Raw genomic sequence first — 144179 nt, 5'->3', positions numbered from 1 at the left:
TGAGCGAGCTTGAGGGCGGGCGGTGGGGAAGGCTGCAGCAGCTTGCCTTCCTTGCAGATGATCTGGCAGTGTTGCTGGATGTGCGGATTGTACGCCCAGACAAGTGGCTGCTGCCCCAGGCAGCATGGAGGTTTGGGGGCCAGGACGCGTCTTCGCGCCTCCCGGAAATCTGACAATGCACCACGCAAGTCCATGGTGCATTGTGGGGATCCCCCCCCCCGGCTCAGACTGGCCCACAGGACAACAGGGCATATTCCCAGTGCACCCCACCCGTGGGGCACCCATGCGCCCTGCCGCACTCGGCAGCAGTGAATACTCCCACCCTTAAGTACCCATTCTGCTCAAAACCGGGCGCCCTCCCCACATACATTCCACTGCCCTCTCAGTGCCCCCATTCCAGCCCTGTCCTCGCAGTGATGACTGCTAGCCTGTTCCTGTGTCAGCACCAGCTGAGAGTAGTTGGCACTGGCGCATGAGCAGTTAGTCTGAGTTAAGGGTGCACTCCACACGCGATTTGGGTTTTTCATTGTGCATTGGAGCCTAGCCTGATTTATGTCCGGGGTTTAAAAAATCCACTTTCTGCATCTTTTTTTTTTTTTTTTTTTTTGCAAATTAGAAATATCCGATATGCCTCATAACCCACAGTACCTCACCCCACTTAATCCCATGGCAAAGCCTGCTCTCTGGAAAAGTTCCTCTCTGTGAAGAGATCCTGGATCTTGGCGTGAAGATAGATTGGGGAACAGAGACCGGTGCTGCCATGGAGTCTCAGAGAGACAATTCTTCAGGCCATATTTTCTCTGGGTTACTGCCGTCAGAGAGACTGTGGTTGTAGTGACTGTTCTCAGTGCCATGTTTGGGGCTTCTGTTCTTATGCCACAAACTGAGGCTGGTTGAACAAAGGAATTTGTAGAAATCCTTTGTGCTGTAAAAATAGATCTATTGAGCTGGCCATGTCTGAAGAATGGGTGACAGAGATATTTTTGCCTCTTTCTTTCTTTCCTAGGATCTTTGATTAGATGGATTCTATTCAGTGGCAAGTTTTGTCTTGTTTTTCCTATAAAGGTCGGTGGGTGCCCACCAACTTGCTTATAGTTCCTACTCCCATAAGAAGATTCCAGAACCTCTTATTAGGCTCTTTGTGCTGCAGTTGTCACACCAGTTTTCTTTGGCCATATTTGGACTTTTGTGGTCTTTAACCTGGGATAAGAGGTTTTGAACCTCTTGATTAATTAATTTAATGGCTGGGGAGAATATCCTAGTCAGGCTTAGTGCCCTTAACTGGAACTTAGAAACACATTAAGGAGGTAGTTTTTCCCTCACATTATGGCATGCTGGAGTAGGTTCCTCAGAGTGTTTGTGTAACAAGTGGTGTGTGTGTGGGTTTCCACTCATGGCTCCTCCAAAAAACCACATTTTTTTCTGTTTTAGGAACATAGGAACATAGGAAGCTGCCATATACTGAGTCAGACCATTGGTCTATCTAGCTCAGTACTGTCTACACAGACTGGCAGCGGCCAGGGGCGTATCTAGGGGTAGGGCAGGCAGGGCACGTGCCCCGGGTGCCACTTGAAGGGGGGCGCCATTTTGTAAAATTATTTTTTAAAAAATGGCTGCCAAAAACAAAATGGCCACCGTGCATGCTCAAATGGCCTCTGTGAGGCTCTAGGTCATGCCAGGCTTTGCAGAGGCCATTTGAGCATGCGCGGTGGCCATTTTGTTTTCAGTGGCATTTTTTTTAAAAAAAGATTATTTTTAAAAACGGCCACTGCACATGCTCAAATGGTCCCTGCGAGGCCCTAGAGGCCAGCGGGGTGAGGGGGAATCTTTGCAACCCCCCCAGCCTTTAGGAAGCCCCCAAAGGGGCTACGGGTAAAAATAATAATAACAAATATATAATATAAGACACTGTACACATATTCAGATTGGCACTATGTACAGAGAATCAGGGCTTGTGAATACTGAGCTGACGCTTAAGAGCTAGGATTGTATTCATTTGCTCTTACTTTGCTTCTTGTGATAAGTGAGTTAAATGTGATGTCTTGCTAATATGGCTATTAATGGTGAGTTTGTCTTTGAATCAGTGTGAAACCTTAATATTAAGGCCCACTGGGAGTTTCTTGCTCTCTTTCTCTCATTTTAACTGTCTTTCTGAAAGACTAGAATATATTCCAAGCAGTGACACAGTTTACTCTGCATATCCTTTATTTATTTACAGAGTATCTGGGAAAAGTCAAATTCTCCATTGATTTTTAAAACTTATGTAATGGTGATGCTACAATGCATAGTAGAGAATTAGACAGGCACTTCTGTTTAGTCTTCCAAGTACATCTCCACATAGTATTTTGGTATTTCATGAGCCCCCACATACTGAAATTTGTAGTTTTCCAGCATTTTTTGGTCTGGCTAAGTCCACTGCTAAATAGTTTTTGAAATATTAAAAGATTAACGAGCTTGACTTGTATTTTTGAGCTGATATTATGGTAAAGTTATCTGAAAGATGGGTGTCAGATGCTTGGACAGGGGGCACAATTTCAGTGTTTGCCCTAGGCACTATTTTCCCTAGATACGCCTCTGGCAGCGGCTTCTCCAAGGTTGCAGGCAGGAATCTCTCTCAGCTCTATTTTGGAGAAGCCAGGGAGAGAACTTTGCTGCTGTACAGTGGGACCTTGAGTCTTTGCTTGGGATAGGGAGTGGGACAGGGAGACACACAAGAGTGAGGTGTGTTAAATGAGGCCCGCTTCCGACACCACCATCTTGAAGGATAGCAGGGATGAACCTCCAGGGAGAGTGAGTTCCAGAGTTTCAACATAGCAGTGGAGGTGACTCTGTCCTAGATAGCTGCCAGATCTACTCAGACGATGATATGATGTGTATCTGCACTTTTCCTGGAGGCCTCAAGGGACAAGCAGGATCATGTGGGACTGCTCCCACATGATAAAGATTCTTTATTTCTTCTAATGCCAGAAGACAACTTTTAGAACTTGGCCATTCAAGTTCTAAGATGAGCTACTTTCCTTGGAGTCCTTGGGAATGTTCCCATTTGTGTTCTGAATATTCCCATTTGCGTTCAACATTTAGCCAATGAAGCCCTCTTGTCTTCTGAGATTGGGGTAGAGCCCAGCTTTAAATATTGTCTGCTTGCATTGTATTTTGTTTTATTGTGTTTTAGCATTGATTATTGATCATTGTATTGCACATATTTGCTACCTCTATTCTTGCTGGCCAATGGCTGTAATAAAATTGATGATGATATTGTCTGCTTGCCCTGTCAAAACTCTTTCAGCATGAAGAAGGAGCTTTTCCATGGTAGCTTTGTCTTTAAAGAGCTCTTTTTTAAAACAGAGTTTTCGATAGAGTTTTTCATCGAAGTTTTTCCACTATTATTTGTGTTCAGAAAGAAGGCACAACAATTATGGATCTGCTTAAACTGGTTGCTTTATGACATTAGCTTTAATGGTGGGCTTTGATATGGGAAATATTAATCCTTTTCTAAGTACTTTGGTTATCAGTTAGGGAGAAAGGCAGAATCTAATTTCTGGAATAAATAAACAAATAAGCTGATCTCGTATAAAGTTCCATGGGTGTGGCTTCTTGGGATATGTATTCTAGCAAGCAGCACTCATGTCTACCCTTCTGGTGTGCCAGCTGATGATCTGCATGCTTTTAATGATTCCCCTGAAACAATATCTCTCTCAGCCAGCTGCTCGTTGCCTGATGACATATGGTGGGCATAGCAGTCTCTCTGACCCTTCTGTTTTCATTAACATAATTCAACTAAACTGGAGCTCCGTTGAGTAGCATCTTTTACAACCCTACCCTTCTATGTATGTATGTATTGATTGGTTTTTGAAATTTGTAGACAGCCCCAAATTTCCATCTCTGGGTGATTTACAATAACATAAAACAGATTAAAAATGAAAACCTTAAAAACAATTTAAAACCACAGTACAGTTAAAAAGCTTGGGTGGAAAATTAAGTCTTTAGAGACTTGTAAAATGTTGTTAGAGATGGAGAGGCTCTTATTTCATCAGAGAGTGCATTCCAGTGTCTCGGGGTAGCAACAGAGAAGGTGCAGCCACAAGAGGAGCCAGTGGCAATTGTAGATGAACCTCTCCAGATGATTTCAATGGGCCATGGGGCTCATGGTGAAGTAAATGTTCTCTTAAATATCCAGGGCCTAAGCTATTTAGGGTTTAATAGCATATAGCCAGCACCTTATATTTTGCCCAGAAACTCAATGGGAGCCAGTGTAACTCTTTTAGTATAGGACTAATATGGTCTCTCCATGATGACACAGAGACCAACCTGGCTGCCACATTCTATACCAACGACAGTTTCTGGACTATGTACAATGGCAGCCTCATATAGAGTGCATTGCAGTAGTCAAGTCAGGAGATTGCCAGCATACGTACCACTGTTCTGAGGTTGTTTATCTCAAGAAATGGACACAGTTGGCATATCAGCCGTAGGTGATAGAAAGCACCTCTGGCCAATGCCTTAACCTGCCTGGGACACCAGGGAGAGGTTTGGATCCAGAAGAACCCCGAGAGTGCATGCCTGTTCTATCTGGGGAAGTGTGACCACATCCAGAACCAGCCACCACCCTCTCACTTACCTTGCCCAACTATGGAAGTTTAGAGACAGGCTATAGTTGCTTAACTCCAATGCAGGCTTCTTCAGAAGAGGTCTAATGATTGCCTTTTTAAGACAAGAAGGCATCCTGCCCTCCCTCAGAGAAGCATGTATAATATCTACCAAGCCTTCTACAACAACCCCCCTGCCTGGGAATATAAGCCATGTCGGCCAAGGGTCAAGAGTACAAGTGGTAGGCTGTACCATTCCAGCTTGTCCACATCCTCAGGAGTCTCAGACTGAAACTGATCCAGCCTAACTGCAGTAATGGTGGGGTCTGCCTGAAGTCCACCTGAATATGAGATATTTTATTCACAAAGATAACATATTTTAAAGTTCTTGTTCATAGCTTTCAAGGGCTCTGCTAAGTTGTCTTCATATTATTTGCCAAAATATATATTGCTAGTTCTAATGGATGTCTGAATGTCTGGATGGATGGATGGATGGAATGTGTGTGTGTGTGTGTGTGTGTGTGAGAGAGAGAGAGAGAGAGAGAGAGAGAGAGAGAGAGAGAGAGAGAGAGAGGTTTGTACTTTGCAAAACCCTGTGCTCGGAGACATATTGCATCCTCTACAAGAGAGTTCCCAAGCTGTGGTACTCCAGATGTTGTGGAACTACAATTCTCATCATCTTTAGCCACAATAAATTGTGGCTGAGGATGATGGGAGTTGTAGTTCAGCGACATCAGGAGTCACAGCTTGGGAACCCCTGCTCTATGAGATACCCACATCACCAAGAGAAGCCCAGGATTTGCTCGTATTGTTCCAGTGTCTGCAATAGTAGCACTTGCTTCTTCTCATAGGAGTGAATGACAACCATTTGTTTATACAGAAGACAGTAAAGAGTTGTACTCTGCAGTACCATTGATGTTGGGTCTATCCCTGCACCCTCCTCTGCTGATTCCAGCCACTGGATGTCTTCCGAAGACCTTCCAAACGTTGTTAAGCTGGGAACCTGAGGTTCCTGGTGAGTGTATGCTCCCAGCAGGTGTGTCATTTGAACATGTCCAAGTCCAGATCCTGGGCCATGTTGTCGAGATTCTTTCCATTTCTGCCTGTGTTCTATAACCATGATTTTAAGTTGGGTGGAAGAACTTGGGAGAATCTTGGTAATGTGGCACAGGAACTGAACTTAGGCAGGTTTGGTTGACATGCCTGCTGGTAGGTAGCATGTGTTCATTTCAAAATGAGCGCAGGTAGTAAAGTCATTCACCCCAAAACAAATGCATGCATGTGCAACATAATTTTTGAGAAATTACTTATGCTCTATAAGTAATTGAACAGGAAACCAACCTTAACTGAGAAACTGAGAAATATTTATCACTAACTAAAGCATAGGCTAAGAAAACAGTAAACAGAATAACAGTATCTTATGCCGAGAGAGGGAGAACCTCTCAATTGGAATTCAGGACAGCAATTGAGGAGCAGACAAACAAACTGCGACTCCACCCCAAAGCCAGTACATAGACACATTCAAACATAGACAAGCATGCCCCACACAAACAGCTGAGACAATGTCTATGGCAAAATCCAAACAAGACGGTGTTAGGCATTTATGTCTGTGTGTGCAAGGAGGGCCTGTATATGGCAAGGACCCATGTGTGAATGCAATCATTGGTCCTCTTTTCTCTCTGCACACAGTCATACATTGTAATTTGCATCTCTCTGTGAGATACATTCACTGAGAGCTTAAGATTCAGAAAGCTGTATTCACACCGCGCATAATTAATCTATGGAATTCTTTGCCATGGGATGTGGTGATGGCCATCAGCTTGGATGGCTTTAAAAGGGGCTTAGACAGATTAATGGTGGACACGTCTATCAAGGACTACTAGCCTGATGACTGTGGGCCATCTCCAGCCTCAGAGGCACGATGCCTATCAATACCAGTTGCAGGGGAGCAACAGCAAGAGAGAGGGATTGGACATATGTCTTGCCTGTGGGCTCCCCAGAGGCATCTGGTGAGCCACTGTGTGAAACAAGGTGCTGGACTAGATGGGCCTTGTGCCTGATCCAGCAGGGCTTGTTTGTATGTTCTTATGTTAAAGGGCAGAAGCTCACTACTTCACAGGAACCTTGCTGGATACTTACAAGATCTGAGAGTGGACCCATAACCCCCCCTTGATAATTAAACTCAGATGTACCCTCCAAGAATAATTGCCCCTAATATTATAATGTGGAACCTATGAAGGTTGAAGCAGCAAAGAGCTAGGTGAGACTAGGAGCTCTTTCACCTGCTCTGTACAGGTGCCTCCACTGTTGCACTTTCCTTCTGGAAAAGGTCATGGATGTCATGTCCCCTAGCTCTGACAGCGAGGAAGAAAGGGAAGCTGTCGGCATTTCAGCCGAGTCTGGAATGTCTGAAGGGCAGAGCCCGACTGCAGTGGAATTAGCTGACGGTTCAGAACAGACTCAACAGCCTGAACCAGCAGAAAATGTCAGCGACCAATCGGGGGATGATTTAGGCATTGGAGCTCCACCGACGCCACAGCAACACAGGTGTTTCAAACGCAGGTCACAACTGGAGGCAGTGCGGAGGAGCAAGCGCCTGTTATCGAAGGCTGACAAGCCGTAAATCCTGACACCTGGGAGCTTTCGACTGGCTCCATAAATTGGAGCCTCTGACTCCCACTCATTGCTGAGTTTCAACAATTGTCATTCACCCACAGCAAGCAGCCGAGCCGTGTACTTCGCTGGCCTTGGGCCAGACCTTGACAATGGAGGAGGGAGGTGCTGATGATACTTGGGGATCTGAGCAATTAATTGGGGACCTGTGCCCCATGGGCCACTCCCTGCTCCTTCAGCCATGAGTGTTGTAGTCTACCTTTCATAGATAAATGTTAGGTTCATCTTATGTCGGGGCTTTTAAGAGTGGTCAGTGGTCCATCTGGTGGACCACTATGGAAAACAGGATGCTGGACTAGATGGGCCTTGAGCCTAATCAAGCATGCCTGTTCTTATGTTCTTAAAATGCAAATCTGAATGAATTTGAACTCAGAAATGTAAAAAAAAAATCATTTCATTACTGTGAAATGCTGTTTGCACTCATAACTCATTGGGATGACAGACTGGAACAGAGGATTACATCTGTTCCATCTTCCTGCATTCATTTATGTTTATTAGTATGTCAGTAACATACACATTCCTCTTTAAAATATGTTAGACTTCAGAAATTATGTCTCATTACTCATGTAAATGAAGCCTTTATTATCTTTCTTCAGAGCCAATCCCATATTCCCGTTTGGTTGTACCTGCCCTTCTCTTGATTGGCTGGCTTGTGGGTTGTGCCTTAATGGTTTACTTTGTCTTCTCTTAACAGAGGGTAAGTGGTTGTTATCTTTCATGCTGTGGGAGTGCATGAGGGATTGTAGGCTTCAAAATTAGAGTTTATTAATTATTATTTCTGTTATGCAGGGAAGAAGCCTTCGTGAAAGAGCCTCGCAATTGAACGAAGATGTCTATTTTATTAAAAGCACAGAATGCAGATTAGATGTTAATAATAATGATAATGATAATGATACATATACTTTTTGTCTGTAATTTGTCTAATAATAACCAAAGCAGTTTTTAGAATTTATGTAACTTTGAATTAAAATTGCACTGGATGGTTGGTGACAGAACCAACCTTAGCCAAGTATCTCTGTGTTCCATGTATTCAACCACAACATGAAAATACACACACACATACACACACACACACACACACACGAGAATGAATATTTAAGTTCTATAACTCTGAACAACTGAGTTGTCTTAGTGATATTTCATTAAACACATTTCATGAACAATTCTCTCTTCAAAGCTCCATAATAATTTGCCTATTACATAATGTTAACTACATATTCATTTTGTTTAAAAGCAATCACAGAAATTGGACACTTATTTAGAGGACAGAAGCCTGACAAAACTCTATTCTTGTTGGTGAAACAGTAACCACATGTGAGCACTGTAAGATATTCCCCTTAGGGCTGGGGCCACTTTGGGAAGAACACCTGCATGCTTGTATGAAGAAGGTTCCAAGTTTCCTCCCTGGCATCTCCAAGTTAGGGCTGAGAGAGGTTCATGCCTGCAACCTTGGAGAAGCTACTGCCAGTCTGTGTAGACAATATGGAGCTAGATGGACCAGTGGTTTGATTGTTATAAGGCAGCTGCCTATGTTCCTAGGTACCTCATTAAAACACACTCACAGTCATGTCATCATGAAGATAAAATACCCTGTTCAACATCATCATCATCATCATCATCATCATCATCTGCACCACACCAGCGTGGTGTAGTGCTTGGAGTGCTGGACTAGGACTGGGGAAGCCCCGAGTTCAAATCCCCATTCAGCCATGATACTAGCTAGGTGACTTTGGGCCAGTCACTTCTCTCTCAGCCTAACCTACTTCACAGGGTTGTTGTGAGGAGAAACTGAAGTATGTAGTATACTGCTCTGGGCTCCTTGGAGGAAGAATGGGATATAAAATGTAAATAACAACAACAACAATCAAAGACCTCAAATTAGATCCTACTAGAGCAAAATATTGAGACTATACTTGGCAATAGCTAAGATTAGTTTAAATTTATTGAAAATCCCATTTTCAGGTACAATTTTCAGAGGTGTGTTCAATTGTCTTAACTAGGGACCTGATAATATTTTCTTAAGATGGGTTGTTTGGTTTGAATTTCGGAGTTATGAAGCAAAATATCTGGTAGATCTCTTCCCAGCTGTCCAAAATACTCTTCAAAATTGGTTTTGTGTCATTTTGTTCTTCTGATACTTTAAAACTTACTGCAAAAAATGTGGTTTTTGCATAGTATCTTTTCATTATTTGACTGGCAGGACCTTCCATGAGTTACTTCCATTCACAGGGTGAAAACTTTGGATATAACCCTATGCCATTTAAGATTGCCAACTTATCATGAGAGGAACTGCACTTCCTCAAGGGGAACTGGCAATCACACAAACCTCCTCATGTTTCCAGGATGTCACCACAGATTGCTGTCATATTTTTGCTCTTATTATAGTAGCCTTAAGGGGTAGAAACTTGCTTTTTAAAACCAAAGTCTAAATATTATCATGGGGCTGAATTACATATAGGAACATATGAAGCTGATATTTCAGACCATTGGTCCATTTAGCCCAGTGCTGTCAGAAAAATATGTAGGAATTATGTTCTCTTACAGTCTAAAGTCTAGGGGAAATCTAGGCCTCTGTTCTCTCTTCATGAAAGACCACACTGACAAACAGAGGCATTAAATATTGTCTTTATTTAGATTACTTTGTTTGGAAAATAGAAATGAGCTAAAGATTAGCCATTTCGTACAGAAAATCTCACGCTATCACACACTCGCAAATCAGCTTTCCAAGTTGCATGATGGTTTGCTTAATTAAGGATAATACAATTTGCAGCAACTCTTATATATTTATTTATTTATTTATATCATATTTCTATACCGCCTGATATGTACATTTCTAGACAGTGTGCAAAATTTAAAATATTTAAAAGTTACAAATTAAACTACATAACAATAAAAATAATAAAAGAAAATAGATATTAAAACAAGTTTTAAAATTATTAAAGTTAATTCTAATTAAAAGCCTGCGACATCCAAAGGTCATAGACTACATAATACAACCATAACACACCGCTCTGAGCTCCTTGGAGGGAGAGCAGGATATAAATGTAACAACAACAACAACCACCTTTTAACCTGGGGCCACTTTGCAGCAGACTGAGAGACTCCAACTTCAGATTCTCATATTTAAGATTTTTAAGGCCACACGATGTGATTGGAAGATCTGTGATCAGGATTTCCCACATTAAAATGATGATGATGATGATGATGATGATGATGATGATGATGACAGCGATGATGATTGCAGCAACTGGGGGAGTATGAGAAATTGGATCAGAACCATGGCAGTGACGAGGATTTAAACATTTCTCCCTGTACCTTTTTAATTAATACCATGTCCTGAAACCACTATTTTACCATGGCAGAAACAATATAGGACTATATAGATACCGATATGCTTTCTCCAATGGAGCAAGTAGCAGGCTTGCCCCACTGTAGCAGTTTGACATATGTGTGTGAGATTTTAACTGGGAGAACAATGTGGGGGGAAAGGGGGAGTAGGTGACCAAGTTGCAAATGCGGTTCAGTGTTGGCAAGTGTAAGGTGATGCACACTGGGATGAAAAACCCCAACTTCATGTATACGCTGATGGGATCTGAGCTGTCGGTGACTGACCAAGAGAGGGATCTTGGGGTTGTGGTGGACAGCTCATTGAAAGTGTTGACTCAATGTGTGGCAGCTGTGAAAAAGGCCAATTCCATGCCTGGGATCGTTAGGAAGGGGATTGAAAATAAAACTGTTCATATTATAATGCCCTTATACTATGGTGCGACCACACTTGGAGTACTGTGTACAATTCTGGCCACCACATCTAAAAAATGACATTATAGAACTGGAAAAGGTGCAGAAGAGGGCAACCAAGATGATCAGGGGCCTAGAGCACCTTTCTTATGAGGCAAGGCTACAACACCTGGGGCTTTTTAGTTTAGAAAAAAGACAACTGCGGGGAGACATGATAGAGGTCTATAAAATCATGCATGGAGAAAGTGGATAGAGAGAAATTCTTCTCCCTCTCACATAACACTAGAACCAGGGGTCATCCCATGGAATTGATTGCCAGGAAATCTAGGACCAACAAAAGGAAGTACTTTTTCACACAACGCATAATCCACTTGTGGAATTCTTTGCCACAAGATGTGGTGACAGCCAACAACCTGGATGGCATGAAGAAGGGTTTGGATAACTTCATGGAGGAGAGGTCTATCAACGGCTACTAGTCGGAGGGCTATAGGCCATCTCCAGCCTCAAAGGCAGGATGCCTCTGAGTCCCCATTGCAGGGTAGCAACAGCAGGAGAGAGGGCATGCCCTCAACTCCTGCCTGTGGCTTCCAGCGGCATCTGGTGGGCCACTGTGTGAAACAGGATGCTGGACTTGATGGGCCTTGGGCCTGATCCAGCAGGGCTTTTCTTATGTTCTTATTACTTACCTCCAGCGGTGCAGTCCCAAGTTGATGACCAGCAATGTGTCACTTCTTCCAGGCCAAGCACATGTTCAGCACCTGAATTATGATCCCTCTCCATAAAAGCATCCTTCTGTTGAGACCATTGGCCCTTCCTGTTCAGTGCTGTCCACTGCAACCAGCTGCATTTCTTCCAAGCAAAGCTTCTTCCATTGTTATGACTCTTCCCTACATTTTCTGTAACTATCAGTTTCTGCAGTTGAGCAGTGTGATTGCAAACTTACAGAATATTTGTAGTTTTTAAATAGCTAAATATTCTTGAGGTAATGACACATTGTTAGGTAAGTTTGTTCTGCATTTAATGAAAGCTGGGAGCAAATGAAGCTACATTACTGTGGCTGGTACTGCATTTACTGTGGCAGATTTCTGCACTGTGTGGGAGCTTTTGGACCAGACCACCTCCAAGGTCATTGTTTTATAGCTGCTTCCCTCACAAGTACAAAGCAATCTTATATAGATTTCACTAAGAGTTTATTCAGAAACAACTCTATTTTCTCCTTCTCCTTTCCCTCCCTTTTCCTTTCTGACTCCATCCCCCAAACTCTCTATAGGATCTCCACTGGGACAAACCTCTAAACAACAAAACATAAAAGATACTGGAGAGAATACAACAGTCCCTTCAGTCTCTAATCTTCTGTGATCTGCCTGACTTTGAGAGTCCTCATATTAGCAACAGGCTGCCACATGGTGGGGCTACAAGGTTTTGGTATTACTTGCTGAAAAGGCACATCTTGTGCTTAACCAGTAGATGGCATTACCTTTGCGCTGAAGGCTGTTACTTCGCAGCAACAATTACAAAAGGCTGTGCTTTGACGTTTCCTTCTCAGTATCTATAGAATCTGGAGGATGTAATTAAAACCACAGAAGCCAAAACAGAAGAAAAGAGGCAAAATATTTTGCAGACATGAATGTTTTTTGTGTTCTATATGACTTTATGTACAGAAAAGTGCTGATAAATTCTGAAGACCTGAAATCCAAAACTAGATCATAGCAGCAAATAATTGACATCTCAGAGATTAGCAAATCTACCCTCTAAGGCAGGATGTTCCATGCATTAAATAACATCATGTATTCAATTCCTCCTTCCACTATATGTCACACTTAAATGATATACTGGACACATAAAAGAAATTCTTAACCTTCCCTCCTTTTGTTACAAGTATTCCATTTTAACCAACAAACAGCCCAATCTCCCCCTTGTTACAACTTTCCTACCCCTTCATCATGTGCCCCATGCTTTACTAATGGTCTCCCCCAACTCCCTCCCACCACACACTGTATACATTAACCTATGTCCACATTCATTAGTTTCATCTATGCCAAGCAGAGATGGGGAGCAATTACGGTGCCCTATGAAGATTTGGCTCATTTTTTTGGCTCAGTTTGTAAAGACATCCAGTCTAGTGCTATCTATACTGTGATGCAATTACATCAGCTGTTTGGAGAGCAAGGGTGTGTGGATGGCCCTGGGCAATGAAAAAATCCCACCCCCAGAAAATTGTATGTACTGGGAGAGCTGATCCTTTTGCCTGACACAGCCCCAATCCAGATTGGGGCCCCTGGTTGCTGTGATTTGACCTGGGAAAACAGCAGCTCCCAGAATCCCCAATAGATAAAGATTCCTTTATTACAGTCATTGACCAGATAACAATCATCATACAGTTTAGCAAACAAGGAGGAACTACATCAAGGTAAGCCTCTCTTGATGTATTTTGCAGGCTATAAAACAAGATTTAGCCACAGTTAAGGAAATAAAGTCATTATGATCAGACAATAAATGTTGCAGATAAAAGAAATCTGTACGGCCGGAATAATTTACTAAAAAGGGAGAGATAAAAACTGTTCCGGACATCCTTATAAAATAAACAATAAAGCAAAATGTGTCCAATTGTTCAAGGGCACCTGTGCTGCAAGGGCAGGCCCCCAATATGGATCGCGACTGGGGCAGTGGCAAAGTGAACCGCTCTCCTCTGACATGCTATTTTACATATGTAGCTACACAGCATGTGTTGCCAATGGGAGCTTTCCTCCTCAGGTTAAATAGCAGCCCAGAGGTGGGGTATGAATCTGATTTGGGACCATGCTGGGCAGGGCCAGTCCAAGGTGAAGGACAATATGACATCCTTCCATCTGCAGGTGAGTGTGCACCATTCTCAGGCCATGTATGAGATACTGTTTCTTCAAGCCCAGGCAGCAGTGGCAGGGACATTCCCAGCTTGTGTTGCAGGGGAAGAGAAGAAAGAAGAGGGAAAGGAGAGGCTACTAGTCTGAAGGCTATAGGCCACCTCCAGTCTCAGAGGCAGGATGCCTCTGAATACCAGTTACAGGGGAGTAACAGCAGGAGAGAGGGCATGCCCATAGGAACAATAGGAACATAGGAAACTGCCATATACTGAGTCAGACCATTGGTCTGTCTAGCTCAGTATTGTTTTCACAGACTAGCAGCAGCTTCTCCAAGGTTGCAGGCAGGAATCTCTCTCAGCCCTATCTTGGAGAAGCCAGGGAGGGAACTTGGAACCTTCTGCTCTTCCCAGAGTGGCTTCATCCCCTGAGGGGAATCTCTTGCAGTGCTCACACATCAAGTCTCCCATTCATATGCAACCAGAGCAGACCGCAAGACCAGCTCTCCTCTCCATCTCTTGCCTGTAGGCTTCCAGCGGCATCTGGTGGGCCACTGTGTGAAACAGGATGCTGGACTAAATGGGCCTTGGGCCTGATCCAGCAGGGCTGTTCTTATGTTCTTATGAGAGGAAAATGGAGCGCATGCCCCAATCCGGTGAGGAATGGCAGTGGGCAGCAGGGAGGCCCATGGGCTGATGCCTGTGGTGGTAGAGGACTGCCACTTGCTGCCCCCACCCCCCTCCTTATGATCATGCCTCAGCCAACCATGTGGAACTATAGCTCAGTGGTAGAACATCTGCTTTGCATGCAGAAGGTCCCAGGTTAAATCCCTGGCATCTCCAGGTAAGGCTGGGAAAGATGACTGCCTGAAACATTGGAGAGCTGCTGCCAGTCAGTGTAGACAATGCTGAACAAATCAATGGTCTGATCTGGTAGAAGGCAGTTTCCCCACCCTGCCTCACGGAAGGGCCACCTCTGAACATAGGGGCAAAAGGTTTAGACTCTCTGCTCTTACCATGGTTCTAACCTGGATCAGACCCCATGTACATGCTATTTGGCACAGAATAAACGCATGCACATGTTTGAAGTCATCTAGTTTTACCCTAAGTGAATTTCTGCACAGGGATTTGTTCAGGCCTTCTGTTTTTTCTGGATGTTTGTAAGCCACATGAGAGTAGTAGTGATTCACTGTGCTAAGCCATACTAATCTACACGGTAGCCTGGAAGAGTTATGAGTTCGCACAGTGCATGCTGGGAATTTGTATGGTGGTTTCCACCACCTGCTATGGGTTTCCACCACCTGATATCATCTTCCTGTGCTTGTTCAAACGTTAAGTGCTAAATTTGTAATATGGGGAGTTCTTCTATAAGCAGCTTTATATAGATGAATGAGAATGATTTCAGCCTTGAACTATGAGATATATTTAATTTGTACATTGTGTGGCACCATGTAGCATCACTGGGATACTTCTGCTCCACTGCCATCTTTCCCTGTCAAGATTAAAGAAAGCCCGTGGGCTTCTTCCAGTTATGCTGGGATGAGGCACTTACTACAAGTTCTAACACATGCTACATTGGGCTGCTCCTGAAAACTGTTTAGCAATGGCAACTCTGCCGAAAATGGCAGCAAGGCTGTGGACAGGGTTTGGGTTTCTGACCATATTACTCTCATTTGTGCAGGTTGCCAGTTATTTTCTGGACCCAATCCAAGGGGGTGGTCATTATGAGGGAAGAGAGCTGGTCTTGTGGTAGCAAGCATGACCTGTCCCATTAGCTAAGCAGGGTCCACCCTGGTTGCATATGAATGGGAGACTTGATGTGTGAGCACTGTAAGATATTCCCCTCAGGGGATGGAGCCGCTCTGGGAAGAGCAGAAGGTTCCAAGTTCCCTCCCTGGCTTCTCCAAGATGGGGCTGAGAGAGACTCCTGCCTATGACCCTGGAGAAGCTGCTGCCAGTTCATGTAGACAATACTGAGCTAGATGGACCTATGGTCTGACTCAGTATATGGCAGCTTCCTATGTTCCTATCTTTAAAGCTCTATGTAGTGTATGACTTGGATACCTAAAGGACCAGCTCTTCACACTTGTAACCTGTGCACTCGCTACAGCTGACTGGAGAGGTTCCCGTTGACTTTCCTCCCAGAAAGGTGACTGAGCTTTGATAGCAGCACCCAGGCTCTGGAATGGAATTCATTCTTGAAGGAGACCCAACTGGCTGCTCAGTAGCATGCATTCAGACAGCAGGAGAACTGAAAATGGTACTATCTGATCACATGTGTGAGTATCAGTTTCCTCTTGTGACTGAGGAACTCAGGACAAGAGTCAAACACAGCCCTTATTCTAATTTCCAACAGGCTTCCTCAGCTCATATTAACAATTACTCAGAAGCGAGAGCAGAAGTTGAAGGATTTTCAGGACATACTCCTAGAAGTTCCCTTGGGGAATAGTGGCTGATGTCCTGACTGAATTGCTCAGCAGAAGTCCCATTGAGATCAAGTAGTCGTTTAGAGTGACTCCTTAGGAGTACTATTGAGTACCTTGAGTCTGGATGTCAGCCACTGAGTCTTGGAACTGTCCCTGCTTGAAGGCAGACTGACTTCCCACATTCACCCAGATGTAGATCTTCTAGTTAAGTTTTGAAACAGACAGTCTCCTCCTCTCCCTGCCCTCTTTGGAGCTCCTAGTGTCTGCCTCATTCTCCTGCTTGTTTCCTCCCTTAACCCCTGACAACTTAGCCCTTTTATATGTGAGCTAGCATGGTGTAGTGGTTAGAGTGCTGGACTAGGACTGGGGAGACCCGAGTTCAAATCCCCATTCAGCCATGATACTAGCTGGGTGACTCTGGGCCAGTCACTTCTCTTTCAGCCCAACCTACTTCACAGGGTTATTGTGAAAGAGAAACTGAAGTATGTAGTACACCGCTCTGGGCTCCTTGGAGGAAGAGCGGGACATAAATGTAAATAATAATAATAATATCCACCACAGCATTTTTTCACACTGGGCTTTTAGCTCACGTCTCCTCTGGAATGGTGGGTGTGTATTCACTTATCAGATTTACCCCGAAGTCCCTGAGAGCTAGAGGAAGCACTTCACACACGATTCGGGGTTTTCATTGCATGTTAAAAGTACAGCTCAATTTATATCCAGGATTTTTTTAAAAGATCAACTTTTTGTGTCAGGTTTTTTTGAGGCAACTTTGAACTCCCAATAAAGCCTCATAGTAAACTTGCAGTAAAGCCTACTGTGAGAAAACTGCCCTGGGGGACACCCCCATAGGTGAACTCGGTCACCCCATCACAGCAGGTTGTATGTTATTGTTCACAGGTGACTTTATGTTGGTGGCTGTCTTGGTTGCTGTCTTGGCTGTTATCTAAGGCTTTATGCCATTTGTTATAAGCTGCTTCTTGGTAACCTATGTGGACATAGAAGATGGAGGATAGAAATGGTTTCAGAAATAAATACATAAAGAAATAAAAGCTTAATACTCTACAGTGTCCTGCTGAAGGAAGAGTGGGGAGAGGCTGGCTCCATGCTACTCCAGAATGTGTCAACGCTGCTAGTTAGTGCCAAGGGACTTCATGGCTCCTAAAGATGGCATCAGAGCTAGTGCCAATTTACATAGGAACAAAGGAAGCTGCCATATACTGAGTTGGACCATTGGTCTATCTAGCTCAGTATTGTCTTCACAGACTGGCAACAGCTTCTCCAAGGCTGCAGGCAGGAGTCTCTCTCAGCCCTATCTTGGAGAAGCCAGGGAGGGAACTTGAAACTTTCCACTCTTCCCAGAGCATCACCGTCCCCTCAGAGGAATATCTTCCAATGCTCACACTTCTAGTCTCTCATTCATATGCAACCAGGGGAGACCCTGCTTAGCTAAGGGGGCAAGTCAAGCTTTCTACCACAAGGCCAGCTCTCCTCATCATTCCCCATCATCCCCAATCATTCCCCATCATTCTCAATGGAAAATTGGTGCTGTAGGTCTGATGCAATGCTTAAGAGCCATGGGGCTCTCTGGACGTGTTGGCAGCGTGGGCACTGCTTGGACTAGCACAGAACCAGTATGCACACCCCACTCTTTCTCTGGTAGGACGCTGCATGATACGCAAGTCAAAATCCCTGTGATACAACATTGGAAGGACATGCTTACTCTGGATAACCAGTAGTGGATGATGGATATGTGTCCTCCAGCACAGTCTGAACAAGGGTTTTTTTGGTTTGCTCTTTTTTTTTTTTTTTTGCAAAATGAAAAAGAAGAGGAATTTGTTGCCATTTGGCTTAAATTTACTGAATTATATGGAGATCAGGAGGGAGGGATGATATATATCTTTGTGGTTTTTTTTTCCTTTTCCTTTTCCATTCATTATATATGAATTTTAGTTGTATTACATATTATTTGAAATAAAGATTTTTTTTAATTGAAGTCAAAATCCCTGTGAACTTCTCTCCATTGCAGAACGGCTGCTCGGACATGTTAGTGATAGGGGAGAAATCCAGTTCTGCCTTTATTTTTCATTGCTACCCTACCTGTGCCTTTATTAAGTGCCAATGAGATGGGAGACCAGTGGTTTTCCTGTGAGAAGCTGCTTGGAAGTCATGGCAGAAGGAGACAGAGGAGGGAGAAGCATCATTGTTGCTTTTTTTGTGTGTTTTTTTGGCATCAGGTGGGTTCCAAAATGTATAAGCCCAGCACTGATATTTCAATAAAGCTTGTCTCCCCTCATTCCGCCACCCACTAACCTGACTACAGAGTTACTTTTTCACAGTCACTCCTTGTTCTTCTAGCTCTATTCTCAGAATAGCCCACGCAAGGTCCTCCTTTCAGAGCAAAGTTATGTGCATGTTTGGCTGGTGCCTCCAGTCCTACACTCAGCAGCAGCCTGGACTTGGTCCAATAGTTCTTTATCATCTCTGCCTGTTTTGGCATTCGCTCCCAGCCTCTGTCTGCTTGTAACATTTTTTGTTCAAGGCCACTTTGGCTGCCGAACTCCCACCAAAGTAGACGAACTATGTTTCCATTCAAATGAGCAGCATCCTGATTCTCCACCAGCATTAAATCCTCTTGCACGCTCTCCACTTCCCTGAGCAGTGAGAAGTTGCAGGAGTGCCACTGCCTGGGTTCTGATTTCCTTTTTAGGAGAGAGCATTAGAAAGGTGTCTTGTGTATTATCTGCTTTATTTACAAATGCACACACAGAACATAGGTACATCATGTACAACCCTACAGGCCAGTAGACTGGCTACCTCATATTAGATCCTCAGAGGGGTATCCTTGCATCTGAAGGTGCCTTCAGTTCTTTAATTAGGGCTATTCACACATTACATTACATGTGCCTACCCTCTATTTACACTATTCATACTCATTCTGCTTGGCCTGCCACAGTCCTGGGAATCCCTGCTGGCTTCTCCATAAAATTTGCATGCTCCAGAGACCTTGAGGTAGAGGGCGTGCTTGTGCCCCCTTTAACCCAGGTTAAAGCCTGCATATAAAGCCCTGGCTACCAGGGCTTTTTACCCACCTTAAGTGGTGCACATTAAGTGGTGCAGCAGGGAAATGATTGACTAACAAGCAGAAGGTTGCTGGTTCGAATCCCTCTGCTACTATATCAGACAGCAGCAATATAGGAAGATGCTGAAAGGCATCATCTCATACTGTGCAGGAGGAGGAAATGGTAACCCCCTCCTGTATTCTACCAAAGACAACCACAGGGCTCTGTGGACGCCAGGAGTCGAAATTGACTTCACAGCACACTTTACCGTTACCTTTACCAAGGGAGGCAGTGCTGGGCTCAGCCTTGATCCAGGTAGGGCTGCCCTAACCTGGGTAGGGCTGCTGGTGTGCACAGCCTCACTGTCTCATATCTCACCCTGGTAAAATACTGTTTCTATGTTGCCTGTTGGGGAAAGTAAATCAACTGAATTCTATAGCATGTATTCCTTCCAGGGTAAGTGTTTATCGCATCATCAGCTGTGATGATACAAGATTAAGGAAAGGCGAAACAACATCTTCCCACTTTACCATAGGTTGCAGTCCTAGGGGCATTTATTTCTCAGTAAAGATGCTAGGATCAGGCTGCAAGCATTCATTTTGTCAAATATTCTTCTTTAAGAACGATGTTATGACCAGTGGACTAACATGCCCTGAATCTGAAATGAGTGTAGGACAGTCTATTTCAGAATAAATTAATAGGGCAGATAGTGAGGGTAAAAAAGGGCCTTCAGAAATATGTAATAATCTCTTCCTCCCTCCCTCCCCCCTCCATCTCCCTCCCTCCCTCCCCTCACCTCTCTCTCTCTCGCTCCATGTCCATGTGTACATACATACACTAAAGAAGTGCTCCTTGGTGTAAAGTGAGAGAGTTACAGGAACACAAGAGTGCCCTCATTTCCATCTGTGGAAAGTTGGAGGATATGATAATTATGAACTGGGGTATGGTTGAAAAATATCTTTGGGAAGCGGGGAGCGAAATCAGCCACAAGAACTGATCTTCAATCTTGTAACAAAGCTATTTCAGACATCAGCACCAAATCTGTGATCAAAGTAAATGTCATTCTTAGGTTATCACAGCCTCCATTACCAGTTTTCCTATAATCCGATACCTTGAATCTTGAAGGTTGTACCATGAAGCCTTCTGTCATTGGCATGGAGGTTGGCTAGTGGAATCAACACACACCTTACAAAATATGATAGTCCATTCCTAGGATTTCTGAACCTTTTAATATCAAGGAGTGTAGCAATCTTGAAACTTTAAATCCAAGATGGGAAACAGCTTGGCATCGGCAAATAAAGCAAGCAAGCCACATTTCTGTATCTACCACAACCTTTTTCTGTATTTTTGCCACATCTTCTAATCATGACATGCTTTCATGCACTAGTTTTTACCCATCCTTTGGTCCATGTTTCATGGCAATCACAGAGTATTCAGCAATGCCAGGCAAATCTTAAGGCTATTCACATGAGCTTGCGCAGCGCTACCTGGATAGAGCTGCCTGTGAAACGCTGGGATCAGGCCCGATCCTGGCACTGCCTCCCCTGATAGCCCAGGTTTTTTTACCAGGGAGTTTACCTGCATTAAAGGGTGTGAGTGTGCCCTTTTACCCAGGTATGGGATTGTGTGTATGCTTGGGCTTCATGACACAGAGCTGGGCATCTAGAGTGCCCAGCTTGAGGGGAAATCCCTCAATGTACTGCGGTCCTCCTGCATCTTGAGATTCCTGGAGGTTGGGACTCACTCATTTTCCTGGCCTCTGGCTAGCTGCACTGCTCAGAGCACGTGCAGGTGTGGGGTTGCTTGATCTGCATGCTGAAGAGCAGCAGGATGATCGTCTGGGGAGAAGGTAGCTTCAACAATCCTGCCTCCCCACTGCTTGCCCTCCCAGCCCAACCAACAGTTGTGAGAACAACGTTAATATCAACCTATATTACAGATCTACTGTGTGCTTGTAAGATGAAAACCTTGAATCGCTTAGTCTTCCAATTGCTTTAGGGTTATATAAAACACCATTCTACAACAAGTAAACCTTAGTTCTGAACATTAGGTCTTCATATATTAGCTCACATAATCCTGCCCACAGTGTGCCATAAGTTTACGCATCTGAACAAAAATCATTCTCCCCTCTCATTTCTTTCCCCATTTTCATTACAAGTTTCTATTTTCTGTCATAATGAAAGTAGTTTCAAATTGAGCTTAACACGATCATGAACACTACATCATGACTATTCCTGGACTGTACTACTTCAGTTGTGGGGCGGGGGGGGGGGGAGGGGATTCACATGAATGAATGTTCTCCCATAAATATTTTTTAAAAGAAAAAAGAAAAATAGATGTCAAGCTTTCTATACTAGCCGACCCCCGACCCCTATACCCATTTTATGTGGTTTAGGGCTTTTTAACATGAGGAATCATGGTTGGATGATCTTTGTCTGTCGTTGCTCAAGGATTGTTGAACAAAGACAGACCACCCCTGATTGTTTGTGCTTGTTGAGAGCAGTGTGCTGTTTTTTATTTCTGTTTAGCTTGAACATGGTTAGCCATCGGTATGCTGTGGTTTAATGGCCTAATAAAAATACTATTTAATTAAAAAATCCTGCCATCCCATATCTGTAGTCTAAAGAGGTACAATCCAGGAACAATTTCAGTGCTTATTCTATTAGAGTCAATTGGACCTCTGTCTATATGAAAGGGAATGAACAATGATGATAATGGTGGTACTGGAGTGAGTCACGCACAATCTTGCTGTGCATGACACATTGATGCACAGAGAAGTTTGCAGATATTTAGAGCCTCTTCTCAATAGAAAGAGCCATAAATTCTACCTTTCAAAGGCTCATCTGAGTGAAGTAAATGTTCTCAGATCAGGTTGCTTCATCCAGAATGTGTCACCTAGCTTCCACAGAGAAACACAATCTCTTTCCCATCAGTGACATTAATACTTAAAAGTGTGAGAATGTGCACTGGGTTCTACTAAGCTGTTTTTCTGCCCATGAGCAGTGATTTTAGTGCTGAGACTTTTAATGCCTTTAACAGGAACTCTCAAACGTTGCTACAGTCAAACTTCCTAAACCAAGATTCAAGTTGTTCAAAACTCTCTACATTTAACTAATGCAAGAAAAAACCCTGATGATTTATCTACAGGTGTTGCTTGTGGCTTCAGAGATGGAGGATTCACAAGTTATCCCCCCCCCCCAAAAAAAAAGAAAAAAAGAAAAAAGAACATAATAGGTCTGTTGTGTCATATTTTCTAGGGCTTATATCCTTTTAAGAATGAAGAGATCCATATGGTAGTGAGAAAGTCAAATGAGTAGAGAATAGAACAGCCTTCTGGAACAGAATAGGCATATACTTGAATAGAAATTTCAAAGTATAGATTTCCTGACAACCCACGAGGCCTACTTTCCCATTCAAGTGTCAAAAATCTCATTGTCACGGCGACAGCTCATTCCTGAGCTAATAAAGAAATGCAGCATTTTAAATGCAGCCCACTAGCAGTACTGGCTAGTCATTTCTTAGGTTAAGTGGGTACTGGGTAAGCATATAAGTAGAGTTGCCACCTCTTACTCATACACACAATATTGCTGTCAATCTCCAGCAAGAAGGTGGGTCCTCTATGGCTCCTCCCAAGGGTTACCAGGTCTCACTGTTTGACCTGAAGTGTCAGTGTGTTAGTTGAGCTTGAGCCAATGGTTCTCAGCTGAGGACTTTGGGCTCTAATTTGGGGTGGTGGGGTGATGGTTGGAGGCCAAAGAGGCAAAAACACCCCCTGCTTTACTTCTTTGCTACCTCCACCAGTTTCACAAGTGATCAAAGAACCTGCCATGTACTGAGTCAAGACCATTGGTCCATTTAGTGCAGTATTATCTACACTAACTGGCAGCAGTTTCCCAAGGTTTCCAGGGTTTGAGGCAGGTGTTTCCCCCAGCCCTACCTAGAAATATCAGAGATTGAACCTGGGATCTTTTGCATGCAAAACAGATGTTCTACCTTCGAGCTATGGCCCTGTGGATCCTCTGAGTGGCTGCTATTTTTGTTTCCCATAAGTCTCATATTAGGAACCATGCTACCTGATGACTGGAAAGAGGCAAGACTGCCCCAGATAAGACCCCCATTTCCCCCTTGCTCCTAAAAATTGCCCAAATGCGGCATGCCTCCCATCTTCACTGCCTGTAAATGCAAAGCATTTCAGTTCAGTTGTAGTTTAGCCTCTAGTTAGGGCCAATGTCAAGTAAATTCTCCAGAAGAGAGCCATAAACAAGAGAGAAGGCTGTTTTCCTCAGGGCCTAGCTTGTCCTTCTAAGGTCAATATGAAATAAATTACTCTAGTGTTGGTAAAAGATGTTAATCAACTGGGCATCAGCTTTCAGAATTATTTGTTGCTTTGTATATGCAGTATTTCAAATAATGTCATTGTTAGCAAAGAAACTTGACAGTGCTGGGGTGGAGAGGTGGGAAGCATTGCTGGAGGAAGATTTGTAGAGATTAATGAAATGAGTGACTTCACCACAGTATAAAGTTCAGTATCAAGGAAGAGTCATGTGTAAACAACACTGAAGAGGCTAATTGGAATCTTTGGCTCAGAAGATGATACTCTCGCTCCCCCTCCCCCTATTTTTAGATTCTGTTGAAGTGCATGGCTGGATTCCAAAGAGTATTAAAAGCATAGATGTTTCCCTTGCTGATCCTGTTGGATCTTCTGTCTCCTGCTCTCTAGGCTAGGGGTATGTTTATACATATGGCCATCATGGGAAAGCTGCTGGAAATAGCTCTGTGCAGAGGCGTAACTATAGGGGGGGCAGGGGGGGCATGTGCCCTGGGCGCCATCTTTTCGGGTCACATGGGGGGCGCTGCCATGACCAAAATTGCTTTTATTTTTTTAAAAAATTTTTTAATACAAATTTCTCCTGCTCAGTGCAGCAGCGCTGCAGCAGTCAAGGGAGCGCGTCGGCGCCCCCTCCCCCATGAGTGGTCCCTTCCGTACCGCCCACGCCCCCCCCCCCATTGCTTTGCTGGCGGCCAGTCAGTGGCCTGGCTTGGCGGCGCCGGGCGCCGCAGTGGGCACCTTTCATGCTGCTCACTGCGCCTGCCCTTGGCTGAGGCTCGCTCGCTCCGTCGCTCGCTTAGTCTGGAACAGCCAGAAAGAGGCCCTCTAGTGGTTTGCCAGCCAGAGGGTCTCTAGTCAGTGACACACGCGCGACTCGGCCAGCGTGCCGAGTCGTGCTGCGCATGCGTGCGGTGTGTCCGTCCTCCTCTGTTCGCCTGCACGTGGTGGCGCGGTCGCCGTCGCGGAGGAAAGCGTGGTTGCTGGGGCTGGGGCTGCACTGCAGCAGGCGCAGGCAGGATGACGAGGACACACACGGACACCCGGCATGGAAGAAAGGATTCGGCGGCGGGCGGGTGGAAGCAGCAGACCAAATGTCAGGGTGAGAATGAGTTGCAAAAACTACAGAAGCCACATGTGTGGGGGGGGGAAACATATTAAAGAATCAGGCTTTTATTTAGCTGCCCAACTATGGTCTCAGGTGCCTAACAGGTGTTAATGTTTGCATTATACGCTCCTCTCTCCACCCCAAAGGAAAGAAAAACAATCATAAAGATTCTTTGGCACACAATCTTAAATGCATGCATGTATATGGAACTGAGAGTCAATTCCCAAAGCCTGGGTAGTACAGCAGTGTGAGTTGACTCAAGCAGTGTAACATAGCTGCCTGTGCATTGTTACAAGGTGTTTCAAGAGAGTTTTACCATGAGTTCTGCTTGCCGGCATGCTCGTTTTTGCACTGTGAAAGCTTGCCTTGTGACCTCAGTTTACGCTGAAGTGCTCCTATAACAGCTCCATCTCAGAAAAACCTGCAGTGGTATCTGTGCCTGTGGTATCCTGCTAAAGACACAAAGTTTGGCAAGAAAAATGGGGGAGGGGGTTATATGCCAGGACCTTTGGAGATTGTCTCTTGCTTGTGAGGAAAAAACTAAGTATAATGTGGTATGTATCATCATTGCATCATAATTCTGTTGTTTGAGATACAAGCCAACTCCACAGGGTTATTGCTTGTGAGGAAAAACCTAAGTATAATGTGGTGTGTATCATCATTGCATCATAATTCTGTTGTTTGAGATTCAAGCCAACTCCACAGGGTTGTTGCTTGTGAGGAAATACCTAAGTATGTAGTGCACCACTCTGGGCTACTTGGAGGGAGAGTTCGCATTTTTGGTTATTTATCGCATTTTTGGTTATTTATCGCATTTTGAATTTTTTTGTAATTTTTTTAATTTTTAAAATAAAAGTTTTCTGAAACATGTGTGTCAGTCAGATGAATGCTGGGGGGGCGGCGGGGAGGGAGGCGCGGCGGGGCGGGGGCGCAATTTCAGTGCTTGCCCCGGGCGCCATTTTCCCTAGTTACGCCTCTGGCTCTGTGTGGTGAGTGCTCTTGGAGGTGAGCCATGCTGTGGTGGGTTTTTCTTTGGGGTTGCTTGTGGCATCATCATGTATAACAGCCACTGGGATGGTTCAAATGATACTGAGCCCGATTGGTCCAGTGCTTGTGATTACGAGGTATATATGACATTAGTGAACACATGTCCCCTCCCCAACAGTGCACCATTTGTTAATAGAGGGGAGGGGTGGTTGTCCAACCTTCCCCTTATATATGCACTTCAAGTGCTAACTTAAAGTAATATTTGGAGTGTATGCAGAGGGATGATTTGGATGAACCACACACAATTGGATGAAGGTATGCTGGGGGTGGGGGCGGACATGCATGTATATGGAATGCTCATATCTTAAACATGTTGTGTGGGCTGGCCAGACAAGTATTGTTTGAGCCAATCCACTGTGTGCCCAACCATGGGGGCACCATTTTCATTTTCTGCCTCAGACATCAGAAGGACTTGAGTCATCTCTGTCTTGTCTCAGTGGAATTAAAAAAATATATCTACATGTGTCTGCAGCTTTAGGCTGCTTCCTAATTTCATTCATTCATTCATTCATTTATTCAACATATTTGTATATAACCCCTGCTAACTAAGCAAAGAGGCATCTTTCAAAGTGGTGATTCTCTTTATATTTCTCAGGGGGAGAGGAACTGGCCCTATCCAATCCCAGCACAACATCCCTCCAGTGGCTGTTGTTGGTATCTGCCTTATGTTTCTTTTTAGATTGTGAGCCCTTTGGGGACAGGGGACCAGCTTCTTGATGTATTATTTATTTTTCTATGTAAACCACTTTGAGAACTTTGGTTGACAAGCAGTATATAAATATTGAAGTAGTAGTAGTAGTAGTAGTAGTAGTAGTAGTAGTAGTAGTATACCACCCTAAACCTGTGTCTCTGGGTGGTTTACGGTAAAACAATACAAATTACAACAGAAAACAGTTAAAACATTTCAACAATTTAAATTTTTTAAAACAATGTTAAAGACTATTAGAACAGTATTTAATTAAATGCCGGGGTGAACAGATGTATCTTTAAGGACTTTTAAAAAATTGTCAGAGATGGGGAGGCTCTTATTTCAGCAGGGAGCACATTCCAAAGCTTTGAGGCAGCAGCGGAGAAGGCCCATCCCCGAGTAGCCACCAGACGAATTGGTGGCATCTGTATATGGATAGATCCTGCAGTAACTGTGGAGTCTGGTTCAGCATGACTACAAGATATTTGGCAGTTATTCCCACAATCAGCCAAAATTGGGCTAGCCCGATTTTGGCTGATCGTGGGAGCGACTGGGCTCGCAAGCGAGCCCGGTGGCTCCCAGGCAGTTAACCCACCTAAATACCCCTCCCCTATTTTTAGGTAGCTCCCAGGCAGTTAACCCGCCTAAATACCCCTCACCTATTTTTAGGTGGATCCCAGGTGGTTAACCCGCCTAAACACCCCTCCCCTATTTTAGGGGAGGGGTATTTAGGTGGGTTAACCACCTGGGAGCCACTGGGCTTGCTTGCGAGTCCAGTGGCTCCCATGATCAGCCAAAATCGGGCTAGGGGAGCCTAGCCTGATTTTGGCTGATTGTGAGAATAGCCCCCAAATATCTTGTAGTCATGCTGAACCAGACTGCACAGTTACTGCAGGATCTATTGTAGAGGTGCCCAGCAACCTCTCTTGTGGGATTGAATTGGATCACTTTCAGTTTGTTACTTCTGAGGATGTGGACAAACTGGTTCAGACTATATGCTCCACCACCTGCTCTCTTGACCCTTGCCCAGCTTGGCTTATTTCATTTGATAGTCATATTATCAGAGAGGGTCTGGTAAATATCATAAATGCTTCTCTGAGGGAGGGCAGGATGCCTCCTTGTCTTAAGGAGGCTGTTATTAGACCTTATTTTAAGAAGCTTGCATTGGATCCCTCAGAGTTAGCTAATTACAGACCTGTCTTTAATCTTTCTTGGTTGGGTAAGGTGATTGAGCGAGTGGTTGCTTCTCAGCTCCAGGCACTTTTGGATTACTTGGATGATTGCTTGAAGGAGGTGGGATGGCATGGTACTGTTTTACAGTGGTTTCACTCCTATCTCTCTGGCAGATTCCAGATGGTGTCACTTGGAGACTGTTGTTCTGAAAAGTGAGAGCTAAAGTGTGGGGTTCCACTAGGCTCCATACTGTCTCCAATGCTTTTTAGCATCTACATGAAACCACTGGGAGCTCATCAGAACCATCATCAGATGATACCCAGAACTATTTATCCATACCAACTTCATCAGGAAATGGCATGACCCACTTAAGTGCCTGCCTGGAGGTGATATGGGGCTGGATGAGGGATAACAGACTGAAGTTGAATCCAAACTAGACGGAGGTACTGTCTGTAGGGGGTTGGGCTCCAAGAGATGGTTTAGATCTGCCTGTTCTGAATTGGGTTGCACTCCCCACAAAAGATCAGGTTCATAGTCTGGGAGTGCTCCTGGATCCCAAACTCTCCCTGGTTTCTCAGGATGAAGCTGTGGCCAAGAGTGCTTTTTATCCGCTTCGGCTGATATGCTAGATACGTCCATTTCTGGAGACAAGTTACCTTAAAGCGGTGGTACATATGCTGGTAACCTCTAGGCTTGACTACTGTAAGGAACTCTACATGGGATTGCCTTTGCATATTGTCCAGAAACTACAATTGGTACAGAATGCAGGAGCCAGATTGATCTCTCGGTTTACCCGAAGGGACCACATAACACTGATTCTAAAACAACTGCACTGGCTGCTGATCTGTTTCTGAATGAAATACAAAGTGCTGGTTCTTACCTATAAAACCCTTAACAGCTTAGGTCCAGGGTTCTTAAGAGAGCACCTTCTCTGTTGTGAACCCTGTCAACTATTAAGATCATCTGGAGAGGTCCAATTAGGTTTGCTGCCAACTCTTTTGGTGGCAACTCAGGACCGGACCTTCTCTGTGGCTGCCCCAGGGCTTTGGAAGGCACTCCCTGCTGAAATAAGAGCATCCCCTTCTCTGTTTGCTTTTAGGAGGACCCTGAAGACGCACCTGTTTTCCCACACTTTTAACTGAAATTTAAATTTTATATTTGAATGTGTGTTTTTGTCTATTGTGATTTTTATCCACTTTTATGAATTTTAAATGTTTTATATTTTATATTATGTTTTAATCTGTACACCGCCTAGAGTTTTCTATAATAGACAGTATATACATTCAATAAAACAACAAATAAATGAATAAAAAATAAAGCATGGAAGCCAGACAGCAGTCTGACCCACTTGCTCATCTGATCCAGCATGGGGTAGGTGGGTAAATCACGGCTGATTGCAGAGCTACTCCATACCATCGCATTGCCTTGCTATGATAGCATGCCCTACCCTTTCTCCTGCTTCATGTTGTATTAGCAGTTAGAGACAAATATGTTTCTAGCAATTAATCCTCTAACTAATATCTATCTGTCTACAAATACCTCAGTTAGTACTAATGTTGCTTTCTCTGTGGGACATTCATCAAATACTAATTACAGGCTTTGGATTTCAAATTAAATTACAAATTAATTGGAGAAATCAAACCCATTCAAAGTCCGGTAATGATCACATTAATTCTTGACATTTTTCCACATGCAGTTAAATTCCAGATATGAAAAATGGCAGACATTCATTGTGTTACTTCTTCTCCTTCCTGTGAGTACATAATTGGTGCAGTAAATGTACCTATACATTTAAATTGTCTGCTGAACTGAGGAACAGGGGAGCGAGGGTATCTCCTGCCTGTTGTCCTCTTGATCCTGGTGTCTGCCCTTTAGCCCTTGCTGTAGCAAGCAAGGCTTCAGGTGTATAGCACAGCATTTTATTTATTTATTTATTTATTTATTTATTTATTTATTTATTTATTTATTTACCCCTGCTAACCTGGCAAAGAGGCACCTTTTAACGTGGTGATTCTCTTTATTTAGCAGGGGGAGAGTAACTGGCCCTATCCACCCCCAGCACAGTACCTCCAGTGACTGTTGCTGGTGTGTGTCTGATGTTTCTTTTTAGATTGTGAGCCCTTTGGGGACAGGGATCCATCTTATTTATTTATTATTTCTCTGTGTAAACCGCCCTGAGCCATTTTTGGAAGCGTGGTATAGAAATTGAATAATAATAATAATAATAATAATAATAATAATAATAATTATTATTATTATTATTATTATTATTATTAAATTTATATACCACCCGACTCCAAAGGCTCTAGGCAGTTCACAAAAATAAACACAATAGAAACAGAATAAAAACCAACCATTAAACAACAACCGCACAATTTAAAACATTCAAAGGTTACAACAATTAAACAAATATTTAAACAGAAAATAAAAGTTTTAAACATTCAGAGATTACTAAAAGCCTGGCCAAAAAAGTGTGTCTTAAGGGCTCTTTTAAAGGCTGGTAAAGATGTTTCATCATCTCATACTGCACTGGAGGAGGCAATGTTAAACCCTCCTGTATTCTGCCAAAGGAAACCCCAGGGCTCTGTGGGCTCCAGGAATCGAAATTGATTTGACAGCACACTTTACCTTTAAAGACGTTAAGCCATGAATGTCTATAGGGAGAGCATTCCACAGCCCAGGAGCAACTATAGAGAAGGCCCGTTCCTGAGTCACTGCCAGACGAGCCAGTGGTATATGGAGATGGACCTTTCTTGATTATCTTAATGTGTGGTGAGAATCATGCAGAAGAAGGCGCTCTACCAGAAAACCTGGCCCTAAGCTGTTTAGGGCTTTAAAGATAATTTCCACTTTTTATTTTAATTAGCACTTTGTATTTTGCCTGGGAACCTATTGGCAGCCAATGCAGTTGCTTTAAAACAGAGAAACATGGGTTTCTTTGAGAAACTCCGGAGACCAATCTAGCTGCTGCATTTTGAACCAACTGAAGTTTCTGAACTACATACAAAGGCAGGCCCACATAGAGTGCATTACAGTAGTCAAGTGTAGAGGTTTCCAGAGAGTGTACCACAGGTCTGAGATCATTATCTTCAAGGAACAGAGGTAGCTGCCATATCAACCGAAGTCGGGTTAGGGAGGAGTGTACAGAGGACAGGAGGAAAGGGGGAAATGGGTTAGATAAGCCATGGCTGAATCTGCCTAGGAATGACATGGGTACTCTACAAATCATGGAATATGCCCACCTTTATGCTGATAGGCTAGCACAGTCCAGAAACAGCCTCTTACAAAATCAGAATTCTACTGTGTTTACTCTTTGTAAACTGGTTGTTTTTAACCAGCACTGGGTCAGCTCCTTACATTGTACTTCTACAGGTTGCACAGGAAGCTGCTTTTTACTGTGTCTGACCATTGGTACAATCTAGCTCAGTATAAGAACATGACAGCCCTGCTGGATCAGGCCCAAGGCCTATCTAGTCTAGCATCCTGTTTCACTCTGTGGCTTATCAGATGCCTCTAGGGAGCCCACAGGCAAGAGGTACGTGCATGCCCTCTCTCCTACTGTTGCTCCCCTGCAACTGGTATTGAGAGGCATCATGCCTCTGAGGCTGGAGGCGTCCCGCAGCCACCAGGGTAGTAGCCACTGATGGACCTGTCCTCCATGAATTTGTCTAAGCCCCTTTTAAAGCCACCAAACTGGTGGCCATCACCACATCCCATGGCAAGGAATTCCATAAATTAATAAGTATTGTCTATGCTGACTGGCAGCAGCTTTTCAGAGTTTTAGTTAGATAATTTCCAGACCTACCTGGAAATCTCCGGGACGTAACCTTCTGTATTCAAAGCAGACTCTCTCCTTCTGAGATATATTCCCTCCCCAAAATGCTGGAGATGTCAGGGACTGAACTCAGGGCCTTATTCTACCACTGACCTATATCCACTATACTGATGTGAATGCTGAAATTCAACCCCTCTCCAGTGCATTCTGGGCTTGGAGATTCAACATAATCCATCTGAGTTCCTTGATTACAAGGTTTTGACATTCCTGTTCTAGATTTGACTGCTGTCTCCTATAATTTGAGTCACCTCCATTTTCCTTTGTAAAAATTTCATCAAAGATGACAATATAAAGATCCAATAAACCTATCATCAGCATTTCAGAGTTGAATTGTGATTGCTTGGGTTTTAACCTTTTGATATTTTTGCCCCATTCACACATGCACCTCTTTATTTTCTCCATACTGTCATGTTGGCAAGTTCCACAGCTATGTGGAGAGAAAAGTTAAATGACAGTAACTGGAGATAGTCACACAGGAATTCTTGTGCTAATCTTGTGGCTTGTGGGGAGAAAGATCAGATTTTTAAATTTATTTTTTGGCTGAAAGTTGTTCTTTACCGATATACACAATCATGTGGAAGATAAGAAGCAAATTTCCACGTATGAACTGGCTCTTTGTTCCAGTCCTGAACCTTGTAAGTGAAAATGTGGGTCAGTGTAGACACAGCAACTAAAATGCATGTCTCATGAGGTAAATATCACATGTTCTTCTGTGCTTTCCCTCAGAAATCTGCTTGCCCTTAGAGGACCTTTTTATGCTTCTATTTTAAAAGGTGTGAACAAAGTATTCAAAGACACTTTGAGGACTTGGTTGGAGTCATTCGTCCTTGATATGTTAAAATACTTTCTGGTTTGGTATTCATTTGTAATGTATAAGATTCCTCTCCCGCCAATTACTGGAAACAATCAGAGGCTGATCTCACACGAAGCCTAACCCAGGCTAGGGAAGCCCAGACTGGGTTAGGCTGTGCGTGAGAACTGCTAGGATTGGAACCAATCCTGGCTGGTCTGTACAGCCTAGCCTGACTTTGTAGCCCTGCTGTTAGCCAAGGTTAAGGGAATGAGCGCCCCCTTAACCCAGGCTACCTGCTCATGTGTGAGCTCAGGTTGCTTCCAGCCCAAAGCACCTCTAGGTGTACTCTAGAAACGGGTGCCTAGAGTGCCTGTTTCCTAGGGGAAATACACATGTTGTGTGGTGCATTATGGGATCCCTTGGGGGCCTAGTCCTGGCCTTTGGAACTGCACACAGAGCCATGCAGTGCTGCTTGTCTCATGCTCTCAACCCAACACTCTCAGCAACATGGCAGCAGTCGTCTCAGGGGGGAAGGTGAGTTTAAGCCCCAGTCACACAGATGTCCAGTGCACATGCGTGGTGGCCTCCAAAATGGTCGCCACCAGTGTAGAGAGGCCCAGAATGGGCCCAAAACAGCCTGAACTGGGCCATTTGAGACCAGGGGCAGGTCAGTAGAGGTGGGGGATCTGCCAGAGACCCTCCCCATGGCTGCTGCAGCACCCTTTCAGAGGCAGTGAGTGGTTTGCATTAAAAAAAAAAAAAAAAACTTTAGAACCCCCAAACCAGCTTGAATTCAAGCCAAGCTGGGGGTGGGGTCTGTTTGGGGGGGGCAAAACCGAACATGCCCAGTTTAGTTTGAGTCTGGTTCCGACTCGAAACAAACCGGGCAAGCCGGATTTGTGCACGCCCCTATTCCTCCCTGGCATCTCCGGATAGGGCTGAGGGAGCCTCCTCCCTGTAACCTTGGAGAAGCTGCTGCCAGTCTATGTAGACAATGCTGAAGTAGATGGACCAACGGTCTGACACGGTAGCAGGCAGCTTCCTCTATTCCTATGTCGTTCTATGTTGTTGGACTGCTGTCTTAGGAAAATTCAGAATTGCACAATGGTATGTAAGTTTGATTCATGCACATAGCATGCGCTGCTACAATACATATTTGTGCATTTATGTTGTGCACACATCCTCTGTTGTCCAGAGTCACATCCCATGGCATTTAGAAGCCTACATAGGGTGAGAGAAAATCCTCTGAACTGGAAATTTGACAGCACTATTGCAGCAGTGTGTTCTATTTTTTTTTTTTTTAATTGGAGACTCTGGGGAATAGCAGTGGGGTCTGAAGGAAGTGTATTTGGCAGGGGGAGAAGAAATGGCTATGCTTGATTTACATCTGGGTTCTAGAAGAGCCTGGATTACCCACTTTACTTTTCTCATGAGTCACTTCTTGCATCATTTAACATGATACAACTTTTGCATGTCTTCAATTTTTGAACTGCACAAATCTTCTTTTAGAACTGGACATTTTGTGGGGAGAGGGGGAACTGCATTTTTTTTGCTGTCTAATTGCATATTTTAAAAAGTCCTGAAGAATTGTATCTCTTAACACAGAATTTTCTGTGGCCTCTGCCCCTTTACTGGTACGCGCCCCCCCCGCACCGGGTAGATAGGCTCTACTCTTTTACCCCTGGGCTCTGCACAGACTAGAGGTGTGCATGGGCCATTTCCTGTAGTTCAGTTGAAATTCGAACCAAATTCAGACCAAACCACAGGTCCATGAACCAGTTCAGTTGAACGAACCAGCTGAGCCAGTTGGTTTGACCAAACCAGTTCAAACAAGTTCGACTGTTTGTGCAGCTTTAAGGGTTGCTTTTAAGGGGAATCCAGGGAAGATTCCCTTTTGCTTGTAAAGGATCCCCTTTTTGTTTTACAAAGGGCTTTACAAAGGCCTTCAAAGGGAATGCAGTGAGATACACCTTTGAAAAAAAAGTGATAAGGCGCTTACCCATCCTGCCTGGAACAGCTAGGTGCTCCCGCGCTTGCCTCCAGTCATGCGGATTCCCCTTTACAAACAACTTTTAAAGCTGCATGAACCAGCAAACCAGTCCACTACAATCTAGGCCAGATTCGGTTTGATCTTGGACTGGTCCACCTTTCTTGAAGGCTGGTCCGGTTCGCGATCGGTCCTACAAACTGGCCTGGTTCGTGCACCCACCAGTTTGCTTCAAACTGTGCACACCCCTAGCACAGACCTTTGTATAACCTGACCCTCCAATGTAGGCTGGGGTTCAAGGGAAGTTCCAGCTCTTGACAAGTTCCAGACCATTGTTGTAGGAAATGACTGGATGAGGAGACTGGGGGGGAAACATCCCTTTGCTTCCGAGAGATAAAAACACAGCAAGCAAATGAATAAGGGGTTTTTCATGTAGCAATAACATTTACATATTTATGGAACAGGTTTTCAGTTGAAGTGCTTAGAAAATGGGGATGACAGATGTAACCAAATGTTCTGATTACTTTAATTGCTCGCATGCTAAATGATTTCAGCAGGGTCACTAATCTCTTAATTAAATATAGTACTCCATCAGACGCTTTCAGCCTTCAACCAAAATCCCGAGTGTAACTAAGCAAAATTGGGATTGACAGATACTTACAATTCCAAAACATCCTCCAGCAAACTCCAGACAATACTTTAGCTAATTACTGATTAATAGCTGGTGTAGTGTATTCTCTGAGCGTATGAGCAAAAAGCTGGCCACAAGGAAGTCATTTAAAATTTAAGTAGGGGGTGACCAAACTTCTCAGTAAGAGACAAATCCTCCTTGTAGATATATTGAAAATTATTATTTTTTTTTAAAAAAGAATAAAGAATAATGAAAATTAGATTGAATAAAGTATATTCTAAGAATATGCATTGTGGTTACTTTTATCTCTCTCTCACTTGAGCAATATTATTGACACAAGTGAAATATTTATTTAGTTGTTTAGTACAGAAGTCACTTGGTGTGTAGAACCAGAGCATTGGTTAGAAAATGAGATGCTGCTGATTGCATTTAATCCATGCTTGGAGACTCTTAAATGGTACCCAATTTCAGTGGAACCCTGAACTCCCTAGGTAGCTTTATGCAAGACACACATGCATGTTTTAAGTCCTTCCTCCCCACCTGATTAAATGCCGTCAAGTCGATGTCGAGTATAGATTGTATCCAGACAAAGTCAGTCATGGCTAAACATCACTGAAATTAATGAGATGTTAGTTGTGACTTTTCTGTTTAGCAGGGGAAGAGCAATTGTCCCTATCCAGCCTCAGCACATCATCCCTTCAATGGTTGGTCTTGTTGTAGCAAGCATGACTTGTCCCCTTTGTAAAGCAGGGTCTGCCCTGATTTGCATTTGAATGGGAGACCATGTGTGAGAGTGCTGCAATATATTACCCAAATGCCTATCACTCTAGGGATAGCACCTGCATGCTTGCATGCAGAAAGTCCCATGCTCCCTCCCTGGCATCTCCAAGACAGGCTGAGAGAGACCCCTGTCTGCACTCCTGGAGAAGCTGCTGCCAGTTGTTTGTAGACAATGCTGAGCTAGATGGACCCATGGTCTGACTCGGTAGAAGGCACCTTCCTTTGTTCCTGTGGTGCCTCTTTTTAGATTGTGAGTCCTTTGGGGATAGGGAAGCACCTAATTTTATTCATTAATTTTTCCTGTGCAAACCACGTGGGGAACTTTGTTGAAAAGTGGTATGCAAGTATTTGGAGTAGTAAAAAGTCCCAATATCTTAACATAATGTTCAGTGTTACATCTCCATAACGCTCTGCTCCTGGACAGCTGTGGACTCATAAGCAGCCTTGACACTGTTCAGAACCAGCAGCTGCACAAGTTGTGCTATTGCAGTTTCCCCCTTGGTGGCAAATGGGGGAAACTGTGGTAGCATGGCTTGTACAACTACTGGAAGTTTTTCACACCCGGCTTTTAGTTCGCATCTCCTCCAGAATGGTGTGTGTGTGTTCGCATATATCGGCACGTCACACACAATTCAGGCTTTTCATTGTGCATTAAGCGTGTAACCCAATTTATATCCGGGATATATTTTTTGGCAACTTTGAACATGCAGTAAAGTCTTACAGAAAGCCCATGGTGAAGCCTGCTGTCTGGGAAAGCTCTTGGTTCTGCACAGCATCAGGGCTGCTTAGGAGCCTGCAGCAGCCGCCTCAGGGCAGAGCATTACAGAGACTAATGCGGTGCATCATGTCACTCATTAATTCCAATGGGACTTAGTCACAACCAACTTTCTCTGGATACAACCCAAAACATATTACTGAATACTATTATGCCAGCAAAAATGGCCAGGAAGACCCAAAAGAGAGGTACTGATTCCAAATTAAGGCAACTTCTTTTGATTTCATTAGCATTACATTTTTTGCCTCCCATTTCTGTTGTTTTCTGCTCAGAGTAAGCAATTCAATCTCAAGGTTGCCAACATATGTGCGAAGTGACCCTCCAGGGATGTCTCACACCTATTTCCATTTAATACAACCTCCCCACTCTTCTCCATCTGCCCATCTGTCTCAGTCTACTCAGCCTCTTAACACTTGGTTAACCCTCTCTGCCATCTCTTGACACTCCAACATGGCAAGGTATAGAAATAAATGTGACTCATATTATATCTTGGAAGCAAGTGATGGGGGAATGAATAATTGAATAGCAGCACTACTTCTGAGAGCATGCAAGTGACTAGAAACCACTAATTCCAGCCAGTACCCTGCTATGCAGCATGGAAAAAATTTTCTGGGAGCTACAGGATTGTTGTGCATTGTGTGAGGATCAAATTATACTAAGGCGGAAGTGCGGACATGACCCTGGAAATCAGGCAAGTCCAAATCTAAAGATGCACTTTCTGAAGCGTGCTCATTGGCAAAGCATGGGTCAGCCTTCTCAATGGTGGCCCCAGGTCTCTGGGACTCCCTGTCTCTCACTTAGGTTTGCACCCTCCCTGTGTGTGTGTTTTTTTTTAAATTCAGTGGGCCTTCCCCTATGCATTTCTCTGTGATTGCCCTGTTTTAATGAATGCCTTGTCCAGGATTTCTAAGATTTTAGAGGTTGTATTTTTAGATGGATTATGTTATAAGCCACCATGACTTCATTTGCGAGGAATGAAGGCATATACATCTTTTAAAGAAACAAATAAGTGGTACTAAAGTATATAGTAGTACTATGGTTTGCCAAATCAAGATGAAATTTGCATATAGGACTGAAGAAAAATGGCAACCTTGTAAATAGGTGACCAGGCACATTCATCTCACACAGAAGCATTTCCCCATCTCTATTCAGTCCACATTGAGATTTATGATGGTGTCATAAATGCAGAACATCAGCTTCAACGAATCAGATTATCCATTCATCACAAGGAAGCTGCTACTGCAGACACAGAAAAAAATGGCTGCCATAAGCAAAGAGTTCCATGCACTAGCAACCCTTACTGTATGTATGTAAAAGTAATGAATATTCAACTCAGTACTGTAGAATGTGTGAATTTGTTACTGCAATATGTGTCCTCCCCATACAAGTAAAGATGGACTGCAACCATTATAGGCAATAAGGAGCATGTAGTTTATATTTAATTATCAAACTGTTTCATCAGATGACAAATTTGAAAAGTAAAATGCACCCAAAGTGTTCAAATGCTCAGAAACAGTCCCATCCAAGTCATCGGAGGTATCTGGTATTTATTTATTTTGGAAACCCCAATAAGCTTCAACACCAGAAGCAATATGTTCATTGGCCATCTGCTGGAAGGCAATTGAAAACTATTGTAGCAGATTTTGTACTATTAGGAGTCCAGATATGTAAATGGTTACATCTGTAACATTTACTGGAGGAAAAGGTCCTGTTAGTTCAAAAGAACATCACACACATTAGGTATATAGTTGCCAGTATTTGTAGAACTGGTCTCTAAGAGTTCATCTCAAAATTAGTCATCAGTTTGTATACCCTACTAGTAGAGATCTCTGGTTTGAAAGTTAACCATTTGTTGAGTGCTTTGTACCCTGACACCCCAATGACATCTACTTGTAATAATATATAACAATTTGTGTCCCATGTCGTTCAGAATTAAATATAAAAAGCATGATCTTATATATTATTACAAATACTATTTTTTCTTCCCACCCCCTCAAAAAGAGACCAAGTTTTGAGATAAGGCAGGAATATCTTAGAAAAAAGATGGATTTTCTGAGTATACCTGTAGAGATTACAAGATATGCTTAAAAAAATAACAGATTATCTACAGTATCATTTTGACTGGAAAGCAGCAAACAAAAAATTTGGTCAATATTTCATCACTTCAGTAATGTACTGTTAATCTTTGGGTTATTCTCATGTGAATGGTTTCAAATAAAAATGGAACAAAACAAAAGAGGCCTTAGAGTGGAGTCTACGGGTTACATGCACCCTGCATGGACAGAGGCCCTACAAGTGTTATGTAATAAAGGCAGAAGGGAGAAAAACTTTCCTTCACTACTCATTTCATCAAGACAAAAGCAGCAGAAGCAGTGAGGAAGAAGGCCTATTTGGTGGCTTTTCCTCCATCAAAAGTGGAGCGGCTAAACAGGGCGTGGGAGACAGTACCAAACACATATGCCCTGATCCTGCGAACAAAATGAGTACATGTCAGCATTATTTTGAAGGCCATTGCAAATCTGGGTGCAGATCCCCACCTGCGTTGCTGGTTTGGCTGGGTGCATCTTTTTTATTAATGAGGTTTTATGTGGGGCCATCAGTTGTTACATGTGACTAGATGGGGTCATAGCTGTTATTGCATGAGGTTGTCTAGGTGTGAATGAAGTTTTCGAATGCACTCAGTTGGAGTGTTTGCACACACTGAATATGAGGGCGTCAGCAGATCTCTCTTTGATCTGGCCCTGCAATTTCTAAGGCCTTCTCTGAAAAACAAGGATGTTAACTGAATTCAACGCTCTTGATGCAAACTCTTGACTCATGGTTCTGATCTCTGTCCACGCTAACATGTCACTTGGTATAGCTTTCTTTTGTCTGATCAGATGTATTAGTACACATTCACAGGACAGTAGGTAGTTAAGGCTGCGATGTTAAGCACACTTCCAGGGAAGTAAGTTCCACTGAAGTCAGTGGGACTTGCTTTCAAGCAAGTATTGATGAACAAGCTAAGACATAAAACCTGCCGGCCAAATGACAATCAGAATTAAACCGTAACATTGTTGAAAAGTGAAGAAGCCTTAGGTATGCAGTGGTTTTTAAGTTTCCCGAGTTTAGTTGGAGTAGTAGTTGGCATTTGCTGCTTTTAGCATCTTTTTTTCCTTTCCTTTTCCCTTTTCTGGAGAATGCATTGCTTTGGTGCACTTGATTTGAAGTCTCTGTTATTGTTCCTTTTGGAGCCAGTTCACACCTGCCACCCTCAGAATGTTCCAGACTTCTGGGAAGCTTGTCCTTCTCAGGTTGTACTCTTTGTACCTTTGTCACCAAACACGGCATTTTTTCACAGGATCCATGTATTCTGTGTTGGTGCATTTAAAGGCCTCCGAAAACTCGGGCGTGTTCTGCAATGTCCCTAGGACCCTTTAAAAGAAAATGACAATGCTTTGGTACTGCTGGTTCTGCTTCAAATATAAGCATTTAAAACGTCAATCTTGCTTTCATCCAGTTCTAAAATGCTAGTTCTAAAGTGTTCCCAAATAGATCAACTACTTTATTATTATTCGCTCACATGCTGCGCAATGCAACATGGGTGGTAGGAGCCGCGCCTGCACTGCTGTGTCAGTGGAAACCCTGTTGATGGAGTTGCTCACCTGGCACAGAGCTGCGCAAATGCAGCTCCACAGTGGGAAGCCTGTTATTTCCAATAGGTGTCTCATTGCGCAACTGCATTTATGCAACATAAGCAGGGTCTGCCCTGGTATGCATTTGGATGGGTGACGTAAGATATTCCCCTCAGGGGATGAGGCCCTTGTTCAGTGGTAGAGCATCTGCTATGCATGCAGAAGGTCCCAGGTTCCATTTCTGGCTTCTCCGGGTAGGGCTGGGAGAGACTCCAGCCTGCAACTTTGGAGAGCCACTGCCAGTCAGCATAGGCAGTGCTGAGCTGGATGGACCAATGGTCTGACTCCATATACGGCAGCTTTCTAGGTTCCTATTATACGCTTTTCAACAGAAGAGTTGTTGAACGTGTCATTTCTTTGGTACTAACAACATACTCGGCCTTGACTACAAGGCAGAAACAATATTTCTTGGGCTTCCATAAAGTTTATAACTTGCCACACAGAAACAATTTCTGCTACAGGCAAAATGTCCTATACTTGGGTAGCACAGGCAAAAGGGGTTGTGTCACACATGGGCCAGGGGTGTGCAGGATTGCACCTTTAGCTATTCCATTTTTTGTTGTTGTTATGAAGAACTTCATTTGTCTAGCTATTCATTCAGGAAAATCACTTCAATTTTTTACTCAATTATTATTTCAGTCATTTTTGCAACTTTCCATTCTCCATAGACTCTAATGAAGTGAAGCTGTTCCATTAGAATTTATGGGGAAAGAGAGCACACAGACAGACAGGACAAGTTTTCACTTTTCTTGGTTTCCCCAACATGTTTCAAGAAAAAGCACTCTCAAAATAAATATAGAAAGATCTCAAAGATGAATAAATCACACATTAAGCCAGTGTCTTAGCAACTGCAAGAGACTAAAGCAAACATGATGACAGAAATTATTCTTCTGCAGAGTTCAAGAGTTTGGAATAGGACTCCCGAGGGAGAAAGTCACAGATTTCCTGATATAAATTCAAGAACACACCCACATGGAAATACCATTTTTATGCCAGCTCTGGGAACAGTTGCTGCTTTCACTAAATATTTCATTATGTGGGATCTAAGCAATAGTTGTTTGATAGTGAGAATTTGATAGGCACAAAAAGAATTTGATAGGCATCATCTCTTTCAGATATTATGTGAAGAATATCAAAGCATAAATGGCCAGAATGGAACAGAGCATGCATACACCATTTTGAAGGTAGTACAGGACTGAGGAATCTTATAATATTTTTGTATTTTCCATCCATTATTAATCCATTTTGATTTAATGAAACAGAAAACACTGATAAACATCCAGAATAGTCATGACTAAGCCCCACTGAAATCAATGAAAGAAAGTTAGTCATGCTTAACTTAAATCCCATTCATTTCAATGGGACTTAGTCGTGACTAACTTAGTCATTCTGGTAACATCTCCAAGATTGATTTCTGGTGCACAGCTGAAATCTATAAACAGCTAATTACTATAGAATTAAAAAAAGAAGAGCCCTGTGGCTCCTTAAAGATTAACCAACTTGTGGTGTGAAACCTTGTAGGCTTCACTGTCCAGGAAACTGAGAGCCAGCATGGTGTAGTGGTTAGAGTGCTGGACTAGGACTGGGGAGACCCGAGTTCAAATCCCCATTCAGCCATAAAACTAGCTGGGTGACTCTGGGCCAGTCACTTCTCTCTCAGCCTAACCTACTTCACAGGGTTGTTGTGAAAGAGAAAGTCAAGTATGTAGTACACCGCTCTGGGCTCCTTGGAGGAAGAGTGGGATATAAATGTAATAATAATAATAATAATCTTGAAAACACTGACCTGAATTTGCCTGGGCTGTGTGCGTCTGTTTTGATGGCATTGACAGCATATTCTGGCCTGTATGTTCCACACCATATCTTCAAAAACAAAACAAAAAGGATGGTTACAAAAAGGATCATTTAAGAGCAGTGCCACTTTTATTTTACTGAGGCCTAGGGCCAAACTACTGTTAAATGAGTCAATGAGGCTGTTCACACAACCGAAAATGAAGTAGGACAAGTGTCCTACCCAGGTTTAGGAACTGTGTGTGCTCTCAAGTTTTGGCTATGTGGGAGCAAACAACTAGGTCGGAAGAGGGGGAAGTGACTGTGTGGGAGGCAGGAGCTGGGCAGGACTGATTTTCCTCCTACCTTGGTCAAATGCTGGGTAGGATGGTTCTGTCCTACCCAGCTCCTGTCTCCCACACAATTACTTCTCCTTCCTCCTACATACTTGTTTGCTCCCACACAACTGAAAACTGGGAGTGCTCAAGCTCCTAAACCTAGGTAGGACACTTGTCCTACCCACTTTTCGGTTGTGTGAATAGCCTCAGTATGTAACTTGACTCATGAACAGCAGCCACAAAAGGCCAAAGCTCAGATCAGGACAATGATTTGCAGATAGGGGGCATTTAACTCTTTACTTTTGCATTGTTTGCCTGCTAAAAATCACACCACCAGAGCAGTTATTTAACCTCAAAAGTAAAGAACAACCCCCACTCCTGCAATGCAGTCAAGATCCACTTTGCGTTCCACATGGCTGCAACTCATGAGTTAAGTTAAGCACCTATAAAGCTGATGCTTTCAACACCACCTGTAGTTTGGCCCTTGTTCAAGCTTATGACATGAAAGTTAAAACCAGGACAGTGGAAGAACACATTCAACCAGCAGCATGTTACAAGGTATCTTTTTAAAAATGTACAGGCCCACATGCAACTGTGCTTCACAGAGTCCCCTCCTGGATGCACTCATGTGCTTCGCTGCAATTAATTTCATCTGACAGGCCACTCTCCTCTCGGCCCTGCCATGAAGGCTGCTCGACTTGGCAATTCTGCCAGTTTATATTAAAGAGAGCCTGCTGTCTCCAACCTAACTGTGAAATTGTAACTCAAACTAATTCTCAAAGCTTTCAGTCAAGCAGAGTATAATACCTGTGCAAAGTTCAGAAAGAACAGCTGCTTATGGGTGAAGTCAAGACCAGGAAGCAGTTTCTCTTCTCCGTTCTCTTTTACGTAGTTCAGATAGGCCTGCCAAATGAAGAGGTAATGGGGAAAGGTTATTATTTCCTAAGAGTCATAACAAGCTTGACCGGTGGTGAGAAGGAAGGGTATGGCTTTACCCTACTAAGTTTACCCCCGCCCCCGGTCATATTATTAAAATGAAATGAAATGAAATGAAATGAATAATAATGATAATGATAATGATAATGATAATGATAATAATAATAATAATAATAATAATTCGATTTCTATACCACACTTCCAAAACTGGCTCAGGGTGGCTTACACAGAGAAATAATAAATAAATAAGATGGCTCCCTGTCCCCAAAGGGCTCACATTCTAAAAAGAAACACAAGATAGACACCAGCAACAGTCACTGGAGGGGTACTGTGCTGGGGGTGGATAGGGCCAGTTACTCTCTCCCTGCTAGAGAGAGAGATTCCTGCCTGCAACCTTGGAGAAGCCGCTGCCAGTCTGTGTAGACAATACTGAGCTAGATGGACCAATGGTCTGACTTGGTATATGGCTCACAACACACACACACACACACACACACACACACACAGAAAGCAATAGCCAGTTTTCACCTTTACCTACCAAAACAGTCATGCCTCATTCTTTGCATTGTGGTTCAGTGGGACAACTCCAAAAGTAGGCAGTCCCTACTTCCAATAGGCGGTGATGTCATCAGCTCTCATATTCTTTGATAGTGCTGGGAAGGCAGGCAGGAGAGTGTGCAAATCTTCTCCCGGCCATGGCCCCCTGGAGGCCAGCTCCTTGTTGGCGCTGGAGAGCGAGGGGGAACAGTGGCATGTGTGCTGGTGGCTAGCGGGGCACCAGTATTTGGTTTTGGGTCAAGGCAGGCAGGTGAGAGGACTGGCCAAGGCAGCTTGTGTTCTTTGAACACATCCACCTAATTACAGATATGCTTCTGGGTTGCAAAACACTTCAACTCCAATCAGCTGATTTTTGCTGATTTATTAATATTGCTTGTTGAACTAACCTTTAGAGCAGATATGCTGGACAGCAGGGAGAACTTTTGGATCTATAGGTTGAGGATTTTAACACCTTATGGCCTCAATTTGGAGGACAATTAATGAAAATTAGCTCAATGTCCATCTGTTAGTCATTCCCACCTATCTACCTGCCACAGAACTCTTCTGCCACAACATTCAACAGTCATCAACCTCGCACAGTAGAGACATGCACAAAACTGCGTTTCTTGGCTCAGTTCAAATCCAGACTGGATTAGAACTGGACTGGGCAGGCTCGGTTTTGTTCCCTCCAGACTGGCCCCTGGTTTGGTTTGAGCTCAGACCAGTTCGGAACTGGTTTGAAGCCCTACTGGCAAAGGGGAATCTTTTTACTGCAGTAAGAAGGGAAGCCTCATTAGGGAAGTCTCCCCACCCCTTTATTGGTAAAGAGGAATCCTCGCCGGATTCCCCTTTGCCGGTAGGGCTTTGAGCCAGTTCTGCACTGGCCGGCCTGGATTGGTTTGACCCCGAAATGAACTGGGATGAGTCCGGTTCAAGGTCGAACCTTCAAACTTAACCAGTTCAAAGACGAGCTGGCTTGATTTCCAGCCAGCTTGCACATCTCTATCACACAATACTACTTTTTAAGCCAGCAATTGCTGATGAGGGCAGGAGCTGAAACATCCAACCCACATTCTCCATTTATCTCTGTGGTCAATCTGCTCTGCAATTTTAAATATATACATCCCTTGTGGATCCAGAGTCACCCATTTGATCTGTTGTTTAGTCATTTTTTTTCATATATCTCTCTCCCTCTCCACCTTTCCACTATGAAAACAACATCCAAGTCAGCTCACAAAAGCAAAGTGGATAACATGATGTGTACAACTTTGTGATGATGCACTTCAAGGCTGCTGCGAACTTCAAAGCAAACCCTGATGCTGCTATGATTGAGCAGTTCTGGAAGCAGCTCTTCTGGAGTTTCCTCCATTGTCATGAACCCAAAAGGAGCTACCAGCAAAAATGGCCAGAAGGCAATGTGACATAAATGTGAAAAAGGAAAGTAACGCCACTCCTAACAAATGAGATGGAATTGTGCACCACGCAGAGCCTTTGGATAGGGTGGTATAGAAGTGTAACTAACAGACAGACAAATAAATTTGTCTGTAGTTGAACTTTTTTTTTTGCCTATCAGTGCTTGAGGCAGGTCACATTCCAATAAAACAAACAAACAAACAAACAAACAAACAAACAAACAAACAAACAAACACATACAATTGATTTATACAGATAAATAGTACTTAAAATAAAGACCAAATGTTAAAATCTCCCACCAGTGTAACTTCCACAACTAAATTCTGGCTCAGTTATATTAAGAGCCTTTTTATACTTCATGTCCATTGTGAAAGTACACTGGCATTTGAGCATTGATTACAGTGTGAAGAAGAGACAAACATCTCCAGGCAAACAACAGGAGATGAACCAAAGAGCCACAGCTCAGTACTCTTCCAATGAATTATTTCTAAGGGTCTGAGATGTCCCCCACACCCTGCTTCATGCTTCAGGAGTTTACCCAGAGGCATACAATAGTGCCGCATAAAGTGTGAAATGGCTCTAAGTCTGGTATTGCTTTTGACATGTTGGAGAGTTCTGAGTACTGTTATGACTAATTTTCAGCCTTGAACATTTTCAGGTAAAAACTGGGCTTCTGCGGGATGTGGAAACCCTTCACAAATGGCACCTCCCTTTGCACCTTTCAGGTTTCCTTAAGCCAGTTCACAGCCACAATATTATCCTTCTATCCATCTGTCCATCCCTCTATCTATCTAATTTACATACTGCCCCATCCAACCATCCAAATGGCTCTGGCACAGCAGCAAAAACAAAGCCCGTGAATCGCTCATTTTAAAAACCATCAAAACAAAACAATTTTAAGACAGTTTTAAATCATTAACCATTAAAAAATTTAAAACTAAAAACCCTGGAAGGCCAGGCCAATAAGCCACTGCACTGGAGTTAGTTTTAAGACTTCTTCACTACACGATCTCAGCCAGACAGGGATCACATAGTGATCCTAATATGATACTATTACTGTGCTACTGGCCTGTCTCACTGCAAGATATGGATGACATACAACTCCTCCAAGACAGTGTAAAGGGAAATTTAAAAGCAAATTAGTGCTCCTTTGAGGAAGACTACACATAGCCTGAAATACGTTGGGACCCATTAGTCCATTAGTAAGCATTGCTTCCTGCGTTTGAAAGAATAACTAAGGGCAGATATAAAGTATTAAAACAAGTTAAATAAATTTTAAAAATAAGCATTAAAATAAGTATTAAAACAAAAATAAATTATTTAAAAAGATAACATCTCTTAGGTATCCTATGCTGGTATCATTCATCTTGGCTTACAATTTGTCTGAAGAATGTACAGTGAAAGATAAAAGACTTGTAATCTCTGTATGGACAGCAAAAACAGTATGATCCTTACTGGAATGTACTTTGTTCTGGACATTCAGCTAACTTGACTGAGTGTTCTGTACTCTTTAAATTAAATTGAATTAAAATATAGGACAGGAATCCTCTCCCCCCCGCCGCTCATGACCACACTTAAGAAAGGCTAAAAGCCATTAACATGTTATTAAAATTATGTTTAAGTGACACAACTCCCTTATTTTTCATTGGAATTAATTTTTCTTGTTTCACATTGCAGTGATAGACAGGGAGTAAACCTTCAATTTTCCATAACTATCCCACCATCACGAAAAACTCTTCTTCCAAAGCTACAAATCCAGAGACTATTTCTTGTTAGCATCAACTGTGAAGTGTGTGTGTGCGCACACACACACACACACACCTTTCTATAAATGTCCAAGCAGCTTTCTTCAAGAGAAAGATACACACCGTGAGGTGCTGGGAACAGACTTTCTTTAAGTGGTGGGGTGAAGTTGTGTGGCAGAGTGAGGGTCAACATTAAATATGAAAAACTGGTCGGTCACAGCAAATTTACATAGATGTTGCACTAAGTGAGCATAACCAGTTGCTGGGAGCTTCTTCCATAGTGCTGTGAGTTTGTTGTTTGGTCACTGTTAAAGGCACTATAGCAACAGTTTTCCCTTGAAGTGACACAAAAACTCAATGTTTCCTATGGCCATAGATGTTCCCTTGAATAGCCAATTCACCTGCAAGCAGTGAATGGATAAACCCATAGGCTTTAGGGTTGCTTGTGGGGGGGGGGTGCTCCTCATTTCAGCACTTATTTCTATTAGCCTTAGACCCCTCATAACCTTAATCTGGTCCTGCCTGCAAGGTCAGGATCTGAGATGAGGTCTTGGCAGACTGTGTGTCAGAAATAGGAGTTGGAGTTTTGGAAGAGAGAGAAAGAGTGTGAATGAGCAAGCAGAGATACTCTAGCTGGAGTCAGTTGTAAGTGGGGGTGGGAATGGTCTGGATGCAGCCTTGTGGGGGTTATGCTCACTGGAGCATCTCCTGCTTGTAGCAAGAGTGCCTGTCTGCCTCCATTCATGCACTGCTTTTTTAGTTGTATACATGCTACAAATAATACCTGGATCACCTAAAGCTCTCTCATCCAAAGCAACTATAACCAGAAGTGCTAGCCCTGGAACTAATCCCACCGGCCTAGAACAGCCACTACAATATGAATGCTTTTAATGTCCAGCTTTATTTCATGGTTTCAGACACCTTTAAAAGGCTCCTTTGCTGACCTTCCTTACAGGGTGTGACATGCAGTCAATTGCAAAGAACAGCATTCCACACACACAGGGGCGGAGCCACCATTGGGCGAAAGGGTTCAAAGAATCCAGGCCGCCAATGGGGAAAGGCTGTGGCTCAGGCTCCATAGGAGCCCAGAGCTAAGTCCCGCCCTCCCACGCCCGGGCTGCCGAGAGCCCGGGCAAACCCTTTGCCGGTTATTTCAGGCAGCTCTAACTGCCCAATAGAATGTATTTCCCTTCCACTCTCTCTCTGGAGGGAGAGAAAAGGGAAGACGTCCTGTTAGGCAGATGACCATGCTTGAAATGAAGAGCTGAAAGCCTGTTCCGGCTCTCGGCAGCCCAGGCCACGCCCTCTTGTCATGTGCCTTGTCATGTGTGAGGGGGCATGGCCTGGGCTGCCGAGAGCCGGAAAGGGCTCTCAGCTCTTCATTTCAGGCAGGGTCGGCTGCCTAAAAGGACGTCTTCCCCTTTCTCTCCCTCCAGAGAGGGAGACGAAAGGAAATACGTTCTATTGGGCAGTCGGAGCTGCCTGAAATAATCTGCAAAGAGTTCACCTGGGCTCTCGGCGGCCCGGGCATGGGAGGGGGGCATGGGAGGGGGGAGTTGGCTCTCTGGGCTCCTACAGAGCCCGAGCCACGCCCCATGCGCGTGACGTAACGCGCACAGGCATATTCAATTGGCACTGCTGAGACGCAGGCCGCCGCTCGGCTGGCTCCGCTCCTGCCCCACCCCCACACCCCGCTCACTGAAAAGGCAATAGTGAAGAAAGACTTCTGCTAACTGAGCAAAGAGACCTTTTTGAGTGGTGATTCTCTTATATTTAGCAGGAAGAGAACAACTGCCCCATCCAGCCCCAGCACAGCATCACTGCGGTGGCTGTCGCTGCTGCCTGTCTTATGTTTCTTTTTTGATTGCGAGCCCTTTTGGGAGAGGGAATCGTTCTATATATTTATTCTTGATTTTCTTTGTAAACTGCTTTGCGAAGTTCTGCCTTGAGAACCTTTGCTGAAAAGTGGTATACAGGTTGAGTATCCCTTATCTAGACATCCGAAATCCAGAATGCTCCAAAATCCGGACACCACGCCGTAACAAAAACAAAAAACAGAATGCCTCACTTACAGATTCCCAATTTTGCTGCTTTAAAACATGCAGTCAAAACTTACTTATTTCAGAAGGCTGTTGTTAGTGACATGGGGTTTGTCTGTAATTCTCTCTAGTTGCGGCTCTGTTTTTATTGTGAAGCTTTTTAATATTTTTGATGTTTTCGCTTTGATGCTAGAAGGAAAAGGGAAAGCCTCCCTCCTCCACTCCCTGCTCAGTTTGGCGCCTGCTCTATTGGCATCTGTTTTGGCGCTTTGTTGGTGCCTGCTCTGTTTGGTAAAGGTACAGTACAGGGTAATGTCAAAAATGTCAAAAAGGCCTGTAGTTATCATAAATGCAATGCTTATTTGTTTTTATACTTTAAATAAAACCTAAAAAGATAAAATACAGTAACCTTTCGTGTTTAGACTTGGATCCCATGCCCAAGAAATCTCATTATGCAAATATTCCAAAATCCGGAAAAATCCAAAATCCATAACACTTCTGGTCCCAAGCAGTCCGGATAAGGGATACTCAACCTGTATACATATTCACAATGTGGTGTATGTTGCTTTAAATGGTATTGCTCTCCCAGCACACCTAAATATATATGAAAGAGATTTATGCAGTTTGTCCTGGTGAAGAAGCATTCCTTCTACCCAGAATGCTCTACTTGGCCAGACCATTTTGGGTCCTGGTTATCTCTCCTCTTTTAGTTAATAAACTGCCTTGTCACTACAACGGACTTCTGTGTGTTGGACTCCCTGCTGTTACATTACACACTGTAGTAGCAGTAGCAGCAAGAATGAATGAAGAATAGGGGAAAGGAAAAGAGAATGGGAATGGAGCAGGAGAAGGAGAGGCAGAGAGGGAGTACAGGCTGGCAGATGCATGGGTAGAACTACTCTGGTAAATAAAAATTTTCATTTTACAGAGCCATGTGAAAAAGAACCTGACAAGGGACTAAAGGCCATCTGACACAATTTGGAGGCTTTAATAAACCAAAAGCAACGCCAATTTGCGGTTCTACTGTGGTGGCATATAAATAATTATTTTTTAACACCAGTATTTGAGTGAATCTGTCCCAACCACAATAATCTGAACTCTGAAGATGGAGAGCAAATGGACATTTCTCACCTTGTATGATTGTCTAATGCCACCATTATCTGCAATGTTTTCGCCAAGCGTGTTGATTCCACTGAGCTACAAAGAGAAAGAAGAAATGAAAATGCCGCTGGCGTACTTGTAGAAAAAAATAATCAGTTCCAGGAAGCACAATGATTCAGTTTCAGGTCACATGGACCACCGAGAAAATTTAGATGTGGAAAATGAAGTTTGAAGAAAAACTTTTAGAAGGTATTGACTTCATGAGGGGATTTGGTAGAGGGCTAAGTAACAGTTATCACAAACACTTGGGGACAGTAAACTCTGAAATAAGAATGTAACTTACATGATTATTTTTGGAGCCAGTGTGGCATAGGTGGTTAGGTGTCAGACTAGGACTGTGGAGACCTGAGTCTGTCACATACTCATTAAGTTCACAGGGTGACTTTAGCTAGTCACTCTCTCTACTTCACAAGGTTTTTGTGAGAATAAACTGGAATGGGTAACAACCCATATGTGCCACTCTGAATTCCTTGGAGGAAGGGCAGGTTAAAAATGTAATAACTATAAATATTCTTTCTGGCCTCAGTATTTTGTGATGATGTTGATGTCTATTGAAAAATAACATCAAGGCATAATAACAAGATAGAGTTGTGAAATGTGAAGATGTGTGCACTCAGATACACTGCACATCACAGTATACCAAACAATGAAAATTTCGCTAAACTACTGATAAACAGGACACACTAGCTGACATGTTCTGCATTGTAATGCAGGTGTTTCTGAGTCACCTATACTGCTACTGGTTCCTAAGAAACTGCCGATCATCTTGTGAAATAGCACAAATATGTAAAGTGCACCTTGGGAGTGCTACTTACATAAGAACATAAGAACAGCCCTCTGGATCAGGCCCAGGGCCCATCTAGTCCAGCATCCTGTTTCGCACAGTGGCCCACCAGATGCCGCTGGAAGCCTACAGGCAGGAGTTGAGGGCATGCCCGCTCTCCTGCTGTTACTCCCCTGCAACTGGTATTCAGAGGCATCCTGCCTCTGAGGCTGGTGGCGGCCTGTAGCCCTCCGACTAGTAGCCATTGATAGACCTCTCCTCCATGAAGTTATCCAAACCCCTCTTAAAGCCATCCAGGTTGTTGACTGTCACCACATCTTGTGGCAGAGAATTCCACAAGTTGATTATGCATTGTGTGAAAAAGTACTTCCATTTGTTGGTCCTAAATTTCCTGGCAATCAATTTCTTGGGATGTGAGAGGGAGAAGAATTTCTCCCTATCCACTTTCTCCACACCATGCATGATTTTATAGACCTCTATCATGTCTCCCCCCAGTTGTCTTTTTTCTAAAGTAAAAATCTCCAGGTGTTGTAGCCTTGCCTCTTAATGAAGGTGTTCTAGGCCCCTGATCATCTTGGTTGCCCTCTTCTGCACCTTTTCCAGTTCTACAGTGTCCTTCTTTAGATGTGGTGACCAGAATTGTACACAGTACTCCAAGTGTGGCCTCACACTTCTTTCCAATAAATACATTATTTCCAATATACATTCTTTCCAGTATAAGTATTGCTCTTTAGGTGTGGTGCACAAGACCACTAGCAGTTCCTTAGGAGCCCATAGTAGTGAGAGTGGCTCAGAACCATCCCTGTTGATGCAGAACACATGTCCTCTGTAAGGAACTAGTCTTTGGTACTACACAGAAGCTGTGAAAGAGGCATTTCCATATTGGGATCATTAAGAAGGGATTTAAAAATAAAACTGCTAATTTTATCATGCTATTATACAAATATATGATGCAGCCACATTTGGAATACTGTGAAGAGTTCTGGTCATCATATCTCAAAAAGGACGTCATAGATACAGAAGAAGGAAACCTAAATGACTATGGGGTTAGAGGACCTTCCTTATGGAGCAAGGCCTTGTAGTTAAGAAAAAAGGCGACTGAGGGGAGACATGATAGAGATTTATAAAATGATCCATGGTGTGGAGAAAGTGTACAGAGACAAGTTTTTCTACCCCTCTCACAACACTAGACCCAGGGATAATCCCATCAAACTGATTGCCAGGAAATTCAGGACTGACAAAAGGAAGTACTTTTTCACACAGTGCATAATTAATCTGTGGCATTATCTGCCATGGTATGTGGCAATAGCCACCAGCTTGGGTGGCTTTAAAACAAGCTTAGACAAATTCATGGAAAACAGACCTTCAATGGCTACTCGTCTCGATGGCTATATACTACCTCCAGGCTCAGAGGCAGGATGTCTCTCTGAATATCAACTGCAGGGGAGCAACTACAGGAAAAGGAGTATGCCTTCATCTTCTGCTTTTGGAAATCCCAGAGGCCACTGAGAGGCCACTGTGGGAACAGGGGAATGGACCACATAGATTTTGGGCTTGCTCCAGCAAGTCTCTTCTTTATGTTCTTATGAGTCACAATGTGGCTTAGATACTGAGGGTTAATATTGTTTTAGGCTATGCTAGTAGGAAGAGATTGCCAAGGTCTAGGAAGTTATAGTTCAATTCTATTTCCAGTTATTAAAAACTGGAAAGTTTTTATTCCTTCTGACCACAAACCAACATGCCTAAATCAATGGGTCAAATCCTACAGAGATGTAAGTATGCTTAGATTAATTGAATTTAGTGGGATTAAGTGAATCTAGCTCTGCTCCGGATTTAGGAGCCCTTACCTAATGGCGCAGTGGGGAAGTAACTTGCCTAGGGAGCAAGAGGTTGCTGGTTTGAATCCCACCTATATTGAGCAGCAGTGATATAGGAAGATGCTGAAAGGGATCATCTCAGACTGCGCGGGAGATGACAATGGTAAACACCTCCTATATCCTACCAAAGAAAGCCACAGGGCTCTGTGGTCGCCAGGAGTCAACACCAATTCGAGAGCACAACTTTACCAACTTTACCTGCATGTTATTTTCTGTTTTAAGTGCCAAGAACAGTATTTATTCTACTCTGGTTGCAAACTGGCATCTTTAGAGATGACAACAATTTAAGTATGACCTTTGTGGGTTTGTGTCTTGGGCTTTGTATAAGGAAGCAAACTTATTCTCCAGCAAGTATATGCATATATGTCTAGATTTTCGAGAAGGTGGTGTTCAGTCTCCCAACTTCTTCCCCAAACACAAGCATTTCAGTGAACAATGAAACAGATAATATACATATCAATGTAAACATAAACATTCATTTCAATAAGCAAGAAGGGACATACATGTTGTCCATCAGCCAGATCCCATGTGAAGTTTCCATATTGGTATACGATGCACTGAGTTTGGTCCTTAAAATTTTTAGCAGATTCTTGACTCCACCACTCTACAAGGTCCCCATTCTCATTATAATTTCTACCTGAAATAACACATGCACATAAGGAAGACGAACTGATTTTCATGAATATATTGGCTGGCATCAGGAAAATGATTCAAAGTAGTCCCATTGAAATTAAAAGGACAAGTAAGGCATTTAATTTCAAGGGGGCTATTTTGAGTAATTTCCTCTTCATGTCAGCCATTGGAAATATGAAGTTGTGTTATACTGTGTCAGACCATTGGTCCATTTAGCTTAATATTGCCTAATCTTACTATCATCAGCTCCCCAAGACATGAGACAAAAAAGGTCTTTCCCAACATTGCTAATTGAGAATCCCTCCTAGACACTGAATCTGGGACTTTATATGCCCCAGCATGGCCACTACTACTGAGCTTTGGCCCTTTGGGGCATTAAAAAAGAAATAGGCAACTCCTTTGCTTGCTCAGGGGAGTCTGCATCAAATGTGCTCATTTCCAAGCCAACAGTATAGTATAGTGTAGTATTGTATTTATTACATTTCTATATACTGTCCAAAACCTGCATCTCTGGGCGGTTTACAATTAAAATTTAAAACATCAAATCACTTAACAATTAAAATCATTAATATGTCAATGGGATGTTGAGTTTCAGTGAAGCTATTTATATTCATCTTCAGAACTATGACCCACCTATTTGCATAATGCCTATTTGCATAATGACTCTAGAATAACTAGTTTGGGGTGGGTGAGGAAGGAATAGCAAAGAACATTATTAGGGGAGCAAAGATTTTGTTATACTTTAAATACTTACAGAGGTAAATTATGTTGTTAGTTTATTTACCTTATTCATTCATTCAATCATTTATTACATTTCTATATCATCATATATCAATTGCTCATGGTGGTTTACAAAACAAAAATAAAACCAGAATTACATCTGAATTAAAGTGGTTATTAAAAAATGTCAACAATTTAAAACAGCTGAACAACAATAAAAACCAACACAATTAGTCAAAAGCTTAGTCAAAATGTGTCTTGAGCACTCTTTTTTAATTAATGAAACTTGCTTGACATAATGAAGCTTGCTTGCCAGTTCTGGATGGGGTCACACTTCCCCAGAAGGAACAGGTATGTAGTCTGGGGGTGCTTCTGGACACAAAACTCTCCCTGGTGTCCCAGGTTCAGGCAGTGGCCAGAGTTGCCTTTTATCAGCTTAGGCTGATATGCCAGCTGCACCCATTTCTTGAGATAAATTACCTCAGAACAGTAGTACATCTGCTGGTCACCTCCAGAATTGATTACTGCAATGTGCTCTATTTGGGGCTGCCTTTGTAGTTCGGAAACTGCAGTTGGTCCAGAATGTGGCAGCCAGGTTGTTTTCTGGCTCATCTCGCAGAGACCATATCACTCTTATCTTAAAAGATCTACACTGACTGCTGATAAGTTTCTAGGCAAAGTACAAGGTTTGGGTTATAACCTATAAAGCCCTAAACAGCTTGGGCCCTGCGTATTTAAGAGAACATCTTCTTTGCTATGAACCGCACTGCCCATTGAGATCATCTGGAGAGTTTTGACTGCAGTTGCCACCGGCTCATCTGGTGGCTACTCAGGGATGGGCCTTCTCTGTTGCTGCCCTGAGGCTTTGGAACACACTTCCTGCTGAAATAAGAGCCTCCCCATCTCTTACAACTTTTAAAAAGGCAGTCAAGACACATTTGTTCACCCAGGCTTTTAATTAGATATTGCTTTAATTGTGTTTTTAATAGTTTTAACATTTTAAATTTTAATTGTAATGTTTTAATCTTTTTATCTGTTGTTTTTATAGTTTTGTTGTAAAGCACCCAGAGACTTGCGTTTTGGGCAGTATACAAATGTGTTAAAGAAATAAAGAAATAAATTTCAAACATATTCGGGAAATGGGCCAGATTCCTCTTAGAAAATACTAGGCCTGTTCACACGACCATTTGGGGGTGGGTAGGATGAGCACACCCTATCTAGATTCTGTTCCCAGCTTTGGAACGAGGTAAGAAGAAGAACCATCCTTCTTAGCTAGGGCTAAGCAAATGATCAAGCTCCCTGCCTCCTACCTTGTTTCTAACTCACACACAATCAGAAAATGGGAGTGCGCGCAGCTCCCAGTCTTGGATAGGAGGCTTCTCCTACCCAAGTTCTGAAAATGAGCCTATGGTTTCATCCAGCCCAATTGCTGGCTAGGATGGAAGCTAAGAGGTTGGCCTGGCTCCTGGGAGGTCGGAGGAGTCTCCTATCTACCGAGCTACACTGGCTGCTTCTGCTTGTTATGGGGTAGAGAGATGAGTGAATGAGGTTTCTTTATACAACAGAGGCTTTTAAAAAGAGTTAATTGAAGTTATAGGGAAATTACGGTTTTAATTTCTGTTTTCATTTCTTTTATGTTGTTGTAAACCACCCAGAGGCGGACATTTGGGCTGGTGCACAAATATAATTAATAAACCAACCAACCATGACTGTATTGTCTAATACTTTGCTGTTAGGTTCATCCATGCAAAATACACTGGGGCTATTCTCACGAGCAGCAAAAATTGGGCTAGGATAGCTTAGCCCGATTTTTGCTGCTCGGGTAAACCACCGGGCTCGCAGGCGAGCCCGGTGGCTTACAAGCAACTAGCCCGCTTTTGTAACCCTCCCCTAAGCCTGGGTTTGTGGAGCAAGCGCTCTGCAAACCTGGGCTTCCCGATTGTGAGTAGTCGTGGCGCGGCTCCACGACTACTCATGAGTAGATCCCCGGAGGGGAGGCAGAAAGCCTCCTCCCGGCTCCAGGGGTCTCCCCAGTATGCCCTGCACACTCACGCAGGGCATACTGGAGCTTCCGGGGCCATGCGGCCCCAGAGCTCCTCAGCCCCCGCCGGCTCCGTCATGGAGCTGGCAATCATGTGGTCGGCCAGTCTGGCTGCCCAGGGCCCCCGCTGTGCTGCAGAAACCAGGTCTCACTGATCGTGAGACCCGGCTCACTGTGTGATGAAATAATATTTACTCTTCTTTTGGATTAATCTCTCTTTCTAGTCCTCTTCAGATGTGAGCGCTGTGGGAGCAAACACTTGTGAGGGCAAAAGCCAGGAGGAAGTCCCACCACCCCATTGTCAATCACCCCCTTGTGTCTGACAAACATACTTACAGCACTGTTGGTCTGAAGGGGGAGGCACTGTAAGTGTGTTCAATGGTGATTCCATGAGCTGCGGCACCTCCCCCTTCAGACAAACAGTGTGGTGTGAGGGGGTGCTTGATAACGGGGCGGCGGGACTTCCTCCTCACGTTGGCCCTCATAAGTGTAAGCACCTGCAGCAGTCCTAACATCTGAAGAGGGCTCCAGTCAGCTGCTTTGCTGGCTTCAGGGTGAAGAGTAACTAAGGTACTTGATATCTACAAACATTCTGCAACTCAAAAGTAGCCAGCATGCACATCTCATGCCATTTTGCCTTTTCCATTCCATTGGAATCAGCAGAGTAGCTGGACAGGACTAAAGTGTGCCTAGATTAACCCTCCCAGAAGGATGCAAGGAAAAAGGCAGAGAGTAACACATTTGGCACTATTGCATGATTGAGATTCTACTCATCTGCTTTGGACATCAGGATGCGGGTGCTGCTTCTGAGGTTATTTTATGTTGTTCATGTGATGCTTTGGTTATTACTTTGTGAGTGGTTTCTTCCATTACAAGAATTGACAAGATGCAGCAGGTTTGTGCACTGATTTGTACACCTGCTTAAAAGAAGTAACTCATTGGCTGACACAATGAGGGAAATTATTTAGAGTAATCCCATTGAAAATCATTTCAATGGGACTTCTTTGAGTAATTTTCCTCATGTCATTTTGGTGCATCCTGTAACATGTGACACCAATCTCAGTCTGTGGGGAATTTTTCAAAGAACTTTTTTCCACAGTGATTGCAAATATTTGGCGAGGTAGTAGTGCTTGTCACCTAATTGGTGTAGCAACATTTCCGGTACTGGGTGGATTTTATGTTAATGTTAAGCTTTTATAATGGTGGAATGTTTGTGGTTATTAATCTCCTTCTTATGCCTTATAATTAAATACAAGCTTGTCTTTCTCCATGTGACACACAGCATAGATACAATAATACGGATTGTAAAATATTAGCTGCTTGTCTTACCATTATCATCAAAGCCATGAGTGATTTCATGGCCAATGACCATGCCAATGCCGCCATAATTCAAGGATTTAGGCTGAGAGGCACCAAAGAAAGGTGGTTGCAAAATGCCTGCTGGAAAGACTGCAAAGAGAGGTGACACCAGAGATACAGCTTTAGCATTGTGTACTTTTGCAAAATTAAGCATAAAGTAAAACAAAACAGATCGAAGATCCTCAGACCAGATTTGGATTAGTAACTCATGACAGCATGTAGGATTGATCCCCCTAATCTGTCCCCCACACCCATCTTGCTCCTCAATCTACCGGGTGCCCTTTGCATGCATGCCCAGCAGCCTCTTCAGCCTCCTGCAGTCCAAGATTGCAGGGACATGTGTGTGAATGATGTGGTCATTTGGGCAGGGCCAAGCCTATAGGTCTTTCCCATGGAACTGAAAACACCAGTGCTCATCCAGTGAGCCACATGATCAGCCCTGCCTATCATTCACACATGCAACCCTGCAACCTGAGACTGCATCATGCTAAAGGAGTTCCCACATTGCTCAGAGTAAAGGACCTACTCTACTTTACCTTGCACCTTCCAAGCTCACTTGCCTGTCCTCTCCATTCCTGACCTGTGCAGAACAGGAGAAGACCTAGTCTCGCAAGCATGAATTGTCCCCATTTGCTAAGTAGGGTTTGCCCTGGTTTGCATTTGAATGAGAGACTACATGTATGAGCAGTTTAAGATACTCCCTAAGAATATCTGCTGAAGCTTCTGCATGCTGGCATGCAGAAAGTTCCAAGTTCCCTCCCTGGCATCTCCATGATGCCTGAGAGAGACTCCTGCCAGCAACTGTGGAGAAGCTGCTGCTGGTCTGTGTAGACGATACTGAGCTAGATGGACCAATGGTCTGACTCAGTATGAGGCAGCTTCCTATGATTTCCCTCATATCCCTATTCCCTGTGTCAGGTTTTTCCTCTTTGTGCTTGGCCCTAGTTTTCTTCATTTCCACACCTCTTCCATGCTTCTCTTCTTCACTGTATTCTCCCCCACTCTTCTTTCCCCCAGGCTCTGGTTCTTTGCCCATTACCTACTCTTTCCAGTTCCCTACAGCCTGCTTTCAGAAACTTATCTGGTCTCTGAAGCTTCAGCAGACATTTCAGGATCTGCTAAATTGGACCGATGACGTTTTTCCATAATCACCCAGCTCCCAGAGGAACTGATCCAGATGTTGCAACAAACAACAGTTAACTTGTTCAACTCTTTCCTCACACTAACCATCAAAAGTATGGTTTTGATGGCTTTCCCAAAGTTTGGGCACTGCTCTTGTTGGTTGCCTACATAAGAAAGGCTGAAGCAGCTACTTAAAGGCAATGAAGACTCTTGGAGTGCTGCCATTTTGCATTATCATAATCTGCTACAATTGGCAAATACAGTGCAGCCTAGCCAGGAAAAACAGGAGACTGCCATTCCCCTTAGGGAATAAAATGATCAGAACTTGAGGTTAAATCCGATACAGCCTCTACCATGTTTTGGGTTGGAGAATAATGTTATACACAAATACACACACACACACACACACACACACACACAACACAAACACACACACACACGTTAATGGTGCCTGCTCTGTAATTTGATGAATTGCTTTGTATTTCAGCACTTGAAAATGTCAAAACAATTTGATGTTAACTGTGTTACAGAAACCTGACTCTAACGGATGAGACATTTATCCTAGGCTAGTTGATAAAAAGCCAATGCTTATTGTAACACTGACAAAAATTGAGCAACCTCAAGCAATGTGAGAAATAAAAAATATCCCTACGAGGCCCTTGTTGACTAGCAAGATATTTGTCCATATCAACAATAAATATAGCTGGCTAGGGAATTGAAATTCTTTTCCTGGCTGCCAATTTAAAGACTGTCAGGGGAAACAAAATCAAGATTTTCTAAATACTTGTAACTCAAGCTTGACCACAAAGACCTTTGCTATAATAAGTTTATGTACGTAATGTGGGCACAGCAAAATTAGCTTTTTTGAATGGAAGAATAAACATTCTTCCTAATCTGTTCCTTCATTTTCTCTTAGTTTTGCATAGCAAAATATTTCACTTTGTTACTATCAACATCTTTTACCACTGCCCTCAAGGACTGCAGCCTCATTCTAACCTAAATTATATCACTCACGGTATCTGTTCATTTCCACCCATTTTCCTCCACGCCAACTGTGTGCAGGATTTGTATACCTGTATACCATACTTGAGTTTGAGCTTGTCCTCATTAAGCTATAATTGCAAGCAATATAATTTGCAGGGCTTTCCTAGGATGCATTATATTTCCATGTAGAACAGAGAGCTCTATGACTTAGGAGGACTAAAAGTGGTGCAGATGAATCCAGATTCTAAAGCACACTGGACTGCCATCCAAATGCCCCAACTTTGGTTGCAGTTCAGAGATACAGTGAACTGTGGATCTCCTATGTGAGAAGCATAATCATTTGATGTATATTCAGGGATAACCTAAAAGTTATTTTCTTCTTTCACAAATTTAAATAAGGAGTTGCTCCTCAAACTTTTCCTCTGTCTTTACCCATGTTAGTTACAAAAGCAGTCATGCCTCATTCTTTGCATTGTGTTCAGTGGACCTACCCTAGAAGTTAACAGCTCTAAAACACGCACACGCATGCACATGCGAAAAATCCATCTCAGTGAGCAGAGCTGTGTCTGTTCAGGTTGAACTACACTTTCTGCTGCGTTAATCAAGTGTGAAATATAATCCCAGAATAGTTTTAAACTGCCACTTTCATTTCTGGAGTTATTGCTGAGGGCAGTCAAGCATGCACAAAAACTGACATTTTTTGCACTAACTGAATAAAAATCCACCACACATGGGATGGCCAACCGGACCGGTTGGCACCCTGATGATCTGAATGCTCGGCTAAACAGCAATGCAAGACGGAAGTCATTCAATATTTAAAATATTGAATAACACATTTAATTTTGCCACTCTCTTTCTTGCGTAAGCATTAAATAATTCCTCTTTTGCTAGGTATGACAAGGATTGCAGCATCTCACCCAGTGTTTTATTTATTGATAAATTACAGTTGAAAATTACTCATACTGAGGTTAAATCCAGACAAAAAGACGGACATGTTGCTAGTCAGCAGAGAAGTCAATCGAGATAGGGTGATTCAACCAGCTGTGGATGGGCTGTACTCCCCTTGAAAGAGCAAGTGTGCAGCTTGGCGGTGTTGCTGGGCCTGGCTCTGCTTTTGGATGCTCAGGTGGAAGTGGTGGCCCAGGGTGCCTTTGCACAGCTTCAGCTAGTGCACCAGCTGCTGCACTTTCTCAAGAAGGCAGATCTGTTCATGGTTACCCTTGACTTAGTCACATTGTGGCTGGATTACTGCAATGCACTTTACATGGGGCTGCCCTTGAAGAATATTCGGAAACTTCAGTTGGTGCAGAATGCAGCTGCCGGGGTTCTCTCTGGAACTGCTCGCTTGGAGCATATTACACCTATTCTGAAAGAGCTGCACTGGCTGCCAATTTGTTTCTGGATACAATTTAAGGTGCTGGTAATGATCTTTAAAGCCCTTAACTGTTTGGGACCTGGATACCCGAAGGATTGCCTGCTCCCAAGGGTTTCTGCCTGTTCAACAAGGTCATCACGGGAGCCTTTGCTCCATGCGCCAATATTGAGAGAGGCTAAACTGTTGTGCACGTGGGACAGGGCCTTCTCTGTTGTTGCCCCCAGGCCCTGGAATGTTCTCCCAGTGAATGTCCGCTCTTTGATGTCTGTGACTGCTTTTAAAAAACAACGAAATACCTTTATATTTTTTCAGGCTTTATTGTATTTTAACTTTTGTAAACCGCCTTGGGATGCCTTATGCCCCTGCTAACTGAGCAAAGGGGCACCTTTTTAAAGTGGCAATTCTCTTTATTTAGCAGGTGGAGAGCAACTGGCCCTATCCATCCCCAGCACAGCACCCCTCCAGTGGCTGCCGCTGGTGTCTATCTTATGTTTCTTGTTTAGATTGTGAGCCCTTTGGGGACAGGGAGCCATTCTATCTATCTATCTATCTATCTATCTATCTATCTATCTATCTATCTATCGATCTGTAAACTGCTTTGGGAACTTTGGTTGAAAAGCAGTATATAAATAGTAGTAGTAGTAGTAGTAGTAGTAGTAGTAGTAATGAAAGGCAGAATAAAAACTGAATAAATAAATAAATAAGTACTTTTTAAAAATCCACATGGCTTGCTTCTTGCTTAGCTGGCAATGTAAGTGCAAATGGCTATACCAAATTATGATTATTAATGCTACAAAACAAAGTTAAAGACTCAGTGGATCTGTTAAAAAGAAGTGCTTGGGAACAGGGGTGTAGAGAGCATTTATATTGTCTCTTCTGAGGGAACAAAACATTTACAATCCCACTTGCAACCTACTGTTTACTAGTAGGGCTGTGCAAGAACCAGTTGGATCTGAACTGGTTCGAAATAAGCAAGAGGCTCTTTGAAATCTGAGCCTAAGTATGGTGTCCCCCAAGGCTCTGTATGCTCTCCAATGCTTTTTAACATCTACATGAAGCTGCTGGGAGAGATCATCAGAGAATTTGGAGCTGGGTGTTACCAGTATGCTAATGACACACAGATCTACTTCTGCATGTCAACTTCTTCAGGAGTTGGCATATCCTCCCTAAATGCCTGCCTGGAAGCAGTAATGGACTGGATGAGGGAGAATAAACTGAAGCTGAATCCAGATAAGACGGAGGTACTTATTGTGCGGGGTCAGAACTCTAGAGATGATTTTTATCTACCTGTTCTAGATGGGGTCACACTTCCCCAAAAGGAACAGGTTCACAGTCTGGGAGTACTTCTGGATTCACACCTCTCCCTTGTTTCTCAGGTTGAGATGGTGGCCAGGGGTGCTTTCTATCAGCTTCGGCCAATACGCCAGCTGCGCCCGTTTCTTGAGATCAATGACCTCAAAACAGTGGTACATCTGTTGGTAACCTTCAGACTCGACTTCTGTAATGTGCTCTATGTGGGGTTGCCTTTGTACGTAGTCTGGAAAATCCAGCTGATTCAGAATGTGGCAGCCAGGTTGGTCTCTGGGTCATCTCAGAGAGACCACATTACTCTTTTACTGATGGAGCTACACTGGCTGCTAATAGATTACCAGACAAAATACAAAGTGCTAGTTATAACTTACAAAGCCCTAAACGGCTTAGGCCCTGGGTATCTAAGAGAGCGTCTTCTTCACTACGAGCCCCACCGCCCATTGAGGTCATTGAGGTCATCTGAGGAGGTCCGTTTCCAGTTACCGCCAACTCGTTAGCTGGCTACACAGAGATGGGCCTTCTCGGTCGCTGCCCCGAGATTGTGGAATGCGCTCCCTGCTGAGATATGATCCTCTCCATCTCTGGTAATTTTCAAAAAACACTTGAAAACCCATCTTTTCGCCCAAGCTTTCTCAGCTTCTTAAATGTTTAGGTTTTAATTTCTGGTTTATTTTTAAATTTTTAAATTGTGTTTAGTTTTTGTACATGTTTTTAATTTGTTTTATGCTATTGTTAACCGCCCAGAGATGAAAGTTTGGGGCGGTGTACAAATTTGATAAATAAATAAATAAAACTGGTCTGCTGTGAACTGGGGCGGTTCAAGTGGTTCAACTGTGAACCAGAATGCCCTTCACAAAAGGGGGCTGCCGCTCCAGGCAGCTTCCAGGTGCAGCAGCATCCGCCCCCCATGCACTCCCTCCACGCATTCACGGGAGGCAGGTGAGTGCCAGTTCCCTGCTGCCACACCTGGAAGATGTCTGGAGCAGTGGTATCACTGGTAAGGACCTACTAAATTACTTTTAAAGGTGCTTCTCACCCCCCCTCCCTGGCACCACCCTCACTGGCCTTTAAACCCTCAAGCCAGTTCACAGACCCATGGTTTAGTCTGAATTCAGTTTTAATTCAGACTGGACCACCTAAATCAGTCCATGGGCACCCTTATCTATATATTTAATTATCTTAAAGATACCCGCCACTAATCCCATGTGTGGCAGCTCTTGCGAGAGTTTGCGAGCAGCTGCCTGGATAGCAATGGGGATGGGACGGGGGAGTAAACAGCGGGGAGCAGGAGGTGGCTGCGGGCCAGCCTGGCCACCAGGAGGAAGAGGAGGCAGTGGCAGTGAGCCAGCCCGGCCACTGGATGAGGAGGAAGAGTAGGAGGAGGCAGCAGTGGGTTGGCCTGGGCGCGAGGAGAAAGAGGAGGGAGTGGTGGAGGTGGGCCAGCCCGGCCGACGGGAGGAGGCTGCCACTGCCTGGAGTAGGTGGGTGGGTGGGAGGAGGTAGAAGGCCGGCTTTCCAGCTTGCCCGCCATCCAGAAAGTGGGGGGGGGGGGACAGAAGTGGGCTGGGGGGGGGAGAAGAAGTGGGCCAGCCGGCCAGAAAGCTGGGCATGTCGAGGGGGGGGGGACAGGCAGCGGTGGTGGGTGGGCCAGCCGGAGGTACAGATGCTCTGTGCCCAGCCCAGCTAGTTTACTAGTATTCCTCCTCATCCAAAGTATTTTTCAATCAATATGCTTATTAGGGGGTTGTTAAGGAGGCTACTTTAAAATTAGGGTTTTTCTACTCTTCCAAAGTGTTCAGTAGCAATTCTGATCTATATCCAGTGTCAAAACTGGAGAACAAAAAAACATTCTGGGATCCACTCTGGATTAGTTCGTCTTGGATAAAAGACCACGCTTTTGTGAACTGCATCACCCTTTCTGTCTCCCACTTATTTTTTGATGTGTGGAGTCTGTCAGGTCGATATTTTCACATTTTTCAAAGGCAATCAGAATGGAAGAGATGCTTTCTTTTCAAAAGGAGAATCATACTAAAAACATTTGGCTTATATCACAGGAGCAGAAATCAAGGAAACCGCAAATAAGAAAAAGATTTTAAGACACCACACAAGGATATAGCAAGACTTCCTGCTGCAGATCAAGAATGTGAAGTATCAAAATGGGAAGGTACAATAAATGGGATAATGCAGTATTAAGATGCTGAGCAGGAAAAGGGCGGACTCACATATAACATGGAACCTACTAGTCGATAGGGATGTGCCCGGACCGGTCCGGAGGCCATTCTAAAGTCATCCGGACCGGTCCGGACCTGGCCGGTTCGGTTCAGGTGGGAGGGTTGCTTTAAGAGCAGGGAGAGGGTTTACTTACCCCTCCCGCTACTTTCCTGCTCTGGCGCCCATATTTTAGTAGTAATTGGGGCGGCAGGATACCTCCCTGACGCCCCTTCCCCCTTTCGCTATGAAAAGCTCGTAGGAGTCCTCTGCGCGCACGTGCACGCCACAGAGACGTGAAGACGTAGAGGACTCCTGGGAGCTTTTCATAGCGAAAGGGGGGAAGGGGCAGCAGGGAGGTATCCTGCCGCCCCAATTACTACTAAAATTATGGGCACCAGAGCTGGAAAGCGGTGGGAGGGGTAAGTAAACCCTCCCCCTGCTCTTAAAGCAACCCCCACCCCAGTGCTGGACCGCAGTTTGGCGGTTCCGTGCACACCCCTACTAGTTGAGTCAGTAACTGACTTGTCCTTGATTGTCTCAACCCACACTAAAACAGGAACCTGAGGTTCAGTGTAACCAAGATTTGAAGTTGTCTTACTAAACCAAATGCTGCTTGACCTGAGGTGTGCGATATGCTTGAACCCATGCTCTTCATGAGCCTCTGGTTTATTCCAGGCAAGCCAGCCCCTTTTGAAATAAAGGCCAATCGCTGCAAGGTAGCTGATGCAGGAAAGGCTTACCAGCTGAAGCACAGTACAAGGCAGCCTGGGATAGCATCCAGGGCCTCCCTGGGAGGCAGGGACAGGGGGCATACCTCTGATTCAACTTGGCTACTTCCAACACACAAAGGTATGTGACAGTCTGCATTGCCAACTTCAAGTTCCCTCCATATCTTGGGCTGGGGGAATATCTCAGGTTCCTCACTATGTGTGAACCTGGCCAGAGTGGTGGGTGAGGAAACACAATAGAATCAAAAGTCCACTTCCTCACCCAGTTGACAGAGCTGGTTCAGATGTAATGCTAAACCATGATTTATTACTACGTGGATGAGCCTAAGGAACCATGGGCTCATGAGCTCCCTCCTCCCTCACTTCTCATAAACAAAAGAAGAGTGAAATATTTTGCTTTCATTTTAGAACAAACCATAGTTCTGTGTGACATGCAAATTATGGGAACTGCAGTTTGTTAACTAATCAGCATTAGAAGAAGCCAGGATATTAAAGTACAGTTTGATTCTGATTTGGTAACCTGGCTTGTCCTAAGTTAACATATGTAAAAGAAAGCTGTGGTTTGTTCTTCAATGAGCACATAAGCTTTTCATTCTTCAGCCCTCTTGTGCAAGACAGGAGGGGAGGGGAGGGGAACACAGAAGCCTGCAACTCCCCTAAGCTTATTCATGTAGTGCTAAACCATGGTTTAGTGTTACACCTCGCTTCTAAGAGAGGCCCAACTTACCAATTTGATTCCTGCTTGCTGAATAAAAGGCATTGACTACAGCTGCTCCACTTATCCACCTATGGAGAATGTGAGAGACAGATGGAAGGGTTAATGACAAAATCAGTGGGAGGAGAAATTTAGAATGGCTTTGAATTCTTCTAATCTGGATGGGGAAAGTCACCAGTTTCCCATGTCAGGGATCTACTTCATGGAAAGGTCTTGAGCACAAGCCTCCTTGAAATGAATGTGTGCTATGCAAGAGCACACAAGGGTAGTATCCCATTCTATTACAAGACTACTCATTTGAACCAGCATTCTGTTCACCAGCATACTTGTCTATCAGTTCAGTAGTGAAGATGGGCTGGCAGTATAAGTGAAGGCTGTACAATGAGCACTGTTTTTATATTACATCAGTCTTCCTCTCTGAGATTTGTTTTGAGAACAAGCACATGGCTACATCATCCTGGCATCTCATTTTAGAAAAACCCTGGGAATATAAGAACTATTTAGGATGGATAAGACCAATGGGTGATCTAGTCCAGCAAAACTGTTTTCTCTTTTCCAGGAGTGTAGAAGAGCAGCAAGATTAGGTTAACCATCCCCCATTGCTTGCTCCCAGAATAAGTAACCAGCGGTATACTGCCTCCGTCCAAATATGAAGGGTGTTCTTTAGCTGCCATAGCTGGTAGTGACTCAAAGACCTAGTTTTCATACATTTGTCTAAACCAAAAGTTCTCAAACCTGGTTCCCCAGATGTTGCTGGACTGCAGTTCCATCATCCCCAGCCACAATGCCCTTTGGACTTTGTGTCTGGGGAAGATGGGAGATGTAGTCCAACATCATCTGGGGAACCAGTTTAGAACCATGGTCTAATCTGTTCTAAAAAGATTTCTTTTTAGAACTCACTGCTGGGTCTGGGAATGCTGCCAGGGCCACAGGGATGTGTGTCTCTGCCATCTCCCCCTACCCCTTCCGGCCTTCCCTCGCTCTTCAAAGAGTCACTTTGGCCCATTTTCGGGCCATTCTACCCTTCTTCCAGTGGGGGCAGCCACTGTGGAGGTCACCACACATGTGCCCTGGCCATTTGCATGGCCTGGAGGCCAGGGTGCATGTGAGGCAGCCTCTAAAATGGCCACCAGCAGCAGTTAGGGATGGAAAGGTTCCAAAATGGCCCGAAACTGAAGAATGGAGGAAGGCTGGCAGGGGAGAGGGTAATGGCAGATACTGTTCTGCGGCAGCACCCCTGGACCGAGCAGTGAGTATATATATATAACCTTGGAACCTGCAAACCAGCTCTGAGCTGTCCTGGGGGGTTCAGCTCGGACTGGCTCAACCTTGAGCTGGTCCACACATCCCTACTACAATATCTTTTTAAAAGAATACTGGGGCAATCAGAATTCTACAAAGCACTCTAGATGTGGTGCACCATAGATTTATATAACCGCATCATGATAGGATATTACCCCTGTTAACTTGGCAAAGAGGCACCTTTTAACGTGGTGATTCCCTTTACTGGCAGGGGGAGAGTAACAGTACCTCCAGTGACTCTTGCTGGTGTCTGTCTTATGTTTCTTTTTAGATTGTGAGCCCTTTGGGGACAGGGATCCATCTCATTTATTTATTATTTCTCTGTGTAAACTGCCCTGAGCCATTTTTGCTCACGATCCATGAGACCCGCTTTTTCCCACACTGTGGGGAGAGCCCTGGGTGGCTGGATTGGCCGCCCACACTATTGCCTGCTCTGCTCTGGGGGTCTACTTGTGAGTAGGTGCGGTGCGAAGCCACGCTGCGGCTACTCACGATCCAGAAAACCAGGTTTGCAGAGCACTCGCTCCGCAAACCTGGTTTGGGGGCAGGGGTTCTTGAGCGGGTTACCCGCTCTAGAACCACTGGGTTTGCAGCCGAGCCTGATGGTTCTGATGATCTACAAAAATCCTAGCCCGATTTTTGCAGATCGTCAGAATAGCCCCATTGTCTACACACAGACTGGCAGCAGCTAACCATGTTAAAAACTCTAGCTGCTGAATTTTTTACCATATGAAGTTACTGAACATTTTTGGAAGGAGGTCTCATATATATGTTGGATGGCAACACATTAAAGGTCCATTAAATAAAACATTTAGGAAACCTGTTTAAATGGAAGAAATGTGTGCCGATACTATGGGAATTCTAAACCCAGATTATGATCTGCCTAAAATTTTATTATTATTATTTTTAATTTATTTAACACATTTATGTACCGCCCCATATAAAATATCTGGGACCAGGGAGACCTGAGTGCAAATCCCAATTCAGCTATGAAACTCACTGGGTGACTCTGGGCCAGTCACATATCTCTCAGCCTAACCTACCTCACAGGGTTGTTGGGAGGAAAAACATAACCATGTACACTGCTCTGCGCTCCTTGAAGGAAGAGCAGGATATAAACATCATAAACTAAAAACCCGATGAAACAGGTGTGTTTTAAAAAGTCATTTAAAAACAAGCAGAGATGGGGCAATTCCGATTTCATTTGGGAGTGTGTTCCAGAGCCTCAGGACAACTCTAGAGAAGGCTCGATTTTTGGTCGCCACCAAGGGAGCTGGTGGCAACCGCAACCAGACCTCCCCCAATGATCTTAATAGGTGGCTGGGTTCATGAAGAAGAAGGTGCTCTCTTAAATACCCTGGGCCCAAGCTGTTCAGGTCTTTTTGGTAATAACCTGCACTTTGTATTTTGCCTGGAAACTAATTGGCAGCTAGTGTTGTTCTTTTAAAATAGGAGTAATGTGATCTCTACAGGGCATTCACATGTTAATTGCCCAGAGCCTAAAGGTGGGAAATGCGGAAAGAATCATATACTTCTTATGTCACTCTATTTTTTGAATGGTTTTTAAAGTGATCATGTGCTAGTCATCATCTGTGTAAGACGGTGGTGGCCAATCAACATCATTTACCTAGCATTTTAAAAAGGATATCCCTAACTGTCCTACCCAGATGGCAACAAGCACACAATCACTTTTTGCCGACACATAGCCAGTTCTCAGGAGCACACGTTGGTCTGGAATCCTTGCTGGAAGCTCCTCCTAACCAGCTTTTGATCATGTAAATAGGGTTAGTGTTAATCAGGGTCAAGAGCCTGGGAGTGGGCCCAAATCCTGGTTAACCATAGTTAACCATAACTATGGTTAACCATAGTTAACCAAAATCCTGGTTAACCATAGTTAAGCCTTAACCATAGTTAAGGTCGCTGCTGCTTGGCTTCAGTTAAGGCCTGAGGGAGAAAGCAGAGTAAATTTGATCCCAAAAGGAGATGGGTTGGATGATCCTGTGACTCACTCATAATTTCTTAAGCACAGTTAGGAGTATGTCTGCCTGGCCTCAAAGAAGTTTCCATTCTAGTTATTTAATAAGAACAGTACCACAGCATAAGGAAAAAATAAGACCTTTCCTTTCATGCTTGCTGTATTACCAGAAATGGAATGCAAGACACAGAAACACCCAACTTTGCTTTAACACCACCAGGAAGTTTTTCACAAGGGTCTTTTGAAGCAGAGCATTATATTGACAGATTGAACAAGTACGTACTCTTCCTTGTCCACCTTTTCTCGAAGCTTCTTCAGTCTTTCTTTCTGGTTAAACTTTAAGTTCTGAATAAGGTTCTCAAAATATTCATCTTCTTTGTAATTCAGCTTTAAAGAGAAAGAGAGATGGCTGTGTCATTTGCGAGAGTGAGCTGAAGGCCATTGTGGCTGGGGATGATGGGAGTAGTTGTCCAACATAATCTGCAGACCCAAGAAGGGATGTGCAAACAGGTTTGATATCAAACATGTTCGATGTTGAACCAATTTGGTGTGACTGTTTGGTCTGAACCCAGACGGAACCCTGCCCCCCCCCGGGGTTTGCAAGTTTTTTGTTTTTTGTTTTAAATTGTTTACACTTACCCCCTCTGGGGGAGTTGTCCGAGGTGGCGGGGAGTTCATGGAGGTCCCCCCTCCCCCTGCTGGCCTCCCTTATTTAAGAAGTCAACAGTTACCCCCTCTGGCAGAGTTGTCCGCAGAGGCCCATTGCGCAGGTATGGCAGCCTCCAAAATGGCCACCATGCCGAGGGGGAAAGGCCAAAGAGTGGACAAACTGCCAATTTCTTAAATAAGGGAGGCCAGCGGGGGGAAGTGGGTACTTCTGTTGATGCCCCTGCCACCTCAGACAACTCCCCCAGAGGGGGTACGTGTAAAACAAAAATTTAAAAAACCCTCACAAACCCCCATGGACTGGATTGGGCAGAGTTCAAGTGGGTTCTGGACTGACCTGGCCCAGTCCAATTTGAGTCCAGTTCGGACTGAAACTGAACCAGACCAGCCGGTTCAGTGCACACCCCTAGACCCAAGTTTGAGAACTCCTGGGCTAGAGCACTGGACTTGACTTGGGAAGGCCTCAGTTCATATCCCAACTCATAGTTCCTGAAGATTACAGAGTAGCCTTAGGCATATCCTCCCCCCGCCAGTCTAGCCTACCATATCAGGGGCAGGGGGCTATTAGGATAAAAGTGGATGGCCTGATAGGTACTGTTTTGCACTCCTTGGAGGAAAGGAAGGATTGACATTTTTTAAAAAAAAATTCTGGCTTGAGCATGGAATTCCATAAACTGAGCTCCTTATTAAAGTAGAAAGTTAGAGGTCTTTGAGGAATTATGTGGGGAAGAAACAAAAATACTGCAAAATCTTCCCCCTCTCTCAGCCCAGTAGAATGAGAGTGCTGAGCCCTGAGACTGGATGAGTAGCTTTCAGCTCACCTAGCCATGAATGTCAGCAGTCTAGCACTTGCGTGCAAATGTACCGATAATGCTCGGAACACTTGGCACTTCGACAGCATTTTCTACCTAAGGTCAAGGTGGTTTATGTAATCTTCAAAGTAATCCTCATAATATTCTAAGGAGAGAAGTACCCTGTTGACCTGCTGATCGACCACATTTGTTATTAAGCTATCTGACAAATCTGTAAATATCAGGTAATTACTTCAGTTTACTGGAAAATTCCTTAACATGTGCATTTATCTCTCATTCTATTTATATTCCTTGATTTATACCGGGAACCAATTATTAAGGCCTTTTTTCCACAGCAGTAGCTTACAACTAAGCCACCTAAGGGCACAGCGGGGAAATGACTTGATTATCGAGCCAGTGGTTGCTGATTCGAATCCCCTCTGGTATGTTTCCCATACTATAGGAAAGGCCTATATCGGGCAGCAGCAATATAGGAAGATGCTGAAAGGCATCATCTCATACTGCGTGGGAGGAGGCAATGGTAACCCCCCTCCTGTATTCTACCAAAGACAACCACAGGGTTCTGTGGGCGCCAGGAATCGAAACTGACTCGACGGCACACTTTACCTTTAGCTGACAACTAAAGCTACTACTGGAATGTCCAACTATACCAGTCATAGTTTGATGTTACTTAATGAGGCTGTTCACATGCGCAGTCCTACCCAGGCTTGGGTAGCCCTACCTAGTTAGAGCTGCTCGTGTGAAGCACCGGGATTGAGGTGCTGCCTTCTTGAGTAGCCTAGGATTTTAACCTGCCCTTTCACCTGGGTAAAAGGGTGTGAGTGCATCCTTTTACTCAGGTACGGGGTTGTGTCTATGCTCGGGCTGCACACAGCCTGAGCAGACACAGAGTCAGGTGTCTAGAGTGCCTGGCTTGAGGGGAAATCCCTCAATGCACCACACTCCTTGTGTGGTCCATTTAGGGATACCTGGAGGCTGGGTTTCATTTTCCTGGCCTCCAGAGTTCCATGCTGCTCAGAGCAGTGCAGATCATGTGAGCACATGAGCCGCACACCTCACAGAGGACAACCAATCGCTGCCTGAGCCGCATTCCAACCGAGCCACATGCCACACAAAGGACAACCAATCATCTGGGGGTGGGGGAGGTAGGTTCAACCCTGCCTTCCCCCCTGCCCGCCCTCCCTGCCCCTGTAGCAGTTGTGAGAACAACCTTATTTTATATGGATTTACAACCAGAAATCCAACTTCTGAGTGCCCATGTGAAGGGAACAGTAAAAATTATTTAGAGATAGGCTGATAAAAACAGTGAGCTCCATATTTTTATGAAATGCGGTGCCCTATGTGCAAATGCTTTGAGTGAAGGGAAATGGTATAGCTAAACAGTTTTTTATCAGCATAAACGCGAGTTTTCCTATTAGAATCAGTTCATTGTTATTTGCTTTTGCAATAGACCATAATAATATAGTGACAGAACATCAATTAAAATGCTCTGTTACAAAAATGGCAGAATTCTAAAATTCCAGATAATTGTTAACATCAGGTACACAGCGCTCTTTGATGGAATCAGTTCCCACATTCACCTGTGAGTCCTTGAATGATGAGATACTGGAGACATCTGCAGACATGCCAAAGACGTGTTCGCAAGTCCTGTCCCAGCTGTGACGTACTGAGAAGCTTCACACTGCTATACACTTTCCAAGCTTACATCATTTGGCTAAAGAGCAAATATTGTAAGTATGGTGGCTATTTCCGTGATTGGAAGGCTGGGAAGTCCAAGTCTTCCAATCATAGAAATGGCCACCATCACACTTATAGCATTTGGCATTCAGACAAACACCATAAGGGTGGAGAATGTGGGGACAGTGATGCTTCTTAGTGTGTCAGTGCCCGGATGGGGCTTGCCATCGTGGTCACAGGATGCAGTGTGAGAGTACAGAGTCCCCCCCCCACCTTTTTTTGCATGTCTGAAGAGGGCTGAGGTGATGTGCATGTATGAGCTAGCCTTTAGGGCTATGGACAAGGATGTACAAAGAGCCCCAGGAATGCTTGATCAGTTGTACAAAGGGACAATGAGCAGCTGAGCTAATACTCCATATTTGATCTTTCATTATATGTTTTTGACTTAGTGATGGGTGGGAAACATTGCTGATGCACTTTGGATTAAATGGCTGCAATCCGATGAGGCAGCCCCATCTGTGCCCTTTGGGAGGGGAAAGTGCCTTAAGAACATAAGAACAGCCCTGCTGGACCAGACCCAAGGCTCATTCAGTCCAGCATCCTGTTTTGCACTGTCGCCCAACAGATGCCCCTGAGAAGCCCACACACAAGAGGCAAGGGCATGCCCTCTCCCCTGCTGTTGCTCTCCTGCAATTAGAATTTAGAGGCATTTTTCTTCTGAGGCTGAAGTGTGCCCAAAATCAGCTTTTTCACTTGTAACAACAACAACAACAACTGTAATAATTTACTACATTTTTTATACCTCCTTTCTGCCTTGACAAAGGCACCCAAAGCAGTTTACAATATTAATAGTAATAGTACATGCTACTATTTGGGGCTAAACTCTTTTCAAAATCTTTGTTAAAAATATGTTTTCATATGTACTTACTTCTTTGTATTCTTCATTGAGCATGGTATCATTCGTCATGATCTCATCAGGGTAACCGATTCTTTCCCTAATAGCTACAGCCTAAAAATTGTGGAATAAATGAAATAACGTGAATATAAACATCATAGAGTTGGACTGAATTTGCCCTCAAACACAGGGGTTTTCTGTTTCCTCCTCCAGATGTTACAAACCAAGCCCATTCAATGGACAGATTTCTCTGCAACTGATACTTTGTATCTGATGCCAGTTTTAAAAGTTTTACTATGAGCAATGGGAGAATCAAGACATCTTTGACACATCCTTGATATGAAGGCCGCAGTAGAAGCCACTGGAGTCCACTGAGACAGTTCATAAGAGGGAGGAATGGTGGATTTGAGCCTTGTTGCTCCACAGTGTGCACACAAATACCCCAACAGTGGCAGGAATGGATACTGCAGCCCATCTGCCCAGAAAGAATCAGGTGACTTGGGGAACCACTAAGATACCTGCTGGACCTATAAAAAAACTCTCCTGGGATTGGCTGCAGTCTGAGCTTCTTATCTCTGCAAGAAGGTGCTAAGCAGTCTCACTCCTGTATCTTCACTCAGGGAAGATGTGACAGTCCTCACCCTGAACTTTAATACTGAGCATTTATATCAAAAGTACAACTTCCTGTATTTGCTCATATAATTGATGCTAAAGCCACACAAAGTCCTTCCTTTCTTCACTCTGAAGCGATTCTCACGATTGCCAAAAAGCGGGCTAAGGGAGCCTAGCCCACTTCTTGGCAAGTGTGAGAACCACTGGGCTCCCAGATGAGCCTGGTGTCTTCAAAGCAGTTAACCTGCTTAACTAGCCCTCCCCTTAGACGAGGTTAGCGTAGTGAGCGCTCCAGTAACCCCGTCTTTTTGATCGTGTGTTGCCGCAGTGTGGCTCCACACCATGGCAACACATGAGGAGACCCCCGCCGGGAGGCTAAAACAAGCCTCCCGGCCCAGGGCATCCTGGTCTGACTCAGTATATGGCAGCTTCCTATGAACCACCGGGGGCCGCACAGCCCCCGATCCCCACAGCCCCGCTGACTATGTGACCAAGCCTGCTCTCCCTGCAGAACGCCCTCCAGAGAGTCTCACCGATCGTGAGACTCGCCTCTCTGTCTGCTCCAGCTGTGTCTGTGGCTTCCAAAGTAAGCGCTAATCTATCAAAGGAGATCTGATGCCAGTCAGGGTAGTCAATGCTGGGGCTGGATGAACCAATAGTATGATCTCCTATTTTTATCATGTTTACTTATAAAGCTGCTTTAAATTAACAAAGGTCCACCTAACCCAGCACAGTCTGTGGTTACCAGCTCTGAATGAAGCTAATCCTAGATATCCCCCCTGCCAACTTTCCCCTAGTATTTTTCACAATATTAAGCCATTAAACTATCCAGCATTGTTTTCAATAGTCACTTGGAGATGGATGCTGATTTTTGGGGACTCCAGGCCAATCCTAGAAGGTTGGCAATTCTAGGGACATAGGAAGCTGCCTTATACCGAGTCAGACATTCACAGACTGGCAGCGGCTTCTCCAAGGTTGCAGGCTGAAATCTCTCTCAGCCCTAACTTGGAGAAGCTAGGGAGGGAACTTGAAACCATCAGCTCTTCCCAGAGAGGCTCCATCCCCTAAGGGGAATATCTTAGTGCTCACACTTTTAGTCTCCCATTCATATGCAACCAGGGTGGGCCCTGCTTAGCTAAGGGGTAAGTCATGCTTGCTACTACAAGATTAGTTCAATATTTTCTACACTGACTGGCTAAGACTCCCTGAGGTTTCAAACAGGAGTCCCTCCCAGTCCTACCTGGAGATGCCAGGAAGTGAACCTGGGACCTTCTGCAAGCAAGCATGCAGCTGATGTTCCACTGAGCTATGCCTCAATCCCCTAAGGGGAGCGTCTTACAGTGCTCACATGTAGTCACTCCTCCAAATGCAAATGAAGGAAGACCCTGCTTAACAAAGGAGACTAGGAGGCTCTTCTCATGATTAAGGAGAAGAGCCATGAGGGGTTTTGCGAGGAGAGCAGGCTAAGTCCACTCTCCTGTGTTTTTATTTAATGTTTCAAATTTTCTGAAAGTGTGTTTTATTTTCTCTTTTTTGTAAATGTAAATGTGTTGTATCATTTGTTCAAAGACTGTAAATAAATACTAAACTAAATCGGGCTAGGCTCTCCTAGCCCAATTTCGCTTGATCGTCAGAATAATTTCAATATATGCTTGCTATGACAAGACCAGTTTTCCAGTCCTCGTCCTAACTGTCAGCAGCATTCAGTGATTTTAGGTAATTCATAACTCTTTTGCCTAAGAACTTTTAACTGAAAATGGAGTTGGCCCTCCACCTTCATCCACTTAGTCAGAAATATGCTTCTTCACTGAGTATGATGCTTTATATCTCTTCCAGGGGAAAATAGTTGGGCACATGCAAAGGTGAGCACAATGCTGCAAGCTGTCCTTCATTATTCACACTTTTACTGCAAATAGCGACTAGTTTTTGTCAGGTATAAAAAGCTGACCATCATGAATAAGCCCATATGGTATGTGAAGAATGCTGCAATTGTTTCCCTCACAAATGATTCTTTTTCGTGGATAGTTTCTGCTGCTCTGTTCTGGTTTGGGAGAAAGAAAGAAAAAGACTTTTATTGACTTCCAAATTATAAAATCTCTGTTTAAAGGAACAACTTGCCTTTTCTTCTGCTTTCTTTTTGGTTTCTGCATCCATCCAAGGGAGATCATCTAGTGTTCCTATAAAAACTTCACGGATCTGTGTAATCATATCTTGCACCTGAGACATACAGTACAATAAGATTAAATAATTTTGATTATTCATAGGTCACATTCTAGCATGCTATGTTCCATTTGCTGCTGATGAAATATTGGTTGTTGGTTTTTTAAGGTTAAAGATAATGGCCAAAGGTTAAGCTTTTGCCAAAAAATGTTACCAAGCACTCCAAGTGATCCAAGTGGAGAACAAATTGAATTTGAATCTAAACAAGATGGAGGTACTCATTGTGGGAGACCGGAACTTAGGAAGTGGTTTAGATCTGACTGTTCTGGGTGAGGTTACACTTCCCGTGAAAGATCAGGTACGTAACTTGAGAGCTGCATCAATTTCTTGTGACAAATGACCTTAAAACAATGGTGAATATGCTGGTAACTTTCAGGCTTGACTACTGCAATGAGCTCTTTATTGGGCTGCCTTTGTACATAAACTGTACAAAGTTTATGCACAATAAACTTTGTACAGAAACTGCAACTGGTGCAGAATGCAGCAGCCAGGTTGGTCTCTGGGGACACCCGTAGAGACCACATTATTCTTATTTTAAAAGAATGACACTGGCTGCCAATTAGTTCCCGGGCAAAATACCAAAGTACCAAATGCTTTGTTATTACCAACAAAGCCCTGAATGGCTTGGGCCCAAGGTATTTAAGAGAGTGCCTTCTACTTCATGAACCCTGCTGCCTATTAAGATCACTGGGGGAGATCTAGCTGCAGTTGCCACCAACTTGCTTAGTGGCGACCTAAAACCCGGGCCTTCTCTCAAGTTGCCCCAAGGCTCTAGAACACACTCCCGCATGAAATCAGAATCTCCCCATTTCTGGTTGTTTTAAGACAACTTTTGAAAACACACCGGTTTCATCAGGCTTCTTGTTTCTGATGTTTTAAAATTTTATTTATGGTAATTTTAATCTGTTTTATATGATTCTTAGGTTTTAGTTGTTGTTTGTTAAATTGTAAACCAACCTGAGATTTTATGTGGGGCGGTATATAAATGTGTTAAATAAAGCAAGCAAACAAGCAACAAACAAACATTTCTATGCATTCTGTGAAGGACATTCACTGAAGGCATAGACATTTATCTATTTTATGTTTAGCTGTGTTTGTATTTATTTTGGAAAATTGTTGCATTGTTTTTTAAAAAGCATGTTTAAAACTTGGTCAATTTCAGCCAAAGGTTACAAAGTCAGCCAAGGAAAGAGAAACCTAACATTTGGGTACAACTGAAACCTAAAATTAGACCAAAAATAGAAATCAAGGGGACAAGAAGAAAAGAAACCAGTACTTTCCTCTTGATGGGCTAAAGGTTACAGGGGTGATCAAGTTTTAGGACATAAAAGTCAGGCCAGAAAACATGCCAAGCAGTCAAAGATCCAGAAAGAGACTGAAAAAGAAAAAGCTGAGGGGGAAAGGATCAGAAGAACTGTAAGACCTTGGTTAGTTATGGAATGAATCAGTTATGGTTGGATGCATTTATCACTTGTTATTTTATACTCTATTCCTCATATGGTTTTTTAAAATATGCAGTTAGTAAAACCTTAACTTGTTATAGATGATACACTTTGGTATCTGAGTGGTTTGTTTGTTTCCCTCCCCACGTTCAAGAGCCATCCCACTCTACTTAAGGTTACAGTGAGACCTATCAAGGTTTTGGGGTTGTTTCGCCGAGACAGTCATAGAAAAAAATGGTTTCTACCAGTAAAAGTCATAGGAAGAAAGATGTATAAAGATGGTTTTGCTCATCTCCTCTCCTGCTTACAATGTAGGCCAGTGCCAGATGTGACATCTTCACAAGAAAATGACGATGCCAGTGTAACAGTAAATCAGTGCTACAACTTGGTTTTAATGTCAGGTATGGCTTCCACCATAGAATCGTGAGGATGGCTGTTTGGTGGGATTGCTGGGAATTAGAGGTCCTAATCTCAACTGCACAGATTACAAATCCGTGGAGAGACAGAAAAACCTTTTAAATCAGTTTAAGTCTGCAGCAGAGAGGCATCCTAAGACTTCTCTGGGAAAATGTAATGGTTGCTAATCCTTCCTGAGCTGCTGCCTTCTTATTCATTCGGTGGACCATGGGATGCTACAGCCTGACAGGATGAAACACTTCAATATGGACATGACCTCAGTCTGCTGCTTAATGCATACATCATCATCATCATTATCATCGAGATGGGTCTCACAATCAAGGCAGAAACAATGCTAGTTTGGGATTTCCCTGTGTCATGTCATTCCTGCTCCTAATGGAGACACTTCCTGTACTCCTACTTCTAGCATTCCAGGATGAAGCAGGAACCCCCCTACCCCCCAGTACATGACGACATGTCTCTGTTTTGGTATCCAGCAGCCATCCGATTTCCCCATTCCAACCTGAAACTAGCTTCTGTTGAACTGTCTAGAGTGCATGATCTGAGTGAATGAACTGATGAAAACGGTTAATGGTCTGAGAACATTACCGTGTGTTTACTGTTTCCAGAAAATGCTTCCATCACATACAGCTTTCCCACAGCATTCTCCATATTGCCATTAACGTAGTTTGCACAACGGCGCCAAACAGCAGTGTCGGAGGTTGTGCCATAGAGCACCTGTTGAGTATAAATGTTAGATAAATTAAGGACACCAGCAGCAAGACAAACATATGAGCTTTAGAGAGGCATCATATCTTCATGGAGTGCTTTGAATTACTACTACTGTTTATGGACGTTAAGTGGTAATTGGTGAGGAGCATGGGTTAAGTGAGTACATGTGACCCTCTCCCAGGTTCCTCTTTGCAGGAAGTGCTTATTGATCCAACAACCTAGAATAGCATAAAAAATCTGTCCTCAGTAGAACAGGAATATGCATTGGTAGCAATCTGTTCCAGCCATCATCTCTGGGAGAAGAGGGACCCAGTGTGAAACCATCATCCATTCAAAGCTTTATCCTATCCATCTTAGGTAGAAAAGGACCTTATAATGATCAAAATGATGAAAGTCTTGCCAGATCTGATGGAACTACCCATGATACTTTATACATTCCACAATTCAGTGTTGCTTTATGAGCTCTTCCTTTTCTCCTCAGTGTACTTTACAGATGCTTTCAGGAAATAAAGAGGGCAGGATTTAGTCTTAAATGCAAAACTCCAAAAGAGATCAAGGATGGCCTGTGAAATTTATGAAAGAACTGTCTTGAAGGGAAGAGGTGTCATACAGATTCATAGCATGTATCTCCCCTGCAGAAAGAGCTCCAAATCAGTTTCACAGCTTGGCATGCAGACCTTTACAGCTAGAGAAATCCTCTGTGAGGACTAAGCATGGTTTCCTTCCCAGGGATTGTGAGGCAAGTAAGCGTGTGTCCTTGGGCTGCTTAGGCTCTGCTTCAGTGACCTTGCTACTCTAGGTGAGACACTTAGACTGAAGAACTAGGCTGTAGCAGAGAAATGTGATACAGTCTGCTTAGCAAATATCAGATCACTCCTTCCCAAAGCAACGTTTGTTTCAGAATCCATTACAGAGGTGTGTGCGTGCATGCGTACACACACACACACACACACACACACACACACACACACACACACACACACACACCCCTGTATATTTTAGATTTTGAAAAATATATTACAGATGGGGCAATCCAGAGATATTCTGCAAACAGAAAGATGTTGCCCCTGTGGAGATGGCAGCATACAGGGGCTGATCCATCAGAAAATGACAAGGGGTGCTACAGGAAATATGCAACATGGCTCCTCATCACTTTGTGGCATTCACCTCAGGACATGAAGACAGTCACTAGCTTAGGTGGTGAAATATTTTTAATTTTTATTTTCAGAAGAAATTCTCAGTAACATATGTACTCCTCACTGACCTGCAGATACCAAGTTTTGCATGGACAATTCTGCCACTTATATTAGCTGACACTTTTCTTACTGTTTCCTTTTCTTTGCACGGAGGAAAACAAGTCCAGGTCTCCATGGTGGTTCCCTCACTCTGTAACTTCATTCAAGTTCTGAGCAGGGGGAATCACATGGCTGGGACTAGAGGAGGAGAGCCAATTGAGTTGCTCAAGCCTTTGACCCTTTTTGTTCCCCTTTGGTCTCTACTTGGTCCGGGAGACAGAGGGAGGTGAGCCTTGAAGAAGGGGGAGTGTTGGCAGCCCACAGCAGTGCAGCTCTCCAGCTGGGGAACAAGGATGGTGGGAGGCAGTGAGTGAGCCAGCAGTGACTGAGCTGACCACAATGCCTGTGCTGCTGACTGGAATGGGGGAACAATATGGGCGGGCGAGCTTCAGTGGTGGTGAGGTGGGCAGGGCTACCAGGGAAGTTGGGAAGGGAGGCACCACCTCCTGCTGTTGTCCCTCCTCCTCCTTACCACTGCTGCCACTCACTCACTTACCTGGGACAGAGCCAGTAAGTAAGAAGGTGGCAGATGCTGTTGATGCTCCTCTTATAACCACCATCATTATTTTGCTCACCTGTCTGGGCCCAGAGGAAGGCAGGTGAGGTGCAGAGGAGCAGGCTGATGAGTTTGCTGGGGTGTGGGTCTTAGCAAGTGCCCAACCACGATGACCCTGAAAACTAGCCCTATATATAGTGACTCTGGTCTGAAGCAATTCAAGACCAAAACACACACCAATGCAATGCATTGCCTCCACTGTGAAAAAGCTTTTGATGCACAATAGCCTTTAATTAATTATGTAATTTTGTTTGTTTGTTCCTCCCTTCCTAGTATGTTACCGGCACACAGTCTGAGAATTACTGCCTTAGTATTTAGATCAACTCTTATAATGGATTGAATATGGTACCACAATTTCATAATGATGCTTCAGTTAGGCACACAATTTGCATCCATGCTTCCTGCAATCCCAACCTTCAGCACAATGGATTGGATCCTAACCTGGAGCTTAAACAAAACCTTCATCCATTCACCCCTTCTGTGAGTGTAGATCTCATTAAAATGAACAGAAGGAGCATCTGTTTATGGAGCACATGATTAGGATCCAACCCATTGTGTGGAAGGCTATTTAGAATGCCACAGATGCAGATATGACAAAGTTCTTCCCTGAAACCTCCTTCATCACTGATGCAGTTTCTGTTGTAGTTGCTAGTTCACTTAACCTTATGTCTAAAGTTCTAAACAATCATTTATGAATTCTACCCTTTGGACAGTATTAACAGTATTGAAAAAACAGGTTGTTTTCGGTCCTAATAAGTGTATAAAGAATAAGGCAGAGGGGAAAGGTCTTTGGGGAAGTGTTATCAGCTAAGCTTGTAAAGAACAGCCTGAAGACTGTATTGCTATTTTTGTTGTTGTTGCTACATTTCTGTGATTTAGTGCTGACAAGGAATATCTGAACAGAACAGGATCATCTTTTGCCTTCTAATGTGTTTCCTCCTACACACACACACACATACAGGCATGTCATGTCCTGAATCAAAGACAATACAGGCTGCAATCCAGCCAAAGCTAAGCTCTTTTCATCCTACTTCTTTCAATGGGAGAATTAAGCACATGTACCACGCTTTCCCACTGACATCAATGGGACTTAGCAATGTTTATCTTTGGCTGGATTGCACCCTAGATTTGAATACAATGCAGCAGACAGTGGTGTTGGATAAGTTAGATTTGATTATGTGGGTGCCTTCTTTTAATGGTGAAATTGTAAGTGTTTAAAATAATGATAGAAGCAGCACCAGTATGTGGCTGGCAATTCATTTGTGGCTACAAAAACACTGACCACAGCAAATGCACATGCTAAAAGGGGCACAGCATGTTTGGAATGGGCCCTGGGACAAAAAAAAAAAGTGTCGCTTCCCCCCTCCCCCTCCCTGTCTTCTTTTTCAGAGAGAACATAAGAATACAAGAAGAGCCTTGCTGGATCAGGCCTAAGGCCTATCCAGTCCAGCATCCTGTTTCACACAGTGGCCCACCAGATGCCTCTGAGAAACCCACAGGTAAGAAGTGAGGGCATGCCTTCTCTCTTGCTGTTGCTTCCCTGCAACCGGTATTTAGAGGCACCATGCCTCTGAGGCTAGAGGTGGCCTATAACCATCAAGGTTAGTAGACAATGATACTCTTGTCCTCCATGAATTTGTCTAAGCCCCACTGGTGGGACAGGAAGAACAGAGCAGGATGTTGCTTAGATGTTGGGCCCCCTCTCCATCAGTGGCCTGGGACATGTGCCTGCCTCCCCCCATTCAATTCTAGTTATGCCCCTGCATGATGACAGCCCTATGAATTGAGTTCTCTGCTCAAAATGCTGGGCCAGAAAACTGATGGGCCAATAGGACATCAGGATGCTATATGATTACTCTAAACACGTATGGCCCCAATGAGATGACAATGCATTTTTTTAAGATGGTGTGCATAGGATAGGGGTAGGCAACCTTGGCTCTCCAGCTGTTGGTGAACTACAATGCCCATCCACAATAAACGGTTTATCACCCTATCGTTTGTGGCTCAAGAGAGAGAAAACCCCAACAGCAAGTAAATAAGAAATTGAAGATAGTATTTAAAAAGAATGTGGTAATAGATACAGCCTTGGACTTGATCTAGGGATACCTGAATATAAAAGCTCTGCTCAGCCATAAACCTCACTGAGTAACCTTGGGCCAATTTCCACTTCTCAGCCTAACTTGCTTCACAGTGCAGTGGTGAGAATAAAAGTGGATAAAACCTATGCATGTCTCCCATCTAGGGCTGCCATATGGAAAAGAGGACTGGTCTCCTGTAGCTTTAATAGATGCACAGAAAAGGGAATTTCAGCAGGTGCAACTTTTCTTTCCCCTGCTTAAGAAGCTGCACCTGCTGACTTAGCATCTTCTGTGCATCTCTTAAAGGAGCCCTGTCCTCTTTTCCATATGGCACCCGATTGAGCTCCTTGGAGAAGAGTCTGATAAATAATCATAGGTGGCATTTGGACCATGAGGAGTTGAAAGACCACTTTGGGAGGGCATCAATATAGGTCTCGAAGCTGCAGAGGCGTAACTATAGCGGGGGCAGGGGGGGCACGTGCCCCGGGCGCCATCTTTTCTGGTCACGTGGGGGGGCGCCGCCATGACCAAATTAAAAAAAAAATTCTTAAATTTTTTAATACAAATGTTTCCTGCTCAGTGCAGCAGTGCTGCAGCAGTCAAGGGAGCGTGTCGGCGCCCCCTTCCCCACGAGCGGTCCCTTCCGCGCCGCCTGCGCCCCCCCCCATTGCTTTGCTGGCACCTGGCGGCCAGTCAGTGGCCTGGCTTGGCAGCGGGCGCTTGTGAGGAAAAACCTAAGTATAATGTAGTATGTTGGGGGGGGCGCGTTGGGGGGGCGCCATTTCAGTGCTTGCCCCGGGCACCGTTTTCCCTAGTTACGCCTCTGCGAAGCTGTCTATGCCCTTTGGGATCCCAGCCAATAGTTTCAAAACTATCAAGAATACCTAGTGGATATTATACACACCTGTAGCTGCAGTTATAAAAGATATTTATGAGTAACAGATTGTTCCAGAGCACGGATGAGGATGCACATCTCATCAACAATTCAGGGTGGATAGATAGCATCCACAGTCAGATGTCATTCCGATGTTCATTTGGATGTGCATCTGATTTACACCCATAGTGCCCGACTCAGCAACTGATACAAATCAACACTTGCTTTATCTCTTTAACTGTATCGTGGTGTCAAACTCCATCAAGAGCTTTTCCAAATACCTATTGTTTCTTGCACTGCTGAGTTTTAAATAAAAAAGGTTTATATTCAGCAGAGTTGGTTCTCAGAAAAACATTAACATCATAGATAGATACTATGAATCTGAAATGTTTAAGGTTTCTTAAAGATACAAATTTCTGTACCTTACGAAAAGCGTTCTTTGTGTCCTTGTAGTTACGTCCTAGACTGTTCACCAGATCCATTATGTATCGCCAGCCCATGTAGTTTTGAATATCTCTGCATAAAAACACAGCAGTAAGTTGGTAATGTTTAACTGTGGGGCGTATTGACAATTTAAAAACAAAACATTTAAAAAGAATTTAAAAACCTACCTGACAGTATATTTCTTAAGAACAGATTTTAGCTTGGTCAGATATTCTGGAGCATAAACGATCACATCTTCTGTATTTGCAATACGAATTTGCACAGTTGACATTATATCATCTATGAATGTTAGCCAGTTGAATTGCTGGTGGGAGGAAACATATGCACTTTAGGTATACTTTCAATTCATAATATGTGACCAAAAAGCTAGGAAAGGGGGATATTTTATTCTTAATCATTAATCCTTTATTATTTGTTGTGCAGAGTATATATCTTGTTCAACTAAGTCTGCTGCTTTATGGCCCTGATATATTACTCATTTATTCATCTGGTGGATTTATGTCCCATCAATACTTCCCAGAGGACCTCCAGGAAGGGTCACAAGAAAACAAGCATACAACAGTGTTAAAAGCATTCCAATTAAAAGCACAAGTTGTTTTGGTAAGAACTAATCTGTATACTTTCCTTTCACTATAATCTTAATTGATGATTACTATCCTCACAAGTTAGCCCACTTCAGCCTAAATGTTCATACATCCACCATCTTGAACTGGGGTGGATGACATCGTCATAAACTATGCCATTGAGGTGTCCCTATGTGTCACTCACTACAACTGTACCAAATGTGGTTCAAATCGGTTAGACGGTCCACAAGTTAGCCCACTTGCATCTCAAAAGTTTACACATCAGCCGTCTTGAATCAGGGTGGATAACATAATCACAAACTATGCTGTTGAGGTATCCCTATGTGTCCCTACAACTGTACTCAATTTGGGTCATATTGAATGCTGTATGGAAGTGCACAAAACCGGTTTCCCAGTTCAGCTTGAATCCAAACCAGACTACAGAACACGTGGGCCATTAACGTTTAAAATCCAAATATTATTTTTTAAAGCAACATTTTAAAAATAATGCACTTTATGTATGTCATGAAACCAAGTCTTAATTGTGCAAAGGATCTCCAGCTCTAAATCCTAGAAGTGGTTTTCAATGTAAGGGTCCAGCAACAGAGCATGCCATGAAATGCCATCTGCTAACTTGGCAAAGAGGCACCTTTTATAGCTCTCTTATATTTCTCAGGGGGAGAGCAGTGTCCCTATTTGGTCCATCATAGCATCTTTCCAGTGGCAGTTACTGATGTTTCCCTCGTGTTTCCCTCTATTTGGGACAGGGAAATATTTCTTCATTCTCTTCCCTCTCCTTCTTATCTCCTTCTCTTGAAGTTTTCAAACAGAGTCTGGGTGGCCATCTGTCACAGATGCTGTAACATTTCCTACACTGAGTAGGGGGTCGCACTAGCAGCCCCGTAAGGTCTCTACTCTAGGAAGACTAGTTTTGCTCTGTTAATTTTTTCACTGCTGTCTAAAAACATTCTTATTCCAGCACCATCTAATTTGCCTGAGGGCTGATGGCAGCACCACCTATCATTCGCTGGTGTTACTTATACAATCGTTACAACTTCCCTCCCCTAAAGTAAGCACCTCACAAATTAAGAACGTTGCAGAGCAGCAAAGTTCTACTTTTTGAACATATAGGTTGGGGCCAGTCCGTTCCCCGGGTGAGGAGATTTGGTCCCTAAGTCTTGCTCATGAGAAGGGCTGCCTGTGATGTCCCATCTCTGACATCATCATGCTTGAGAACTAGCCCATCACCCCACGGTTCATTCTCACAAGAATGAACAGGCTAAGGGGAGACTGGGAGGATGCTATGTGTAGGAAAGCTGTGCGGATGGGCACTTGGTCTGTCCCGGTCCTGGTGCTGTCCAGGTCCTGGTGACTGCCGCCAACCTGCTGTCAAACCCTGCACCCTGCCAGTTTGCAAGCCCATGTGAGAATGCACACCACTGCCTACGGCCCCAAAGGGCAAGTCTGCTGTCCCCGGCCAGCTGGAAAACGGGGCTCTCCTCTCCTGGGAATCCCTGCACTGGGAAATCTGTGTATGGCGCCATGTCAGACCCAGCCCAAGAGCTTTGAATGGGTTTAAAGGTCCATGTCAGAACCCTGTGCCCACACCGTCCACACAGGCAGGTATGACCTGGCAAATGGTCCCCCTCATGTCAGGAATAGCCAGCATGAGCAGGGCATCCCCTCTCCGGCTGGGGTGCCCCTGTCTGCCTTTGAGGGGCTGCCACAAAAAGGGATTCAGGAGCAGCAAAGTTCTACTTTTTCACATATAGGTTGGGGAAGGCCCAGCCCCTTCCTGTTTTTTTTGGAGGGGTGTGTGTGTTGTGGCACCCTTACTTATGAGCAGGGCCAGGTGGCTGGACTGGCAATGCTCCACCATCGGCGCCTGCATCAAAAACCATGACTCAAGAGAGTGCCAGGCTGCGGAGACACCCCCAGACAACACATGAGAAGGACCATTAGAAGAGAGGGGAGAGAACTGCCGAGAGAAAATTCTAGTGACGCACGATGTCAAAACATCCCCTCCTTCCATGGACAGCCCTCTTACGTTAGGCCATTGGGTTTTAGATGGAGCAAGTTTGGGGTTTTTTGGTTGGTGGCAGTCAGGAGTGGTGCCCTGGAGATAGCTTTCCATGTCTTGGGTACTGCAGCCAAAAGCATGCTCCCTGCCAGCACGTCCTCCCATGTGCACCCCTGCCAGCTGCCCGCATGGGTGATGCAACCGTTCTGGCGAAGCTGGAAACCAGAGCTCTCTGTTCTCTACTAACATGCCTGGAGATCTGCATATAGCACCATGTGGGCTGGACCTGGGAATTTTGAATGGGTTTAAGGGCCCATGCCGCAGCCTCCTGTTCGCACCATCTATGCAAATACTTTGGGTGGGGGTGCTATTGGCAGGCTTTGAAATGCAGTGCCCTGGCAGAGATTCCCTAGCAGCCAAGTTCTACCTTTTTCCACAGAGAGATTGGGGAAGGGACAGCCAGCCCCTTCCCCTTTGTGGGGCTCAGGCCCCCCCAGACTTACTAATGATCAAGGCTGGTCAACAGGATCAGTCTTGGGTAAACGGAGATCCTTTTTCAACGATCCAGCCAGCCGAGCTGGGACTCATGGCCAGGCATGAGCGGGAAAGGCAATGGAGTCGCCCCCAAACTACTCATGAGAAGGACCATTGTGTGTGTGTGTGTGTGGGGGGGATTTGGTGCAAAATGCCCAGACAAATTACAGCTTATTCAAGAGTTATACATCCCCTATCCCCATCAACCTCCCTCATGAATGTGTCAGGCCATGGAGGCTCTGAATAGAGTCAGGTTGATGTGTGCAGGCAAGTCGTGGGGAGGGCTACCCCCCGGACTGCTTTCCTTCTCTTGGGGATCACGGGCAAGCTGCTATGAAGCCAGGCCCCTTGCCAGCCTGTCTACCCTTGTGTACATGTGCACCCCTGCCAGCTCCCCGGAATGGCCACCCCGCTGTCCCATGGGGGCTGAGGAACGGGGGCTCTCCTTTCCTGGGAATCTCCATGGTGGGATATCTGCATACGGCACAATGATGGTCCGGGACCTGGGAATTTTGAATGGGTTTAAAGGTCCATCCTGATGTCAACCCCTCCTTACCCTCCACACATGCACCTGGGCAAGGACAAAGGTAGTGTCTAGATGGCCTTTGGGTTTGAAAAAGTCTATAAAGGGAAAGAGGGTGGGGAGTTTTAAGGGGGATCTCTTCTTTTTTCCCCCAAAGTAATGGTGGGGAAGTGGGACCCAGCCACTTCACCTGGGGGAAGGGATTTACAACCCTGGCTTGCTCATGAGCAGGGCCAGTGAGATAAGAATAGTTCCAGTGTTTGGAGCGATTCTTCCTTTGTGATAGCCCACACAGACTACACCTGCTCATGAGAGTGTCAGGCCATGGGTACACTAAGTAGAGTTTTGCTGTGCTGTAGTGTGTTGGAAAGCAGTGGGCAGGGGTATTCAATAGACTACTTTCCTGATCCCGGGGTGGCAGCCAAGGTGCTGTCGAAACAAGCCCCCTGCCTGGCCATATGCACCTGTGAACCCGCCCTTACCTGCAGCCCCTGCAGTAGATTCCGCTGCCCTGGGGCTGGGGGAAGAATAGGAAAGTGCCCTCTCCTGTGATTCCATGCCCACTTATCTGCATATGGTGCACAGATGGAGCGGACCCAGGATTTTTCAATTTGTGAAAATGCATAGTCCAGTTGGCAAACTCCACGGCCGTGCACATAGCAAGGCTATGGCACATAGGGTGTCAGGATCTCCTGACAATTAAAATGAGTTTAAAATCATTTCAGCAATCACTAAAGGCCAAGCTGAAAATATATTGTTTTTAGGGCTCTTTTAAAGGCTGCTAAAGCTCTTAAGCCTCTAGTATCCATAGGGAGTGCATTCCAGAGCCCAGGAGCAGCTACAGAGAAGGCCTGGTCCTGAGTTGCCGCCAGTTGAGCTGGTGGCAGCTGGAGACGGACCTCTCCTGATGACCTTAATGTGCAGTGGGGATCATACTGAAGATCCCCACTGCAGTTACCTGCTCTCCCAGGTAACTTTAAATAATTAATTTAATAACAACAACAACAACTTCATATATGTTGTTCCTTAGTATCCTTTTGAATAATATATCCTTTATTTTGGCATCTTGATATCCATCAACCATGTTTCTGCCAAACCCCTGCTAACTTGGACAAAGAGGACCTTTTAAAAATGGTGGCTGCCTTACATTTAGCAGTGGAGCCATTGCTGTTCCTATTCAATCCAGCATAGCATCCCTCCAGTGGCTTTTGCTGGTACCTCCTCTGTGTGTGTGTGTGTTAGTGTTAGATTCTGAGCCTTTTGGCAAAGGGAATCATTTTCTCATTCTTTTTGCTATGAAAGCCACTTTTGAGAACTTTTTGTTGCATTATATAAATATTCTAAATAATGCTAGTAACAATTGAAACAAAGTGCCATTGTGTTCCCCTTTGCCTTTCTTCAGCCAGATTGCCACTGTAGACAATTACCTCATAAATAACAAAGAAAAAAGTGTTCATTTGATAGATAACAACCACAATAAACCTATTTAGTAGTTTACCATGTGTAGGAAACTCTTGGCCAAGAGGCAATACAGTGAGCTGAATTAGCTTTAATGTAAGGTTAATGAGCTGTAAAACAAAGTCCATTTATGTAGTGATAACCCTCCTTGTGATCAGAACCTTATTTCCAAACATTGGACATGATCCAGCCAAAGTTTCAATGGAACTTAAATGTATTCAGTTTGGTTGGATTGCGCATTATGTGGTTAGGTTCAGAGCAAACAAAAACAAAAACACATTGATCAGAGTTAAAACAAAATTTTAGTATGTGTGTGGGGTGGGGGTTGGAAGTGGCGCATTTTTATTTTGTGCTATTTTGATTTGTAATTTGACATAAAAATGTGGCATTTATTTATTTATATATTTCGTACATTTATATTCCGCTCTTCCTCCGAGAAGCTCAGAGAGGTGTACATGGTTATTTTTATCCTCACAACTACCCTGTGAGGTAGGTTAGGCTGAAAGATAAATGACTGGCCCAGAGTCACCCAGTGAGTTTCATGGTTGAATGGGGATTTGAACCCGGATCTTCCCGGTTCTAGTCCAACACTCTAACCACTGAAATAACTGGATGTTTCATCTGTCTCCTGATTGATTAAAAGAATGAATGACTTCAGTCCAGGGTTTCTCAACGTGTGGGTCCCCAGATGTTATTGGACTTCAACTCCCATAATCCCCAGCCCCAGTGGCCTTTGGTCAGGAATTATGGGAGTTGAAGTCCAATTATATCTGGGGACCCAAACATTGAGAATCCCTGCTTTAGTCCACAATTTAGTACAGGTGAAACTCAAAAAATTAGAATATCGTGCAAAAGTTCATTAATTTCAGTAATGCAAATTAAAAGGTGAAACTGATATATGAGATAGACGCATTTCATGCAAAGCGAGATAAGTCAAGCCTTAATTTGTTATAATTGTGATGATCATGGCGTACAGCTCATGAGAACCCCAAATCCACAATCCCAGAAAATTAGAATATTACATGAAACCAATAAAACAAGGATTGTAAATAGAACAATATCGGACCTCTGAAAAGTATAAGCATGCATATGTATTCAGTACTTGGTTTGGGCCCCTTTTGCAGCAATTACTGCCTCAATGCGGCGTGGCATGGATGCTATCAGCCTGTGGCACTGCTGAGGTGTTATGGAAGACCAGGATGCTTCAATAGCGGCCTTCAGCAATTCTGCATTGTTTGGTCTCATGTCTCTCATACTTCTCTTGGCAATGCCCCATAGATTCTCTAAGGGGTTCAGGTCAGGCGAGTTTGCTGGCCAATCAAGCACAGTAATCCCATGGTCATTGAACCAGGTTTTGGTACTTTTGGCAGTGTGGGCAGGTGCCAAGTCCTGCTGGAAAATGAAGTCAGCATCCCCATACAGCTCGTCTGCGGAAGGAAGCATGAAGTGCTCCAAAATCTCCTGATAGACGGCTGCGTTGACCCTGGACTTAATGAAGCACAGTGGACCAACACCAGCAGATGACATGGCTCCCCAAATCAACACAGACTGTGGAAACTTCACACTGGACTTCAAGCATCTTGCATTGTGTGCCTCTCCATTCTTCCTCCAGACTCTGGGTCCTTGGTTTCCAAATGAGATGCAAAAGTTGCTCTCATCAGAAAAGAGGACTTTGGATCACTGAGCAACAGACCAGTTCTTTTTTTCTTGAGCCCAGGTAAGACGCTTCTGGCGTTGTTTGTTGTTCAGGAGCGGCTTGACAAGAGGAATACGACATTTGAAGCCCATGTCCAGGATCTGTCTGTGTGTGGTGGCTCTTGATGCACTAACTCCAGCCTCAGTCCACTCCTTGTGAAAGTCCCCAACACTTTTGAATGGCCTTTTCCTGACAATCCTCTCCAGGCTGTGGTCATCCCTGCTGCTTGTGCACCTTTTTCTTCCACATTTTTCCATTCCATATAACTTTCTATTAATGTGCTTTGATACAGCATTTTCGGAACATCCAACTTCTTTTGCAATTACCTTTTGAGGCTTTCCCTCCTTATGGAGGGTGTCAATGATGGTTTTCTGCACAACTGTCAAGTCAGCAGTCTTTCCCATGATTGTGATTCCTAATGAACCAGACTGAGAGACCATTTAAAGGCTCAGGAACCCTTTGCAGGTGTTATGGATTGATTAGCTGATTGGAGTGGGACACCTGGAGCCTAGACTGTTGAACCTTTTCACAATATTCTAATTTTCTGGGATTGTGGATTTGGGGTTCTCATGAGCTGTACGCCATGATCATCACAATTATAACAAATTAAGGCTTGACTTATCTCGCTTTGCATGTACTGCGTCTATCTCATATATCAGTTTCACCTTTTAATTTGCATTACTGAAATTAATGAACTTTTGCACGATATTCTAATTTTTCGAGTTTCACCTGTAAATGCTACTGGCAGTCTGCCAAATTCTGACTGCTGTTAATTGTTACCTACCAGATACTTTCAGTTACTAACTGCTGCTGCATGTCAGCCATCCGATATTGGCAAATGCTGATGGCTGTTGAAAAATATTTCAACATCAAGTTGAACATCAAATATTTGTCTAAGATTTTAATATACGGTTATTAGAAGAATATTTGCTACCAAAATACCACCAGAAGAACAAAGAAGGGGCATTCATTTTCGCTCTAAATCTATCATGTGGGGCAAATCAGGCAAAGTATCATCAAAACCAGCTCAGAGAGGGCAACATGTGTGCACAGTGGGGAAGAGCTGCCTCCTCCGCCACCTTACTTCAGTATGTAACTGTCTGACAAGCTTCTGACAAAAGACCTAACATTAAAAAAACCAACACCAGTTCAGAAAGTTCATTAAAAAAAATAAATCAGTTCATCTTCTGAAATAAGCGTTTTCAAAATGTCACCCTAATGTATCAGCCAAACAGTGGCAGAAGCAGAAAACAACATATTATTGATCGTTCACCTTGGTATTGATTTCCAAAGAGAAGTTATTTTGCACATCGGTGACTGTCAATTTATTGTATAGCAGAAGTGGATCATTTCTGTCATCAGCTTTGGTTGTAGCCTAGAAAACACAAATTGACAATGTGAAGGAGGTGTTTTGAGGAAAGAGTGAGAAAACAGAGATGCTGAAACGTTTGTTTAAAAATGGAATGGAGACCTCTAAGAAAAGATGAAGATGTTTAGATGTTGGTTAAAATATAAAGAGAGCAGAAATAAACTATAAATATAAAGAGAGCAGAAATAAACACCCGCTAAACTACCCCGGTGCTTAAACCAGGTTTGTGGAGCAAGTGCCTCTAAGAAAAGATGAAGATGTTTAGATGTTGGTTAAAATATAAAGAGAGCAGAAATAATGAAGTTAATTAAGTCTACCAAATTCAGAAAATGTCACCAAATGATGGATAACCCTAGAACTGGGCAGATTTGTTTTGTAATGATAACTGCTGTTTTGGACTTATTAACTTATATTGGATGTGGTATTTATGTAATAAATTATGCTTTAAGTTAAAATGATGCACAGGTCAAAATGATGCACAGCAGTAGGTCAGCATAAAAAGGGCACAGTGGCGGCTTATTGCACAGCTGAAGGAACATTGAGAGGGAGGAGGCAGCAATTCTCTTCCCTCCCTCTCAAGGCCATTTCCTTGCAGAAGTATGTTCCCAAGAGCTGCGTGGCTCCCTCCTTTTGGAGGGAGGGAAGAGAATAAAAAATTGCTTCCCCCTCCTGCTTCATGCCTGCTTGGCTGCGCAATGAGCTCTTACCACATGGATACTGGAGGCTCCCCAAGGACCCACAGCCCTTCTTTTGCTGACCTATTGCTGTGCATCATGTCGACCACTGAGTTTAATGAAGATAGTCACAAACAGGTGTGCATAGGATTCCAGCCTTAACTGGCACAAGCCAATATCGGAATGGAAATTAGTGAGGCTATTCACACAATGGGAGGCTAGCCCGATTTTCTCCCATCATGGGAGGCTAGCCCAATTTTCTCCCATCATGAGAACCACCGGGCTCGGCTGTGAGCCCAGTGGTTCTTCAGCAGGTAACCCGCTAAACTACACCGGTGCTTAAACCAGGTTTGTGGAGTGAGTGCTCTGCCAACCTGGTTTTTTCAATCATGTGTTGCCGCAGCACGGCTCTGCGCCACGGCAACTCACGAGTAGACCCCCAACTGGGAGGCTCAAAATCAGCCTCCCAGCTCGAGGGTCTCTCCAGCATGCCCTGACTCATGCAGGGCATGCTGAAGCTTCCGGGGGCTGCGTGGCCCCCGATCCCCTCAGCCCCCGTCGGCTCCGTAACGGAGCCAGCAGTCGTGTGGGCGGCCAATTCGGCCACCCAATGCCATGTGGGTGAGTAATTCAGCAGACTGACTGCTTGTCTGCAGAGAGAGCGGGCTTAGCCCCCTCTCCCCACAAACCCCATCCAGGCTCTTCTCACGGATCATGAGAAGAGCCTCCATGTATGGCAGCAGAGGTGCCAATTGGATTTTTTGGGCCAGTTCACTGCATGCAGCTTGGGCCAGCCTAATTTATTGGGAACCATGTGGTACTGGCTTCCTTGCAGCAGCAATGGCAAGGAGGAGGCGTGGTAGCTGATGGGCCGGCACAGGTAAATGGGAGGCACCACCTCCCTTGCTGGGCTGCCTGCTGTCTCCAAGCCAGGTGCAGAAGTTTCTGTCCTCCCCGCAGTCAGCAGTCCTGTGCGGTAGCCCACCTAATCAGATATGTCATCAGATGTATCACTTTATATCTTTCTTTGCCTTGGATAATCTTTGCTTCAGGAAGAGAGTCAAATCACTTCAATACAAAATTCATCCATTAAAAAAGAAAAAGCTGGCTTACATTTGCAATCTCTTTTTCCAGATCCATTACTCTTCTCATTTCTGTAGCAATTGCTTCCTCATTGACAGTGAGCTTTTTTTCTTGGCGGATCAGCTTTGCTACAGAAATCATGAATTCAACATAGGCTGAACATGCCTGCAAGAAATTTTAATCAATGAAAAACCTTTGCAAATGCATCTTGGACATTGTGCAGAATAGCCAAGCAGTGCACTGCTTTTTTCCTTGATGCACAGGGTAGAATTTTGAGATGGGTCTGCCACCCCAAACCCCATGTCACTTACACCATGGCTGGGATCAGATGTAATGGGGAATGGAAGGCAGAGAAGCCAGAATCCCCAAACCTGAACATTCCAGTGCAGAAAACCGCAGTTCGGACCCTAACTTAACCTGAGGGTTCATTCACGAAACTCCAATTTGAACCCTCGGTTTGTAGTGAGGTTTGCTGCTCAGGCCTCTGGACAACACAATCCCTGCCTGCATGAATAGGAAGGTGATGCATCAATAGTGCACCCAATGAGACATCCTCCACAGATATCCCAATGATAACGCTAAAGCCAACTATTCATTTTCTTAATCAACAGTAATTTAAGACAATTTAAAATCATTAAAATAATACCTGAGGGCCACCAGAAGAGCCAAATCCATAAGAAAGACACTGCTGTTAGAGCTACAGGAAACTAAAAGTAAAATGCCATGTCATACTTCATGTAGTGTTGGAGCTGAAATCTCCAAGACAGTTTCTCTCCCTCACCCCTATCACATAGAAATGTTGTTCACACAAAATGGTCTGCTTGGGTCAAATCCATCCTACCCAAGCAGTGTGTATCATCTGGGGCACTGGAAGGTCTCTGGACCCAGCAGCTATCTATCTATTATTTTTACACCGTCCCAAATGTCTGTCCAGGCGCTATCCAGGCAAAAAGTTGAGAAGTTGAGGGAGGATGGATGAGTCCGTTCTACCTTATTTTTGGTCATGTGTACCATGGGGGCTCTGAAAACTGGCCGACTGCACCGCGGCCAGGGAGAGGAGCCCTGCTGCTCTGCAGCAGGCTGCCTCTCCATTGCCCACATGGCATGGTGCATTATGGGATGCAGGAGATCTTCCTGCTCCCAATCCCGCACATGGAGACTGCTGCCGCGCTGGTTGTGTGGATGTGTGAGCAGCAGTGCCCCGAAGAGGAGCAGATTGTGTGTGGGAAGGTAGGTACAATCCTGCCTTTTCTCCAGCCCCAGCGGTCATGTGAATGACCTTAGTGTGTAATTTACCCTGTACTGTTACATTACTATGTTACTATGAAGTAAACTATTATTAAACAAATTTGCATACAACTTTTAAACCAAAATGCTATCAAAGCCATTTACCTGGCAAAAGATATAAGGAAATGGAACTATGTCCCCAAAAGGTTCACAGTCTAAAAAGAAATACTAGGGAAATGCCAGCAACAGACTCTGGAAAGGACATTGTAGTGCACTGAATAGGAACAGTTGCTCCCCCCTGCTAAATATAAGAGGGAAGCCATTTTAAAAAGTGGACCGGGTCTCACAATCAGTGAGACCCGGTTCCTAGTGGTGAGTGGGAAGAGCAGGCTAAGCCCGCTCTCCCCGCTCATGAGTGGGCAGGGAGCCCTGGGCGGCTGGATCAGCCGCCCACATGATGGTCGGCTCCGAGACGGACCTGGCAGGGGCTGGGGAGCTCGGGGGCTGCGCGGTCCCCGGAAGCCCCAGTATGCCCTGCGCAAGTGCGCAGAGCATACTGGGGAGACCCCTGAGCGGGGAGGCTGCTTTTAAGCCTCCCGGCCGGGGGTCTACTCACAAGTAGCTGCGGTGCAGAGCTGCGGCGCGGCTACTCATGAGCAGATAGCCTGGGTTTGCGGAGTGCTCTCTCCGCAAACCCGGGCTAAGGGGCGGGCTACAGGAGCGTGTTAGCTGCTCCAGAACCACCGGGCTCTGCTGTGAGCCCGGTGGTTCTGACGATCACAAAAATCGGGCTAGGATTTTCCTAGCCCGATTTTTGTGATCGTAAGAATAGCCCCAGTGCCTTTTTGCTCATCATTTATTTATTTATTTATTTATTCGATTTCTATACCGCCCTTCCAAAAATGGCTCAGGGCAGTTTACCCAGAGAAATAACAAATAAATAAGATGGATCCCTGTCCCCAAAGGGCTCACAATCTAAAAAGAAACATAGGATAGACACCAGCAACAGCCACTGGAGGTTAGCCTTGGGGTTACACATTTCACCATTCTGCTCAACACCACTGGCTGGCTGCCATACTGTGAGTAGTAAATCATGGCATTCAGATGTCACAATGTGACCCTACATATGACAGAAGCGAGGAAGAGAACCTGTCGTGGGGATCCTGCTTTCACTTCTAACCCTGCGTCAAGCATTGCACATCATTTTGCATTTAGTTTCCTGTAGCTCTGAACAACAGTTTCTTTCACATGTACTTGGCTCTTCTGGTGGCCCTTATCTATCCTTTTTAACAATTTAAACTTTGTTAAATTACTGTTGTAAATGAGGAAAATGACTAGTTGGCTGAAGGAAAAATACATAACAATTCATGTTGAAATAACGTTAACAGTAATAACAAACTAAAAAGCACTTTTAAGTATTCTCTTACCAGCAAATTGCTATATGTGTCTAATCAAGACCAACCACTATACTCTTCCAGGGATTTATTATGTGCAATTAGGTGGTTATTAGTGTGTATTTAAAAGCGACCACTTAAATTGCAGATTTCCTAACCAGCTTACTTAATTAGGGGTTTGAACATGCTGCTTCCAGACTGCGGTATGAAACAGATGAGCCGGGATCTGATCCTCATTACAGCAACAATGATTCAGTGCAGTCAAATAAACACAGTTTGTAGGAAATCTTGTGATGGGTGTTTTGCTTCTCGGCCAAGGTTCTACCTTCCCACTGATTTGGTGTCCGTTGTCTAGTGACCACCCATATTTAGGGCTACTCTACACACGGCAATTTCTTAACTTCCACACAGGGAGTCTGAATTATCTATTTAAGGAAATTGGAGCCAGTCACAGTTTCCCACTATGTGTATCAGCAACTAAACAGAGCTGCACATGGTGGCGCAGTGGTAAAACTGCCGCCCTGTAACCAGAAGGTTACAAGTTCGATCCTGACCAGGGGCTCAAGGTTGACTCAGCCTTCCATCCTTCCGAGGTCGGTAAAATGAGTACCCAGAATGTTGGGGGCAATGTGCTAAATCATTGTAAACCGCTTAGAGAGCTCCGGCTATAAAGCGGTATATAAATGTAAGTGCTATTGCTATTGCTATTGCTATGTGACCAGAGGTACCCTTACCAATAGGCAGTGAGACATCTGCCTTGGCCACTAGATTTCTGGATGCCCAGGGAAGGATTAAGCCTTTTGCTGCCCTTTGGTGGCCAAGGATTTTCCACCCCCACCACCGCAGCGAGGAGGGTAGGGGTGGTGAGGAGGAAGTCCCCCCTTTTTTCTTCTAAACGCCGCCACAGTGGCAGGATGGGGGACAGTTCCAGCGAAGGCTACACAGCGGCTGCTGCGGGGAGCAGGTGACAAGGGGAAGTCCCTCCTTTTCACTGCCGGCATGGTGGAATGGGGCAGCCACGAGAGTTGTGTTGGGAGAGGACTGCCTGCTGGGGGGCATGGAGGAACAGCGAGGGAGAGCTCCTTACAGCTCCCCTCCCCCTCCCAAATGAATGCATCCCCCGACGCAGCCCATTTGGACTGCCCCCCCATCCTGCCGCTGTGGCAGCATTTAGAAGAAAAAAGGGGGGAGGGAAATTCCTCCTCGCCACCACTGGCCTTCTCGCTGCGGCGGTGGGGTGGCAAAAGGCTTAATCTCTCATCATTGCCGCTGCCATGCAGCAGCAGTTTTAAAAGTTTTAAAAAACTTTTCCCCACCCCAAGTTTTGCCACTCCCCTGGATTTGCCACCATAGACAATTGCCTCTTTTGCCTCTGTGGTAATCCACCTATGTGGATGCCATTATGGTTAATCCGCCATACGGTTAATCCATTATGGTAATCCGCCTATGTGGATGCCATTATGCCATTATGGTTGCACAGTGGGAGACAAAATAACCCATGCTGGTAGACTGCTCTTGTGCGCTTCCTGTTCATTTTAGTGGATCTTGTGCAATAGAACTTCCTGTAAAATAAGGCCACAATATATACGAGTGTGTGGCTCTGTGTGTGTGTATGTGTGTGTGTGGTGTCACTTGAATCTTCTGCCTCCGGCATAAAAATATTATGGTTAATTTGACAGCATGTGGAATACAAACACATGTTTTTTCTACTTGGAAATAATATCCAGGTAGGAAATCACTGCATGTGAAAAGCATCACGGCTAAGGATCCTGAACAATTGCATATAGAATACAAAAGTACTTCATGCTCATGGGAACTGACATATAAATAATCGACGGATATTTTCAAGTCATATATGATTTGTTCGCATGTAATATTTTGAGGATGCAGTTCCTCCACCATCTTCCCAATATCCACTACACTACAGGGGTATTCTCCTCACTGAGGCACTGAAATTTAAATGCAGAGAATGTGGGAAAAGAAGCCTCTTTCTCTTATAGAGGGCTATAGGAAGTCTTTGCTGATTTGTGAGCTCAGGCATACCTCCTTGTATACTCCAGTGCATTCATAGTAGTCACGGGAAGGGAGTCCAAGTCCAGGTTGATCAATCTATAAAACCAATTTAAAATGATTTTTGGGCTACAGAGAAGTCTGAGCACAATGAAATCACTGCTTCTTTTAAACAACTCTATTTCCTTCAAAATACCTCTGAAGAAGAATGTATAAAAACCCATACTAAATGTTCCTAAACTAAACTTTCTAGAGTCTACTGACTGAAAGGAAAGATGTGAAAGATGGCCTTATTATTCCAGTAAAAATTAAAATAAAATAGAATGTGGGAGGGATCGTACATATAGGGAGAGAGGAAGGGAATGAAGGCAAATCATTTTGAGAACCTCCTAAAACCCAGACAGCATACACTTAATACAGCCCTGGTAATCAAAGACAAACCCCCCAGTGTCACAGTATAAGAGTAATTATTAAGCTTTTATCTAACTGTAGCATTATCCCTGATGGAAGCTCTATCACAGAGGATTATACAATAATGGTTTTAAATAAGCAAACGTCTTCTATAAGCTGACCAAATGTATTCCGTTAAGGAAATGTTGCATTTCTATTCTTACCTGGTACATTCAGGAGATTTATAGCACTCTTGAGTACCAGAGGGGATAGAAAGTTGGGCAGATTATGAAACTCAAAATACAAAAAACAGAAATGTGGTTTCCCCTAAGGATATATGATATGCATCAATGAGAAAACAAACTGGGCACAGTTTCTGTAGTGTAGCAGTTATCATGTTCACCTCACATGAGAAAGGTCCCTGGTTGAAACCAAGTAGAAACCTCCCTTTTCCTATTGGGTTGAAATTACAATGAAACAGGTTTAGGCTAGACATTAGAAAGGATTTCCTAACTGTAAGAGCTGATGGATGTGGAACAGTCAGTCCCATGCAGCAACGGGCTCTCCTTCACTTGTGGTTTTCAAACAGAGGCTGGATGGTCATCTCCTCTCCACGGGAGAGGAGAGCTGGTCTATGGGAGAGGAGAGCTGGTCTTGTGGTAGCAAGCATGACTTGTCCCCTTAGCTAAGCAGGGTCCATCCTGGTTACATATGAATGGGAGACTAGATGTGTGAGCACTGTAAGATATTCCCTTTAGGGGATGCAGCTGCTCTGGGAAGAGCATCTAGGTTCCAAGTTCCCTCCCTGGTATCACCAAGATAGGGATGAGTGAGATTCCTGCCTGCAACCTTGGAGAAGCCACTGGCAGTCTGTGAAGACAGACTGAGCTAGATAGACCAATGGTCTGACTCAGTATATGGCGGCTTCCTATGTTCGTATGTGAGGGATGTTGTAGTACCTGGCCCTGAGCAGGGGGCTGGACCAGAAGACCCCCAAGAAGCCCTCCAACTCTAAAATTCTGTGATTCTGTGATAGGCACATGCCCATAAACTATCAGTCAGTTCACACAGGTGCTGCATTCCTGCCATGTCGTCCACCACAGAGATGCCTGTGGGCAGCCTGTGGAGGGCCACTGTCAGATTGGCAAGCCGTGCGGGACTGTATCGAAGCACTGTGTGTGAATGGGCACCTCTACATGGATATCCATGATAGTCCCCATTTCCATGCTTGTGGCTAGGGATTTGCAAAACTGGTCTGCGGTCCGGCGGTTCAGTCCGGAGGTTCGGGGGTTCGGGATCAAACTGAACCCCCCGCGGTTCTGTTTGGACTGGAACCAAACTGCCGGACAGGTCTGCAATTTTTTTTTTATTAAAAAAAATTAAAATTAATGCTAAATACCTGTAGCCCCTTCAGGGGGCTTGCTGTAGGCCACGGGGGTGGGGGGTGGGGGGTGGGGGTCCGCATGGGTTCCCCCTCCCCCCATCAGCCTCCCTCAACACTGCTGCAGCTGGGTAAATATAGTATTTTTGGCCCTTTCGGGCCTCCATAAAGGCAAGCAGTGGCCATTTTGGCTGCTGCCGTGCATGCACAAATGCCCTCTGCAAGGCCTAGCATGGCCTACGGCCTTGCAGAGGGCATTTGCGCATGCATGGCGGTGGCCAAAATAGCCGCCGCTCGCCTTTACAGAGGCCCGAATGGGCCCAAAATACTACATTTATCCGACCGTGGCGGTGATGAGGGAGGTCGGCGGGGGGAGGGGGAACCCTCGTGGACAACCCCCTCCCACGGCCTACAGCAAGCCCCCCGAAGGGGCTACAGGTATTTAGCATTAATTTTATTTTTATTTTTTTAAATCGCAGACTCCCACCAGACTGGACTGGCCTGGGGGTGGGTTCGATGGGGGCCAGACCAAACTGGCCAGGTTCTGTTCAAGGCCGGTCCAGCCTTGAACCGAACTGGGCCGGATGGTTCCGTGCACACTCCTACTTGTGGCAGCTTGAAGAAGCATATTCACACCTTTCCAAGAGTGACGAACTTACATGAATTATGTGTCGTGAGGAGTTTTTGTCATCTGTACCAACATACACATTAATGATGACCCTTTTCCCATACTGAGAGTTTAGCTGCGCAATTGTTTTTTCAGCTGTCCAAGAGACACCTAAGGCAATGAAAAACACATTTACACTCAGAATTGGACAGAAGCAGCCCCTTCCCTCAACATTATTTTAAAAATGGTAATGGAAACATAACCAGAGCTGCCTTACCATAAGTGTGGTCCCAGTTGTCTGATGCTACAGGCCATTCCGATATAGACGGCAATATGTCTATCAGTGGTTTTCCTTCTCTGCTGTCAATGGCAGCTTGTGAAAACAAACATTAATCTCATAAGTTACGGGTTGCGGGCATACATACCTTATGACACCCAATTATAAAACTGGCATTTATACACCGGACGAACCAGATCTTTAATTACATTTTTAGTTTTTTAGCTGTTTTTCATGATTTTAATTATTATAATTTGTAATTGTTCATTATAATTGTTGATTTTTGTGAGATCCCATGATTTAGTGGTACAGAAATGTGATAAATAAAATAAAATAAGATTTAGGCATAGTCCTGTGTGGGATCATGCCATTGCTTTGTGGCAGAAGGTCCTCCTAGGTTCAATCCCTGGCATTTCCATGCAGGGCTGGGAAAGATTCCTGCTTGAAACCTGAGAAGTTGCATTCAGAAACTGCAGACAATACTGAGCTAGATGGACTAGTAGTCTGATTCAGTATAAGGCAGCTTCCTATGTTTCTATATCCTAGGATTTCTTCCACAGAATTTCCCTTTTCCCTGATAAACTTTATTCCAAGACCAAAGTTCTTTGAGAAAAGATTTTCTTTGGCCACAAATCCCCACTAAAACATAGCAATAGATGGAAGTAAGGCTCATCCTGAGCCAGCAGACAACAAAGGCCAGTTGGTGTGATCATAGCTGATGATCTGGATGTATAATCAGAACCTCAGTTGATGTAACCAGACCCATTTTATAAATAAAACACTATGAGGCTATTCACATGTATGTGCAAAACCGGGCTAAGCAAGCTCAGCCTGGTTTTGCACACATGTGTGAATTGCTGGGACCGTGTCTGATCCCGGTGGCACCACGGCGGCAAACCCGCTTTTGGAGCCCCCCTTGAAAACAAAGTCAAGGGAGCAAGTGTTCCCTTAATCTAGTTTTTTTGCTCTTGTCAGTCGTGGCGGCTTGCAGCCGCAGCTGGCAGACTGCAAAGAGCTCGGGGTGGGGTGGGGATCAGCCAGTGGGGAGCCAGTGAGCCAGTGGGGAGCCCAGGAGGGAGGGAGCACACCCAACAATTCCAGATCCATTGTCTGCAGGGAAGGCAGGTTTATCCTGCCTTCCCCGCAGCCCAACCTCAAGCCCTTCTAACTTCATGTGAGAACAGGCCCTATATTTGCCTGCCACTATCTTTTCAGCCTGGATAGCAACAGTGGCTGATGTTGTCACTCTGTCTTCTCTGATCTCTCCCCTCTCTCTGACATGCTAATTATGAACTCTAGTTGGGCGATGCGAGGGAAGGTTTGGCTCATGGGAAATGTATTTTCCCCAAGGATTATGGCCTTTAAAAAACTATGTTTCCTAAGGGCCACCAAGGATTTTCCTCCTCATCTTCATAATGAATGTTCCAGAGAGGGGAAGGATAACATTAACAACTCCTTTCTTCTCTCTTATAGCAACTGGAGAACTGCCACCATTATCCTGGTGACTATGTTTTGCTGAAAGGTGATGGAGAGGGGTTTGGGGGATGGGAGGGCTGTATGGGTGGGAAGAAAGGGTTTAGAGGGGATCTGAGGTTGGGAGACTTCCAAAAGTGAGATTTGTCAGAAAATAAGTGGAACGATTTCTCTTTATCTCTTTTCCTCTCCCTTCCTTCTTCTCTCCCTCCCTCCCTCCCTCTCATTCTCTCTCTCTTTCTGCAAGCAGCTTGGCTTATTTCTAAACCAATCCAACATGAGAGTGGAGGGTGGAGAAAATTCACCTATGTGTAATATTTAGTTGATCTTACCAGAATGTCAGGGAGGGTGCTGTAAGAATTTTGCTAAAGTGTGACCTGTGAGCTGTAACACTATACAACAGCATTATATTCACTACTCTTACATTTGGCAATTTATGCAGTAACTTACTTTCATTTATACAAGATCTGTAGAGAGTTTTTGCTTTCTTAATAGCTTGTATGTCCTCATTATTTTCCTTGCTTAGGACATCTGAAAACAAGTGAGATAGACATAATGCAACTGAAATAGTTACGTTCTGCAGGTATCACACTACATCTTGGCTCACTATGCCCATTTTACTTATTATGACCCCAAGCATGCAAAAGGTTATGATTTTGAGAGTGCCTTTTAAAGTCTCTCACTAAGTAAGGGTCTTGAGGTCAACATAATATTCTCATCAACCCCACCTTTTCCATCCTTTTTCATATCTCTATGGGAAATCTGAAGGAGTTTCCTGAACTATTTAATTCTCCTCTTGGGAATTCAGGCTGCTCATCTGAATTCGGCAGCATTGCTTTCTGATGTTTTGGAAAGAAATATATCTTGATATGCCTATGTTTAGAAAGTGCTTAGTTCACTCTATTTAAATACAAGATATAAAGTTGGCAAAGGTGAACTGCCATGTTTTTAGCAGTGTTTTCATCTGAGTGAAGGGAAACATACTTTTCTCACACCTAGGACAGCTGCCTGCTTCACATGGCTCATAAGGGCAGTGATTTCAGATGTTATGGAAGTCCATATGTAATACAGAGCATATTCCGGAGCCAATCAAGCCTGCAACAATCTCTGTTTGCTTTTTGCCAGGCAGAAGAGACTAATCCCTAAACTTACCAAGCAAACAGCCTGGGTTGATATTAAGCAGAAGAACTACATGTAAAACAGGTGGCATGAAACATTTCTGACTCTTCTAACACAAAATCAGAAGGGTGGAAAAGAAAATTAAAATGGTCCACATTTAGTCCATAAATATATATTCCATTCCACTGACCTTTCAAAACAACTTCTAGTTCATCTCTTAAAATGTCAAAGTTACTGTAACGGAAACTTGTTTCTGGAATAATGTTCTTCTTCAACCATCCTCCACAGGCATACTGATAAAAATTGTCACAAGGTTTTGCAGTAGTATCCATGTTTTCAATGATTCGGGCAGCTGCCATAAGAGACAAAGCAAGAAATGTAAAAAAAAAGAAAAAAGAAAAAAGAAAAAAAAAGTGGGTAACATAAGGAAAAAATATCAATCTGAACTGCTGAGACCAAAGGAAAGGGAATGTAGTTCATTCCATGAGATCACTGCAAAGTAGTCATTTGTAATTATAGATTTTACTAGATTTTGATTAATGCTGCACACAGCAGTAAGTTCCACGGAAGCCGGAGAGACATAATTGCAAGTAGAAGTGAGCAGGAATGGGCTTCACAAGTAGTAGCCCTTTTACTTAACAGAATAATTCCATCCAGTGGACAGAGTGACAGTATCCATCCCAAAAAATGGGGAAAAGACTGTAACCACAGAGGTGGATTTCAGGGCTGGTTCACATGAAAGAGATACTAGGCAAAGGCTGAATGCCAAGCTGAATGCCATGTCTGCTATATCTAGACAGAAAGTTAGAAAGCATCTTCTTCTGCATGATCCCCACCACACATAAAGGTCATCTGGAGAGGTCTGTCTCCAGTTGCCACTGGTCTGGCTGGTGGACAAGGAAATCTGAGGCTCAAGGGCCCTTAACGCCCCTTTTCTTACCCTGGCCCTCCAGAGTTTTTAAATTGTTTTAAACTCTAGATTTTTTTTTAATTATTTCATTTTTAAAAAATTTGTTGTTGTGAACCACCCAGGACTACTAGATGGGGTGGTAAAAACACAATACATAAGTATGTAAGTAAGTAAGTAAGTTGCATTTGCAGTGGCTTGCCATGCAGCTGAGGCACCTTCTGTAAGTTACCATGAATACTACAACTCTAAAACTATAAGGATGTGTAGTTTGCGAAACCAGAGGTGAAGCGACCTCTGGTTTCATGCTAAGTGCCAATGCGGCCATTGTGTTAGAACAAGGCTCCTCAACCTCGAGTTCCCCAAATGCTGTCCATCTACAACTCCCATCATGATGGGGACCCAAGGTTGAGAACCCCTGCATTAGAGGTGTAGTACCACACATGTTACATAGGACTACGCACAAACCCACATTAGTTTGGACTCCTCTTAGAGGGCTGTTATGGTGGAGCGGTTAGAATGTTGGATCAGGAGACCTGGATTCCAACCCCTAGTCAACCATAAAACGTTTGGGACGACACTGCTTTTTCTGTCTAAACTACCACAAATGTTGGGAAGATAAAAGGAGAGGGGGCAGAGAAACATGACTTCCAGACTCTGAATTCTATGGAGTTTAGTGGGGATCAAAATGCAATTCTAAACAAAAATGGTGGGCTTGATGACACTCAGCTCACGGTCAGAGGTAACATGCTAGTAGCCTACTGGTAATCTAACAGAAAAGGCTCTGTTGTACCTCTCCGATGCGGCACAGCTTTCCTAATGGAAAGCTGATTTATCTAAACCTACTCCCCACACTCAGATTATCAAAATGAGAATCTTTTGACAATTCTCTTTGAAATTATAGTTAAGGACTCTACTATTTCATTGAGGTAATGGATAGAATAGGATTTAAATTATATTGCCATTTTCTCTCAGAAGATGGAAAGATATTTCAAAATGTGTCTCGAGAGAACATAATGAGGCGCAGTACCTATGAATGCCCATCTGTAATGTTGGAATGCTACAGAATTAAAATATAGGATTGGAATCTCTACCGGGCCTTCTCACTTCAAAGGTCTTTGATCTTGTCTCCTCTGGGTTCATGTTGGAGAGGGCTGAGGAGGGCATTAGCTTTGAAGAAGCGTTTTCTAGTGGCTAACTTATTGGCCTTGAAGCTGGGATAATCCCAACTTTGCTGGGAAGCTGGGAAATCTCAACTTTGCCACCTGGCACTAGCTGACATGACCCCATCCCTGAGCAGAAAGCAGAGTCTAATCTTGAAAAAGCGGGGAGCATTCAGGCTGGTGAAGCCATCCCCATCCCCAAATCCTGATACGAGGCTGGAGCCTGAATCTACCAGAAACACAGGATTGGAGACCCCCCCCTCCCCCTGCAAACAGCACACATGGAGCCTGAGCCCGGGACCCTCAATGAACATTTCCAGAAGCCTGCACAAGCATGCTGGCAATGGGCCAAGAAAGACTTAATGTAGTGGAGGAGAAGTGTTAAACTCTAGGCTCAAGGACTGTCCCTTTAAATCTCTCTGCTATCCTGGCAGGAGGCAGAGCCTGGAAGGGGTAGTCTGAACCTGGAGGTATTTAAGATCTCATTCCACCTCTGGTCCTTGCTGGATCAAGTTACTCAATGGGAGCTATCCAGGGTGCTGCAACACCAACTGCCTCGCCTTGTAGGTACCTGATTTTGGGACAGGACAGCAGCAGAGCGAGAGGTATAGAGGCCTCCTCCATTGGTCTGGCTGGGACCAACTGACACTCAGCTCCTTCATCTCCAAAACTGTTTCTTGCAGTTACCATTGTACCTGGCAGTGTTCTCTCTAATTTTTTTCAGCTCTGTGCAGAATGAGTTTTGTTCTGGGCGGCAGCATCAAGGTAGTGTGCATGCACATGCATTCAGAGCAGTGTTCTCTCTAACAGGGATTCCCAGATGTTGTGGACTGCAACTCCCAGAATCCCCAAGCAAAGGCCATTGCAGTTGTCGTTCACAACATCTGGGAATCCCTGTTAGAGGGAACACTGATAAGAGTGAGGCCTTCCTGATTCAAATTAACTGAGTGGACATTTTAAAAAAAAGTGAGTGCATGCACATGCACATGCCTTAGAGGGAACACTGGTACCTGGTCGTAATCTCAATTCATTATGCAGCAGAGTGAAAATGTGGATGTCTGAAATTGTTTAATTTCCTCTCCATCCCCTTTTGTTGTTGTGTTAATATATCTTTGACTGTATGACACTAGGCAGCATCCAAACAAGGTCTGTTGAAATTAATGAGAATTAAGGTAAACATGACTAACTCATCTCATTGATTTCAATGGTGCTTGCTTAGTCAAGCTAACTAGTCTGGATGCTGCCCATGTTTTCAGTGGCAACCTGCTTTGGGTGAAAGATGGTATAAGATGTAGTAATTAAGGAAGGGCAGACTGAATAGCCAAAAGTGGTCCCACTACTTCCCATATGCCCCAACAGGAGGTGGACTTACAGCTAGGGCACTAGGAAAGAGACTGGACCTTGCACAAGCCAACTGACTAAAGGGGGCAGAGACACTCCAGCCTGCCTGCCTGCTGACACCTCTTTCTTCCCTAAATGTCTTTGCAGAGCTGGTTAGTGAGAGCAGTTAGTGGTTACTGCACATGCACAGCTAGGCTGAAGTGGGCCTTGGGTCATGAAGTGAAGATTGGCCCCTGGCTCCCCTGCCTTCATAGTGTTTTACTACATGGATTTCTGCCACAGTGTGGGAGTCTTCCCACCCCAGTTAGCCATGGCCAGGAACTTCAAGCAGAAGCATGACTCTCCATCTAATGGTAGTAATTCATGTAGTATGCTGTGGTTATCCCTAGCAATTTTGAATGCACACAGATATACACAGCCTCCTCAATGAGTTCTTCAGAGATCTGGACATCAGAACTCCATTTCTGATCAAACACGTGGTACTGGAAAGCTTGCATTTTTGGCTTATTATATTTCTCTGTCAAAAACCATGCCAAACAGATGTGCATTTGAAGTGAAAGTGTCAGGAATCCTGGGAAAGTGACCACATCATCTTGGAACTCGTGATATCAAGGAGAGGGAAAACTGAAGGAAGTTGAATGTATAAGCTTTTAGGAACGCTGATTTTAATGAGCGCAGAGAAAAATAAGGTAGGATACCTGAGCTAGAAATCCTACAGGAGAAAGGAGTCCAAGGGGAATGAGAGATGCTGAAAAATGTGGCACTGAAAACACAATTGCCAACAGTTCCCATGAGCATGAAACATAGGAGCATCTAAAGAAACCAGTGTGGATGCAGAGATAATAGTCTAAACAGCTGAAAAGCTATATATATATCTCATATCATGCAGCAGAGCCCGCTGGTCTAAGCAACCCCCATTGGAAATAATGGGGGTAGCAGCAGACATGCGAAGATGTAGTCCTTAGTAGGAATGGGGCCTCCCTGCCTTAGCAAGCCATGCTGGTAGCATTAAAAGTGCTGCGGAAGCAGTGAGCATGTCTGTTGCTTATATGGGCATGTCTGTTGCTTGCATAGGCAGCTACATTGTATACAAGCCAGCTAAAGGAAGGACGGACACATAACCAAGGAAGACTACAAAAAGAATGACCCAGACCTGAACAGATGGCTTCCGGAAAGCCAAGGCTCAGAATGGCCTGATGCCAAAAACTGAAAAAAGGTGATGGTTCTTTTTCCAGATTTGTTCAGAAAGAGAGGAAGGTCAAGGAAGCAATAGGTCTATTGCTTGGGGAAGATGGTGAAATGGGAATGGGTAACAGAGAGAAGGCAGTGCTCTTTTGCACAGGGGTGTGCACGAAATGCATTTTGTGTTCCATTCTGAGGTAGGAACGGAATGCAAAATGCGTGAAACATTTTGCAAACACATGACTGAAAAATGAGACACATAATGTCCAGGGTATTCCCATGCTCTAGTAAACCAGTGACAATTTTTAAAAAAGAGGTTAAATTAGACTGGAATGACTTGTTCTTGACAAACCCATTCCGATTCCCGATAATCACCACATTCTTTTCTACGTCCTCACGGAATGGCTGTTTAATAATCTGTTCTAGGATCTTGCCAGGTATTGACATCTAACTGACTCCTCTGTAGTTTTCTGGCTCCTCTTTCCCCCCATTTTTAAAGATGGGGATGCATTTTTAATAAGTAAGCAAGCAGGGGCAGATTAAGCTCTTTGCCACCAGTAAGCAGCCAAAGATTTGCCATCCCAGAGGCAAGAGTTCCCCTTCCCTTTGCAAGTTGGGGGGGGGGGTTTAATTAAATCTATTTTTTTAACCTTTAAAACTACCTCCGAACACAATCCAAATTGGTGGTGGAGAGGGCGTGGATACCTCCTAACACAAGCCTGCCTATCTCCCAAATGCCAGCGATCACCTGATTTCGGGCCTTTCTGTGTACAGGCCTGAAATCAGGCGATCGCTGGCACTTGGGATGTAGGCAGGCTTGTGTTAGGAGGTATCGCTGCCTGTCTGCCTGCTCTCTCCTCTGCGAATCTGCCTATTGCCAGCCAGCATGCATGTGCTGCTGCACCATCATAATTTGAAATCTGGGTGGGCGGGTGCACAAAGAGGATGCCTTAAAGGTTAATTTCCCCCCCATTTAACTCAACTCCAAAATTTGCCACTAGGGGAATTTTGCCACCATAGGCAGCTGCTTCTACTGCCTCTCCTTTAATCCGCCAGTGTAAGCAAGTGCCAGAAGACTGGATCTCCGGGTTTCTGGCATTTACTGCTACCACTACTACTATTTACATATCACTTTATTTTGAGAGTTCTCAGAGCGGTTCTCCAGGTCTTTTCAAAGATTACAGTGGCTCTGAGATTGCTTCTGCAAATTCCATCAGTACTCTGGGATGTAATTCACCTGGCTCTGGAGAGAGTTAAATTGATTTATAGTAGCTAGGTGTTCCCTTGCCATCTCTTTCCCTGTGTCTGAGCTTGGAATGAACACCCCATAGAAAGCGGGAGGGGGTGCATTACAAGCTTGGAACGGAATGACTTGTTCTGAGGTGGAACATTCTGACCCTGTTCCAAGCACCATTACAGAGATACTGTCTGTAATGTTTGAAAACTCCTGGAGAACAGCTTTGAGAACTTTCAATAAAAAATGGTATATAAATAGTAGTGGTAGAAGTAAATGTCAGAAAATTGGAGATAATAATCAAAGATTCACCGGAATCACCTACTGACTCAGAAAAAATTCAAAAATTCCTTTAAAATCTCCCGATTGCCCAATTGTTTTGCAGGTTGGGTGGTAGGTAGCAACCATCATGCCCTACTGCCCAACCCGCTTTGGTGTCCCTAGACACTACTCCTGGGGAATAAATGGGGTGGCTTGATTTTCCATTATTCTCTATGGGCGAGGCAGTTTGAATTGGTTCGATACATGAACTGGACCAGCTGGGCAGTTCTGGCAAACCGGTTTGTGAACCGGCAGTCTGGTTAGAATTCAGTTCAAATTAAAACCGAACCGTGGAAACTGGTTGCACACACACCCCTAGTACAGTTACATAATATATGGAAAGGGCTACTATTGTGTAAGATCTGGAAGATTTGATTTTACAAATGTGGCTTTTTGTTAGTTTTCTTTTTAGTGCCTTGGACCACAACTCATTTAATGAGGTTCTTTCTTTTCTTATAACTTTCAGTGAAATAAAGATATTGAAACATGAAAATACTGTTTAAAATGTCTGCATATGATTACAAGAAAAGAACCAGCTATACCTAAGTGATTTACTCTCTCTTAATAGTTCTTATGAAATAAAACATCCCAGCAGAGAATATTACAGGAGACAAATCACAGCTGAACAACCAGAAGTTTGTCTTTTGCAGAGCATCTCTTTAAATGTTTAACTAATGGATCAAGTCCTTTTTTCTTAAGGCTTTCCATAATGTTCTAAATGTAATGAACGAGATTCTTTTTCATCCGGTTCACAAGGACATCCCATGTTGAGGAAATTCTGTGATGATGAAGTTATAGCTCAGGCAGCTGCAGACAGATGGCTGATGAGTCTAATTGTTGATGTTGCCAAGACTTTGTTCTGGGAAGCCACAAGGGATATACTGAGGATGGCATTTTAAGGCAAGCGTGGGATGTTTTTTTGGCTTGCATGGCAAACCAGGAAACTTCCTAAATAAGCTCTTTTCCAACTAACTCAGAAAAAGAGGCAAAGATACCTTCAGCAATGTCAAGTGTGACAGACAGTTCAAGAAGAAAAGATTGCAAAAAGGCCTTTAGAGCTGATAAGAAGGTTGGGTTTTTAGTAGACCAGGGTTTCCCAAATTTGGGTCCTCAGATGTTATTGGACTGCAACTGCCATCATTCTCAGTCACAATGGCCTTTTGCTGGGGATGATGGGAGTTGTAGTCCAACAACATCTGGCAACCCAAATTTGGGAACCACTGCAGTAGTCAAAAATGGGTAAAACCCCAATCAGACAGCCAAGACCACAGCTGGTAGTGGTGACCCTAGATACTGACTCCCACCTCCATCCCTCTAAACTTCTAAAAGGGGTTGGCCCACACGTTCTGCAGTATTATGCCAGCATTTCTGATTGGCCTGCGCTTCTGTGGGCATCTAGTGCTGGTGGTTTTGCATACTGGAAACCATGCAAACTGTGCTCTCAAAATGCAGCTTTAAGTATTTGCAAACTAGCACTTTTGCAAAAGAGCCTAGGCACTTCCTTAGACACCCACAGCAGCACAGGCCCCTTGGAAATGCAGGTGTAATACTGCAGAACATCTGGGGTGTCTATACCTGCAGCTTCATAAGAATAGATTATTTGCTTTAGGAGTTTGAAGAGAAGGTGATGGAAGGGAGTCTTTAAGGCCTAGTTTTCATTGAAGCAAAAACCTATGCCTGTACCACCTCAGACTACAGAATTGTTTTGCTACATACAAAATAATTTCCTCCACATAGGCTGGTTTAAACTATTCTGGCTCCCCCACTCCCCCACAGTTTTATCTTCAATACTTTTTAATAGTATCTATTGCCCTTGATAGTGGAGAAATACTTTAGGCATGGGATGTTACTCCAATAGAAAAAGACCACATATTTTAGAGGATTAATTGTTACTGAGAGAAGCTGGATTGGAAGAGGATGAGCATGGTTTTAAAGTTGGAGGAAGAAACATCAATAACCTATACTACACTGATGACTCCACTCTGATAGCTGAGAATGTGGATGATCTGCAAGCTCTAGTAATGAAAGTCAAGGAGCACAGTGAGAAAATGGGACTACAGTTAAATGTAAAGAAGACTAAATTCATGACAATGGGTACAGCAACCAGTCTCAGAACTGACAATGAAGACATTGAACTGGTGGATAGCTTCTGCCTTTTAGGATTGACCATCAACAGTAAAGGATCCAGCAGTCAAGAAATATGCTGCAGACCAGCACTTGGTAGGGTTGCAATGAAAGTCTTGGAAAGGATATTTAGATGCCGTGATGTGTCTACACCTACAAAGATTAGAAGTTCAGACAACGGGTTTCTCCGTGACACTCTATGGATGCGAAAGCTGGACTTTGAAGAAGCAAGATAGAAAAAGCATTGACGCTTTTGAACTTTGGTGGTGAAGAAGAATTTTGAGGATACCATGGACAGCCAGGAAAACAAACAAATGGATCATAGAACAAATCAATCCAGAATTTTGACTCGAGGCACAAATGACCAGGCTTAAACTAGCATACTTTGGACACATTATGCGATGACCCAGCTCCCTTGAGAAGTCCATAATGCTGGGGAAAGTTGAAGAAAAAAGAACTCGAAGACGAGCAGCAGCACAGTGGATGGACTCGATTACGACAGCAATGAATGCACCACTGAGAGACCTTAAAGGCCAAGTTGAAGTCAGATCATCCTGGAGAGAATCTATCTATGTGGTCGTTAAGAGTCGACACCAACTTGACGGCACTTAATCAATCAATTAATTTTTAGATTGTGAGCCCTTTGGAGACAGGAATCCATCTTATTTATTTATTTATTATTCCTCTGTGTAAACCACCCTGAGCCATTTTTGGAAGGGCGGTATAGAAATCAACCAACCAACCAACCAACCAATCAATCAATCATTACAAAGAAAAACAGTTTTCCATCCTTCAGTCTGAGTCCCTTTCTTCCAGCCTCCTCAACAGTTAATTTCCAACTGACTCTAATTCTTAGATTCTGAGATCCATGGAGTTCTTTCTGTCAGCCTCAGTACCTAGTAACAGTTGCCATGCTCACCTCACTCACCCCCAGATCAAGATGTCACACCCTCAAGCCCACACACAACCATGCAGCAGCTTTCCAAACAAAGGACTTATCTGGGCAGGGTCAGGGGTAAATTGGTGGCTGGAATGGGTTGGAAAAGGGTTTGCTGTGTAAAGAAGGGCTGCTGCATGTGAAAGACGGGAACAAAAAGGGGCAGCTGAACGAAAGCAGGTTCATATTGAGAAAAGGAGAGAGTAAAGAATAGAGCGAGGAAGCCAGGGTGTGGTATGTAAGGATAGGAGAGTCAAATGATGAGGCTGCTATAGCCAGACTTTGAAGTAAGACTGGAAGGTCAACAGAGGCTGAAGGAAGGTGAGCAACTTTGGAAGGTGAAGTCACCCCTGCTAACTTGGCAAAGAGGCACCTTTTAATGTGGTGATTCTCTTTATTTAGTAGGGGGAGAGTAACTGGCCCTATCCACCCCCAGCACAGTACCTCCAGTGACTGTTGCTGGTATCTATCTTATGCTTCTTTTTAGATTGTGAGCCTTTTGGGGACACGGTTCCATCTTATTTGTTTGTTATTTCTCTGTGTAAACCACCCTGAGTCATTGTTGGAATTGTGGTATAGAAATTGAATTAACAACAAAACAACAACAACAACAACAGCTCAATGGAAACAACATCAAGAACTTGGAAGAGAAAGAACACTACAAATACTTGGGCATTCTTCAGGCTGCTAACAAACACATTGAAGTGAAAAGAAAAATTGGAAGTAAATACATCAGGAAAGTTAGGAAAATTCTAAAGTCCAAACTTAATGGTGGGAACACCATACTAGCCATAAACACCTGGGCTATACCCATCATTAGATACACTGCAGGAATAATAGACTGGACCCAGGCAGAGCTAGAGATGCTAGATCGTAAGACCAGGAAATCAATGACCATCAATCATGCTCTGCACCCCCGCAGTGATGTAGATAGGCTATACCTCCCTCACAGCTCAGGTGGAAGAGGAATGCTGCAAGTCCATCAAACAGTAGAGGAGGAGAAAAGAGGCCTTGAAGAATATACAGGTGAAACTCGGAAAATTAGAATATCGTGCAAAAGTCCATTAATTTCAGTAATGCAAATTAAAAGGTGAAACTGATATATGAGACAGACGCATTACATGCAAAGCGAGATAAGTCAAGCCTTAATTTGTTATAATTGTGATGATCATGGCGTACAGCTCATGAAAACCCCAAATCCACAATCCCAGAAAATTAGAATATTACATGGAACCAAGAAGACAAGGATTGTAGAATAGAACAATATCGGACCTCTGAAAAGTATAAGCATGCATATGTATTCAGTACTTGGTTTGGGCCCCTTTTGCAGCAATTACTGCCTCAATGCGGCGTGGCATGGATGCTATCAGCCTGTAGCACTGATGAGGTATTATGGAAGACCAGGATGCTTCATTAGAGGCCTTCAGCAATTCTGCATTGTTTGGTCTCATGTCTCTCATCCTTCTCTCGGCAATGCCCCATAGATTCTCTATGGGGTCAGGTCAGGCGAGTTTGCTGGCCAATCAAGCACAGTACACTGTATACTTTTCAGAGGTCCGATATTGTTCTACTCTACAATCCTTGTCTTCTTGGTTCCATGCAATATTCTAATTTTCTGGGATTGTGGATTTAGGGTTTTCATGAGCTGTACGCCATGATCATCACAATTATAACAAATTAAGGCTTGACTTATCTCGCTTTGCATGTAATGCGTCAGTTTCACCTTTTAATTTGCATTACTGAAATTAATGGACTTTTGCACGATATTCTAATTTTCCGAGTTTCACCTGTATAAAGGACAGTGAAGAAGATGCACTTCAAATGGTCAAGAACAAGAAACTATTAAACACGAATAAAACAAAGCAGGCCTACAAGAAAGAACAAGTCAAGAAACGAGCAGAAAAATGGAAAAATAAGCCACTGCATGGTCAATATTTGCACGATATAACCGGAAAATCAAATATCACCAAGACCTGGCAGTGGCTCAAGACAGGCAACTTGAACAAAGGAACAGAGGGTTTAATACTGGCTGCACAAGAACAGGCACTAAGAACAAATGCAATAAGAGCAAAAGTTGAAGAATCAACAACAAACAACAAGTGCCGCCTTTGTAAAGAAGCAGATGAAACAGTGGACCACCTAATCAGCTGTTGTAAAAAGATCGCACAGACTGACTACAAAGAAAGGCATTACAAGGTAGCAGGGATGATACACTGGAACATCTGCAAAAAAAATACAAGCTATCTGCAGCCAAAAATTGGTGCGACCACAAAATTGAAAAAGTTGTAGAAAATGAAGATGTAATAATATTATGGGACTTTAAACTACAAACAGACAAACATCTGCCATACAATACACCAGATATGACTGTAGTCAAGAAGAAAGAAAAATAATTCAAAATAATTGACATAGTAATACTAAGTAAAAGCAGAATAGAAGAAAAAGAAACAGAAAAAAACCACAAAATACAAAGATCTACAAATTGAAATTGAAAGACTGTGGCAGAAGAAGACCAAAATAATCCCAGTAGTAATTGGCACCCTAGCTGCAATTCCAAAACATCTTGAAGAGCACCTCAACACCATAGGGGCCACATAAATCACCATCAGCCAACTACAAAAAGCAACTTTATTGGGAATAGCCTACATTTTGCAGCGATACCTATAGCAACAACAATATTGATAACAAAATTCTAGCATGCCAGGTCCTTGGGAAGGACTCGATGTCTGGATAAAACAGATCAGTTAATATCACCTGTTTGACTGTGCAAACAAGAAATAATGATGATGATAACAACAACAACAACAATAAATAAATAAAAATTAATAATAATTAATAATTAAATTATTATTATTATTATTATTATTATTATTATTATTATTATTACCACCTTGTTGGCATTTTATATATATATATATTTTTTTCCGGTTAAGCGACATTTCTTCCAGTAACCCTGCAGTCTCCAGCCCTGGTTGCTCAACTGAAGATCTTGAGTCCTGTAGCCCACTTGCCACCAGATGTCCAGGGACTCCAGCACCTGGCGCGGTCCTTGTTGACCCGGGCAACAACTGATCCAGTATAGATTTATTAAAGTTAAACTTCACCATATTGTTAATGGGAGAGGCACTCTTCGTCTGGTTCCTCTGATGAGACCTCTCCAGTATGGTTGGACCTCTGGCATAGCTCTCACCTTCCTCAGAGCACACAAGCCCCACAACCACGCCAAGGTAGTGCTTCACTGGGGGAGGCAGTGCCTCACTGCTTAAGCTACTACATGCATAAGCCCCTGCATGGTCAATATTTGCACTACATAAGTAGAAAATCAGACATCACCAAGACCTGGCAATGGCTTAAGAATGGCAACTTGAAGAAAGAAACAGAGGGTTTAATACTGGCTGCACAAGAACAGGCACTAAGAACAAATACAATAAGAGCAAAAGTCGAAAAATCCACAACAAACAGCAAGTGCCGCCTTTGTAAAGAAGCAGATGAAACTGTGGACCACCTCATCAGCTGTTGTAAAAAGATCGCACAGACTGACTACAAAGAAAGGCATTACAAGGTAGCAGGGGTGATACACTGGAACATCTGCAAAAAATACAAGCTACCTGTAGCCAAAAATTGGTGGGACCATAAAATTGAAAAAGTGGTAGAAAATGAAGATGTAAAAATATTATGGGGCTTCTGACTACAAACAAACATCTACCACACAATACCCTGGATATAACTGTAGTCGAGAAGAAAGAAAAACAAGTCCCAGGTCCTTGGGAAGGACTCAATGTCTGGATAAAACAAACCAGTCAATAACACCTGTCTGACTGTGTAAACAACAACAACAACAACAACAATAATGGTGCTCGAACCCCTTCACTCCAGTTCTAAGACTCAGCTAGGCCTGAAACCAAAACAGTAAAGGCCTATGGAGAGGCCTCGCGTTACAATAGATAGACACTTTATTTACAGCCAATGGCCAAAACAAAACAACAACACATAATACATAGAAATACATAAACAATTGTTAACCAGTGAGTTCTTCACAGTCTTCATGAGGGGAGGGTCCGGAGCTAAAGAAATGCCTCTACAAGTGTTTGCACTCCACCCCCACCCCAACATTTATAATTCTAGGTAGAGCTGCTGATGGCTTAAGATAGCTCCCTCATTTTCTTATTGCGCAGCACAGAATAACTTTCCACCACATCTGGTTTAAACATTAAAAAAAAAAGTAAACAGTCCCCCAAACAAAACAAAATTTCTTCGTGTTAGCTTCCACACAGTTGCTGATTCCAAGAATGACAACCACAAATACAGTAATCATTCTGGGCGGATCCCATTGTTTAGTAACTTCATCTTGGTTCAGTCTTGTGGGAAATCTAACCCCAGATTTGAGTGTCAACCATTGGCAGTTTCATCCAGTGAGGTTAAAAGGACACTCAGAACCTTTTTCTACCCTAAATCTGTCTATAATGAAACTTGATACTGCTCTGTTGACGCCATCATGCTTGCCAGAGCAGTGAATAAAATGATACTGTGATACTAAAATGATACTGTGAATGTTCCTTTAAAAGATGTCCTTTTCTCATACAGAATGAGAATTGCACCTTTGAGGTGTTCAAAACCCAGATAATCAACCCTCATTGGGAGGGGGATCTCTCAGTGGCAGACTCCACCCTCCAACCTTTGCTTATTCATTATATACATTTTGAATGCCTGGAAAAACGTTAATAATATAATATCCTATTTGCAAGTAATCCTTGTTGGCTATTACTGCAGTGAAGAATACATTTTCACTCTGTAGACTGATTTCATTTCCTGATCCTATGCATGTTTATTTAGACATATATCCTGTCTAAATAAGAATGCACAGGATTGCAACTTCAGTGTCAAATTACTACTGTAATGCTTTTTGCATCCTTTGGGTCAGGAAACCAGAAGCCTTGACTGGCTAAACTAGATGACTGTCAAGATAGAAACAGTGGCACAAATTATTTTATAGTGCCAGAGCAGGGATCAGTTTCAAGTCCCCATTAATAACTACAGGGATGCTCCCTTTTCAAAAAGCAAGTGGTTTCCATAATAATGATTCAATTTTTGCTAGTTTTACTCTCAGAATTTGTCCCTGTCATTCAGCCTGCATGATTTGCTCCTTATTTGTTATAGAGATACATTCTTAATCCATCCAAACAATTCTTCTGATGAACCCATTTGTCGATCAAAGAACTATGGTATGGAAGACTGAATGCAGTTGACTCCTCAATAACCCCCAATTTGGCTACTGGAGAAACTGCAAGAACTGTTCATATTCAACTTGTGCTGTGCAATTACTTTTTTAAGTAGGTCCACTGCTTTAAGCAAAATTGATAGGAAAGCTGGTGTGTTATGTTATCATATGATATTTGTTTATGTTGCTTGTCATCACAGTGTCTTAATATGGGTTACCATTGTTCCTATATTACAGGCAGGAAATTCCATCTGATGAAGACTAGCCCATCTACAATCAATCACCAAATTCAGACGTAACAGGAAACTGGAGATCCCTTGACCTTCGGTTGCCTTGGATGCATGTCCGAATTCGGGAACCTGGAGTTGAAGGCATGAAGGGCCCTGTAGTTTTCCTCCCTGAGCTCCACTCTGAACCTTGGGAACCTCCAGCTCCGGTTCGGGCACCTCCAGCTCCGGTTCTGTGGCACCAGTGTTACACCAGAACGCTGGCACTGCGGTTTCCCTTTCGGCCCTACAAAACTGGAGTTGAGGGAGGATGCTTCTCCCTCACTCCGGCCCAACTGGCTGTGCATGTTGTTCTTCTGTCAAGAAGGAAGCCTGCACAGCCTTGCTGACTGCAGAGGGGCAGCACCTCTACATGCCTGAAAGCATGGGAGAGCGGGGGGGGGGGCGAGGTGGGGTGCGGACCCGCAGTTCCATGTTACAGCTGAAGGGGGCTAACGAGTAGTGACTCCAATCACCCAAGGCCAAGCCAAGCTATTATAGGACTGAGCTGAATGTTTATGGGTAAACATTTTTGGTTAAAAAAAGAGGAGCCCCTAGGAGCCTGATAGGCAGTGCTGGCACCAGAAAAAAAATATTGAAGGGAACACAGAAGGGGCATAGTGCATTTATGGGTGGGCAAGCTGTGTCCAACATATTAGATTTCTGAAACCATAATGGGGGAGGAGGTGGGGTGGCAAATGACTTGTTGGGGGTGCTTGTCCTTTGCCCCCACTCTAGAGCCGCCTTTTCTGATAGGGTCTCTGTAAGACATCATGCCTTTCGGGAATATTTCACATACTGTATATTGCCCCTCTCTGTAGATGCTTTGGTGCATTTTTTTTTTAAAAGAAGCCAGCCAATCAGGGAATCATGTAGCCTATGAGATGTAATGATATCATGCAGCTAATCAGAGCTGGTTATGCAATGACATTATGCCACCAAATCTGAGTGAGGGCAATGCTTCCTGCCCTCACTTTGAATGAAAACACATTATCACCCCACTTTGCAGGACATCCAAGTTATCACTGATATGAAGCAGAATGTTTCACAGGGAGCAAAAAATATTTCCATGAAAATTGCCCCTGATTTCTACTCAGCCTTACTTACACCTCTAAATGTTGTTAAACAGCAACTCCTTCCTATGATCAAAATCCGTAGTGTTATATCTTAATTACTTTCTGATTCAGGTTTAGAGTCTGTCAACTCAGACAGACAATGTTCATTCACAGCAGTAGTCCAACCTATTTCAGTGGCTCTGTTATAGAGCTATAACACTGCACTCCAGGTCTGTTGCTGACTCCTAAGACAGCCCTGGCACTGGTAAGAATGGGCAATAGCACCAACGGAGAAAACTGTGTAAGTGCTGCTTGCACTACTGACCGTTCATAGCAGCATCGGGACTTCCTTAAGAGACTACAGCCGCACCAGGGCAGAGCTTTACAGCTCCATAACACTGTACATCTGCAGACCAGTGATTACAGGTGGACCTCATTATCTGCGGTGGTTCCATTCCCACCAATTCCCATGGATAACAAAACGGTGGATAACGAGTTAATGAGTGAATTAGGATTGGGGAGGTTAGGTTCCTGGAGGGCAGGAAAAGACAGAAAAAAGGCAAAAAACAGCAGAGATAATTAAAATAAAGTGCTATACCATGCTCCGTGGGTCTCCATCTGTCCAGCAATGCCCCTCAAAACTGCCAATTTGCCCAATTTTCCACGAAAAATTATGGATTATTTTTTTAAAACCAGAAGAGTCACGAAATAGCTCCTTTAAGCAAAATGGTGGCTCAAAATGACCTTGAAGGTAATTTCCAGCCATCTAGGTACCGCAGATATGTGGGTTTTAACCCTTTCATATCACTGAATATTGAGGTTGGTTGTATATTCTCCAACTGCGGAAATGCAGAACGTATATAGCAGTACCACGAATAATGAGGTTTGCCTGTATTTGCATATTTGCAAAGCTAGCTATTTCTGAAAAGCTAATTTAAATCCCCATAATTGCAGAAGATGGATCATGTTCAGAACACCTGACATTACTCTCATAATGAGTGCTTTAATTAATTACTCAGCAAATTCTGATGTTTCTAGCCACATTTAATTTAATCAATTTATTTTAAGTGGCTTCAGTTGCGGAAGAGTAGAATTCATGAACTTATTAAACTTATTTAGATTATGGCTATGAACTATAACCAGTTTAAATCAGTAGATTAATCAACTAGAGTTGTGGAGGACTGGACCTTGAAGATCATCAGTTTGCACTTCCCATGATTTTGTGGCTTTTTTGGAGGGGTGTTGCTTTAGCAAAGGAGTGGTATGGGACATCTGATCTAGTTCAACTCCCTATCAAAATCTTAAGCCGGCTAGTTCCTCTAAAGTGGAATTCCTATCTGTCACAATAAAGGTGTACTGTTCCTTAAGTGCTCCAGGCACCTCTCTGCTGCTCTAAGCTGAGCCTGGCTTTAGTTCAGCCAAAGGCCATTGTGGCTGGGGGATGATGGGAGTTGTAGTCCAGCAACAGCAGGGGACCCAATTTTGAGAACCCCTGCTTTAGTTCCTTGCAATGGATTACTGCTAATATTCAAAACTGGTAGTGAATGAACCTACCCCTCAGTTTTAAAAGCAGTTTGCCACATGGGTGGAGGGTGGGGAAGAAGTTGCTGCTCAAGAAACACTATCTCAGAGTGAACCTCTGCTAACTTGGCAAAGAGGCACCTTTTAACGTGGTGATTCTCTTTATTTAGCAGGAAGAGAGTAACTGGCCCTATCCACCCCCAGCACAGTACCTCCAGTGACTGTTGCTGGTATCTACCTTGTGTTTCTTTTTAGATTGTGAGCCCTTTGGGGAAAGGGATCCATCTCATTTATTTATTATTTCTCTGTGTCAACCGCCCTGAGCCATTTCTGGAAGGTCGGTATAGAAATTGAATGAATGAATGAATGAATGATACCATACCTCTTATAGTATCCGAGATAAATTACATTCATAAACATAAATTAATATATTACACTAAACAGAAAACCGATATATATCTTACCTGATTTTATACAATCTGAACTTTTACAAACATGATCTGAAAAGAGAGAGAGAGAGAGAGAGAGATCATGGGATACATCCTTAATTATTTTGCTGCTCAGTATTTTGAACCTAGCTGATTAAAAAAAAGCACCAAATGAAATAAAGAAGCGGAGTGCCAATATACATATAAAACGGTTGCTGACTTACAGAAACTGGCTTACATACCACACGGTGCACTGCCCATGGAAGGGGTGTGTGCATGCGCAGCTTCTGCCGCAGCTGTGAGACTGTCCCTGATGCTAGTGGGGTTGATGGCTGCTGCATGTGCATTAAGCTGTACATTATCGTTCCTGTGCCACTCCTGCCATTATTCCCAATGCCAGAAACGGCACAGGAGCAAAGACATAGAAGATTATTGCGCATGCAGCAATCCCCCTGCTAGTGGTGAGGACAAGCTCTTGACAGCTGCAGAAGCTACGCAGGCCCATCCCCCTTCCACAGTCAGTGCGTGATACAGTATGTATGCTGCTGTTATCATAAAGCTATTTTATGAGAGCCTATGTGCTAATTACCTGTGGCACTGATACGATAACTACTTTTAGATTCCCACCCCCCTGCTATGACATATGCAGCTCAGTCCCATGCATTTTATTTGGATATAAGTACCTTGGAGTTTAATGGTGACTTCTCCCTGTAAGTCCTGCTCTAGACATGTGAGGGTAAAATCACATTGTAGATTTGTTTCCAAAGTGGCTGCCACTTGGAAAATAGTGAAGATCACTGATTTAACTCAGTATTCTTGAAACTGACTGACAATGGTTGGTCCAATGGTTGGTGTGAGGAGGTCTTGTGGTAGCAAGCATGACTTGTCCCCTTAGCTAAGCAGGGTCTACCCTGGTTGCATATGAATGGGAGACTAGAAGTGTGAGCACTGTCAGTTATTCCCCTCAGGGGATGGAGCCGCTTTGGGAAGAGCAGAAGGTCCCAAGTTCCCTCTCTGGCTTCTCCAAGATAGGGCTGAGAGAGATTCCTGCCTGCAACCTTAGAGAAGCTGCTGCCAGTCTGTGAAGACAATACTGAGCTAGCTAGACCAATGGTCTGACTCAGTATATGGCAGCTTCCTATGTTCCGAAGAGTTTCAGACAGAGATCTTTCTCAGCCCTACCTGGAGATCAACAGAAGGACCACAGCAAACTCGACCAGTTTGTCATTACCTCAGTGCCATCCTGTCTTACATTTGCTGCTTTTACCCATTTGAAGTTATGCCTGGGGTCTTCCTTGTTTGATCTATAGGGCTTTTTATTTATTTACATTTGTATTCCATCCTTCCCTCTAGAAGCATGGGGCAGTGACTGAGTTTCACAACAATCCCGTGAGGGAGTTTAGGCTGAAAAGGACTGCTTTGCTTCATAGCTGAATCTGAGAGGGCAGGGCCAGCGTGCTCACCAGGTGAAATAGGTGGTGGCCTAGGGTGCCAAGCAGGGAAGGGCACAGATGGCCTGGGTCACATGCTGGCCCGTGAGCCGAAAGTATAGTCCACTGGGGCATGGGTGCTTGCCTGCCGCTCTGTCGCTGATGGCCACAGCAACAAGGAGGATGAGGAGAACATTCAGCAGTGGTAGACGTTGCCACCATCTGCCCCCTTCACCCATACGTGCGCCCTGCAGGTGGGTACTTCCTGTCCGAGCAAGCGAGTAAGTGGGTAAATGAGCAGGCAAGTGGGTGAGTGATTGAGCGGTCACTCCCCATCCCCATCGCACACCCACTTGCTCTCCTTGCTGGCTGCCTCTGCTGCCCCTGCTGTGGAGCCAGCCTGCCACAGGAGATTCTAATTGGTAGCCAGCCTGCTGCAGCATATTATGATGACGTTGCCACAGCAAGCCAGCTGCCCTGGCAGCAGCAGGAGAGGCGGGTGGAGGCAGAGCACTGAAGAGAGCAAGTGAGTAGCCAAGCAAGCGACGGGGACTGCCCGCCTGCTTGAATCTGCTCATGTGGTATAGGTATTTATTTTATGAAAAGACCAAAGTACAGAGGGACTTTCTTAACCATTACATCAGAAGAAGTTTGATAATAGTTTGGGAAAGAAATAAGAAATACTTAGAAAACAAGGTACCTCTGTGGTTATCTCTGCTAGAAGCTGTTATGTGTAAAGAAGTGAATATGAAAACCAGATGGCCGACATATAATGAAGTGTTGAACAAGTGTGATAATAAATGGGAATTGAAAAAGGAGGAAGAACTAAAAGATAGCGTTACTAACTGGTTTCAATATTATCAGTTAAATGAGTTTTGTTTTTGTTTTTTTAAAATTGAAAATAGACTTTGAAGAGCGGAGATCAAAATTTGAAATAGAGTTATGTGAAAGTGATGTAAAACTAATTACCAAAATGTACAATCTGTTATGTGAAGAAACAAGAGATGAAGTGGCAAAATCAACAATGGTAAAGTGGGCACAAGATGTAGGTCATAATATCAACTTAGAGGCCTGGGAGAAGCTATGGAAGAAAGATCTTAAATTTACAGCGTGCTATAATTTAAAAGAAAAGTTTATAAAAATGATGTACAGGGGGTACTTAACACCTAAGAAACTAGCTTTGATGTATAAAAATGTATCTAATAAGTGCTGGAGATGTAAAGATAGCGAGGGGTCCTTTTACCACATGTGGTGGTCCTGCAGAGAGGTAAAGAGGTTTTGGGATATGATTTATGATGAACTTAAAAAGATTTTTAAATGTGTATTTCATAAGAGACCTGAATCCTTTCTGTTGGGCATAACTGATGAAGAAATCTCGAAAGAAAATAGAAATTTATTTCTATATCTTACGGTGGCGGCTAGAATGATTCTTGCTCAGAAATGGAGTTCTGCGGAAATTCCAGCAAAACCTACTGTATTAGTAAGAGATAGTCATATACAGTAGAAAACTTTGTAGAAGATTGGAAACCCTTTTTGCAGTATATGAAAAACAATGTGAATTTGGATTTATTAACGGGGGTTGAAATGTAAAAATAACAGTTGGGGAATTTGTTGTAGTAATGAAACTAATAGATTACTATGGTGATGAAAACAAGGACTAGGACATAATAACTAGATATATAAATATGAAGAAAATATTTACATGAGAACAAATATGGATGTTTTAGTATAACTATGTTGAAAGATGAACTGGAAGTCACTTTGATATGCAGAAAACTAATAAAAATAAAGTTGGGGGGGGGAGAATCTGCCCATGTGGTAAATTTGCATTTGCCCATGTGGGCGAAGGCGATGGGGGGCACTATTTATTTATTTATTTATTTATTTATTTATTTATTTGTTGTTCTTGTTATTATTATTATTAATTACATGTATAAACCACCCCATCCAGAGGCAGTTTATAAATGTAAAGCCAGGCTTTGCCTGGGGCACCAGAAATCCTTGGGCCGCCCCTGTGAGAGGGTTTCTCATGCTCATGCCCCACTACACAGGGGCATAACTATCATAGGGCAAGGGGAGACAGTTGTCTGGGGGCCCACAGCCTTGGGGGAGCCCCCAGAGGCAAGTCACATGACTGACTCCCCCAGCTGTGCACCTGCCCGGGCTTCCTTCAGTTGTATTCATCCTTCGAAAATGATGTGAGTGTTAAGACCTGGAGCTACCAGAACAGCAGGTCTTTCTCTAGTCCCATTAAATGACTGGCATCGTCCACAATTTACAAAACCTTTTTAAAAATAATTTAGGACTATGTTCTATTGTGGCACATATGTATGTGTATGTGTATGTGTGTATTAAAAGCTATGCTTTTTGTTACCACTATTCCGCCTCATTTAAGATTTCTTTACTTCATGAGCTGAGCTTCAGTGAGGGGGGGCATTTTAAAATTTTGTCTCTGGGCCCACTCCAACCTTGCTACGCCCCTGACTACACTGCACTAGCATTGCTACAAAAACGTAAGTTTCGACATGATTCCTGGTCACACATTTTTCTGTGTCAGTCTTCCATGATGCAGAAAGGCTCGAACCTAGTCCTTCTGGAGTCTTACAACCTCAACCATCACCTCTCCTGGGTGTCCAGGTCTTGACGAGCATTCCCTGTAACAAGCATTCCCAGATGTTGCTGACTACAACTCCCATCATCCACAGTTGCAGTTCCCTTTGGCTGGGGATTATGGGAATTGTGCTCAACAACTAGGAATCCCTGTTACAAGGAACGAAGGTCCAGACCCAGAAAGAGTTACTTTTACAAGTTGCACAGAACCAGAAACTCTACTAGATGAGACTTGGATCAGTACAGCACTATGATCAGAAAAGATGCACCTGGAGCTTTTTTAGATGGCACCTTTACTGCAGCTTTACTTTGGGAGGGTGGGTGTGCATTCATGCATTGGCCAGATTTACTCCCCAAGTCTGTGCGATATTTCAGAGAGCACTTCACACATGATTCGGGTTTCCCCATCCGTATTGGAACCTAGCCCGATTTATGTCCAGGGTAAAACAAATCTTGTGGTAGCAAGTCTTGTGGTACCAAGCATGAATTGTCCCCTTTGCTAAGCAGGGTCTGCCCTGGTTGCATATGAATGGGAGACTACATGTGTGAGCACTACAAGATATTCCCCTTAGGGGATGGAGCCGCTCTGGGAAGAGCATCTGCATGCTTGCATACAGAAGGTTCCAAGTTCTCTCCCTGGCATCTCCAGGAGAGGGCTGAGAGAGATTCCTGCCTGCAGCCTTGGAGAAGCCTCTGCCAATCTGCATAGACAATACTGAGCTAGATGGACCAATGGTCTGACTTGCTACATGACAGCTTCCTATAGGTCGGAGTATCCGTTATGCCCCAAATAAAGCCTGTTTTCTGAAAAGCCTCCTGGTGAACTTCTATACAACTCTTGAAGATACAGGAGCCCTCTCGGTGTATGGAACTAGCAATCTTAATTTCATATATAATTCAAGAAAATTAGGTAAAAAGGTAAAATGTACCATCAAGTCGATTCCGACTCCTGGCGCCCACAGAGCCCTATGGTTTTCTTTTGGTAGAATACAGGAGGGGTTTACCATTGCCGCCTTCCACGCAGTATGAGACGATGCCTTTCAGCATCTTCCTATATCGCTGCTGCCCGATATAGGTGTTTCCCATAGTCTGGGAAACATACTAGCAGGGATTTGAACCGGCAACCTTCTGCTTGTTAGTCAAGCATTTCCCCACTGCGCCAATTAGGATTAGAAAATTATTATTTTGATTCCTCCACCCCTCCTGGTTCTTTTATACATTTGTTTATTTTAAAGCCATGTAGCCTTCAGCTTAATCACATTATATGGCCCTGCATATGTGTTTTTAAGCATAAAATTGGAGTCTTAATTAAACTTACTGCTGTTTACATTAAAGCGCGCACACACACAAACACACACACGGGGCGGGGGCGGTTAAACAACATGATTAATGTCATGTTAGATTTGGCCCTTAGTGAGCAATTATTATAGACACAGTTTTATATGTCTAAATAGGCAGGTAGGTTACGTTTGTTTGGGGTTTTTTTGTACTTGTCATCATACTGAGTCTGGCAGGCAACTATTTCAGATTTTTCCAGTAGAGACATTGTTGTTGTTTTTACCAGCATCACAGTCACAATGCAGGCAAGGCTAAGCACTCTGGAAGTCCCACTGATGTGCCAGATGACCCAGTGGGGCTTGCAATTGCTCCTTTTTGTTGGAGCATGCTCTGTTTTAATAGTGTAGCCTATTTAAAGTCTGCAAATTATTTTTACATTCTGTAAAAATTATAGAAACCTCACAAGTTTTCATAGTGCAGCCATTCTCAAAAAAAACCCTCTATGGATCAGCAACTTTTATGCATAACTTATTATAAAAAGTATATCATGTAGTTTTTAAAAAGTATTTAAAACATTGGGGCCATAAGAGAAACATGGACTGCTTTCTAGTTTAGTAGCTGAAGTGGCAAAAATGGCCCAACTTGCAAGCTCAGGTGTATTAAAATCTTTTACCAGGGTATTCTAATCAATCCCTTCTTGGTGTGATTGTAGCACATTCACTATCCCTTGCATTTCATGCTTTTAAAAGACCCCCAAGACTCTCCTGTTCTCACAAGCTTTTAATAACTGTTTTATACTATTGTTTTTATTAGGTCTTTTAGTATTTGAATCTGCGTTGACTTTTAAATATTATTTTAAATTTTGTACACTGCCTAGAGAGGTACATATCAGGAGGTATTAAAAATATGATAAATAAATAAATAAATAAATAAATAAATAATAAACCTTTGCCCCTGAAATGATAGTTTAATGAGTTTTTTCTTACCATCATAGGTCGCATACAGAATGATCATGGTGATGGCTACGATTGCAAGGAGAATGACCACAACAGCGAGTCCGATTTCCAAGGCGCTGCATCGCAGTTTTTTCTTTTGTTTTGGAGAGTTCATTTCAGTTATATCCATCTGACTTTCTGACTTGCCCATAACCCAGAGTCTGGAAAGAAGGAGGAGGAGAAAGCACAGTTATTGAAATCAGAAAAGAATGGAAATTTCAAGTTCCTCCTACCTAACAAGGGCTATTTTTTTCCCCAGTGAAGAGGAAACATGGATTTTTTTTAAAAAAAGCACAAAACTGTTAGTCATGACAATACATTGACACACTGTGTTGTAACTTACAATTTGCAGTGCGATGTGGTTCTTACTCACACAGAGTGGCTAAAAAGGGAATGAAAACAAACCAACAGTTGGTTTTATTGCTAACATATCTAATTTAATTGCATGCCCTGGTACAAGAGTTCACAAACAAGTGAAATGCAGCTGACAGCGTTTGAATAAAAATTAACTTAACCTTTCAATCTTTGATCTCCTGCCAATGGTCAGAAGTATTTTCTTTTGCCTCTCTTGGGTTTTTAAAAGTAATTCCAGCAATTAATAATTGAAGTCTTTAAGGTGATGACTCCAGTAGTATCTAAGGGATGGGGAAATAGTTCTAAACTGTATCCAAAGTATTAATTTTAGTACGAACTGGAACAGAATCATGCTAGCCTGTACACAGACTGGTAGTCTGACTCAGTATAAGGTCCTCCCTCCCCAACTGATACCACAGAGTGACAGGGACCATCTTGCTCTGAGGGGAGGACAGAGACACACAGATTGTGGAGCTGCCACCCTCCAGCTCCCATGTTCCAGCTGAGGTGGCCCCTCCCTCCCCAAATGCTACCACAGAGGGACCAAGGACCATCTTCCTCTGAAGGGAGGAGATGAGAGAGACACATGGGACTGTGGAGCTGCTACCACCCAGCTCCCTTATTCCAGCTGAGGTCACGAAGAAAACTCAGCACCAAGGGCTCACAGGCTTAAAAACTGTAACTGTGAGAGTGCCCAGAGACCATCTTGTTTTGAGGGGAAGAGAGGAGAGTCAGGGTGAGGAGCTGCCTCCATCCATCTACCCTATTTCATTGGAGATGGGCCCTCCCTCCCCCAACTGGGTGACCAGCAACCATATTGATTTGAGGGGAGGAGAGAAGTAGGGATGTGCACGTTCGGCAGTCCTTCTACAGACCACAGAACCGGTTTGGAAGTACAGCACCGAACCAGTTGGAGGTATGTTCGAACCAGTTTGGAGTCGGCGGGGGTTACTTTAAGGAGCAGGGTGGGTGCTCACCATCCCTGCCGCATTTGCCCCACCAGCGCGCTCCCGAAAATCATTGACGCGGGGTGGCAGCGTAGCTCCTTGCCACCCCAGTCAGCATCGTACTGGAAGTAGACAGTGCATGTGCGCATGTCATGCACGCACACATGCAAAGGGGGCAGGGCCCAGAATCCACAGAGCCCAGCCGAGCTCTTAGGAGCTCATTCCTAGGCAAGCAGCACTCACTGCTGGAATTACATTCATTTTGAGGAAGCGAAATGACCGCTATCCTAGCAGCGAGGGCTGCTTGCCTAGAAATGAGCTCCGGAGAGCTCGTGGTGCCCCCCCCCCGCTTGAAATTGTTTTGGGGGATGTCCGGGGCTGGGGGCGAGGGAGGTGACCCCTTTACTAACTGCTGGTCTGGGAAACTGCGTGCAAAGAATGTACTGATCCATGACTCCAAAAACACTGAAAAACACTGCTCTATTGTGTGTATTTTTAAATTAGGTTTTGTTTTTTAGCAAGAGCAGCCACATACGTATTCTCAGGGACAGATTTTCAGAAGGCATAGTGGACGCACAGGGAAGGGGAGATCAGTGAAAATTGCTCCTCCCCCATTGCATGTGCTAAATGTTTTCCAGCTTGCACAGTGTTAGTCTGGATGTCAGCCACTGAACAGAAAAGCAGCTGGAATGGGGGAGGGAAGCCCACTTCCCCCTGATCCTCCCTTCAAGACTCTAGCTTCCACAGCTGCTTTTGGTTAAAGAAAATGTTGGGTGGGGTAGGTGGAAATAAATGTGATTATATGTACTTTGGACGTAAGAAACAGGAGATAATGGCCCTGCTAGCCTGCTCTAGGATGGAAATTCCACATATATGGTGCCACTCCAGAAAAGGCCCTGTCCGGCTTGGTCACTGAACTAGCCTCTAGCTCCAAAGGCACAGAGTGTGAGACCTTTCCTGAAAATCTCATTTGGTGTGTTCAAGGAAATTGTTTGTCCACATGAGTCAGCCCAGATGTTAAGATCATCCTCAGAGGCCCTTTTTTGAGCGCCCTACCTTTGAGATGAGGCAGGTAGTGACCCAGGATAGGGATTTTTCAATTGTGGCACCCCTACTTTGGAATGTTCACCCCAGAGAGACATGTCTCATGCCCAGTCTTTTTGACACCAGGTGAAGGCTTTTTCATGTGCCCAGGGTGTTAAGCATTTTTAGATGGTATTTTCATCCTGGTTAGGACATTTTGAGTGCACTTTTTTATCCTATTGATTTTCTTTGAGAGAGGGATTCAGCAAAAATGGTTATGCATTGACAGCATTCTAACACAAATACAGCATTAGTCTGGACAGTGCTCTATATTTACAAATCAGGTTCACATTTTGATTATATAGTACGTTGATTATGTAAACTGGGTTCACGTGGTCAGGTCACATAGGGAACAATCCAGCCAGAGGTAAGTAAGCAAATGGGAACAAGCTAATCACTTACTTAACTCATTTCCCTTGAAATCAATAGGATGAAAATTCACTGAACTTCAGTGGGATCATGCCCATGGTGCTTATTACATAATAAGTTTATACTAGACATATTTTCTTCTCCGCCAGTCAGAGGCAAATTTAGGCACAAGCTAGAAATCCCACCCCACATAACCCATCTTTGGTGATAGCACAATTGCTAAAAGTTACCCCTGCTAACTGGGCAGAGAGACACCTTTCAAAGAGGTGATTTTCTTTATATTAACAGGCAGAGAGCAAATAGTCCTATTCATCCCCAGCACAGCATTCCTTCAGGGGCTATTGCCAGTGTCTACTTTGTACTTCTTTATTAGACTGTGAACACTTTGGAGAGAGAGAGAGAGAATCATCTTGAGCCCCTGGTGGCGCAGTGGTAAAACTGCCGCCCTGTAACCAGAAGGTTACAAGTTCAATCCTGACCAGGGGCTCAAGGTTGACTCAGCCTTCCATCCTTCCGAGGTAAAATGAGTACCCAGAATGTTGGGGGCAATATGCTAAATCATTGTAAACCGCTTAGAGAGCTCTGGCTATAAAGCAGTATATAAATGTAAGTGCTATTGCTATTGCTATCTTCTCATTATTAATACTTTCCTAAGTAAACCACTTTGAAAACTTTATTTTTTTAAAAAACCACTATAGTAGTAGTAGTAGCAGTAGTAGTAACATAGGAACATAGAAAGCTGCCATAAACTGAATCAGACCATAGGTCTATCTTGCTCAGTATTGTCTACACAGACTGGCAGCGGCTTCTCCAAGGTTGCAGGCAGGAATCTCTCTCAGCCCTGTCTTGGAGATGCCAGGGAGGGAACTTGGAGCTTTCTGCTCTTCCCAGAGTGGCTCCATCCCCTGAGGCGGAGATCTTACAATGCTCACACATCGAGTATCCCATTCATATGCAACCAGGGCAGACCCTGCTTAGCTTGGGGACAAGTCATGCTTGCTACCACAAGACCAGCTCTTCAGTAGTAGTAGTTGTAGTAGTAGTATAGGAGCTGCAACATCCCTGTTCAAAGATCACCTTCCTGGGATTGTAATGTAAGGATAATAATGATGACTTAGCCACTCATACTCCTACATTAGGAAAACAGTGACATAGGAAGCTGCCTTATACCAAGTCAGATCACTGGTCCAACTAGCTCAGTATTGTCTACACTGGCTGGCAGCAGCTCTCCAAGGTTTTAAGCAGGAGTTTCTCCCAGCCCTACCTGGAGATGCCAGGGAGCGAACCTGGGGCCTTCTCCACTGAGCTGTGGCCCCATCTCCTAACAGTGCTTACATTTATTTATTATTTTGTTTTATTTGATTTTGTACATTTATATACTGCTGCATATAAAAAAGGTCCTTGGGCGGTTCACAATATAAAACCATTAAAACATTAACATAATTAAAACAGTATAAAATACAATAAGAACTCTAAAACCAAAGCATTAAAACTATGGACTAAAAGCATGACTAAACAGATATTTACATGTAGTCTCCCATCCAAATGCAGTCTCCCATCCAAGGCAGATCTTGCTTAGCAAAGGGGGCATTTCATGCTTGCTACCACAAGACCAGTTCTCTTCTCCTTCCTACATTAAGGAAAGAGGATTCCAGCTTAACTGTTAAGGAGGTATGAGTAGAATGTCTGCCCAGAATTATTACTATTCATTTCTAATTAATTAAGGATAACTTACAATTCAATATAGAAAAGCTACCACTCATTGTTGGAAGAGAATGCCAGCTTGATTTTTTCTTTCTTTCCCCCTTCAATTACAACAAAAGAGCCAAAATAGTACAAAGCTGCACCCTTCAAACTCAGCCCCACATCTTAGAGATTCCGTTTCTTAAAATCCCTCCCCTTTGATAAATCAACTAAAACTTTGGTTGATTGATTTATCGGTTAAAGTATGCAAACCTGGGGTGGGGAATGGCTGTCCCAACCCATTTTGGGACATCTAAATAAACAGATTGAGAACAATTATTCTCATTCCGTTCATACTCCAAAGGAGAAAGTTACTTTTTCATATTAATTATTATATTATTATTTATTCACACAGCCAGACAGATGTTATTGGCTGGTTTGCTTTATCCAGACATCGTGTCCTTCCCAAGGACCTGGGATGCTAGAATTTTGTTATCAATATTGTTGTTGCTATAGGTATCGCCGCAAAATGTAGGCTGTTCCCAGTAAAGTTGCTTTTTGTAGTTGGCTGATGGTGATTTCTGTGGCCCCTATGGTGTTGAGGTGCTCTTCAAGACGGTTTGGAATTGCACCTAGGGCGCCAATTACTACTGGGATTATTTGTATTTGGGGATCTTTGTATTTTGTTATTTTTTTCTGTTTCTTTTTCTTCTATTCTCTGTCACCTGGTATTACTATGTCAATTATTTTGACTTGTTTTTCTTTCTTCTCGACTACAGTTATATCTGGTGTATTGTGTAGCAGATTATAATTTTTGTTATTGTTATTATTTATTATTATTATTATTAGTAGTAGTAGTAGTAGTAGTAGTATTTAAAATATTTATACCCCGCCCTTCCAGTGCACTACTGCTTGGGGCGGCTCACAACAATAAGATAGATACAAGATACAATAAAAGAAATAAAATTAACTAAATTTTTAAAAAATCACATTAAAAACCACAATCATTATTAGGTTCAAATTAAAGGTTATTTTAAAAACTAAAAACTGAAAATTACAGAGAGCTAAAGAACCTACCAGATATAACAACAACAAAAAAATGGAGCATTAAAAAGCCTCCTTTAAAAGGTGTGTTTTAAGATGGTTTTTTAAAAAAACAACACTGAGGGAGGGAGCATGGCGACGCTTTTTTGGGAAGGCGTTCCAAAGCCGAGGGGCCACAACTAAAAAGGCCCTGTCTCTAGTCTCCACCACCTGAATCTCTGTTATTGGCGGGGCCATAAGCAGGGCCTGAGATGATGAGCGTATGCGGTCCAACAGGTACCCTGGCCCCAAGTCGTGTAGGGCTTTAAAGGTCAATACCAGCACCTTGAATCTAGCCTGGAAGTGGACCGGTAGCCAGTGAAACTGAGTCAGGATGGGTGTAATACTTGTGAAGCAACTTGCACTCATGAGCATCCTTGCAGCAACATTCTGAACCAGCTGAAGCTTCCGAACAGTCTTCAAGTGCAGCCCCACGTAGAGCGCATTGAAGTAGTACAATCTGGATGTTAACAACACATGAGTGACTGAGGTAAGGTCTGGCTTCTCCAAGTAGGATTTCATATATCTCTAATACAAAACCATCCTCAAATTTAATGCATGCATCAACTCAAAATGCTTCCATTTCTTAGTGAGTGCTTTAATGTTCCTAAATTGTTATTTATCAGCACAACAAGAATTACACTCTTTGGCGTGCAAATGTCTTTTATGCAGACAGCAGAACTCTGCCCACTGCCCAAGGGAGTTAGTCTTTATACTGCTACAGGAATGCTTCCATTATTTAAAAGGCATCCAACCAATTCATTCCTACCTGTAGTTTTTTTTTTAGAAAACTAATGAAATCAGCATTAGAAAAGGTCTCTTTATGTGTTAACTGCAGATACCACAAAAGACTGGAAATAATTAAAGCAGATAAAGCTCTGCGGTATCATAATTCTGTTCTATTCCTCCTAGTATTCCTGTGATTCCTTCAGCTGCCCTCCAAAATGCAGACAAAACAGACAACAGTAATTATTTTGACTGACCATGGACCTGTGTTGCAATGGGAATTAACACAGTTTGCTTTTTTATTTCTGGGTCCATATATTTAACTGACTTCTGCTAGTTGAGATGCATTTTCTTCCTTACAATGAGGCAGGCAATCTATCTATCTATATAATTCTCTAAGGCGTACCCGTGGCCAATCCCGTGCATGGCAGCTCTTGCGAGAGTCTGCAGGCAGAAGCACCTGATTGGGCAGTGGAGATTCCATATGCAGATAGAGAGGAGGAGCCTGTGACAAGCAGAAGCACCATGGTGATTGGGCAGTGGGGATTCCATATGCAGATAGCGAGGAAGAGCCTGTGGCACCGTGGTGATTGGGCACAGTGTTCTCTCTAATTTTTTCATCTGTGTGCAGAATGAATTTTGTTCTGGGCAGCAGTAACAAGGCAGTGTGCACGCATGTGCATTCAGAATGGGGCCTTCCTAATTTGACCTGAGCGGGATCTAAAATTAACTGAGCGGACATCAAAAAATGTGTGAGCACGTGCACTGAGGGAACACTGATTGGGCACTGGGGATTCCATATGCAGATAGGGAGGAGGAGCCTGTGATGGTTAAGGTCAGTTGGAATGCAATTGTTAATGGTCAGAAGATGTTCTTGATTGTAGAGGAGAGGAATCTATATATATATAAAAGGATAGTGGGCAGGGGTCTGCGAAGAGAGGGGTCGTGAGGGAGAGAGGAGCCCCTTCAGGAGACAAAGGCTGCCGTTGTGTGAATTAGATGAGGAAACAAGATGAACAAGATCTGTTATCTTATCTCAGGAAGGGAGAGTGGGGGGGGAGCGAGAGAGAGCAAGAGAGAATGGAGGGGAAGAAAGATAGAGGGGAAGAGCAAGTGTAGGAGAGAGAAAGAGAGAGAAAAGAGAGGGGGGGGGAAGAAAGAAGGAAGGGTGAGGGACGGGCCCGAGCCTGTCAGCGGCCTGAAGGAAATGAGTAGCTGTGGAGGTGGCAGCAGCAAGGAAGGGCCTGGTCAACCTCTGCTGCTGCTCCTGTGTGGAGGAGAAGGAACAGAGCTCAAGTGAGGGTGGGGAGGTCTCTGGGGATAGGGGGCTGCAGCTTGGCCAATAGGCACCAGCAATGCTGCAGCCACGACCAAGAGGAGTGAGGGGGATGGAGTAAAGGGATGTAGGAGTGGCCAAGAGCGATGAGGGAGGGGTGGAAGCAATGGAATGGAGGAGGAGCAGCAGGAGTGTGGCTCAGGTGGGGGAGGAGAAATCTCTGAGGTGAGCGGGGCTGTGGCAAGGGGTGAGGGGAGCAATCAAGTACTAGCACACAGATGCTCTGCTTGGTTTAAGCTAGTATATATTAGTTGGGAAAGTCCTATTCATTTCTTGAACTCATTTAGTGCATATCCTTAGGAACTGGTCACTTCCAACATTACATTTTGACTCCTAGTCCAGGGTTTGTTCCTTATGTGATACCTCACCATGAGGTTTTGGGATGTTTCTAGCTGGATAATCAGCTGCTGCCATCACTTAAGGAAACTTTCAGCCCTTATCCTGAGCCCTCAAGCATCTCAGGGTAGCTGTGTTTTCTTGGCACAACAATACTTCTATCTTCACATGGGAATTTTCAGTAAATAATGTCCCCCAGGATAAACAACATTCAAGGACTTATGCTTGATACAAGTAAGACAATTTTCTCCCTTACACAGAGCTACAATAAGCCAACCAGTAACAGTTTCACTCAAACTGACCTTAGCTTTCACAGACTCCTTCTCCAATCTGCATATGGAATCCACACTGCCCAATCACCATGCTGCTTTTGCTGCCTCTGTGATATTCAGTAAAAAAAACAAAAACCCTCCAGCATAACCTTATACCCTACCACAAATATTTTAAATGGCAATTCTTAAACAAAACAAACCTCCATTTTGTCACATCTTATACAACCCAAATATTCAGATCCAGGCTGAAGAGGGCTTGCACAGCTCTGTTCTCCAAAATACTGCCCCTTAGAAGATTCCTTGTTGGAGGACTGTCCCTTTTGGGATTCCCAAGCATGATAGCTGGCTGAAAGTAGGTACCAACTTCAGCCTCATCTATCTATCTATCTATCTATCTAACTTCTGTACCACCCAAACTTTCATCTCTGGGCGGTTAACATAAAACAATTAAAAACATATAAAAAGTTAAAACAATTCAACAATTTATAATCAACCATAAAATTAAAACAATTTTTACAAGCTGGAAAAGCTTGGGTGAAAAGATGGGTTTTCAGATTTATTTATTTTTTTAATTGCCAGAGATGGAGAGGATCGTATCTCAGCAGGGAGTGCATTCCACAATCTCAGGGCAGGAACCAAGAAGCCCCGTCTCGGTGTAGCCACCAGAAGAGTTGGTGGTAACTGGAGACGGACCTCCTCAGATGATCTCAGTGGGTGGTGTAGTAAAGAAGACGCTCTCTTAAATACCCAGGGCCTAAGCCATTTAGGGCTTTATAAGTTATAACTAGCAATTTGTATTTTGTCCGGAAACCAATTGGCAGCCAGTGAAGCTCCATCAGCAAAGGAGTAATGTGGTCTCTCCGAGATGACCCAGAGACCAACCTGGCTGCCACATTCTGAACCAACTGAAGTTTCCAGACTACGTACAAAGGCAGCCCCACGTAGAGTGCATTACAGAAGTCAAGTCTGGAAGTTACCAACAAATGTACCACTGTTTTGAGGTCACTGATCTTGAGAAATGGGCGCAGCTGGCGTATCAGCCAAAGCTGATAGAAAGCACCCCTGGCCACTGCCTCAACCTAAGAAACCAAGGAGAGGTGTGGATCCAGAAGTACTCCCAGACTGCGAACCTGTTCCTTTTGGGGAAGTGTGACCCCATCTAGAACAGGTAAATCAAGATTGTCTCTGGAGTTCTGACCCTGCACAATAAATACCTCTGTCTTATCTGGATGCTCAAATAAGAACAAACCTGGGCTTGCAGATTTCATAATTTAAAAATAAGAAACAGAGCAATGGGGCCTGCAATAAGAACAGAATAAGAAGATTCACATCTTTGTAACTTGGATTGTAGCATATAGAGAGATATACATATCAGGCGGTATATAAATATGATAAATAAATATATATTTCTGTTAAACTCTCCATTTGGCTGAGTGGCGCCAGAGAGCTTATTACATAAGCCGGCGTGTATAATGGCTGACATACTGTGCATCGTCTGCCTGCCTCATAAGGAAACATGTACACAGTTGTGCAAACATGGGAAATTGCACAAACACAGTTGTGTGGTCGGTGGCCATTGGAAATAATGGCCACCAATCATGCAATTGCATTTGCACAAGAGCACTCCTGTGCAATTGTGCACATACTTTGTTACAAGGCAGATGGAATGTTGTCTTATGGCAACCAGTGAATTTTTGTCAGCCAGTGATTTTTTTCCAAATTCCAAAGATCCATATCTTCTGGCCACTTCTTCACATATGTCAGGAGGCTTAAGAAGCATGCCATGCTGCCACCTGGAGTGGTTGGATGCATGTGAGTTTCACTTCAGAGCAGGGGCGTAGTGGATGGGGGGATGCGCAGGGACAGAGCCCTGGTACTTCTTGGCTTCTCTGGCCGTTAGGGTGGCTGTTGACAGGCCATGGGGGCTGTCATGGACAGCACCGGCACTTCTGAATTTGCAACTGCGTCACTGCTTCAGAAACAAGGCTTGGGCAAGAAAGCTTACTGAAGTGGTGTCTCCAGAGTGAAACTGCCATAAAATTGACATGCACATGGTCTAACCCAGTGATCTTCACTATTTTTCAAGTGAGTGGTGGTTTGGAAAAACAACACACACACACACACACACACACACACACACACACGTTGCCAGCTGTCCCACAGTATGTGGAATGCCCCCACTTTCAGCAGGGAAATGCTCATCTCATTTGGGAAATGCTTGTTCCATGCACAGAAGCTTGAAATTGGCCCATCTGCCTCATAGGCAGGGCCCGGGAAAGGGCACTTTTTGCCCTCCCTCCCTCCCTCCCGGATCCCCCCTCCCTCTTTCTCCAGTTACACAGTCAGACTCAGTGAGTGGCCCGAAGTTGAGGCGGTGAGTGCTCTAGTCCAAGTCCAGGCTTTCTTTAGGTAACAACACGTGCCTGTCATCACTCGCCAGCATGCCGCCCGCCCCAGCCAGCCCTGGCCGCCCCTCCCCCAGAGAGCCATTCCCTGCATAGTCCGGGAGGCGGGAGAACTGTTCTCACCACTGCCCCACTCTGCCGCCGCTCAGCAACAGCTTGAAAAGTTTTTTTTTAAAACCTGCCCCTAGGTGCCCCCTCCCAGTCCCTGTCCCAATTTCTGCCAACGCAGTGTTGGCAACCCTAACATGCACACACACACACACGTTCAATGTGAGACAGTTTCCCACTGTGGTGAACTCTTGCACAGTACTGTGCTTTCCTCAGTGCTAGGAGGGCCCTTTAAGAAAGACAAGGCCCTCTTAAGAGCTCTATACGGAAAGCGCTGGGAAGGGCTACACTTCCCAGCACTCCGCGTATGCTTTCCTTGATGGTGCAGAGGTTCAAGAGGGTTCCGGTTCTGAGCAAAATGTAGCACAGCATGCTGGGAATCGTCATCTCCACATGGGTCCAAGTGGGGGCTGTGCAGAGTATTCTGCTCCAGATGCACCTTCACATGGGCCCAATAAAAAACTAGTCAGGGAGCCAGACTTAGGGTAGACAGGGCCACCACTGGCTCCCAGGCCTTACAAAGAAGAATAGTGGTCCAACCAAAACTGAAATTCTATTTATTTTATTTATTGTTAAATTTATATACCGCCTCTCATTAAAAGCAATCACAAGGCGGTTCACATAGAAAAAATTAAAACAGGATTATAAAAATTACACAATTAGAATATTGTGCTAAAATACAAAAACAGATATTTATTATTATTATTATTATTATTATTATTATTATTATTATTATAAAAAATACATACATAAAAATAACCATACAATATACAAAGAAGCAGTAATGGAGACAATCACATAAAAGCCTGAGTAAAAAGCTAAGTCTTCACATGCTTTCTAAAAGCCATGATGGGGCCTGAGGAGTAAATAGCCACTGGGAGACCATTCCAAAGTCTGGGGGCAGCAACAGAGAAGGCCCTGTCCCACATGCAAGACAACCGAGCTTCCTTCATTGTTGGCACCCGGAATAGAGCCCCCTCAGATGACCTCGTCAAGCGGGCAGCAACCCTTGGGAGCAGGTGGTTCTCCATTCTATGGCCATGGAGAAAGCTAGAACTTTGTCATTTTTGACCGTTAACTGATTTGAAACAGGAATCTATGGCAACCAACTTTTTCTCACTTCACAACTTAAATGTATGGGGCACCTTTTGTGTCTTGAGAGGAAGCGCAGACTAAATGTAGCAATCTCTGAGGCAAGACCTGTGAACTAACAGAACATAATGCAGTGTTTTCTCTAAGGTGCGCTCACATGCTTTTTGATGTCTGCTCAGTTAATTTTAGATCTTGCTCAGGTTGAATCAGGAAAGACCCACTCTGAATGCATGTGCATGCATACTGCCTTGATGCTGCCACCCAGAACAAAACTCATTCCTCATGGAGATGAAAAAAATTAGAGACAACACTGATATAGTGGTATATCTTTCAAGACATTAAGGACCTTGGTGGGGGTGGGACAGTCTCTTGGACTTTCTTATTCATAAATAGGCAAGTCATGATGTATTCATATTGATCAGTGATCTTCTAGAATAAGGAACAACCCCTTTATGTGGCAACATTTCAAAGAAATAAAGGTAATTGCATATACCTACAGTTTCATGGAGTTCCTTAGAGAACAGATTTGAATTTGCTACTGAAAAAAACAGATAAGGCATTCCCTGCAACTTTCCTTGTGTCTGAATGTCAGATCTTGTTTCCTCAGTGGATTCCTACTTCATTGGGTATTTGGATGCCATACTTCCAGGGGCCAGACATGACTGTTCAGCAGGAGGCACCTTTCTTTCACATACATGCCTTCTTGCATGATATCACACAAGAAAGTTGTCAATGGTATGGCAATAAATTAAGGGAACAAGGAGGGGGAAAATGAGCCTTATCCACACATTATGTCCAATCTCTGTGCAGTGTGTGCATGTACAGGTCTGTAGAAACACACAGTTATCTACATGTTATGCTGAATGCACATGCATCAGCACACTTTCTATAGTATCTTGCATTTCAGGGGGCTATACTATACCCAGGTTCGCTTTAAAAATGAATGCATGTATGCTATTCAGATGAAAGCACGTGACATTCAGAGAGAGGAAACAGAGCTGGTCTTGTGGTAGCAAGCATTAATTGTTCCCTTTGCCAAGCAGAGTCTGCCTTGGTTTCCATTTGGATGGGTAACTACATGTGAGCACCATGAGATATTCCCCTTAGGGGATGGGGCCACAGCTCAGTGGAAGAGCATCTGTATACTTGCATGCAGAAGGTCCCAGGTTCCCACCCTGGCATCTCCAGGTAGGGCTGGGAGAGTCTCTTGCCTGAAACCTTGAAGAGCCACTTCCAGACAGTGTAGACAATACTGAGCTAGATGGACCAATAGTCTGTCTTAGTATAAAGACAGTATAAAGTATACTTAGTATAAAGACATAAATTCTTATGTCCCTGTGTACCTGATCACACATACAACAATGTCTGAATGGAACTTTAGTGATTGACACATCTCTGCAATGTTTCTGAGTACTTCGATACTGATTGAGTACTTATTCAAACACTGAATGAGTTTTTGAGCTTTTGAAACTCAGATTTGTGTTCGGCCAAGGCAAATTTAAACATCCAGTGTGATGAAGGTGCAGTGTAACTAAATACACACTAGTGAAAACCGAGTCTGCTTATCAGATATTGCAGGGACCCAAACAATCTACTTCAGTGTTCCCTTTGTGAATGCCATAAGCACTTAAAGCATAAGCATTTGTGAATCCTGACATGTTTTTAATGAGCAAAAACAGTGTTCACTGAAGCAATGCCACAAGCTCTAACATTTAGGCACAATGCAAATTTATTTCTCACATATCCAGGATGTTATGCTAAGCAGCACACGTGACTATGCCATTGCAAAAAAGTAGTAGTGAGTTCATGAAACAATTTTCAAAAGATTATTAGTGCTTGTTTTCAGTAGAGAACATGTTTGCTAAAATTCAATATGTAATGGTTACACATTTAATCTGAAATCTTACTGGGGGGGGGAAACAACAAGAAAGTCAAGTCTATTAACTGTTTGATTTGTACTGAATAAGAATGACGCCTGTGATAACTTCCAAACTGGGTCATTCAAGCAATACACATAAGGCTATACCTTTCTGAGTCCACATTAACAAAAAAACAACAACCTACCAGCATTTAGTTCACATCACTACTGCATATTAGAAATCCCATTCCACCTATAAATAGATATTGAAATGGGATATGTGTGAGAGATCCAATGCTTAACCAAGTTTTTTTTTTAAACACTGCTGATTTTGAGAATACAGGTTTGACTAAACTGAGTTAAACAATCCTGTGTTTGTGTTTTTACTCCTGCAAGCTACTGCACTGGAAGCAGAGAGCTCATCAACTTATATATCCTCTCTGGGACTAACACAGCAATAGGGTGATCTTCCAAAACTCTTAAACAACTGCAGTAGGTCAACTTCATCAATAAAATAGTGAATAAAGCAAACATCCCTGCAATAAGCTTATATAGTGCATGACGCCCACTTCAGGATCACATGGATCAAGTTTAATATAGACATGCTTATTAATTTGCCAGTCTGTGCTTAAAAGAAGATACCGATAACTTGAAAGTTTTTAGCTTTGTTCAGAACACATTTAGTTTTATTTATATATCGGAACTTAAAGCTCAGGATTTCAAACATAAAAAAGAATCCAAGATTGTTTTAAAAATAAAAGCAAAGTTTAAACATATCCAAAGTATTCTACTCGACTACTGGGGAACATACAATATGCATCCTCTCAACTGAGGAAACTGAGAAATATGAATTAAATAATCTCTCCACAGTCCAGTTGGAGGAAGAGAGAGCGAAAGCAGAAGACTGCGAGATGTAGCAAAAGTTTAAGGAAGCGATGCACGCTCTCTGCTTCCCTTCATATCCCTCCAAGCTCCAAACAGAGATGCTGGGCTCCAGCCTTTTAGACACGATCCCTTTAAAAGCAGCTCTGCTCCCAAAACCCAGAGATGCGGCCGGGGGCCTGGTTGCGATTATCCCGCGGTGGGGTGAGAGAGAAGCGCACCCTGCACGTGCTCAGAGGCACTGTTCTCCACCCCTGGAGAGAGGATAGCGCTCGATTGGAACCCCCTGTCCCTCGCATTATCTGCCCAGATCGCCTCTTTCCCTGCCTCCCAGACGGTGACCCCTGGGGTGGTCTGCATCCTACCGACACCCCCATTCCAAATCTCCCCGGCCCCCGGTCAACTCCGGCTCTCCCGCCGGGCTCCCGCTCCTGTCCGTGCCTCGCGGGTCCCTGGACTCACCCAGCTGATCCTGCGAGAAGTTCGGGGCTGATGTCAATAGACGCATCACCGACCAATGAAAGGAAGGCGGCGGGCAAAGGTAGCCGCGCGGCGGGGAGGGAGCCCCGCCGGGCGCCGAGAGGAGTCGCTCCGAGGAGGGCGCCTCCAGGGAAGCGGCGGCGGTGGCGGCGGCGCTCAGGTCCGGGAGAGTGGGCGGCTGCGGGGCGGGCGGCGCTCCACTCCGGGGGCTCCCCCGGGGCTCAGGCGGGGTCTCTGGCCAGGAGCTGAAGCATCGGCGAAGAACCCTCCGAGCGCAGAAGGGCGCTCGCTTCCTTCCTCCCGCCGCCGCCGCCGCCGCCGCCGAGCAGGAGGGAAGAGAAGAGGCGGCTTGACCAGCTGCGGCAGAGCCAGCCGGGCGCGCTGCGAGGCAGTCTCCCCGCGCCTTGCTGCTGCTGCTGCGGAGTCTGCTGCTCTCAGGGACTCCCAGGGTTTCCCCTCCGGTGCTGGCGTCTAAAAGGCGCTCAGTTCTGGGGGCAGGCAGGAGGACTCCTCCTCATCTTCTCTGTCTCCGTCTCTCCCCCCTCCCCCACCGCCTACACATACCTGGGGAAACCCGCAAGGGGGGGCTGGCTGGCCGGCTGGGGCAACCCCTCCCTCGAGAGATTAGTCAGCCATTCCAAGGAAAGGAGATACGCAACTGTACGCCTTTCGCCAAGAGCTTGCCCCTACTACATCCTGTGGGAGATGCCTTCCTCTTTGGCCTCTGGGCTGGAAAGAGGCATGCCAGAGGGCTCAGAGCCCTGGAAGAGCAACAAAGCCATCTGGGAAGCCACTTGAGGTGCACCTTCCTAGAAGGAGGCCTTCTTTCTTGGCCAGCTGTATCGAGGCAGAAGATTGGGAAAAGAGAAAAAACGACTCGGGTAGGTCAAGTTGGTAAAAGCACAGAGGGTTTCCCATGCATCAGCTGCACAACTTTGGCCCACTTGGCACAGTTGTTGGCCGACAACAGGGCTGCTTAGCTTCGGCCTTCCTGCAGATGTTGGCCTACAACTTCCATAATCCCTGGCTATTGGCCACTGTGGCTGGGAACTATGGGAGTTATAGTCCAAAAACAGCTGGGGGGGGGGAAGGCGAAGTTGTGCAACACATGGTTAGGTCCAGTTGAGAAAGGCCTTTTCCTCCAAATACTCTCCTCCCATTGCACACATTTATTCTTCCTTGAGAAAGTCCAGAACAGCAGCCTGGGTTCCGTAAAATCCATTGTGCATCCACTCAACAGTGTACCCCATGAGTTAAATGGGGCTTATTCCCAAGGAAGTGTGCATAGGGCAGGGCAGGCTCCCAGTCTTAGGTCCCCAGATGTTCTCTGGGAGATGTACTACAACTCCCATGATCCCCAGTCACAATAGCCTTCGGCTACTTTGTATACATGCATATTGGCATATACTGTACATCTCTCTCAAAAAGGATACAAAACAT

General features: G+C 43.9%; 1 protein-coding gene and 2 long non-coding RNA genes across 4 annotated transcripts in view; 2 read left to right on the top strand and 1 right to left on the bottom strand.

Moving 5' to 3' along the window:
* The window catches only part of LOC128351979 (uncharacterized), an 11522-nt gene extending 3254 nt beyond the window's left edge, over positions 1 to 8268 (top strand). Inside the window, exons 2-3 of the long non-coding RNA XR_008320157.1 lie at positions 7856 to 7956; positions 8049 to 8268. This is a non-coding gene — a long non-coding RNA (uncharacterized LOC128351979). The remainder of the gene's footprint in view (positions 1 to 7855; positions 7957 to 8048) is intronic.
* Positions 8269 to 37885: 29617 nt separating this feature from the next.
* On the bottom strand, positions 37886 to 127876 carry MME (membrane metalloendopeptidase). The gene is made up of 22 exons (XM_053309608.1): positions 127717 to 127876; positions 121449 to 121484; positions 103906 to 104067; positions 103047 to 103127; positions 101124 to 101219; positions 100899 to 101017; positions 98502 to 98567; positions 93868 to 94002; positions 91985 to 92086; positions 84085 to 84221; positions 83896 to 83989; positions 78548 to 78676; positions 75999 to 76097; positions 73302 to 73382; positions 69502 to 69605; positions 65954 to 66012; positions 57466 to 57585; positions 53246 to 53379; positions 50052 to 50117; positions 43058 to 43153; positions 41929 to 42005; positions 37886 to 39882 (listed from the first exon to the last, which is right to left on the bottom strand). The coding sequence occupies exons 1-22, from the start codon at positions 127874 to 127876 to the stop codon at positions 39783 to 39785; spliced, it is 2253 nt and encodes a 750-aa protein (XP_053165583.1). The 3' UTR covers positions 37886 to 39782.
* On the top strand, positions 123321 to 128247 carry LOC128350836 (uncharacterized). 2 transcript variants are annotated; one of them, XR_008319468.1, is made up of 2 exons: positions 123321 to 123368; positions 127725 to 128247. It is a non-coding gene; the product is annotated as an uncharacterized LOC128350836 (long non-coding RNA). The 2 variants fall into 2 exon arrangements; XR_008319467.1 differs by lacking the exon at positions 123321 to 123368 and adding an exon at positions 123413 to 123538.
* The last annotated feature ends 15932 nt before the right edge of the window (positions 128248 to 144179 follow it).

The sequence above is a fragment of the Hemicordylus capensis genome, chromosome 3 (assembly GCF_027244095.1).
Source record: "Hemicordylus capensis ecotype Gifberg chromosome 3, rHemCap1.1.pri, whole genome shotgun sequence".
Lineage (NCBI taxonomy): Eukaryota > Metazoa > Chordata > Lepidosauria > Squamata > Cordylidae > Hemicordylus > Hemicordylus capensis.
This window is presented reverse-complemented; position numbering and strand designations above follow the sequence as displayed.

Excerpts from the sequence above, each read along its gene's own strand:
- MME (XM_053309608.1), bottom strand. The coding sequence starts at position 127,876 with ATGGGCAAGTCAGAAAGTCAGATGGATATAACTGAAATGAACTCTCCA. Across the intron at positions 73,383-75,998 it reads AAAAGAAAGCAGAAGAAAAG|GCTGTAGCTATTAGGGAAAG; the intron begins GCAAGTTGTTCC and ends CACAATTTTTAG. Across the intron at positions 43,154-50,051 it reads GCATTAGACAATCATACAAG|GCCTATCTGAACTACGTAAA; the intron begins GTGAGAAATGTC and ends TTCATTTGGCAG.